Source organism: Danio aesculapii, chromosome 9 (genome assembly GCF_903798145.1).
Source record: "Danio aesculapii chromosome 9, fDanAes4.1, whole genome shotgun sequence".
NCBI lineage: Eukaryota > Metazoa > Chordata > Actinopteri > Cypriniformes > Danionidae > Danio > Danio aesculapii.
This window is the reverse complement of record NC_079443.1, coordinates 5222589-5366767: the sequence shown is the minus strand read 5'-3', so window position 1 is coordinate 5366767 and position 144179 is coordinate 5222589. Positions and strand designations below refer to the sequence as shown.

The following is a 144179-nucleotide window of genomic DNA, read 5'->3' as shown; positions in this document are numbered from 1 at the left end:
TATTGCCACAGCTCTACTTTTGCAACACTAAAATCTATTAAAATTGATTTTTCAACTTTTCAAATCACTCAAATAACTGTGTTCTCTAAATTCTCTTTACCTTTTGTTATTTCTTGAATTCTTAAAACAATGACTTATTTCCCTAAATAGTTAACCGCATTTTTTTCTGTTTATACTGTTTTATTATAGAATTATTTTAAGGCACTGACAACTTTTGTAACAAAAAACATTTTATATTTTGTAGTTATAACCCGTAAATAAAAATATGTAAAATTAAAATTCTATTTATTTGAATAATTTTAAGATATTTAGCCTAATTTAAGATCTCACTCTATGATATCTTAAATTAAATTAAGTCAAATTATATCATCAATCAATACTACTTCTGTTTTGTTTTTGTTTGTTTTTTTTTGGTCTGTATGATATCTTTTTTGATGTTTCATAGTTTTTGCTAACATTTTACAGTAAGGACCCATTAGTTAATGTGAATTAATGCATTAATATAACTAATACATTCAGTTCATAAAAGTGCAGGTAATATAATACAGCTCTTCATTGGCAGCTCCTATTATTTCAGATCCATTAGATATTTAGATTTTCATAGGGTATTAATAATACATATAAACTATATATATATATATATATATATATATATATATATATATATATATATATATATATATATATATATATATATATATGAACAGTAGTGTAAGATATATTGTAAATTTATAACAATTACATTTATTGTAACACATTAAATTACATTTCTTACATTTATTTTATTATATAAATTATATAATAAATAATTATATATAATTATATAATTATATAATATCATAAATAAATTCAACAACAGTTTTAATTTTAGAAATGGTCTATGTGATATCTTTTTTGACGTTTCAACATTTTGGGTAACCTTCTTTTGATAATAATAATTATATTGATATTGATATATATTCATAATTAATTAATTAATAATAATTTCTTTTTGTCTCCTGTTTTTTTTTTCTTATCTCAACAGCAACTTCATGCCGTCATTGCAGCCTCTGTCTCTATCAAGTCCTCACAAAAACTCAAGAAGATTCTGGAAGTAAGAGTTATCCTGTCCTGATTCACTTTTTTCTCTTGACAATGTATGTCTTTATCAAGCTGTGTTTCTCTCACAGATCATCTTAGCTCTGGGGAACTACATGAACAGCAGTAAAAGAGGAGCAGTGTATGGTTTCAAGCTGCAGAGCTTAGACCTGGTATTATTTCCATCCCCACTTTTCTTTTAACTCGCACAGACATTGGCTAGTTTAAGTCGAATGACTGATTTGGGCACTTTAATAAGTAAAAATGTATTTAATTTAATTGATTAATTTTATAATTAAGTTCAGTATCAAAATGTTCTGATGGTTTGTGTGTGTGTGTGTGCTTTCTTTCAGTTATTAGATACTAAATCAACAGACCGCAAGATCACTCTTCTGCACTATATAGCAAATGTAGTGAAGGACAAATACCAGCAGGTGTCGCTCTTCTATAATGAGCTAAACTATGTGGAAAAAGCTGCAGCCGGTAAGAAACGTCACATGTAAATTTGACGGAATTACAATAAAAAGACAGCTGTGTTTGATTGCATGTCAAAGTTTGATCTAAAAGATGTCTGTGTCCCTCAGTCTCTCTGGAGAATGTTTTATTGGATGTGAAGGAGCTTCAGCGAGGGATGGATCTGACCAGGAAAGAGTACAGCATGCATGGCCACAACACTCTGCTCAAAGACTTCATACAGCAAAACGAGAACAAACTCAAGAAACTGCAGGACGATGCCAAGATCGCTCAGGTACCACTGATGCACTGCAAAACAAACGCTTTTCTTACTTGCAGTTTTTGTCTCGTTTCTAGTCGAAATATATAAAAATTCTTAAATCAATGAGATTAATGATAATATTGTTGATTTTCAGAAGTAATAATTCAAAATGAAGTTAGTTAACACTTAAACCAAGCTAAATAATCTGCCCGTGGTGCAAGAAACATAGTCATAGTTCAAAATGAAGACTATTTTACTTACTCCTTTGGCAGATTATTTAGCTTGTTTTAAAGAAAAACGCACTTAGTTTTGACTTATTTCTGAAAACAATATTCTTGTTTAACCCTTGTGTGCTGTTGGGGATGTTTTCATCCACTCTGGGGTGGTTTTGAGTCTTAATTTGGCCACAACTTTCCCTGTGTTTAAGCTAGCAGAATGATTTTTGGTGATAAATCCAACACAGTCTCACGGCTAATCGTAACTTTTTGATTTGGTGGCTAATTCAGACAAATTCGTACGATCTAATTCGTACAATTTAGTACGATTTGCTCATCCACCAATGACGGTTGGGTTTAGGGGTGGGGTTAGGTGCCACGCCTCCTTTTTAAAATCGTACAATTTCATACGACTGAACTCGTACGAATTCGTACGAATTAGCCACTAAACTGACAATACGTAAAATACTTACGTTTTCTCGTGAGATCAGGCTGGATAAATCTTATTTTGAGGGTGACGCAGTGGCGCAGTAGGTAGTGCTGTCGCCTTACAGCAAGAAGGTCGCTGGTTTGAGCCTCGGCTGGGTCGGTTGGCGTTTCTGTGTGGAGTTTGCATGTTCTCCCTGCGTTCGCGTGGGTTTCCTCCAGGTGCTCCGGTTTCCCCCACAGTCCAAAGACATGCGGTACAGGTGAATTGTGTTGGCTAAATTGTCTGTAGTGTATGAGTGTGAGTGAGTGTGTATGGATGTTTCCCAGGGATGGCTTGCGGCCGGAAGGGCATCTACTGCGTAAAACATATGCTGCTAAGTTGGCGGTTCCTTTAGCTGTGGCGACCCCGGATTAATAACGGGACTAAGCCGAAAATAAGATGAATGAATGAATCTTACTTTGACACATATCTAGAGAAAATGCTTTGAATTTTAGAAAGAACTCAACGATACACTCTGGGTAAATGTACTACCCTTTTGTTATAGTCGGGATGAAAACATCCACTGAATTAAACTGCTGTAAAAATGCAGCAGATAAATATTTTTTGCATAAATCTGTTAATCAACCTCAGTCCTGATCAAAACTACTAAATTGCTTAAAATTACAGGATTTTAACTCTTTAATTGTCAAATTCATAAATACTGTCACTAATATGATGAAAAAAACACGCAAAATTACATATTTTCAATATAAACGTAGTTTTTTTTTAAACTTTTATCAACATTGTCTTTGATGCATTGTTAGTTTTTTGTGCATCATAAGATTGCCCATTGACTTCCATTATAACCATATTTTTTATTACAATGACACCATATAATCATACATGTTTGATTGTTGGTGGTTTTCCATGTTGAAAGTGGTCAAATTTGTAATTTATACTGTTGATCAACACTTGGCACCAATTACTCTTTAGAGAGGCCTGTGCAAAAAAAAGCTTAGTTTCTGGATTTTATATAAATACCTTCTACTTCACTGTGGAAGTGTGCTCGTTTTTGTGATTATTATAGAACTTCTGATTTAGTTGCCTATGAGAGAAATGACTAGGGATAATAAACAGCATAAAATGGTCAAACTACTTAAACAAGTGTCTGCATGACTATACAGACAAAGCAGAATAATATAATAAGAAAATATCAGTTTGCAAAATCAAGCAGCAAAAACGAGCTGTTCTTAATGTCTAAAAATGAATGGAAGTGAATGAGACCGGAAGTCTCGAAATGATTCAAATGGCTGCGCCCGCTCGTACGCAAAGAATAAGCTGAATAACAGCTAATTAACGTGTGTGTATGTGTGTCTGTGAGACCTTTGCACACTTACCTTGACTAAAATTAAACTTAACGTGAGAAAATCAAAATATGCACGTCAGCTCTCAGAACTACATGGAGTAAACAAAAACAAAGACTGTGTATTTATGCACCGGCAAGTATGAATGGCCTGTTTGTGAAATGCTTGTGTTTTATTGATGCTAAGGCCAAAAACTAACACTGCTTCAAAGCCAATGTTATTAGTTGTTACGCCCCGTGTGGCTCGCAGGATGAAGTGAAGTTTATTTATAAACTAATTTCGAGAGGATCACGTGCTTATGATTTATCACAGCCGGTCTCGTATTAAGCTAATCAGTATCATCCAATCATATGAGCCATAAGCTACTATAAATAACCACAGTTTTCAGTCCACTTTATCTTCGTTTGGATGAAACCCCTCTTCCTCCTCATTCTCCTCCTTTACCATAGATCGGGTGGCACAGAGGCCCAGTGGTTAGCACTGTTAGCCCCACAGCAAGAACACTGCCAGCCCTGGTCCTGCCAGGTCGGTAGGTGTTTCTGTGAGGAGTTTGTATGTTCTCCCCGTGTCGGCATGGGTTTTCCCCGGGTTCTCCGGTTTCCTCCCACCATCCAAAGATATACATCATGCATAACAATCAAGCATTTGTCTAGCCCCCTTTTTTTCCTCACGTGTTCCCTTAGCTACTACAGACGGGGAGTTCTGAGATCCACCGAGCTCAAGCTCCCCTCTCGCTCTGCGAACGGGAGGAAGCCCCGGGCTCGAGGATCCCTTGAGTTCGGGGCTCTCTCCCGGGACAGCATGCCAAACAAGCTTTTGATGGATCATCAGCTAAGTGTAAACTCTTCACTTAACATAATTGACTTAACATAATTATGACAACCCAATATTTTAAGAATTCCCCTGAGACGTTAGCTGCTATGAATCGACACAGACAACAATGTAGCAAAAAAAAAGTGGTTCGTTTTATTACAATAAATATAAAGGAAAATATTTAAATCACCCAAAATATATTTACCAATGTGTACAATAAATGCCAAATGAAGTAAACAAACAAACCTGATAGAGGGAAGGAAAATAAGCGGTGCCAAATCAAAGAAAATAACAAATTAAACACCCGCTAACTAATCCCTCCCCCCATCTCTAAATAACTAAAGAGAAATATGTAAATGGGGAAAAAAATAAACATCTTCGGCGTCACAAGCCCCTTACTCAACTGCACTCACTGGAACAAACATACATAGAATAGCACCCGCTTCTAACCTAGTGGATTAACAGAGAATCAACTACGTGTGTGTAAAAATGTAAGTCACGTGATATACTTCATTGTCACTTCCCTTTTAGTACATTTAAGCAAGTTTGAGATGGGACGGTCTGAACAGATGTACAACTCACAAAAACTCTTTAAAACGAACCAAGGCAAGGCAAGTTTATTTATATAGCACATTTCATACACAGTGGCAATTCAAGGTGCTTTACATAAACAGGAATAAAAGAAACAAGTGTAAGAAAAATAAAAACAAATAATAAAAATGGTAAAAAATAAAATAAATAAGCATAAAAACAGATCAAATGTGTTATAAAAGAATGAAAAAGAAGAGAAAAACATAATAGTGTGATCTGACGGACGTAGCACAGTGCTCATTCAGTAAAGGCACAGCTAAACAGATGTGTTTTCAGTCTTGATTTGAATGTGCCTAATGTTGGAGCACACCTGATAGAACCAGAGAACAAGATGTCACACAACCAAACAAACACAGCAGCAACAAGGATCCCCCTCTAATCTGGGTTGAGTCATCACTGGAGGAGTGCTTAAATAACCCCCATCCCCTTCTGATTGGTCCACTCGGGAGAACTCTGCCAACCAATCGGAACACCTAGATTTCAGAAGAACAGCAGACAGCAAATAAAAACAGAAAGGGGAGGAAAGAACAACAGAGCAACACCCCCAGGCATGTAACATTAGTAATGTTTCACATGTCCAAGGTTTTAAAAAATCCACGACTAATTTTTTATATTGAAAATACGTCATTCTGTGTGTTTTTCACCAAATCAGTGACCTCATTTATGAACTTGCCAATTAAAGAGTGAAAATCCTGTAATTAAATAAAATATTTAGTAGTTTTGATCAGGACTGAGGTTGATTAACAGATTTATGCAAACAAAAAATTCAGATGCATTTTTACCTCAGTTCATTTTAGCAGATGTTTTCATCCCGAACATAACTAAGGGGCTGTAAATTTGAACAGTGCACAAGAGTTAATATTTGATGTATTTTAAAAACAGAGCTTTTAGAACATTATTTTATCTCAGAGTACAAGTAGAGAAATCCTTTAACGGTGTGTTTTTGACCTTTTTTTACAGCTCAAAGAACCCATAATACATTTGTAGTTATTAAAGAAACATACTAAGTACAAGTACTTGTGTATCTGAAGCACAATGCTAGTGTCAGTTATTATATGTTGATTCGGTGGACATGCAACCTAACGGCTCATTCACATAGAATGCATCCTTGCTTCCTAAAACGCAAGACGCAGTGCTCAGGAATGGGTTTTAAAAATAACAATAAAGGACACATCGAAAAAATATCTTATGAGAACTTGAAGATACATCTTATAACTCATATCTAGCCACAATGAGCACCTCCTCCACTGTGATATAACGGTTAATAAAAGAGTTGTAATACCAACTATAAACAAAAGCTCGAAACTGTTGCCCTGCCTATAAGCTCTTCTGATTGGTACACTGCTTTGGAACTGACAGTGATGAGCTGCACTGTGTGTGAAAGTTGAAGATCGTTGACGCAGCGTCTAAAAACAACATGGCGCTCACTGAAACATCATTTCAAAAGACGCAAGATGAGAGCGTAACAGTCAAACTAATCCATCAAGCGTGTGTTTAAATTAAGCAGCACATTGGAAAGGGAAGGCCCGCTAAGGTTCAATCACCAGACACATTCTTCTGCTTCTGTTGGTGTCGTCAAGTCAAAGAAGGTGTGGTCAAGTGAAAAAAAACCCTCTACAATATTTTGAATTTGGGCTGCAATACCGAGTTCAACCACTAGGTTCTATGCTACATACTGCACCCTTAAATTGAGATGTTCAATAAGCTTAGTTCAATCGAGCATATTTACTTCATTTGATGAGTTGTATTTAAGTGTTTGTATGTGAAATGCCAAAATACGTTTGTTTATCATATAAAATAATTGTAACTGCATATGGTTTCACAACGCAATTACATGGTAATTCGTAACTTTTGCTTTAGTGACTAATTATGAGTTTGTACGATCTCATTCGCTCATTTTAGTAATATCTGCTCATCCGCCAATGACAGTTGGCTTCAGGGGTGGGGTTTAGGGGCTGTTATTATTATTATTATTATTATTATTAAAAATCCTGATTATATATATGAATGAAATCGTATAAATTTGTTTGTCAATATGTAAAATAGTGACATTTCCTCGTGAGATCACACTGGAAATAATGAAATGGTATACATGAACTATTTTTATTGAGATTGTATTTTTTTTTAAACAGCGTTTTAAAAGACTCTCTAATTGTATTTCATGTCGTTCTGAATAACTTTTCTTCTCTGGTGTTTTTCTCCGTTAATTTCTCAACCCTTCAGGATGCCTTTGATGAGGTGGTGAAATTCTTTGGGGAAAATGCGAAAACGACGCCACCATCGGTGTTTTTCCCAGTGTTTGTGCGCTTTGTGAAGGCCTACAGGGTAATAAGTCCAGTTACACATCATCTTTCTGTTCAATCACACTGCTTCTTCTTTCAGTTGTTTAAACCATCGCTGCATTGATCACTCGTGTTGCTGAACTACTCAATGCCGACAACACTGATGGGTCTTTCTCTCTATCAGCAAGCGGAGGAGGATAATGAACAGAAGAAAAGACACGAGCAGATGATGATGGAAAAGCTGATTGAGCAGGAGGCAATGATGGAGCAAGAGGATCAGAAGGTACTAATCAATAATGATAAAATAACGATAGATATAGTTCAGTAGTGTGTTTATTTGTGTGTGTGTGTCATTGATGGGCCTATACGGAATCTGTGCGCACAGAAATCTGTAGATTTCCACAAATATTCAGCCCATCGTTGAGTCGATTTATTTAGTTGTGTGTAAATTTATATGAATTCATTTCAGTGATATCACTGACTAATATGAAAACAATCTTATGATTTACTTACAATAGAGTTAGTAAAGTAATCGGTAACAGTTTAGAATAACTATCCATTATTACTAGTTAATAGATCATTAATAAACTGTTAGTTAATGAGTTATAAATGACTTGTTAAATAAAAGTTAATAGTTTGTTCATTATTTATAACTGTGCCTTATAGATAGCCAATAGATAACTTACAAGCTGTTAGTTAGCAAGTTAGAAATGACTTGTTAACTGTGTTTTAATGATTACAATGAACAGAAAAGTTCCAGCTTTTGATTAACATTTATTTAGTAATTAGTTTGTTTATTGGATTTATAATACTCACTTTCTTTCTGTGAATTTCTTCTTATCAGGGGTCGTCAAATCAGAATGAACCTCCAATAACTGTAGCACTTTTATTTTTGGATTTATATTATTTCAAATAAAATATTTTCTAATTAAGACCGCATTTAATTTGATCTTTTATCTATTATTTTTAAATTTATCTTTCACATTTACCTCCCTTGTGCTAAGTTTGTTCCAACGCTATAGGTAAGCAAGCAACGACTAGGGCCAGACAGAATCTGCGGACATTTATTAGCTATTTCTGCGCAGAATATTGTGAAAAATCTGCAGGATTTATGCTGAATGCTTTTGGGAGTATCGTAACTAAAAACGTAATATGTTAAATAAAAAATAATACATTCTTAACTTTTCTTTAATGTTTACAATGCAGATCATATTAGATCCTTTTATTTGGTAAACAAAGCAAGTCTCTTATATAATAAATCTACCATACATCTACAAAAAGACAGAAATGATTACTTGGTAACACTTTAGAATAACTATCTGTTATAACTAGTTAATAGATCATTAATAAACTGTTAGTTAATGAGTTATAAATGACTTGTTAAATAAAAGTTTATAATTTGTTCATTATTTATAACTGTGCCTTATAGATAGCCAATAGATCACTTACAGGCTGTTAGTTATCTATGGAGAGAGATTAGACTCAATAATAATTCACGCAAAAGACACGATGTACACATGCGTAGCCAAATACACGTACGTAAAATATTTATTTATACTTACAAAAACAATTCACATGCACAAAATAAAAATACATTTTCATAAAATACGTTTCACAAATGCAAAACACCATTTGCAAATATATAAGAGTGTACAAAAAGTTTTGAATGTTTAAAATTCACGAGTTCATCCTGAATGAGAATGTGCAAATCCTCTCTCACGTAAGACTCACCCTGAATACGAGTGTGTGCATTTTTGAGACTTTCCTGCCAGAAACAGGCAACTCGTACCTCTCAGCCAATCAGATGAGAGCTGTACTCGATGTCAACCACTCTGCGCTCCTTTTGCGCAGTCTGTTCCTCTAACCAACATGGCGGATACTCCTGTAAGTCAATACTGTTTCCTACTAGTTTGTGTATACGCTTTTTATAGTAGAATCTGAGTGTATTTCCAGTAACTCAATAGAAAAGTGCTTGTGTTAAGTCTATGCTAATTTAAGTGTATAGTAATAAATGTGCAAAGCATCTTGTATTAGCCGCCATGTTGTAATTTGAACAAACCTTGTTGTTTAAATTATGTTATGTCAGGGAGTTGTGATTGGTTGAACAGTAAGCTCACATCTTATTGGCTACAGGGCACAAGTGACTCACGTGGGAGGTGTGTGCTGACAGGAAAGTCTCAAAAATGCACACACTGGTATTCAGGGTGAGTCGTACGTGAGAGAGGATTTGCACATTCTCATTCAAGATGAACTCGTGAATTTTAAACATTCAAAACTTTTTGTACACTCTTATATATTTGCAAATGGTGTTTTGCATTTGTGAAACGTATTTTATGAAAATGTATTTTTATTTTGTGCATGTGAATTGTTTTTGTAAGTATAAATAAATATTTTACGTACGTAAATTTGGCTACGCATGTGTACATCGTGTCTTTTGCGTGAATTATTATTGAGTCTAATCTCTCTCCATAGTTATCAAGTTATAAACAATCATGAACAAGACGTTAGTAAATTACTTATTAAAGACTCATTAAGAATCAGTTAATAGTTTATATATGTTATTGGGATGTTATTCTAAAGTTGCTACTATTCTTCATTTATTAACTGTTAGTAAATCAGGAATAGTTGCAACTAGAATAACGTCCCAATAACATACTTAAGCTAATAACTAACACTTAACTAATATAATAACTCACACTTTACAGATCAGTTGTTCATAGTTTATTTACCATCTAATAACACCAGTGAAACTTTGAAGAACTTTTCTAATAAAAGATTTTTGATTTATTTTGTTTTCATGTTTAGCACAAAAGTGCCCAAACCTGTATTCTCTTGTATACTGCTGTTCTGCCATGCGATGGCTCGGTATGTGTGTTTCTATACGTTAAACACAATGTTCAACATTTCATCTGTGGAGTTTCTTTGATAAAATACAGCACACAGAGAAGCCTATGAGTGGAACAAGGTAAAGGTACAAAAGTTTTATATTTTAAATATCACATCGAATTTCTGTAGCTTGAACTTGTTCCATCCATTTGCTGTTCTACAAAGTTTCACTGGTATTAGTAGATGATTATCAAACTATGAACAACTGATCTGTAAAGTGTGAGTTAATATATTAGTTAAATGTTAGTTATTAGCTTATGTATGTTATTGGGACGTTATTCTAAAGTTGCAACTATTCCTGATTTACTAACAGTTAATAAATAAAGAATAGTAGCAACTTTAGAATAACATCCCAATAGCATATATAAACTATTAACTGATTCTTAACAAGTCTTTAATAAGTTAAAGTCTTTAATATGTTAATTATTAATAACTTAACAAGTCTTTAATAAGTTAATTAGTTTAAGTATGTTATTGGGACGTTATTCTAAAGTTGCAACTATTCTGGATTTACTAACAGTTAATAAATGAAGAATAGTAGCAACTTTAGAATAGCATCCCAATAACATATATAAACTATTAACTGATACTTAACAAGTCTTTAATAAGTAATTTACTAACATCTTGTTCATGATCTATTAGTAATTTGTTAGGTATAGTTATAAATGATTAAAATACAGTTAACAAGTCATTTATAACTTGCTAACTAACAGCTTGTAAGTGATCTATTGGCTATCTATAAGGCACAGTTATAAATAATGAACAAACTATTAACTTTTATTTAACAAGTCATTTATAACTCATTAACTAACAGTTTATTAATGATGTATTAACTAGTTATAACGGATAGTTATTCTAAAGTGTTACCAAGTAATCATTTCTGTCTTTTTGTAGATATATGGTAGATTTATTATATAAGAGACTTGCTTTGTTTACCAAATAAAAGGATCTAATATGATCTGCATTGTAAACATTAAAGAAAAGTTAAGAATGTATTATTTTTTATTTAACATATTACGTTTTTAGTTACGATACTCCCAAAAGCATTCAGCATAAATCCTGCTGATTTTTCACAATATTCTGCGCGGAAATAGCTAATAAATGTCCACAGATTCTGTCTGGCCCTAGTCGTGGGCTTGCTTAACTATAGCGTTGGAACAAAATTAGCACAAGGGAGCTAAATGTGAAAGCTAAAATTAAAAAATAATAGATAAAAGATCAAATTAAATGCGGTCTTAATTTAAAATTATTTTATTTGAAATAATATAAATGCATGATTATGATTAAAACAATACTCTGATTAAGATTCTACCACGTAAACAGAGATTTTTGATTACCTTAATGCGACTAAAGTCATAACTGAACTTAACAGAAATGGACATGTGGAGTATGCAGATATTAGTGGAATTACTGAAGTAAACACTGCAATCAAACTATTACCGTCATGTAGGACTTTTCGCCATATTTTCCGACAAGATCCAAGACATAGGCGGCTGTCAGTAAAGGACCACACACAAAACACACACACACACACCGCGAAATAAGGAAGTTTTTTTTCCCTTTACGTTTGGTGAGCATTATTACATTCTATAACACTCTCACCAGTCCTTGCTCCTTATTTGCGTCTAATTTGCGTTTGTCACGACAGCATGAGTTAAATTGAAACCGCCGAACTGCAGTTAAAGTCAGGCATCCTGCTGATTTGATCCTGAAGGGCACTTTTTAGTCAGACGGCTCACCGGTCAGGTATACATCCGCGCTAAAATATCAAGGTGAAAGTCATCATAGCTTGCGTAGAATAGACCCAGCTCCCACCCAACTTTGAGAATAGATTAACGGCGATATTTTTTTTATCGCACGATAAGAGTCTCGCGTTAACCTGCCGATAACGGCGTAGCACTAGATTTAATACATTATACAATATGTATCTAGGTATACATACACATAGCAATTGAACTCATTGTTTATCTGGATAAAGGAGTGTGTGGAAGGGAAAAGAGTGTGTGGAGTGTTTTGTATATTGACATAGCATCGATTGCGGTTGTGTGAGCCGTCATTGTGTATGTGTGTGTGTGTTCAGTCTCCCTCTCATAAGAATAAGCGTCAGCAGCAGGAGTTGATTGCAGAGCTGAGGAAAAAGCAGGTGAAGGACAGCAGACACGTTTATGAGGGTAAAGACGGAGCCATTGAGGACATCATCACAGGTACACACAACCCAGCGTTCTGTTGTCGGGGCTGCTTGCAGAACATTTCTAATAAAGTGTTGGTTTGAGCCGCTAACCAGCTCTCAGTGACTGGTGGGAAGCTTTACTGATCAATAACAATTAACTGACCGATGTCATTACAGGCTGATCGTGTGTGTGTGTGCTGTTACTGCTTACAGCTCTGAGCTGGAGTACTTCTACTAAACATGTTTACTGTAGGATTAAAGGGGTCATATTATGTCTTACATTTTGCCTTTGTTTAAAATTTAAGTCAGATTTATTTGTATACTTTGTACACCTTTTTACAGACCGCTTAAAAAAAAAAGATGTGGGATACATGCATAGACTGTAAAATATATGGACGGAGTATCCGTGACGTCACCCATAGGTTTCTGAACACTGCAAAAGAAGCTACAAGTAGGCGCGGCCAACCGTCGCCATTTTGTTCGCGCGTCATCGCACCCACGGCGGGATACCAAACAAGGGCAAAGAGGCGGAAAGTGGGCGGAGCTACAGACACCTGCTGGCACTTTGCTTAGACCTGGCAGACAGACTTTACTTTGGGAGAAACGCTTGATACTTTATTACCTGCGTCTCGTTTGTGTCCTGACCACATGTGCTTGGCTGTACACTATATCAATAAAGTGTTTAGACTTTTAAAAACACTGTAGTAATACATTGAGCCACTAAACATTGTTCTTATGACGTTTTTCTACAGGAGAAAAAACACGAATTACTTCCAGACACTTCAGATATAGTGTGTGTTAGTAAATGCAAGACTATTGATGAAATCCAGCATAACACTGCATGATACCGCTTCAGATGACTGTTCTAGAGCCTACAGCTAATCAATCTGTCACATTCTGGAGTGCTTTACGAGTCTAAAGAAAAATATTAATGATAAATGATCTTAAATAAAACAAATACATTTATAGAGATGGTATACAAGTATATAACTTTACTCACATGGGAAACGAGGCCACATGAATGGTTTGTGAGCACAATTAAATGCACACAGCATCCCATATCATCTGATAATTGTAGCAAGGCAGCTGACTGTGTAAAGCTACATAAAACAAAACAAAAATACGATGAATATGCCGAGATCAGTGGCTAATCTGCCGGATTCAGCTGAGGTGAAGTGACGGCGACCAGCGAGACCTAGCTGTCACTCAAGTGGCCACGCCTTTAATTATGCAAACTTAATATAACCTAATATAAAGGAAACGGATGAGTTATAAAAAAATTCACCCCCCTCACAGTTGTCATGGAGGGTAATAATAGCTATATGAACCAAAATCGCTCAACCCCGACCTGGAGGACTAGGACATACACTACAGACAATTTAGCTTACCCAATCGACCCTTTGCTAAGTCACACCTGAAAACCTCCGCACCACACATTATGGCTTAGCAACCGTAGCTGTCAAGCTTTCGAGCGAGGGAAACAAGCTAAATCGTTGTGCATATAGATTGTGCAAATCTGAGACCCGGTATCCTAAAAGTATCCTAAAAGTTTGGACGGGGTCGTGGAATTTTTTTTTTCCCTTTTCCTAAACGTAAAACCCAAGGGGAGAAATGCCAGCGTGGATCAAGCTCTGTGAGGGGCGGTAAAAGAGCGGGGTTAAATTGGTTTTCTTTTCAATATTCCTGACATATTCAGTGATAGATGACAATAACTCACATCTCTTACCGTGAATAGATCTAAACCGTGTTTCCTACAAAAATACAAAGCAGGTTAAGTTTCCCAGCTGTCTTTTTTTTTTTCGCTCGATATTATGAACACTGCTTCGTTTAAGCCCTCGCTTAAATCCAGCCATCTGTTTCAAGCTACAAATATTTGATATTATATATCAACAGAACGAAATAGAGATATGATCACAATCTGAGCACTTGCAATCAATATACTTCACCCGCAGCTGTTTTTCAGTCATTTATATGCCTCATGTCCATGTCAGAGCTACAATTCACCATTGTTTTCGTCAGGGTTTTGGAGATTTAGACCCAATCCCAATTCTACCCCTTAGCCCTTCCCCTTATTGTCCCAATTATCTTTAGCTTGAAGGCGTAGGGTTAAGGGGAAGGGGTAGATACCCCTTTGAACGAAGATTTTTCAGGACCACTTGAAACCAAGGGGTAAATTTCCCAGAATACACCAGCCACAGCTGCACCCGGAAGTAAAGAGATCCTTAAATTAGTATTTTTTGTCATTATTACGAATTTTTACAACAAACAAGCATATGTTTTAATATATTCATAACCGCGTTCGTGTTTTACTGTCATGCTTTAAAAAAATGCTAAAATAAAAACCGCAAAATTTCACGATGTCTAATTCCTAATAATAACTCCTAAATAGTAGTCCCACAACATTCTGACACTCGATGACACTCAAATCCCCTGTTAGAAAAGTGTAATGGCTGGGAATGAGCTTTTTACAGTGTCTGCTATAATGTTAATGTTGTTTTGGTGTGTTAACATAGATGAATATAGCCACGGTGTAAATGCGCAGTACAGTTACAGTCTTATTGACTGATTTCATGTGGCAGCCATGTTTAAAAGCAAAATCGAGGCTGCGGTGGGAAGAAACCTGGAAGTATCGTTGGGAGTTACATAGGGACGTTGTGTAGCTGTCTGTATATCTTATCAGTGAAGATAAACTGACACAAATTTATATTTTTCACCGCCTTCCCAGTGACCCGAAGGTCCGTTCTGAATGAATGGTGAAAATATAAAGGGATATCAGAGCTCATTTTCAGCTAAGTTAAGAGAAATGATGCTAGTTAGCTAATGTTTTCTTTCCTAAACACACATTTTAGATGCCATTTATCAAACTTGAGTTAATATACTGATTCTTTCACTATATTAGACTTGTCTCGATACTGAATTAAAAGAAAAAACGTCATTTTCCCGCTAACATTTAAGGCACTGTTGATGGCTTTAAACAGCGCTGATTTGCTATTGTGTTCACGTGCTCAACAGAAATGCTTGTGATTGGCCGAGAAGGTCATCAGTTCACCCTCCTCTGTTTACCGAGCACAAACACAGACGAGTGTTATGCTTGATGACTCGACTGATCTTCACAGCTGCTTCGCGCTCGTCTCCGTGTATCTGTGTTTGCACTGGATGAAGAGCAGTAAACTGAGTGCAAACACAGATACACGGAGACTGGAAACTCTCACCGCTTCACTAAATCACTTGAAACCTCAACTCTACAACATGAGGTATAATTCCTCAGTTTGTGTAAAGCCACTGCACACGACATTTGGACACGACAGTCGTATTACGCCCCCTTGTGGCAATCGCACAGAATTTTCAGTTTTCTCGCGCAACATGGGAGAGAAGCCGTTCTCGCAGTGTCTGAAATAAAGCAAGAGCCTTTTTTCTCTGTGTGTTCACCATGGTTTAATGAATGAATGCTAGAAACTTATAGAACACTAAAAATCTTGGAGGGAATGTGGAGACATTCGTACTTATTTAAGAATAGAAATGTTTTTTTTTTTAATGTAGACTTTTTTCTGATTCAAAAAATAACGAAAAACTCCTCTATTTCTCATATCGCATACACGGACGTGCTTGGACAACACTGAAATACATCACATCCGGTCGGCCGGTCACATACGGTCTAGTCGCAGGAGTTCAAATATTTCAACGTATCCGCAGCTCAATTCGGATCCGAATTTTTCACATACGGAGATGACTGGTACGCAGCTCCTGGACTACTCTCCGTTGGAAATGAATGACTTCCGGTCTGTTGCTTGTCGTGTGCAGTGGAAAGCAGGCTTAACTGTTTCTTTGCTGAAGCTGTTTCAGAGCAATACATAAACATGACCACTAGGCGTCGCTGTTGCTTCGACACATTTGTTTCAACTGTTTCATGAAGCCTCGCTCTGCCCACCACTAACTAAAATGTACAAATGAGACCGAATGAAATGTGAATTAAGGGCAGTCAAGTTCTGCGTTGAAGGCACTTTAGAAATCTCTTACTCTCTCATTTTGAGGACTTTTAAAATTGTATATATAAAAACGACATTCAAATTCAATGATATGACCCCTTTATGAATAACTCCATTCACTTGTAATCCTCTGGACAGCTCTAGAACTGTTTTAGCTGTAAGCCATGTTCAAATAGTTGATATGATAGCTGCTAGTACCATGTGATTATGCCATAGTGTGCTGTTGTGTGTAGAAAGTGCTAACATTGTGCTTGTTGCTGTGGCAGTTAAACCCTGTGTTGTTTGTATGTGTGTTTCGTCTGGACGCAGTGCTGAAGACTGTCCCATTTACTGCGCGCACGGCCAAACGCAGCTCGCGTTACTTCAACGAGGAGCTCCACTTCTAAAGCTTAGACTCTCTCTCTTTTAAAGGTCGCTGGATAAAGCTGCTCTCTTTCTTTCTCTCTGTGTGTGTGTGTGTGTGCACCCCTTCACATTCCTGGTTTGATTTCCCTGAGGGACGGCCCTACTGAATGTGTGCTGGCTTATGGACGTGATGTCACGTTCATTTTTCATTGTTTTTCCAACTAAAACTCACGCATGAGGGGTGCTGGGAAGGGAGGATCCCACCTATGTTTGCTGTTGCTGCATGAGTGTAATATGTATTCATATTTATCATTGTAACATGAACGTAATGAGGAAATGTAATGTCACAAAAAGCCAAACATGTCAGAGTTTAGAACGTACGTCTCAACTGGACGCCCCAGCCATTGTTGAGAAAAGCAGAGCTGTTGAATTAGAGTGCTTTTGGCGCCCTCTGCAGTTTACATTACAGAAAGAAACCTGGAAAACAAGCTCTACTGAAAATGATTTCTGCTGCTTGTTCAAACTACTTCTATAAGATGAGCTGAATCAACTCAATTCTTGATATGAGTTTTATGTTAAAAGCAATTGTTTAATGTTCAATCCACTTAAATTTGTAAAATCAATTAAGTTAACTTAATTGATTTGTGTTAAGGCAACATGAAGGAATTGTGAGTATACAGAGAGGCCATATAAATGTAGTTTTTATTAAAGACAAGCGATTTTAACATAAGAATGTATTGTTTACATGACTCTCTGGAATACTTGATTCCGATTGGTCGATTACAGCTTTCCAAGGTATGTTACTCTCAGATAACTACCACTGAAACTAATAACACAGGCTCATCCGGGTACTTCTGATCATCTTCGCTTTTAAGTCTGATTTATACTTCTGCGTCAAGTGCACGTGTATGCTACGGCACGGCCTATGGTTGGACGTATAGCCCTCACCGTGGCCGTCGGCGTCGCTGATGCGCACCTCTCAAAAAATGTAACTACACATTGCAACAACACGTAGCAAAAGCGCTGTGATTGATTGGCTTTGTAGCGCTGACGAGTGTGGGCGGGAATGGGAGCCGCGCAAGCCCGATGGAGCGATTGTTTACAAGGATGGAGTCCCGTGAAGGAGCTCCGGATGGAAAGTTTTGTTTTGTGTTTACCTCACGGTTAAAGTTGTTGCAGGTCCGCTGGTTCCTGCCTCAAAATGAGCGAGTTTGAACCACTTGTACATTAAGGAAGCGTTCAGAATAAAACAAAACACCAGCGAAGAAACTCGACACAGGAACATAAACACATCACTGCCAACTAGCGTTTCGTAAGTGTTCTTGCAGAGCAACAGAAACAGCGCGCACAAGTATGAATGCACAGCTATGCGTGTTGCATGCGCCGTGGGTCACATCGATCACCTGACGTAGAAGTATAAACCAGGCTTTAATCATATTTATATAGGCTAATCTTTCACTTCACTGTATTTTGATCATTTGACACAATTTCGCATCTGAATAATACGTAGGCTGCGTAACAATAAATAAATAAATAAATAATTGTTATAACGTACATCCAACTAGAGGTCTGCACCGGACTGTTTTTTTGGTCACGCTCCCGCAAGGTTTTATTCCGCACCCAATCGCTCCCGCTGTACATTTAGGGCTCTATTTTAACGTTCTAGGCGCAAAGTCTAAAGCGCAGGGCACAAAAGCATTAAGGGCATGTCAGAATCCACTTTTTTAAGGATGGAACAATACACTCTGCGCTGCGGCGCATGGTCTAATCTAATTCAGCATGTGTAAGTCGTGAGTACTGGTGGTACCGGTGCTCATTAAAATTGAGGATATCACAGATATGCTGTTCCGAAATAACATTGGGAACGCATATTGTTAGACGACCCGCTCCCGTTCAAATTACATCAGAGTTACCAACCGCTACCGTGTTTTACTTGGAAAGTTATTCCCGCGTTGCAGGAAATCCAGTCGGGTCCTCTACATCTAATCAGTTGTTATTGCAGAATAAAAGCCCTTCTGTCTTTTCAGACAACAGCTGCTGATAAACCTGTCAGGCTTTATTTTGCGAGATCAATCGCCTAAATGTACTTTACCCCTTACATAGAAGTTTAGAAATGTGTGTATATATATATATATATATATATATATATATATATATATATATATATATATATAGCATGATATATTTTAAATAGGCTTGGAAAAGATACATCCAATATGGAAATCCATGCCATCTCCGTTGATTTTATGTCATTCTAAATTTCTGGGTTGAACATATGATTGATGAGTTTTATTTTCCGAACATTATTATATGCAAATGTCACCCCAGTGGCTTTGTAATCCTGTAGAGGCGTTTATTCTCATTTCATGTCAGTTTAATTGAGCTGTCATTTTTGAAGCACTGGCCTGTTGGTTTGTGACATTATGATTCGCTCGTGTGATCATTTGTCCATGTCATTGTGAGTCATTGAGGTTTTTTGGGAAGTGTTTGCATGCTCACTGGTTTTCTGCATCTTCTCACTCCATCTTGTCCTGCTCTGATGGGAAGTTCTGGTACCACATGACTTTCTGTCTTCAACGTTTAACTCTGCATGAATCATGTTGAGGATTTTCACCTCACGTTCACTTCATTTGCTGCACTGACTTTATGCATTCTTTAAGTAAATGGGAGAATTATGCTGTTGACTAATGTATATGCATCCAAATTTAACAGAGTGTCACCAAAAGTCTAAAAATGTCGAATTATATGAAAAGAATAATAATAATTTACATACCACATGTGGACCGAAGTGTTGTGTCAGAAGTCGATAGCGGATAGCGCAAATTGTGATGGCATGGATCTTGGAACTCCAATCTCAGAAACTGCAACTTGTGACTATAAGTACATCAAAAGTGATACATGAACGTCAAATCATTGTCCAGTCATGTTATCGGTTTTTAAATTGATCCAAGAAGAGTGGCCAATGTCACACTTTATTAACAGTGACTGCAGGGCCACAGAGCGATAAATCACAAGCAGCTACAACAGTTGTGACCAAGGCAAAGAGATAGTTCACTCAAAAACACTCATTATTTACTCCATTCATCTGTTTGAGTTTTTCTTTCTTTCTGTTGAACAAATAAAGCAGATATTTTGAAAAACGATGAAACCTGGTACCATTGACTTGCATAGTATTTCTTTGTCCTACTATGAAAGTCAGTGTTTACAGGTTTCTAACATTATTTCCCCTACAAATATCTGCTTTTGTGTTTAACAGAATAAGGAAACTCATAAAGGTATGGAAACACCTGAGGGTGAGTACATTACCATCCCTTTAAATAGGCTCACGGTTTTTGAGTCTCAGATGATTCATAGAAAGTGGCCTCGTCTGATGAATCAAGATGCATCATGTTAATGGCTAAATGTGGATATGATTTGGGTGATTATTTTTGGGGACATATTTTGGTCCTATTATCCCAACAACACAATCACTGACAGCTATCAGATGTTTGAACATTGTTGCAGACCAGTTGAACCCTTTCGTGGCACCATATGCTGGTTCACAGGTGGTATAATGTATTGTTTATATTCATCAAAGGGTGAAATTCTATTAAAGGGACAGTTCGCCCAAAATTGAAAATTCTGCCACCATTTACTCTCCCTTCACTTTATCCAAACCCATTTGTTTCTTCTTTAAACACAATGGAGGACATTTTGAAAACTACCGAAAACCTGTAATCACTGACTTCCATAGTATTTGTTTTTCTTACTATGAAAGTCAATGGTTACAGGTTTTCAGCCTTCTTTAAAATGTCTTCTTTTCTGTTCAACAGAAGAAAGATACTCAAAGATTTATAACCACTTGAGGCTGAGTAAACAGTGAATTAAATTGTCCTTTTTGTGTGAACGATCGCTTTGATGCTGTGGCCTCCAAATTGACCTGACATGAACCCGATTAAACACTGGATCACACTGGAAAAGTTATGCTACATCACCATTACATCACAATATATGTGACCTGGAGGACCTGCTATATTAGCATTGTACCAGATATCCCACTAAACCGAATACCACCTCAACGAATCAATGCCTAGCCACATGCTCTGTTTTGCAGGTTAAAGGAGGTCCTGTCGTAGGTTATAAAATAATGGCTCTTCTTGTTATATCCTTTGGTGAGATTCAGTGCTAAATTTGGATACAGCATGATGCTCTCATTTACCCAATGCAAATGCATAGAGACATCCCAATGTGTTTAACATGCATGAATCATGTTGAAATGGTTTCCTCATCTTCAGTTCGTTTGCTTCTGGACTTGATGCATTTCAGCAGGGGGAATGGGATCTCAACAAAACAGTCTAGAAATGTCTGTCATATAAAATATTTCTCAAAGTAAAACATGTAACTGCTCTAATAATATGAGCTTGAATATTTTTATAAACGTTCTAACTTTTTTTAAAGGATAGTTTACCCAGAAAAAAAAATTCTATCATCATTTTCCGAAACCAAAACCGATTTTGTTTGTTCTTCTGAACACAAAAAGATACATTTACACCTACCCCAATTCTAAACCCCACCCTCAATTATTAACATCTACACCTACGCCAACTCTAAACCCCACCCTCAGTTACTAACATCCACAACTACCCCAACCCTAAACCCAAACCTCAGTTATTTACACCCTCAACCAAACCCTCACAGTTAACATCTACACCTACCTCAACCTTCACAGTTATTAACATCTACACCTACTCCAACTCTAAACCCAAACCACAGTTATTAACATCTACACCTACTCCAACCCTAAACCCAAACCACACAGGTATTAACTTCTACACACACCTACTCCAACCTTAAACCCAAACCACAGTTATTAACATCAACACCTACTATAACCCTAAACCCAAACCACACAGTTATTAACTTCTACATCTACTCCAACCCTAAACCCAAACCACACAGTTATTAACATCTACACCTACTCCAACCCTAAACCCAAACCACAGTTATTAACATCTACACCTACTCCAACTCTAAACCCAAACCACAGTTATTAACATCTACACCTACTCCAACTCTAAACCCAAACCACAGTTATTAACATCTACACCTACTCCAAACCTAAACCCAAACCACAGTTATTAACATCTACACCTACTCCAACCCTAAACCCAAACCACAGTTATTAACATCTACACCTACTCCAACCCTAAACCCAAACCACACAGGTATTAACTTCTACACACACCTACTCCAACCTTAAACCCAAACCACACAGTTATTAACATCTACACCTACTATAACCCTAAACCCAAACCACACAGTAATAACTTCTACATCTACTCCAACCCTAAACCCAAACCACACAGTTATTAACATCTACACCTACTCCAACCCTAAACCCAAACCACAGTTATTAACATCTACACCTACTCCAACCCTAAACCCAACCCACACAGGTATTAACTTCTACACACACCTACTCCAACCTTAAACCCAAACCACACAGTTATTAACATCTACACCTACTATAACCCTAAACCCAAACCACACAGTTATTAACTTCTACACCTACTCCAACCCTAAACCCAAACCACACAGTTATTAACATCTACACCTACTCCAACCCTAAGCCAAACTCACGGTTAACGTCTACACCTACCCCAAGCCTAAACCCAACCCTCAATTAACCTCTACACCAACCCTCAACCAAACCCACACAGTTAACATCTACACCTACCTGAACCTTCAGTTATTTACATCTACACCTACTCCAACCCTAAACCCAAACCACACAGTTATTAACTTCTACACCAACCCTAAACCAAACATTCAAAGTACCTGTAACCATTGAATACCCAGAGTATTTGTAATCCTAATAGGGAAGTTAATGTTTACAGGTTTCCAACACTCTTCAAAATATCTTCTTTTGTGTTCAACAGAGGAAAGAAACCACTTTAGGGTCATCAAATAGAGAGTACATGTTCATTTTTGGGTGAACTATGTCTTTAAACATGACTGGGAAGATGTGTTTTCTTGAGATTCTCCTATATTGCACTCTTAAGTTTCCACATTGCTTCATGCCTTCAACTTACCCACACATCCTGGCGTATAACACTGCACTTCTGGGAAGCTTGACACATTTTCATTGGTTTCACTGTTTAAACAAGAAGTGACCGTGCAAGAGGTCAGTAGTTGCTTTGTTGTATCTGGACGCTGGAGCCGTTGTGCAGAGCAGCTTGAGTAATAGAGTTAGCGCAGTTCTTTCAGTGGCGCTTCTGTAACACCTTCCCCGCAACTGCCTGTGACCTGTTGACCTTTCCTCTTTTTGAGCCCTGGGCAGCTTGGCTCGCTGTGCTGCGGCCTGCAATCCGGTCCACTATGCTCCGATTCTAACCTCCATTTTTGTTTCCTCTCCACTCAGCCTTAAAGAAGAATAATATTACTAAATTTCCCAATGTGCACTGGAGGGTAAGGAACTCTTCCAGTAGTACCCCAGTGGATGCTACTCAGACCTGGCAAGCATCTCTCTCTTTATTATTATTATTATTGTTCATTCTGCTCCTTCCAACATAGAGTTTGCTTTCTTTTGACACTGAACGCAGAAGCCATGTTCACTTTCTGTCTGTCATTCTATTTAACACACATCAGGCGTCTTGAAGTCTGACCCTCGAGGGCCGAGTCTTCAGGTACCTTATTATGTACCTCATCACCCGATTGAACTGATTTGATTAGTTAATTAGGTGATGCTGTGACCTGAGACCCATAGACTCTGCCTTGCATAGTTTCACACTGAACTGACCCACATGTAGAGATATAGTTTAGTCTGCATTAGTGTCATTTCCATTGAGTTCTCTTCTCTAGCCCAAAACAAACGAATACTAAAAATGTCAGAATGTCATTACTTATGAATGAAGTACATCTGCTAGAATCTATTTTTCAGTAAAATCTAATAGTTCAAGTTTTTTAATGTTACAGATATGACGTTTTCTCAAGATGATATACTGGAACAGGTTCATTATGGTAATGCCCATGTTACTGTGAGGGCTGTGTTTAGGGTTGGGGTAGGTGTAGAAGTTAATACTGAGGTTTGGGATTAGAGTTAGAGTAGGTGTAGATGTTAATAAGTGTGAGGGTTTGGCTCAGGGTTGGTGTAGACTTTAATAACTGTGAGATTTGGGTTTAGGGTTGGAGTAGGTGTAAATGTTGATAACTGAGGTTTGAATTTAGGGTTGTAGGTGTTAATAATTGAGGTTTGGGTTAAGGGTTGGAGTAGGTGTAGATGTATTAACTGTGAGGTTTGGGTTCAGGGTTGGAGTAGGTGTAGATGGTACTAACTGAGGTTTGGGTTTAGGGTTGGAGTAGGTGTAGATGTATTAACTGTGAGGTTTGGGTTCAGGGTTGGAGTAGGTGTAGATGGTACTAACTGAGGTTTGGGTTCAGGGTTGGAGTAGGTGTAGGTGGTACTAACTGAGGTTTGGGTTCAGGTTTGGAGTAGGTGTAGATGTATTAACTGTGAGGTTTGGGTTCAGGGTTGGAGTAGGTGTAGATGGTACTAACTGAGGTTTGGGTTCAGGGTTGGAGTAGGTGTAGGTGGTACTAACTGAGGTTTGGGTTCAGGTTTGGAGTAGGTGTAGATGTATTAACTGTGAGGTTTGGGTTCAGGGTTGGAGTAGGTGTAGGTGGTACTAACTGAGGTTTGGGTTTAGGTTTGGAGTAGGTGTAGATGTATTAACTGTGAGGTTTGGGTTCAGGGTTGGAGTAGGTGTAGGTGGTACTAACTGAGGTTTGGGTTTAGGTTTGGAGTAGGTGTAGATGTATTAACTGTGAGGTTTGGGTTCAGGGTTGGAGTAGGTGTAGATGGTACTAACTGAGGTTTGGGTTCAGGGTTGGAGTAGGTGTAGGTGGTACTAACTGAGGTTTGGGTTTAGGTTTGGAGTAGGTGTAGATGTATTAACTGTGAGGTTTGGGTTTAGGGTTGGAGTAGGTGTAGATGGTACTAACTGAGGTTTGGGTTTAGGGTTGAGGGTGGTCTAGATTTTAATTATTGAGGGTTGGGGTTAGGGTTGGGGTAGTTGAAGATGTTATTTATTGAGGGTTGGGTTTAGAGTTGGAGTAGGTGTAGATGTTAACAACTGAGGTTAAGGTTTAGGGTTGGAGTAGGTGTAGATGGTAATAACTGAGGTTTGGGTTTAGGTTGGGGTACTTGTCGATATTAATAATTGAGGTTGGGTTTAGGTTGGAGTAGGTGTAGCTGTTAACACTTGAGGTTTGGGTTTAGGGTAGTTGTAGTTGTTAATAACTGTGAGGTTTGGGTTTAGGGTTGAAGTAGGTGTAGATGTTAATACTTGAGGTTTGGGTTTAGGGTTGGAGTTGGTGTAGATGTTAATACTTGAGGTTTGGGTTTAGGGTTGGAGTAGGTGTAGCTGTTAACACTTGAGGTTTGGGTTTAGGGTAGTTGTAGATGTTAATAACTGTGAGGTTTGGGTTTAGGGTTGAAGTAGATGTAGATGTTAATACTTGAGGTTTGGGTTTAGGGTTGGAGTAGGTGTAGATGTTAATTACTGTGAGGTTTGGGTTTAGATTTGAATAACTGAGGGTTGAGGTACTTGTGAATGTTAACTGTGAGGGTTTGGTTTAGGGTCGGTGCAGACGTTAACTGAGATTTGGGTTTTGGGTAGTTGTAGATGTTAATTATTGAGGGTTGGGTTTAGGATTGAGTAGGTGTAGATGTTAAAAATTGAGGGTTGGGTTTAGAGTTGAGGTAAGTATAGATGCTAATAACCATGAGGGTTTGGTTTTGGGTTGTTGTAAAAGCTAAAAACTAAGGTTTGGTTTTAGGGTTGGGGTAGTTGTAGATGTTAATAACTGAGGGTTGAGGTAGGTGTAGATGTTAACTTTGAGGGTTTGGGTTAGGGCTGGTGTAGAAGTTATTAACTGTGAGGTTTGGGTTTAGGGTTGGGGTAGGTGTTAGATGTAAATAACCGTAAGGGTTGGGATAGGTGTAGATGTTAACTGTGAGGGTTTGATTTAGGGTTGGTGTAGAAGTTAATAACTGAGGTTTGGGCTAGTTGTAGATATTAATAATTAAGGGTTTTTAGAGTTGGGGTAGGTGTAGATGTTAATAACTGTGAGGGTTGAGGTAGGTGTAGATGTTAACTGTGAGGGTTTGGCTTAGGGATGGTGTATATCATAGGTGTCAAACTCAGTTCCTGGAGGGCCACAGCTCTGCACAGTTGAGATTTACCCTAATCAGACACCTGATCAAACTAATTGAGTCCTTCAGGCTTGTTTGAAACCTACAGGTACGTATTTGGAAGCAGGGTTGGAACTAAAATGTGCAGGGCTGCGGCCCTCCAGGAACTGAGTTTGACACCCTGATGTAGATGTATAAGTTAATAACTGAGATTTGACTTTAGGGTTGGGGTAGGTTTAGTTCGGGGTGTCCAAAAAAGGGAGTTCTGGAGACCTTGTGTCCTGCATAGTTTAGCTCCAACTTTCTACAACACACCTACCTGGAAGTTTCTAGTATACCTAGAAAAAGCTTGATTTGCTGGTTCAGGTGTGTTTAATTGGAATTTGAACTAAAATATGCAGGACATCGGCTCTCAAGGAGCGAGTTTGGACACCCATGGTTTAGATGTTAATAACTGAGGTTTGGGGGTAGGTGTAGTAGTTAATAACTAAGGTTTGGCTTGAGGGTTGGGGTAGTTGAAAATAGATGTTAATAACTGTGAAACTTGGGTTTAGGGTTAGGTTGGTAGATGTAGATGTTAACAACTGAGGGTTGAGTTTGGGGTCGGATTAGGTGTAGATATTAATAGCACACAAGTTTAATAATTCAAAAATAATTCAAATTTCTAGCAAAAAACGATTGCTTGTGCATGTCCATTACGCATTGAACCTGATACAGTACGTCATCCTGCAACAGGCTGCAGCGAGGACGCTCTAAAACACATGTTGTATTTTGATTTAAAAGAAAAAATGTTTTTGCAAGGGGTTCACAAACCTTTGCATGTTACAACAGATATACTGTAAAAAAATATATATAGTAATCTCACTGCCATAACTTTTCTTGTTTTAGAATTAACTGAAATTCCAATAATCTCAATATACATCAATTAAATGACTAAAAATATTAAGTTAAACTTTATTAACTTATCAAAATAGAGAGAATCATTTGTTGTCATGACTGTCACATTAATTTATAGTGTACTGTCATTGAAAAACCTGACAAACGTGCTCCTGTGGTGCATCAAATGACTTTTGCTGATATTTTGTAATATAGTGCAGTGACATTCAGACATTCAACATCTTACTTGAGAGTTCAGATATGTTTTGTCAGTGTTTTTCCAACAACCATGACCAAAAAATATGTTTCTGTGAAAACAAGCGCCACACTTAGTACAGTAGTTTCCGTTCACATTCAGAACCTGAAATAGAACTCCAAGTGCTTTTAGTGCAGTAAAACCTCAAGCTGCTTTGCCCAGTTGGCCACCAGCATGTCCAGAAGATCTGAACTCAGAGACTGACTTGACTGTATTGTGTTCCTCCTACATCAGATCTGAGAAACCAACCTTACAGGCGCGCTGATGCCGTCAGGAGGAGTGTCCGGAGACGCTTTGATGATCCCAATTTGCGGCCAGTCAACAACGCAGAGATGGTCATGTGACGAGGGCGGAGTGAATGAATGTAGTGAATGGAATGGAGGAGTTGACAGCTCCAGAACAACGTAATGAAGGACTGAAGATGACAGCAGGTCTGAAAGTCAAGTGCCTACTCTTAACATCTGTCCAATCAGGTGTTGAATCAAACGTGTAATTGTCTCCTGTTTGTAATTTTTGTTTGTTTTATACGAAAAGTGTCTTGATCTGTCTTATATCTTAAATCGTAGATGGCGAGATCAGTGTTTCTCTTGAGATGGTGTCAGAATGTAAAACTATTCCAACACTTTATGCATCATGAACCTGTACAAAGCCTCAAACATTCCAGTGCTTTCGCCGCATCTGATCAATCTGGATGTGCATCTTAAGAGTCGCCATGAAATGGAAGTTAAGATTGTCTTGCTACATCCGCTTAAAACAGTACTGAAATGAGAGAAGAGTAGGCTGGTGCATGATTCCGTTCTTTGGAAACTGATTGGATTGTTGATGGATGAAAGATTAACGAATCAATGAGTCAGAAATACTGATAGCCCCGCCCTAAAGGAATTCCATGTGACCAGGAAGTGAAGAACAGTTGTTTCGAGGGGATGGGAAGGTTAGAGTACTTGATTAAAGTACAAGAACTACTATATACATATAAAAATAGTAGATTTTGATTTCAGGGCAACTTCATGTCAGCTGAAACTGGGTACATTCTTTTTTGGGAAGATAATATAATAGAGCAGGGGTCACCAATCTCGTTCCTGGAGGTCCGGTGCCCTGCAGGGTTTAGCTCCAACTTGCCTTAACACACCTGCCTGGGTGTTTTAAGTATATTGTACCTAGTAAGACCTTGATTAGCTTGTTCAGATGTGTTTGATTAGGGTTGGAGCTAAAATCTGCAGGACACCGGACCTCCAGGAACAAGTTTGGTGATCCCTGTAATAGAGCATAAGAAAGGTTTAGGGAAGTTAAAGCTGTGTTGTAAAACGTTGATGGCTGGAGATGCTGCAGGGTGCCACACAACGGCCAAAGATAAAAACAACATGGACATTGTTAAAAGAAGATGGTTCGAAGTCTAGGAGTGTTAATATGTGTCGTATTATGAAAGAATCCAGGCAAGTAGGAGAAAGTTTAAGGAAAGGATTGATGTTGCTGAGGAAAATTTGAAATTATGAACCGGAGGCAGTAGAGCTTTAGTATCTCGCATTTCTGGAAACAAGTCTAAATGAAAATGCTGGATGCAAATCTGTACACTACCTGACTAAAGTCTTGTCGTTGATCCCAGTTGTAAGAGCAACAAATGGTAACTTGACTTCTAGTTGATCATTAGGAAAATTGGCAGAAGGTAGATTTATGTGTTGAACTGCATCTCAATCATCACAAATACTGCAGAAGACCTAATGGAACCCGCATAGATCCAAGATTCTCACAAAAATCAGTCAAGTTTGGTGAAGGAAAAATCATGGTTTGGGGTTATGTTCAGTATGGGGGCGAGCGAGAGATCTGCAGAGCGGATGGCAACATCAACAGCCTTAGGTATTAAGACATTTGTGCTGCCCATTACATTACAAACCACAGGAGAGGGCAAATTCTTCAGCAGGATAGCGCTCCTCATACTTCAGCCTCCACATCAAAGCTCCTGAAAGCAAAGAAGGTCAAAGTGCTCCAGGATTAGCCATCCCAGTTACCAGACATGAACATCACTGAATATGTCTGGGGTAAGATGAAGGAGGAGGCATTAAAGATGAATCCAAAAAATCTTTATGAACTCTGGGAGTCCTGCAAGAAAGCTTTCTTTGAGTCATTTGAATCATTGCAGAGATGTATGGATGCAGTCCTCCAAGCTCATGGGAGTCATACACAATATTGATTCTGTTTCCACTGCACCATGACTTTATATTCTATACTGGACAAGACTTTTAAGCAACAAGACTTTTGTCTAAGCAGAGTCAGACCTTACTGTCCTAATGAAATCATTAAAAATCAAGACATGATCATATTTTATTTTGGTCAAATAAGCGTAATCTAGAGCCCTTCGCCTTTCATATAAGCCACTTCTGATGCCAAATGATCAACTAAAAGTCAAGTTGTTATTTGCTGTTCCTAAAACTTGGATCAGTGACAAGACGTTTGTCAGGTAGTGTAATTAGGTTCAAACTGTGGGTTTGTTAAAATCAATGAAAATTCTGGAATCAAACTCTTCAAAATCACGTTTCTGAACATTTCTTTGATTGACTAAAGGCCTTGATATCATACACTGTAAAAAGCAAGATAAAAAGAGAGTACACTCTAAAATATAAAAATGCTGGGTTGTCTTAACCCAGCATTGGGTATGATAATGGAATAGATATCGACGAAAACAACATTGTTTGTGTCCATTTTTTTTTTTTACCCAACACTGGGTTATTTTTTTTTCAATTAAATTTAAAAGACACTTTCTAAGAGTAACCGTTGGGTTATTACACTTTTCAACAGCTGGGTTTGTCCATATATGAACCAAAGCTGGGTTACAACATCCCAGCATTTTTCTATTGATTTTAAAGCAATCAGTTGACTTAAAGTGAGTAAACCATTTGCCGCAAATTAACAATGTGAATGATTATAAAAGCGTAATCCTTGTGTATTGTTCATATGGACTACCCTTTCGTTATGTTTGTGGCTGTTTTGACAAATGTTACCTCCCCCAATTGGGAAAACCACCAAAAATTAAAAATACATAATAATATGGTGTCATGGCTTTGCAATCAAAAAAAGGAAGTCAATGGGTTCTAATGGAAGTCAATGGGGCAAAAACAGCCCTGAACATAATCAAAGGGTAGTCAATTTGCCCAGAGTGTATTGTTGAGTTTTTGAAAAATTTCAAAGCATCGTCCCAAACTATGTGTCAAAATAAGATGTCACCAAAACTCATCCCATTCGCTGAAACACAGGAGAAAGTTATGGTCAAATCAAGACTCGAAATCACTCCAGAGTGGATGAAAACATCCCCAACAGCACACAAGGGTTAACAGTCCCAAGTATCAATGGGTTTACTCGCTTTTAACTGATCGCTTTTTACAGTGTATAAGCAACTTCTGATGTTGTTTTTCCACTTCGATGTGAAAGGTTTGAAACCCCAGAGCTGCTACATACTCTAAGCAAACATCCAGACAGCGTCCCCTGGATTTAACGCAGATATACATATATGTGAACGTGCTGCGGGCTTACATCTCAGTAAGAAAATAACAGCAGTTAAGATAGAATCGGATAATCGTGATGGCTTTTACGTAAGCTCTGCTATTAGGCACTCCAGTCAAGTCTTTGAGTTCATTTTTTGACTTTGCTCGAAGTATATCTCGGGCTTAAATGAGGTTGTGTCAAGAGATTATAGGTGACAGAAAAAGTCTGTAAAAACCAACAACGACAAAAAAAAGGCCATTGATACACTGTGAATGAATTACATGACAACGTAAAAGTGCCGTTTTGAAAGCGTGAACTCAAACTTTATGACTTTGTGATTAGATGACTTTGATAGACTCGCTGCTTTTTCTAAATCATTTACAGTTTGCATTAAAGCCAATATTCCACTGATTACCAGCAATGTAACATGAGTTTATCAGAACTGACGTACATTAACACAATCAATAGGTCATCTACTGAACCACAGCACTCAGAACTACAATTACAAGTAAATGCATAAACAATGTTTTAATAGAAACATCAGCTCAGTGGTATATCTGCTCTATTGGAAGTGCGTTACTGATAAGGGCTGAATAAATGAGCTGTGTTAATGCACATCTTAAAGATAGCTCTTTGGACACATGCAATTCCTTAATGAATTTCCACTTGCCACTACTTACTACATTAATTGTGTGTGTGCGTGTGTGTTGTATGGCCACTGACCACAACCTTCAGCTTCATTCCGGTCCTAGTTCATCTCTACACTAGATCAGGGGTCTCGTTTAAAGATATAACCTTAGAATAAACCAATAATTATGTTGATGACCACAAGTGTTATGACCGGGGTTCCCACACTAAGACAATTGTAAAATTCCAAGATTTTCCCTGATTTTCAATGACTTAAAAGCTTAACCTACACAGTCCAGTCAATGTGACCACCGATTACTTTCGACTGGAGGAGGTTATGGATTCATGACATTCCCTAGGAGCACACATGATTCTGGAAGGCCTGGTGGATGACCGAAAGTGAAGCATCTGTCCTTGTGGACCATGTCCACTCCTACACTCTCAGAAATAAAGGTACAAGAGCTGTCAATGGGGCAGTACCTTTTCAAAAGGTACTTATTTGTACCTAAAAAGTCCTTAGTGGTACCTCAAAGGTACATATCAGTACCCAAATGCACCTAAAATGTACCTTTGAGGTACCAATATGAACTCTTCGGGTACAAATATGTACCTTTTGAAAAGGTCTGCCCCAGTGACAGCTGTACCTTTATTTCTGAGTGTACATGGGGATTGGTTTTGCTCAGCATGATGGCATCTTCCAGCAGAACAATGCAATGTTTACACATCTCGTGATGTCTGTGTGTGGTTCGAAGAGCAACATGATGAGTTTACTGGCCTGCCCTGGCTTAAACCCAATTGAGAATCTGTGGGACCACCTGGATTGGGTTGTTCACACATTGGATCCTCATCCACACAACCTAGGGCTTGGTCCTGGAGGGTCGGTGTCCTGCAGAGTTTAGCATCAACCCTAATCCAACACACCTTCCTATAGCTTTCTAGTGACCTTAGAGGCGCTGATTAGCATGTTAAGGTGTGTTTGATTAGTGTTAAACCCTACAGGACACCAGCCCACCCGAACAGTGTTTGCCTATCCCTGACCTAGGACCTTATTAGACCTCATTGAGTTTGTTCCTGTCCATCTCACAGCAGTCTGTACTGCTAAAGCAGGGATTCTGTAGGTTCCACCAAGGTAAGTTTACTTTTTAAGACCATTACGAATACAATTTTAGACTTATACACAGCTAAATGCTAAGGAGTTTTTTCTAAACATCCCAATTAGAAAGGATTTTCACTTGCCCTATAAAAAAATGCTTAAAACTGAATACAATAAATAATACAATAATAATATTGAATATTTTATATTAGTTTTCAAATATATCCATTCACAAACTATAAACCTTACTAAGAATAGAACAAAACATAGCTGTCAATACTTCAGTCTACGATAATAATAATTTAATAATAAACAATATAGGATCAGGTCGGTATCCTCAGCAGTGAATAAATGGAGATCTTTTAAACAAATGTTACTGTAAGGAAAGAATTTAAATTATATTTTTAAATAAAAGGTTTAACTGAGATGGATTGTTGGTGATTTTATGGTCGTTAATGGCCAGAATGAGTAGCTATACATAAACAGAGGAAAATTTAGACCTGTTAAAAAAAAGATTTAAGACCTACAACACAACATTTCAGGAGATTTAAGACTTTTAAAATTTGGCTTTTGAGATTTTAGACATTTTAAGACTCCGTGGACACCCTGTAAAGGTGCTTGTTCTGGCTTTTGACAGGTAGTCACACTAGTCTAACTAGAGTGTCAGAAGTCTGGGGAGTTGGGGGGCCTGGGGAGTGCGGTAAACTCATCCTAGTGCTATTCGAACCACACACATACACTGCGAGACGTATGATGCCGCATTGTGCTGCTGGAAGATGCGTTCATGCTGAGGTATAAAAAACAATCCGCATGTAGGGCTGGACATGGTCCACAAGGTGTTTCACACTTCTGTTGATCCACAGTGCCTTCAAGAATGTTGAGTGCACCCAAGGAATGCCACAAAAACATTCCCCAGACCATACAGTACCACAGCCTCCTCCAGTTGAATGTAATCAGTGGTCAGATTAACATGACTGGACTGTGTACAAAAATTCCAGATTTTCCATGATTTGGACAACAAAATGATTAAATTCCCTGACTTTCAATGTCTGAAATAGACTTTTTTTTAAATTCTGTGATATTTTAGAAATTCCATGAACCCTGCATCACTCGTAGTATCTAGAAAACCAATCAATTCTTGCAGTTTGCCATTCCTAAGCAAAGAATTTGGATGTTAACTGGTGCTCTTCTAAGCCGCGGTCACACTGCACTTTTTGCCACGAAGACTTCCATTGATACAGATGCGAATGCGGCAAATCGGAGACAAGTCTTGCAACAAGTTTCGCATGTCGCTGCATTCCAAAGTTCAAGGTGGGTGAACGGTCCATGTATCTTTTGGTCATTGGATTTTGATTTTAGAAATGGATATTGAAAAACGAGCCGTTTTTAAAATTCAAAAACAAATATTGAAATACGAGGTGTTTTTCATGGTCAAAACGAAAAAGCAAAATTCAAAAAATTAGATTTTCATTTTTTATTTCGAGTAACAAAAAATAATAATATAGAAGGATATTTAAAAGGAATATAAAAGGTATTTTCTTGTGATAGTGGGATTTGAAGACATATTTTCCTCATTAAAGCCCGTTTTATATATTTTTATACATAGCAGCGTTTTAAATGGAACAACATGTTTGACGATATATGCATTATTTGTGTTGTTTTACTGAACAGTTTTGTGAAAATAAAGTTTATTGTTAAAATCACTTTCACTTGAGGAGTAACAGCAACATTGGACATTCACTTAGAATCACTGCACACATTTTCAACAAGTCAACTCTCCGCATTATAGTTCAAAATTAAAATAAACACAATTCATTTAATCCGAAAGGCCTTCAGCACGTTTCAAAAACACCGTCATAAACATCCCAGTGTCTTCCAAAGTGGATTATTGGACAACATTACAAAATCTTGCTACGGTTGATAATGAGCTTTAAGATTATGTGCCATTGTGTGTGTCTTCACCCCAAATACAGCCTATTCTATTATATATATATATATATATATATATATATATATATATATATATATATATATATATATATATATATATATATATATATATATATATATATATATATACATATAATATTTTTTATATAGCTAGACCATCAGAACACTGGCGTCGAATAGCTCATATTTGTGAATAAAACCTATTTGTGGATTGTTCATTTTATGAAATATCGTATAGCTTTTAAAGTTTTAACACTTATAAAATTATAAAGTCCCATCGTTTAGGCTGCTGCTATATTTGCTGATGGAAATATGAAATTTTTAATTATATGAAATTATGGATAGCCCAACACAATCTCACGGCAATTCGTAACTTTTTGATTCAGTGGCTAATTCGTACGAATTCGTACAATCTAATTCGTACAATTTAGTACGATTTGCTCATCCGCCAATGACGGTTGGGGTTAGGTGCCACGCCTCCTTTTTAAAATCTTACAATTTTGTACAACTGAACTTTTACGAATTCGTACGAATTAGCCACTAAACTGACAAAACGTAAAATACTTACGTTTTCGCGTGAGATCAGGCTGGATAGACCCATATAGCGGGATGACGACACACGCACACACACAACTCATCCGCAAACTTTAGTGATAGTCTATTTCTAAAACACATGGGAAGCTTATAAGGGTGTTTGTACAGCATGCTTCCTTTCAGATAAAATTATTATTATTATTTTTAAAATACTATTACTTATTAAAATGTGCGTAACGAACAACTGTATTAATGCCTCCCTCACTTGAAATGATTCGTGGTCAAACTTCTGGAAGAAGCAGTATTATGATTTTAACAATATTAAACGTTCTTTTCAAAAAAGTGTTCAGTAACAAACCGACCCTTGAAAACGACGAGACGAGAAATATGTCGTCTTAACGAGGAAAATGTCTTAACAATATCCCGTTATAACCAGAAAATACCTTTAGTAACATTAAGTGGAAAAGAATAATAGCCTATAGTAGGCTAGCCTGTTTATGGCAGCATTGCGTCACCGTGAATAAGTCGGCCTATCTGGTTTCGGAATATAAAAAACAAGCCTTTATTCGTCTCAGTTTTCTGGTGGTTTTGTTTTTTTAAGTTTTTTTATTTGAAATAAAAAATGAAAATCAAATAATTTTTGAATTTTGCTTTTCGTTTTTTACCATGAAAAAGAACAACACCTCGTTTTTCAATATCGGTTTCTAAAATGAAACACGACATCTATACAGAAAATTTAAATTATGGAGCAATCGAGGTCTAATCATCTTGTTTTGTAATGCCACTTCCACAGTGCCGTACGAAAAAATTTCGCAAGCTCAAACTCTAGTGCGAAAGCAGCTTTAGCGAATAACTAGGAGGTAGAGATATGAAACCATTACCTACTCATCATTTCAAGATCAATCATGATAGATTTCATATCTAAAATAAAAGCAGATTTTTAATCATCCAAACTGCAACCCCTTAAAAAACGATCCTAGGTCAAATGACATTATGTAAAATGTTCTAAATGAGGCTCTGGGTTTTTGTTTCTTACTTTTGGTCAGATGGGAAAGAAAGCCTGAACTAATCTCTCTGTGTGGTTCTACAATGATCAATGAAAACAACATGTTTCTTGTGGTGTGTAATACTATTTATAAGCGAACATAAATTCACAATTGTTAAATGTACAGATATTTTGATACGAAATTGTTCAAATCTTTTTAACCTTCTAATAAATGTACATATTGTTTCAAAACAAAACAACAACAAAAAAAAAATCCTCCTTTACTACAAACATCTGCATATCTTAACTTATAGTTTTCTCTTTTTATTCCTGCATTTTGTATATTTAATTGAACTGAAAACCTGAATCAGGCCTTTTAGACATGCGGCACAGTAGAACGTCACTGTTTACTACAGTAAAACACGTCAGACAGATGCAGGACTAGCATTATAGCCATTATAGACGTCTGTCTCCGCGCTCCATGCTTAAAAACTGGATTAAACTGGCAAGTTTGTTTGTTTTTTCCTTCTGAAATCAGTGTATTCTAGGCATTGTATGCTTAATACAAAAATGATCTGTTCTCAGATTTAAAATGAGCTGATTTATCATGTCTGATTAAAATATTTACACAACGCTGCCCTTGTGTGTTTTTCTTGAGAGGGGAAATAGAAGACTTAGAGTTAAAATATATCTGGTGCAAATGTTCAAACATCCAGTCTGCAGATAGACCATTACATCCTCTGAGCACGATTTATTCTCTTCAAAAATGGACTAGTTTTCACTTTTATTCTGCTATTGAAATTACAAACTTAAAATGGACCAATCAGCTGTGAGCAAAGTGTGTCAACATGTGTCAACTTAAGTTCCCTATATCTCTTGTTCCAAATAGAAGTTCTAATTGTTATAGTGAGACCCCGCTTTTGCAGCTGATTGTGGGATTAGTTTTCGGTTTACTTTGATATTACCACATTGAATTGCACATTTGCTATCAAACGTGTATTAAAATATTGTTTTAAGATGTATAACATAGAATTTAAAATAAATTCAGCTAACTGCTTGCATTGATATAATAGTCTTTGTTGTTAAATTATATATATATATATATATATATATATATATATATATATATATATATACATATGTATATATATACATACAGCCTGAAGTCAGAATTATTAGCCCACCCCCTCGTTATTTTTTTTCCCAAATTTCTGTTTAATTTCTGAGAGATTTTTTCAACACATTTCTAAAAATAATAGTTTTATTAACTCATTTCTAATAACTAATTTATTTTATCTTTGCCATGATGACAGTAAATAATATCTGACTAGACATTTTTCAAGACACTTCTATACAGCTTAAAGTCACATTTAATGGCTTAACTAAGTTAATTAGGTTAACTAGGCAGGTTAGGGTAATTAGGGAAGTTATTGTATAATGATGGTTTGTTCTGCAGACCATAGACAATCGAAAAATATATAGCTTAAAGGGGCTAATAATTTTCACCATAAAATGGTTTAAAAAATAATTAAATTCTAACTGAAATAAAACAAATAAGACTTTCTCTAGAAGAAATAATATTAACAGACATACTGTGAAAATTTCCTTGCTCTGTTAAACATCATTTGGGAAATATTTAAAATAGAAAAGAATTCAAAGGGGGGCTAATAATTTTGACTTCAACTGTGTATGTATATATATATATATATATATATATATATATATATATATATATATATATATATATATATATATATATATATATATATATATATATATATATATACACACACACACTTATTTAAAAAAATAAATAAATAAATAAAAATTATATATATATATATATATATATATATATATATATATATATATATATATATATATAAATGTACATTTGTGTATATACATTAGATTAATCGATATGAAATCGATATTAAACTAGAACTAATCTAACAAGAAAATAACAAAATTCAAACATTTTTTCACTGAAATTAGTATGCTTGATATAAAAAAAGTATATATATATATATATATATATATATATATATATATATATATATATATATATATATATATATATATATATATATATATATATGTATATATATATATATATGTATATATATATATATATATATATATATATATATGTATATATATATATATATGTATATATATGTATATATGTATATATATGTATATATATATATATATATATATATATATATATATATATATATATATATATATATATATATATATATAATTAATGGATTAGAAATTAATTGTTTTAATATATTATTATTATTATTAATGAATGGTTTAATATTTATATTAATACTTAATGGATTTATTAATATAGTTGCGTATATATTTGGGTAATTAGCCCAAATTAATATGTTGGGGGAAAATATAAATTATATAATTATAATTAACTAATTATTTAATGATTTAATAATTACAGTAATTAATGGTATGAATTAATACAATTAATAATTAAAGCAAAACAACAATTAAGTATTTAATAATAATTATAATGAATGGTTTAATATTTATAATAATAAATGGATTAATTAATATAATTAATTTACTAATTAATGATTTAATAATTACAGCAGTTTAAAAGTAGTACAATTAATAGCTATAACAAATTAACAATTAGTTGATTATTTAATGATAATAATTAGTGGTTTAATATTTATAAAAAATAATTAAGGGATTCATTAATATAGTTGGGTAAATGACTGGTTAATCAAACCAAATTAGTGTTGGCGGAAAAATAAAATATTAAAAATGATGAATTAATATGTAATTAATAATACTTTTTAAATTAAAAATTAATAATTACATATAATACATGTTAATGAAAAAAATAAATATAAACACGCACATATAATACTATATCATTAACATTTAATTATAATTAATACTTTAATTTTAAAACTTATTACTTATAACTCACCTATAACGCATTACATTTATTACATTGGTGGTGGTGTGGAGAGCATCACCCCCCCCCCATTGATAGTAATGCGCTTTGGGTGTATGGCCACAATTATACACAATTTTATAATTATTATACACAATAAATGCGTTATATAAATACACATTACATTACATATATTTTTTTACTTATTAAATATAATAACATATATTTTTGTGTGTGTGTGTGTATATAAAAAAATAAAACACACACACACACAATAATATGTATAATTATAATTGGTAATTGCCTAATTTGTGTCTAAATATACAGATAAGAACATGAATAAAGCTCAAGCTACACTTCAACAAACGCACTAATAATAAACCAAAAGAAACAATGTAACTAAGTACAAAGCAACAAAGAAACCTTTTTCATAGTTTATTTGTCAAAATTCAAGTTGAAAACAACGCTGCAGATATTTGATTAATTTTCATACGGATAATAACATTGCTTTCCAAAAATGGCTTCCACATACAATTGTCCAGATTAATCTGGAGCTGAATATCAGGCGTGTTCTTTGTTTTCTTCAGGCTTGGTAATTTCCTCCGGTAATGTTTAAAACTATTGGCAATAACAAATTTACAACTACCTAAAAAAAGGTTCTGCAGTTAAAGGCAACATAACGCTCGCGACCTCTGAAAATAATCTTACGAAAACAAATCAAGCATGTGGCCCAGATGAAGAAGAGTGCTGATGTTCAGACAAACCGTGTCTCTCGCAGAGATTTCATCATCAACTCAGCTGAATACCCGCTGCTCAGATGCTGATGGACAATCTGCCAGCACGCTCCAGGAGGACACAACATTACGGGAATGCAAGAGAGAGAGGCGGAGATGGACAAACACGCACACACACACACATACACACAGAGGGATTTACGGAGCATCCAGCTGCTCTAGAAGTGTGCGCCTCCTCTTCTCCAGCTCTCCTTCACTCAGTTCACTGCCAGACGTATCCCATCCACCCTGAAAAACACACATATATATATTCACATGTGATATATTCAGATATTCAAACAATATTCGGTTTTTCTGTGACTATATATTGCAATATTAACGGATTAAAGGGCACCTATTATGCATTAACCCCTTCTACATAGCAGCAGTGTGTGAATATAGCCAGCCTCTGTATGCATTCAAATGTATTGATTCTTCTGTTTTACAATCACACTTGATGTCTGCAGAAACACTTTGATTGACATTCTCTCTTTGTACGTGTCATCAGAGGGGGAAAGCCTCGCCCATTAGTGACCATCTCTCCCTCATTAGCATAGACAGCCCTGAGTGAGAAGCAGCTGTCCGCCATTTGAGTCTACACCCAGTACTTGCTGAAGATTATTGTCATAAGAGGACTGAGATGAACACGATCTCATTTGAATGTAACGTGAAAGTCGCCAAAACGGCAAAATTTGGATCAAAGCCTGAAAGGGGCACTTATAAAAGATGATCTGTGTGTTTTTTGGAGCTGAAACTTCACACATACCCCCTCTAGGGACATCAGAGACTTGTTTTACATCTTGTAAAAAGGGGAAGAATAGGTCTCCTTTAAATAACTATTTGGAAAGAACTCATCACTAGGCCCACACGGAATCTGCGCGTGCAGAAATCTGCAGATTTTTTGCCTATCATTGAGTCTATTTACTTGTGTAAATGTATATTTATTCAGTTTTTAAATTCATTTTATTAATATTATTGTGCTATATAATAATCTTAATATTTTAAAATGTTCATATGATCTATTCACAATACAGTTTGTAATGTTTTCTGTCTTTTAGTAGATATGTTACATGAGAGACTTACTTTTTTACCAAATAAATGGATCTAATTGATGGATTTGCATTGTAAACATTACATAAAAGTTAAGAATGTTTTATATTTTAGTTATGATACTCCCAAATTTATTCCATAGAAATCCACAGATTTTTTATAGAAATAATGTTGAAGAATGAAAATTTATTTAATTCATACATTTTGACCATTAGAGGTTGGCTTTATTCACTCAATGCTGTCATACAACTGTGCTTAACCCCTTCTAAAAGTGATTTTTGCATAATAGGTCGCCTTTAAAGTCACATATTTAATCATTACTTGAGCCAAAATGGTTTAAGTTAGCTTGAAATTTCAGTCACATGCTTTAAAAGATCAATTCTATCTTAACGGCTTCCTGGTTAATTCTAAATCACAACATTGTGTATTCTGTGATGTGAATATTTGCACACTGCCATATCTACAACGTGACATCAACACTTGAGTGCTCACCTCTTCTTTAGCGCTCTTTCTTTTGGGGGATTTCTGTTTGGATTCTCCGCGCAGCTTGGCTCTGGATTTGTCGTTCTCTTTATCTTTGTCCTTCTCTCTTCCTTTCCGCTCTCTCTCTCCTTCAGACTCAGGGGAACCCTGCAGGGTGACGTGTCATATTCCATAAATTACTCATTATCCTATATTAGCCTTGTAAAACTAGAAATATTCAAACTTAATGTGTGCTTAATAAGAGTAAATGAGGAATTGCACCTCATTTCAGGAATAGTCCTAGGCTAAATGCAACTTAAAGGCACAGTTCACCCAAAAAATGAAAATTCTGAGTTTCTTTCTCAACATGAAAGAAAATATTTTGAGAAATGCTCCAACTATTGACTCATTTCTAACAACTGATTTATTTTATCTTTGCCACGATGACAGTAAATAATATTTGACTAGATATTTTTCAAGACACGTCTATACATCTTAAATTCACATTTAACTGGGTTACTTAGGCTTAACTAGGCAGGTTAGTGTAATTAGGCAAGTTACTGTATAATGATGGTTTGTTCTGTAGACTATCGAAAAAAAAAATAGCTTAAAGGGGCTAATAATTTTGACCTTAAAGGGCACCTATGGTAAAAAAAAATCTACTTTTCAAGCTGTTTGGACAGACATATGTGCATAAATGGTGTATAGACCGTCATATTGGGGTGATATAAGCACACCCAGTCCTTTTTTTTTAAATTTACCAACATAAAAAATGGTGGACCAATTGGAGCGGTTTTCAAACCGACCGCAACTTTACGTAGGAGAGCGGTCGCCCCGCCCACCAATATTGATTGACAGGCGCTTCATCATATCCTCAGTTTGTAGATTCACGTCCGCCATTTTCAGCGTGAGTCGAAGCGATATCACTAAAGGAACACTCTAGCTCTATTTTTTAGATGCAAGGCTCATTGGGCTCAACACAAGATCAATATTCTCCACATTATCGCTCTAATCGGAATTATTGGTTGTATCTTTAGGTAGGTTTGCAAACATGTGTACTTCTCATTGAGTCTACCTTATACCGTTTGCATTTCTCGCGATCACAGAAGCTCCCTGTGATCTTAACTAGGTGCTGCTGTACCTGACGCTTTGCCATGCGTTTTAGAATTCTAAACATAGGTTTCTATCAGGGTACACACAACGGCGCGACGATTTGGGACACTTCATGTTTCTGCTGCGCCACAGAGAGTGTCTGGTGTGCCGTGTCGCGGCTTCGAAGGACGCATCCCGTGCCTCAGTCAAAGTTAATTCAGTATGCGTGGTTATTAGTCTCGGTGTACAAGCTCGGTACTTGAAACTAGCACACAGTTGGCTGTAAAACTGTACAAAGACACAAATGATTTTGTACTCTCGGCTTGGTCTGTGTCCGAGTCGAATATGTACGACTGATTGCTGATCCTCTCACTTCTGCTTCTTCTCTCAGTCTGCCCAAACACAGAGCGGGTGAGCTCATGGCTCCGCCCCCGTTACGATGAGCGGGAAGCCAAAACTAATCTACATGTGAAGCAACACACCCCTAAATCAGCGAACTGTGGACACGCCCCCAGCATGACACTTTTTAACACATTATAATAAAAAATCTGAATTGTGTTTTGAACTGAACCTAAACTGGCACACTCAGAAGAACCATAATATTATTATTAAATCATAAAAAATAGGTAAACTATGTGCCCTTTAAAATGGTTTTAAAAAATATAAAACTGCTTTTATTCTAGCCGAAATAAAACAAATAAGACTTTTTCCAGAAGAAAAAATATTATCAGACATACTGTGAAAATTTCCTTGCCCTGTTAAACATCATTTGGGAAATATTTAAAACAGAAAAACAATTCAAAAGGGGGCTTTTTTTAAAAAAACAAGGTTGGTTTGTACTCACAGACTTATGTCGTCTTTTCTTTCCCTTCTTCTTGTGTTTCTTCGATTTCTTGTAACTTCTCTCTGTAAAGATCAACAGGACATGCAGTCAAATGCTCATCATGTCTCGAGTATAGATGTCAATGAGAAAGGACACTGACCTGATTCCCCAGAGGACGAGTGCTCAGATGGAGATTTAGATGTTGAACGTTTCTTCTTCTTTGTGTGATACTCATCATCCTCTGACTCCGAGCCCTTCCGAGAACACACACACACACACACACGCACGCACGATAGGTTCAAAGAATGTGTGAGATTGCAATTGAGCTAAAGCATACTATAGGTCAAATTTCGAATGAGATCATAATACAAATATTACAGATTAACCTCCTTAAACTCTTCTAAACTCTGCTAATAGAACTGAACCAGCTCATCCATCTTAGAACTATTACAAAGAAAAATGTTAACTTCTGAAAAAGCAGAAGCGGTAACCATGGTTATCATTATCAAAACTATTCTGCAGGCAGTTCCCCTGATTGGTGCATTTATTTGATTGACTGTTGAATTTGAGTTGAAATGAGATGGCTCACTGATCGAGATCGGGAACGCTTCCTGTGGTGTTTCTTGGATTTCTTGGAGTGTTTTTTCGTCTTGGAGTGATGATGCTGACACTCGTGCTGAAGAGAGAAAGAGAGAGACCACTACGTTACAAAAATACTGATTATAAGTAGACAGATTTTCTAAATAAATTGCTTTGTTTAGCAACATGCTAAAAAAGCTTGCTGCCTTTTAAATAACTTTTTTGTAGGGTAATGAACATGCGAATCTAACAAAATAAACAACATGTGACAAATCTGACATTCAAGAAAACATCCAGACAGCTGGATTCCTGAAAATTAATGGCCACACAGTCCTGGAACAATTATATGGCAACACTTTAAAATAACGGTCCATTAGTCCAGGGCTTCCCAAACTTTTCAGCCAAAATAACAATGCTTGTGACTCTCAACCCCCAATATTCTCTGAGGCAGTTATAAATATCTAAACCTTACACACAACGGCACACATATACCAAAAGGCCCAAGTCTATTCATCATTTAATTTTGGAGAACGCAACTCGGAGACCATCCTCCATTTTGAGTTGTGGCCTGTGTTTATTTTTAATGTACATGAGTGCTATAAAGCTGTCAGAAAGTTTAACCTGGTGCCAAGGGGCGTACCGGACATTTTAAAAGTGGGGGGGACGGGTGTATGAGATCATATGTTCATATAATTATTAATCACCTGTTTCTAAATGGTCTGTCTCTAAAAGTGAGGGGGACGGATCCCCCCCGTCCCCCCCGGTTGCCTGCTGGTACCATAAAATCAATGTGCTGCATCTGACGCTTCTGCTGTGTCTTTAATATAGACCTTTTTCTTGGAACGCAAAATTTCCCATTATGCTTTGCGTGTACGCGCGAGGAGAATGCTAAGAACTTCCGGTCGGCAGCTTTTGTGTGTAAACAGTCACATTTGGACAGCTTTGAAATGATAGTTTTAATCTATTTTACCTGCTTTAATACTCTTTGAACTAATACTGCTGCCGATCAGCGCCACCTCTTGGACTGATCATTTAATGCGGTCTAATAGGATGGAAAACAACTGCTGTGAGGCATTTTCTGCCGTTTAACCTTAAATGAAGCCTTGTTATCGCTCAAGTCAACATTTTCTCTTTCTTTCAAATATATAACCAGTCCAAACAAATGTAGTTCACCATAATGTTTGACACACACACGTAGCATGTACTGTCCCACTAACACACTAATAACTGTGACAAAGTGAAAATAAAATAACAGTGAAATACAAACCGTGGTAAATACAACACATTAAATGAAACATAAACGGCTCGCGATTATAATGAACATACAAATCAGCCAGAAGAGTATCAGTCTTACTGAGGTAAATCACCTTTAGAGCTGTCTAAATGCATCAGAAACGGATTTTTGATATTTTAAAGGTAGGAAATGTACTAAAAAAATATCATAATATTAAAATGAGTTTTTGCATAAGAGATCATTAGACCCATTCAAAATATTTTAAACAAAAGACATACGATTTTGTACTCAGTGGCGCCCCCAGAAAATTTTTTTAGGGGTGGCCAGAGGAAGCTGACCCAAATCTTGGGGTGGCGCACACACACAAAAGACATATGAATTCAGTGTAATGCTATATTTTTGTTTCTGGTAAATGAAATAATGTGGTTAATACAATTTTTTTTTATTATTATTTACTCTTGAAATATCGCAGATTATTCCTAAATAAAAAAAAATAAAAAAATCTATAAATTCAAATTCAATAAAATAATAATTTTTAAAAAATCAATATTTAGTTTAAAAATTATATAAAATATGTAAAAAAATGCATCTATATAAATAACTTTTCTGTTATTTTCACATACTTTTACTGTACAGCATACGGTATATGCCATGTCTAAAATAAATGAAGATTAATGAATGAATTAATAAAACAAACAAATAAACAAAAGGTATTACTATATACGCACACACTCACTGTACAGACTCTAATAATATCATTTATCCATATTCCTTTTTGAGCCACAATATTATTAATACAGCTTCTTCTATTAATGTACCTTAAGCTAATTGCCATTGCCGTCTATTGAAGTTGTGTGTGTGCTGTCAACGGCGATCGGGGAGGGGCAGTGAATCAGCTACGTCGGTGGCACCAATCAATCCATAATAATTTAGTGGCTGCTATTTATTTATTGAAATATTGTGAATTTACTCAGTAAATTCATACATTAAAAGTATGTTACATTAGTAAGAGTACATTACATTAAAAGTAATAACATCAACAGCAAAATCATATTGGGGTGGTCATAGAACTGGCCAGAGTTTACACAGGGGTGGCCGTGGAGCCAAATCTGGAGCTTATCTAACAAAATAAATTATGATAATGGTTTAAAATGAGTACACCCAAATTTATTTTATAGAAAAATATTAAATACAAATTTTCAAAAATGGCAAAAATCAAGAGAAGCCAAAAATACACTGTTTTGTTGAAATGTTGTAGTTTGTAAGTGCTTTTTCAATATTTTACATGAATTTAAATGTATTATCTTTCCATTTCTATAGATGTTCTGTGACTAAATTATTCGAATAAATATATCTGTTTAATAAATCTGTTTTGTTCAATTGCACCAATATATATAACCCATATTCACTGAGAAATGGATAGAAATATTCATTTTCAAAATGTGTACTCATATATGCTGAGCACTGTACAAACGCGCCTGCTTTAAGAACTATTGTTCATACCTCTAGAACGTGCATGAAGTCTTTGAATATTCTCTTCCTCTCTGACTCCAGCGTGATGTCTTCAAAAGCTGGTTCTTTCAGGAAGCGCTCTCGTACCTGATCCAGCAAAACACACACACATCATTAGCAGAGCAACACTTAAAGGATCCAGTTGAGCTCATAGACACTCTATAACAGGCATGGGCAAACTTGATCCTGGAGGGCCGGTGTCCCTGCAGAGTTTTGCTCCAACACTAATCAAACACACCTGAACACCCTAATTAGTGTCTTCAAGATCACTAGAAAGCTACAAGCAGGTGTGTTTGATTAGGGTTGGAGCAAAACTATGCAGGGACACCGGCCCTCCAGGATCGAGTTTGCCCATCCCTGCTCTATAACCAGGGGTGCCTCACTTTATTTGGTCCAGTTATCAATGAAGTACCAGGAGATGTTGCTCGGGGTGTCGCTACTGAGGTGAAAAGTAGGGCTGCACAATATTGGAAAAATCTGATATTGCGATATATTATTTTTATACAATAAATTCTGCGATATAAATACAGTTTCACAATATGGTTTGAATAGCTCTATTTGGTGGCTTTCTGGGGAGTCTAACAATTTAAACCTTATCATTTCAAGCAATCATGACTATCTAGCAGAATTTTTAACTCGCGCATATTTTAGTTCAATCAACAATGACCTCAATTACATTCTAAACATGATGTCTGTCATAATTCTTGCTGTTGGTTAACTATGCTAGTGGTCGACTTAAGCTAAGGGAAAACAATCTTTGCGCCTGTGTGTGTGTGTGAGATCAGAGCCAAATACTGAGCTACTTTGCTTTCAGCATCTGGTATTTTGCTCTGAAAATGGTCATTGAAATTTGCTCATGTTTTTATTTTCGACCTGAAACCATTAATGTGCTTCTCAGACAATAATTCTCAGCAGCCGAAAATTGGGAAAAATCTGTAAAAATAATGAAATCTGGTAGGCAAAAGCACTTCTCTTGCTTCATATCTTCTCTTATGTGCACCCCTGTGTATAACTGTTGTATAGTAATAGTGTGACATACTCCCTCCCACGTTGCCTCGGGTTCTAGAGGGGGTGTGGCCTGTTTTAACATGCTCTTAAATGCCGCTTCCTTCCTCTTCATCTTTCTGGCCTCTTCTTTTTCCCGTTCCCGCTCTCGTGCTTCAGCCTTCTCGAGCAACTGAAAACACAGAAAGACATCAAAACTGAAATAAAACATCAGAAGTGGCTGATGTCATGGGGTAAGTAAAATAATCTTACTTCAAAACGAAAACAAGTTTATTTTGCTTACCCCCAATTGGCAGATTATTTTACTTGTTTTAAGGAAAAACTTACTTCATTTTGACTTACTATTTCTGAAAACAAGACAATGTTTTTGCAAGGGAACTAGGATTAAAACAAATGTTACAACTCTTTGTGATCAGTTGCTCCTTAACAATTAGTTTTATAAGTTTAAAATGTTTGTAAAATTACATATTTGTAAAAAAAAAGTAGAGTAAATATCGCCTTGTAAGCACTTCTTAAATTATATAATCCTCACGGCCACACCGCCTCATGTGTTTGTGTGTGTACTGCAACCGGCATTAGTGTGTGACTCATCATTTCAGAAAGGCTTGACTAAACTCCACCACAAACACATTAAATAAACTTACTTGGTAATTTTGACTAGTGACCTTATTTCATCAGTGTCTGGCTCAATCACTGACTGCTGTTTATCTGACGTAACGTCATTTAACACCACATCAAAGTGGTGGCCTGGGAGAAGCATCTCATTTGGATTTAAAGGCTACATTTAAACAGCTACATAGTCCTCAGACACTAAAATTGGCTGAGTCTACATTACATAATAAATAATCTGAAGTGTATTTTGAGGTGAAACTTTACAGACACATTCTGGAGACACCAAGTCTTATCTTACATCTTGTAACAGGGGTAAAATATGTGCCCTTTAAACGCCGTCAAGTAGTTAAGAAGCCACAATTTTATACAAATTACAGAGAACTTACCAATTGGATGTTTGGACTCTTTTAGGAAAATGGACATTAAATATATATATATGGGTTTGGAGGAAAGAAACTCTTAGGTTTGAAACATAAGGGCAAGTTTCTGACTTACTAATGTTATATAAAAGCTATAATTATTATAATTATATTAAAACTACGCTATTCTCACAAACATTGACAGTAGGTTTTGTATAGGTGCACCAAAACTCAAATCTAAAATCATCAGTGGAACTTTACACCACAATCTATCAGAGAATGTTTATCGTTTAACTCATATGTAAATTCGATTAACCCAAACATTAGTTATTTGTTTATCTTATAAATCTGTTGATCATTTGTGTATTCAAGTCTTGTTTCTAATTTGAATAAGTATTTTTTTTAGTCCCATTTAAAGGGATTACCAATGAAAACTAAGCTTTGAGCTGTATTGGGTATATTTACATGCTCAAATAATCTTGATCAACGTATACTGTCCCTTCATAGTGAAACAAAAATCTCAACACAATATAAAAAAATATACACCTCACCAGCCACTTTATTAGGTACACCTGCCAACTGCTTGTTAATGCAAATTTGTAATCAGCCAATCACATGGAAGCAACTCAATGCATTTAATCATCATGTAGACATGATCGAGACGATCAGCTGCAGTTCAAACAGAGAATTATTATGGGGAAAAAAGGGGATTTAAGTGACTTTGAATGTGGCATGGTTGTTGGTGCCAGATGGGCTGGTCTGAGTATTTCAGAAACTGCTGATCTACTGAGATTTTCACGCACAACCATCTCTAGGGATTACAAAGAATGGTCAGAAAAAAAGAAAAAATATCCAGTGAGCGGCAGATCTGTGGGCGCAAATGCCTTGTTGATGCCAGAGAATGACCAGACTGGTTCCAACCTTGAAGCAGATGGGATACAGCAGCAGAAAACCACACCGGGTGCCACTCCTGTCAGCTAAGAACAGGAAACTGAGGCTACAATCCACACATGCTCGGCAAAATTTGACAATAGAATATTGGAAAAACGTTGCCTGGTCAGACAAGTCTCGATTTCTGATGTGACATTCAAATTGTAGGGTCAGAATTTGGCGTCAACAACATGAAAGCATGGATCCATCCTGCTCTGTATTAATGGTTCAGGCTGGTGGTGGTGATTTCAGATTTAACAGTTATATAAATAATCTTAAATAATTATAAATACGTAACCTTCATTAAAATGGGAAGATTTTTGATTTTAGTGTATTTATAAACACTGAATCTTAATTTATACCAAGAAAAACTGGGGAAAGTCTCTCTATTGCATCAGAAATGTCACTTTGGTTGTAGTTTATTGCTGGAATCTCTAATCCTGAACATAGCCTGGTCTTGAGCAGGTTAGCCATGCATCATCAGATACCATGGCAACAAAGAGCGATTAAAACTGACGAGCAACCTTTATGGTACCTAAAAACCAAGATTGGCGCAAACTAAACTGAAATTAACTGGCTAACCATCTTATCTGTCTTCATGGTACAGGGCCCTGACCAAATGTTTTGTGTGTAGCTGTTATGTTTTGTGCCAAGCAGCCATGTAGTAAGTGGAATAATGTACATCTAGGCGGTTGTTTTTGAAGCAATTATTCCGTGAGAACCACACAAATTAGATTAATCCCTTTCTTATCAAAGCTCAGTTATTATTAATTATATTATCAATGATGATTTCTATAACACAGGTATCTTTTATATTGCTTCAAACTGTAGTTATACAGCGTACATATTTCAAGTTTTTCCATTTAAATGAGTACGAAGTATAAAACAGTGAATCATTTCAACAGGTCTTACACTGTTGAAGGCCAGTTTGATGTTTCCTGCATCAAGTGTGGTGGCGCGTTTATCAGAGCTGATCACTGAGCCAAAGTCCTCAAAGCCTGTGTTGATCTCCACAAGGAAACCTTTATCCTGGAACAAAACACACAAGCACACATTTCAACAAGGATTCAGTGCAAAATTTGATAAACACTGATCACCGCAGTTTCTCACTCACCTTCAGGATGTCTTTAATGATTCTCTTCTCATCATGGTAACGAGCTTTCAGATCCTCCACGTAAAACTTGAATAAGTCCAGAGGCGTGGAGCCTAAAACATGCAGAGCACAAAAACGCCATCATTTTAAAGGAACCCTCCATTTTTAGGAGGAGAAAATAGGCTCCTTTCACAAGTCCCGAAGACCTTTTTCATAATCCATTCAGCCGATCTGCCGAGAGCACTTTTAGCTTAGCTTAAATCATTAAATTAGGTTAGAGCATAAAGCATTAGCATCTCAGTTGAAAACATTTAATTTATATATATATGCGGTTAAAAATTTGGGTGCACCTAACTTTTGTTCTGGGGCACCTTAGAAATATCTTTGGCCGCACCAGTGCAAAAAGTTAGTCTAGAGCCCTGCTATTACAACCTTACTCACAAAAAAAAAAAAAAAAAAAAAAAAAAAAAAAAAAAAAAAAAAAAATAAAAATAATATATATATATATATATATATATATATATATATATATATATATATATATATATATATATATATATATATATATATATATATATATATAAATAATTTTTTTTATATATATATATTTTTATATATATATTTTTATATATATATATATATATATATATATATATTTTTTTTTTTTAATATATATATATATATATATATATATATATATATATATATATATATATATATAAGTATTATGTATATATATATATATATATATACACACACATACCTATATACATATCTATATGTGTGTGTGTGTATATATATATATATATATACACACACATATATAGCACCTTGATTACTACGCCAGAATGAGATATTTTAGAGGCTTTTTATTTTCCATCAGTCTTTGTGCACAATGTAATTACAGAAGACTCAACTTTTAAACAGGGAAACAATTAATAATTTTTTTTTAATTTTGTGAGTAAGATGGTAATAGCAGAGCTCTAGACTAACTTTTTGCACTGGTGCGGCCAAAAATGTTTCTAAGGTGCACCTGAACAAAAGTTAGGTGCACCCAAATTTTTAACCGCATCGCATTTAACACCAGTTTCACAAGTTCATAAAAAAATAAAAAAACATATCTATATAGGCAATATTGACTTGTAAATGATTAACCAACAATCTGGTTAACGTACAGTTCTTTATTTAAAGCACAATTCTACAAAAAGGGGACTTTCTACCACCCTTCACTATCTCTAATTGGTTTGGATGTTTGTGGCATATTGACCGTTTAACCCAGTGGTCTACCAACTTTAACCAAAGATCCCTAACTTCAAGCTAAAAGGCAAATCTACCCATTTTAAAAATGACAGAAAAATAAAGCTCCATATTTCATAGTCCTTTTCACCTTTGAGCTTTAATTTAACATGTTGAACTATGCAAAACCACTAGTTTAACCTACTTTACCATTTTTAATTTATGTTTAATATTTAATTAATGCAACGTTTGGTAAAATGATGTTAAATGATACTTTTGCAGATACTGCATTAGCATTTTATAGATGAGCTATAAACAAATCTACAAATAATTCAAATAGTAATAATGACTATGACAACACTAAATAAACTAAAATAATAGCATCATTAATTCACAATGGTATAATAATGCGAACTGCTGGATATTATTGTGAGAGATTAAGCGCAAACACACTGAAAGCGCTAGTTGAGGTCAGATTTAAATGCTGTTTTCTATTGCCAGTGAGAGTTTTGTGTGCTGCTTTGGTGCCTCGCGTTTTTGCAGTTTAATAAAACAAATTTGAGATGTTTTCAACTCACTGCGCTGTAGGCATGCCAGGAAAACACATGCATGTGGCACCGTGCGTCTCCAACTGAAATAACTTAAGCGTGCAAAAGACGCATATTTGAACAGCCCCTAATCACTTTGAGCCTCGCAGAGCGTTAATTACATGCTTATATTCTGTGAAGCGATCGATCTAATGTATAGGCCTGCTATTTTTATTTGACGGAAGAAAAAAACTGCCTATGACAGTTGTTAAAAAATAATTCAGTGAGTGTTTTCATTTTGTAGCCTAATCTAAATTTGTAATTTAAGTGAAAATACTGAGTGCAGCCCTATTTATTTCATTATTTGTATTATATTAATTTATTTAGTAGGCATATATTGTGTTTTTGGTGTTGTTGGAATGCTGCAGGTGCATTAAAAATCTGTTGTTTGCACATGTTAGAATAGATCAATATTTAAAAATGCAATAATTAATGTGTCAGACACAAAATACACACGTCAATTTTTTTTTATTTTACATTAAATGATCATTTATATTTATATTATTCTGACCGTTAACATTTAATATACGGATAACATGGTTGTTGGTTAAGAAAATTTAAAAAAGTTCCCTAGTTTGTGTCGATTGAACCACAGTCGGAGGCTTTTTAAAAATGTATTAATTTTTTGCTCTCAAATGGCTGGTCGCACCTCACTTTTTTTGTCGCACCATTGAAAAATTAGGTCGCACATGACCAAATTGCTTGCACTCTAGAGGCCTGAAGTGTAATCCAATTCAATGATTTATGCTAAGCTAAGCTAAAAGCACTTCTGCTAGACATAGAGATCGGCTAAATGGATTCAAATATGGTGAAAATTAACCGTTTACCACTACGGAAGGTGTAAAATGAACCATGTTTCTCTAACAGGAAAACATGTCAATATCCAATAATTATTTAATAAAATGAATTATTAAATAAGTGACAATTATCATGTACAAAATGCAAACATTCCGCCAAGTAATGGAGAGGTCATAGAATTTTGTGGTCTTTTAAAATGGTGGAGTCATGTGGAGTTCACAGACTGAACTGATGAAATGGAGACACCGTCAGAAATGAGGACAGGACCCTTTTATATGTATTATTCATCAGCATCAAAGACTGCCACGCTCTGAGTGTTTGTGCACAAACAAGAGAGGGAGAGAGAGAAAGAGGTAGAGACCTGGTTGGCCCAGCATGTTGCTGAAGCGAATATCGGCACTGATGGTTGGGTACATCTCCATCCAAGCAGACATGGAGTGCAGCTGCCCATGATCATGAAGCTCATCCAGGAATTTCTGAAACACAAATAACACTTCACAACCATGCCTGGACTCTTTTTGCTAATCAGTGACTGAACAGGGGCTAAACAGTTGTCATGTTGACCAGTGTCAATACTGATGAAGACTAGTACCACTTTTATGACGAATTGAATTTGCAATTAAAAAATCAGGAATAATTACCAATCATAAGAACACAGAATTAACAACTATAGGTGCAAAATTAGAGTTCAATTTGATCAAAACAATCAATACTACTGTCAGTAAAGTGACATTGTCAGATGCAGATTTTGTAGTACAAGTTTTGGAGCAGCATTTTATTCAAACCACAATGATGAAATATAATATTACGATCAATAAAACAATGGCAATATATACCATCTAGTATGTTTATGGATCAGATATCAGACATTGATTTCAATGATGATTTTTTTTGGCCAGATCAGGTATCAAGCAGATGAGGCCGATCCAAAACATACTAGCAAACATCTGTTGTGATTATGGCGAAGTCTATCTCTTATGTCTCCATGGTTGCAAGGCATTCTCTCTGTGCAAGTAGTTGGCCACATTGTTTATACTGAAGGACGCCAATTTACAGACACTGCTTAATATCATTTGCGCAAAATATCTTGATTATTACACCAGAATAGTTCCTAGCCATATCGGCCTTGTCATTTTCTGTCGCCCTTTATACAAAGTAACTACAGAAAAGTCAAGCTGAAATAAGAAAATTATCTAAACTCTTTGGTCCTTTTTAAAGCAAGATGCTAATGGTCTAATCTGAGTCAATGATTTATGCTAAGCTAAGCTAAAAGTGCTTTTGCCAGACATGGAGATTGGCTGAATGGATTCAAAAATGGTAAAACGAAACGTTTTCCAAGCAGCGATGGATACTGGAGAGCTGGGCGCTGTGACTTGAATGAAGCGCTTCAATCGTAAATGTATTTTATAACAATTCAAAGGGCAAAACTCATTTCACTGCTGAAATTCCTACTAACCCAGTCTACAACAGTATTTATGTCACAACTTGTTCAGTTGTTTTTCTTTGTAATAATGTAATCCATAATTTTGTTCATTGTTTCTAAAGCCCAGGGGTCTCTTTAATAAATGTGGCATGTGTCAGGAGGAGAGTTGGGATCTATAAGAAACAAACTTGACAGGAAAATGAGTGCAGCTGTAATTAGACTAAGTAAACATATTTAACTTAAATACTGACTGAATTGAAGCACTTAAAATTATTATATAGGAGTCATCATCATTATTAAATGAATTAACATAAAAACACTGGAACCCATCTTCTCTGCGTCACACCACACCACAACCTCAAAATATTATACAAATTTGAGTGTGCCTCACACAGGTGAGTGGGTTTGACAAACCACCTGTAGAAAACACTCTTTTGTCTCTGACATGTTAACCGCCACATTTGGACCAGACTTTCTTATAATCACTCCATATTAAAATGGAGTGATTATAGGATGCAGGTCTGTGGATCAAACGGTACCAGACCGCACAAAGCAAGCATAGTTTATTCACGTTTTATTTATTATCTGAGTCTGAACAATCATTTATTTTGAAAAATCTTTCATTTTGAAAAATGACCGTATTCTCTTGCTTACATCTCGGTCACTTGCTAGCAACTCTGAGTAAGAAACAGACGTCTTTGAAAAGTTTCTTTGCAAAGGACAAAAGAACTGCCAAGGAATGAATCCGCAACCCATTTGTCAACAAATCAGGTGAATCCAGCAAGTCTGTGCAAGAAGATTAACTGCTGGAGATTGCAAATGATGGCGACCATTCACATTTCGCGTCTTTTTCGCACAGAGGTTCGTTATTTCCAATGGAGGCTCACGCCTGCACCCAGATAAAAACATCTTCAGAATGCCACGAACACACTGTGAGTCACGCGACAAGAATTGACCCATCAGCTTGTATGGAAAATACACATTTCAGAGACTAATTATCTCAGACAAACACTGCGGGGCATTTTAATTTTCTCCATAAATAAAACTTGTATCAGAGTTGCAGCAATGTTTTGTCAGGTTGTCATTCTCTAAGAAAAAGGTCGATGGTCGCCTAGCAATCTACACCGACCTCCCCCGGGCCGCAGTAAAATTGTCAAGCGTTGACCGGTCCGCAGTGATAAAAAGGTTTGGGACCACTGTGTTAAATGACTAAACGTTAATGTATTATTTATTCTAACATGCGTACACTTTTAGGAAGGTTTCTACGCATTTTTATAAATGACATCCAGATTACCAGAGGTAGAGACATTCTGTAATTATACAATTATAAAAGAATTCTATAAATTTACTGCTAAAATATTTTAATCACCAGGCATTACCAACTATATATAGAATTATATTTAGTATAGCGCACATAGTATATCAAGTAAACAGTAGGAGTGCAACAGATCACGGTTGATCAGTGATCCGTTTGGAACGCACATGACCCGCTGATTAATAACTTTTTTGAACTTGTATGTTAATCCAACATTTATAACAATTGCAGAGAGATCGTCTCCCGTGTCATTCAAATCACGTGTATGACAGTCTTTTGGCTACCCAGTAAAATATAATGATGACGGAAGAAGTTGTGACGGGACCTAAGTGCTTTCTTAGGTTTTTAATTAAATGTGTTTTCTGTCACTGTTTGTTTAGCCTGCATTAATGCATTCAGTGTAAAGCTACACATAAACATTAAAAGATCGTGATCTCAGTTCAAACCCGCGTAACATGAAGGATAAATGATAATAATTTGCACATGTTTATTAATCCTTCTGAGTGTTGCATTTAAATCTGTGTTTGATCGAGAGGGAGATTCAGTTTTTACACTTTTTCAGTTCGTTACGAACAAGTAAATAACACAGAAGTACTGGGAGAACAGTTTATAGTTCAGATATAAACACTGATCTTTATGGTAAAGATTAAATTCACCGTTTAATGGAACTTGTCGCTGGTGAAAGCAATTACATTGTGTAACCAACAGGTGGCGCCAAACAACCATCAAATTTATGCCATTGAATAGTTTTTCGTAAATGATCAACCTACTATTGAAACATGACGTTTTTAGTGTGCATTGTTGAATCATTCATTAAAAATAAATGTTGTACAAGATGTTAGATTTCTACATTTAGCATTATCAGCAACAGTGGCAAAGATCATATTTCGTATTGAATACTTTTTTTCAGCTGGTTCTTTCTTGATTTTTATTTTTATAAAAATGACAGGTTCTAAGTTCTGTTAGTTGAAACCACTGGTTTTTGCAGTAATATTTTAGTATAAATGGAAAGCAAATAACATGTGTCTCCTTCCTTATTTGCAGATCCAAAAAATGGTTCGATCCGTGACTCAAAAACCGTAGTGTGATCCGAACCGTGAGATTTGTGATTCATTACACCACTAGTAAACAGCTTACAAAATCATTCTGATAACCTCAAGCAGTTTTTGTATTGGTAATACACATACACTGTAAAATATATGGACGTAGTATCTGTGACGTCACCCATAGGTTTCTGAAGAGCGCAAAAGAAGCTACAAGTAGGCGCGGCCAACCGTCGCCATTTAGTTTGCGTGTCATCGCACCCACGGCGGGATACCAAACAAGGGCTAAGAGGCGGGGAGTGAGCGGAGCTACAGACACCTGCTGGCACTCTGCTTAGACCTGGCAGACAGACTTTACTTTGGGAGAAACGCTTGATACTTTATTATCTGCGTCTCGTTTGTGTTCGGACCACATGTGCCTGGCTGTGCACTATATCAATAAAGTGTTTAGACTTTTAAAAACACTGTAGTAATACATTGAGCCACTAAGCATTGTTCTTATGACGTTTTTCTACAGGAGGAACACGCGAAATACTTCCAAACACTACAGATTTAGTCTGTGTTAGTAAATGCAAGACTATTGATGAAATCCAGCATAACACTGTATGATAACGCTTCAGATGACTGTTCTAGAGCCTACAGCTAATCAATCTGTCACATTCTGGAGTGCTTTACGGGTCTAAAGAAAAATATTAATGATAAATGATCTTAAATAAAACAAATACATTTATAGAGATGGTATACAAGTATATAACTTTACTCACATGGGAAACGGAGGCCCCGTGAATGGTTTGTGAGCACAATTAAATGCACACAGCATCCCATATCATCTGATAATTGTACGAAATAAGTCAGAAAGGCAGCTGACTGTGTAAAGCCACATAAAACAAAACAAAAATACGATGAATATGCCGAGATTAGTGGCTAATCTGCCGGATTCAGCTGAGGTGAAGTGACGGCGACCAGCGAGACCTAGCTGTCACTCAAGTGGCCACGCCCTTAATTATGCAATCTTAATATATCCTAAAGGAAACGGATGAGTTATAAAAAAAATTCACCCCCTCACAGTTGTCATGGAGGGTAATAATAGCTATATGAACCCAAATCGTTCTTTGTACCAGGCTGTAAACACCTTTTTTTCTGCTGTAAATTTGGCCATTCTAACGGTGGGCTCAATTGCAATTTGCTCTATTATAGAGCCAGGACTAGCGGAATTTTGATGAATTGCAGTTTCAGTTACTTCTGTATTGGCTTCCCGAGAGAGAGCAGGAGGTTGCCGCTTGGTAATACATCAATTGAATGCACTGGTATCTTATTGACAAACAGTAAATACATATTTCCCAGAACAGATCTGGTATGAAAACAAATTCCATAATGTGATCAATCCCGCTCTTTGTAATGTTCAATATTTAAACTGCAAATATTTTCCTGCCAAACATATGTCAGAGACTAAACTGTTTGAACCAATATTTAATGCACAAAAGTAATCAATTAAACAACTTTAATGCTTATTTGGGGTTAATGAAGTTCATAGTGTCAACCAAGCCAAGAGTTGCTTTAGCATTCTCTTTGTTAGCATCACAGCGTGATGATTTTCTATACTAGGTCAAACAGGCGATCTGTCAACACTGGCATTTGCTGATATTCCAGCATCAAGTTCCAATTAATTAAGTCGAAAGGTTTTGATTTCACTAGGCCTGGACGCGTGATGCAAATGACGAATGAGACGGAGTCACGTGTATGTGGGTGCGTCACCTGGAAAGACTCTCTGTTCTTGCGCTGTCGACGTCTCTCGCGCAGCAGAGTTTTCTGCTTCTCATCTTCTTCCTCTTTCTCAAGCGCACGGATGTGTTCCTCAAAACAGATCAGCGCATCTTCCTTGTCCATGTCTAATGCACACACGCACACACACACACACAGGAAGATAAAAGCTTTCTATATCAAACACAGTGTCTCTCATTAGGTGGGTTAAAAGCATCATCAGGTAGGGGCTGCAGTACGGTGTGTTGTGTGTGTGTGTACAGGTTTATGTGGTTTGCAGGGACACAAAGTTGTATGTTGACACGGTATGACTTAGTTGCTATGACTTAGAATGCTATTAAAGGGATAGTTTACCCCAAAATTAACTCATTATTTACTCGTCATCAAGTGGTTCCAAGTTATTGAGTTTCTATCTTCTGTTGAACACAAAAGAGAAAAGAAAGCTGAAAACCTGTAACCACTGACTTTCATAGTGAGAAAAACATAGTGAGAAGTCAATGGTTACGCATTTCCAACATTGTTCAAAATATCTTCTTTTGTGTTCAACAGAAGAAAGAAAATAAGGTTTGGAAAATATATAGAGGTTTTCCATTAACATTAGGGCTAATTTCAAGAAGCCATCGTGTTATTAACATATGAACAAACTGTTGGTTTTAGATCCAACGGAGGGAGTGGACAAATTTTTGGGCTATATACAAGCATGTGTGTGTGTGTGTTCATACTCTGTAGCTCCTCGTCTTCAGCAAATGTGGGATTGTCCAGCAGGTACTGTTGCGCCTCAGACCATGTTGTTCTGTATGTCACATTGGCCATATTGTCCAGAATGTTCTTCAGTGCTTCCCAGTTCCTCTTCCTCAGCTGTTTAGCTTGTTCCTAAATCAAATAATAGAGATTGTGTGGCATTAAGCTGAAGGGAGTCTATTTATTAGCCAACTTAGTAATAACTTTTACATTTAATAATAACAACAACAACAACAACAACAACAACAACAATAACAATAATAATAATAGTAATAATAATAATAATAATAATAATAATAATAATAATAATAATACCAATAATAATAATAGTAATAATAATAATAATAATAATAATAATAATAATAATACCAATAATAATAATAGTAATATAATAATAATAATATTTTATCTGGAATATTTATGATATAAAATAGTTCTTGAATTCCTCACTCCATTGACCCCATATCAGGTTAAAATTAAAATCATATTCAATATGTATACGTGAATGGTAACTTTGAACAGATGACAGTTTTAACTAATATGCTGTGTCTTTTTGTTGCTATTTCTATGCAGCATTTTCTAAAAAGGCTAATGTGGAATGATTTAGGGAGTATAGTAACTAAAAACTTAACACATGACATAAAAATAACTTTAACCAAATCCAATATTAAAACCACATATTTGGTAAATAAAGTAAGTTTTTCATATAATACGTCTACTAAACAACAGAAATTATTACGTTACGCAATAATCCACCTCTCATAGTGCTCGGCATAAATAAGTACACCCCTCACAAATCTCTCTTTTAAATTCAATCTTTCATAGGAAGCTATACAATATTATATTTGTGCATATACATTAGATTAGTCAGTACTGATGCCAAATCTGGAACTTATCTAACAAAATAACTTGCGATAACGGTCCAAAAATGAGTACACCCAAATTTATATGTTATAGAAAATATTAAATACAAATAAAAAACAGGATTAATCAAGAGAAGCAAAACAATTTTGTATTTTTTTTAGAATGTATTTTTGTAAATATGTTTGGAGACTAAAATATTATTTGGATCAATATATCTGTTTAATAAATCTGTTTTGTTTAAAAGCCCCAAATACATTGCCTATAATTACTGAGAAATGGATACAAACTTACAATTTCAAAATGGGCTGTACTCAATTATGCTGAGCACTGTAGATTTCTCTTAAATTAATATTTTCTATGGGATGCTTTACAGTAATATATTTGTCCGTATACATTAGATAAAATATGTACTAAAGCCAAAACTGAAACTAATAATTTTGTTAAAAGAAATAAATAATAATAAAAAAAATTAACATCACACTACAAACAGACCATAAACCCAAATTAATATGTTGGGGAAAATTTTTTAAATATAATTATAATAAATAAGAAATTTAGCATACCCAAATTAATGTGGGGAGGAAAATATTAAATACAATTTTAACAAACAGGGAAAAAAAGAAAGAAAAAAAAAAAAAAAAAATATATATATATATATATATATATATATATATATATATATATATATATATATATATATATATATATATATATATATATATATATATATATATATATATAAATAAAAATATTATAATATCAAGAGAGGGATTAAAAAAAAACATGAAATTGATTAAATTTTGAACTCATTTGAATTTTGATGCAATACCTTTATATTGCTAAAAATATTATCTAAACATCTGCATTTTAATGAATAATATTACCAAAATTAATATAAAAACTGAATAATTGTTTATTTACACACATTTTAATAAAAAAATAACGCAAAGATGGCCTAAAAACAAGTGGAAATCTATAACTTGGAAGAATGATCACATTTTAATATTTGTTCAATAATAATAATAATAATAATAATACAAATAAATAAATAAATAAATAAAAAATTAAAATAAAAATCGAGAACTTCAAGAACAAACAGGTATTACATCATATTGCTGTATGGTGTAGTAAATATAATAATACATCATGTGTTAGTGATTTTATGACTCATTAAATCTAACTACACTCAGTAATTGCCTCCCACACTCATATTCAGTTTATTGATTTATAATTTAAGTTTAAAGACTGAAACGCATCCAATAGAAACACATTTAAATGTTTAAATTGTAAAATGCTAAATTAATTAGTAGATTATTAGTGTATGTATGTATGTATGTATATATATATATATATATATATATATATATATATATATATATATATATATATATATATATATATATATATATATATATATGAGAGCTCAGTGATAAACAGAATTAGTCTTGTCAAACCTTCTCTTTCTTTGCCAAATAAAAAAGCACATCTTCATAGATCTCCAGCCGGTCTCTCTCTGGAACACACGACCAAACCTCTTGATCTCCAAACATCTGCTCCGCTTTCCTGTAGAGTAGGGTATCACAACGTTTCAATAAAAAGGTTAATGGCATCGATGAATCCTGAAGTAAAGTGAAACGGCTATAAACTCCAGCAAGATCATCAAAGTCATTGTATGCAGAACCATAGACCTTTATCTATAAATAAAGGAGTCTTATGGAAACTACATTAATCAACAGAAAGCTACGTTATGTGTTTGCTGGCCTCACCCATCCTGCAGCCCTTTCAGTCAGTCAGCACGTCAAAGGGTTAAACAATTAACGCACAGCACTACTACGATTACAGAAATGTTTGCTCTATTATAATTCACTTTTAATACGTTTTGCTGCAATTATAACCTTTGATTATAACCCTTCAAAAATAAAAAACAGCCATGACTGAAAGAGAAGCTGTAATGTCCCCACCATGAAAGAATTAATGTAGCGGAAACCATATGTTTATTTATATTTATAAATTAAACATTTATATCTGATAATGTATAATTATATCTAGTAATTTGTAAATATTTTGGTTTTGATATTTCTTATTTATATATATATACACAACATTTATACACAGCAAGTACACAATGTAAATACAAACGTTTATTTTGGATGCGATTAATCTCATTTAATCGTTAGAGAGCACTAATAAAAACATACTATGTGATAATAACAGCTTTACAATTCAATAATAAATTAAGAAATAAATCTTACATTAAATTAGGGCTGCAACAACGAATAGATTAAAATCGATAACTAAAAGCATTGACAACAAATTTCATAATCGATTCGTCGTGTCGCGCAATGCGGAGACGTTTGATTATTATTTTAGTTGAGCGCGGATCGGAGTAAACGCACTCTGCGTCTCTCGCGCAGTGATGCCTACAGAGAGTTTCAGCGCCTCATAGACAGGACAGAGCAAAAAATTTGCGGAGGTAACGTTAGAAGAAAGATACATGGCGAGGAAGGGAGCAACAGCATGGTAAATCGCTACAGAATCCGACTTTTGTTCAGTTTTGAAGTGAGGAAGGTAATGTCCCTGGTGTTGGTGTTTACTTGTTATCCAGCTAGACGAGCATCAGGTGAAAAATTTAAACTGAGCTCTGGTGCGTTGGCTGGTGCTGAGCCATGTTATCACAGTTATGCAATGTTTTTCACCACCCAATGCTTATTTTATGTTTTAGACACGTAAATACACACAAGTACTAATAAAACAATACATTTAGAGTTTGTAAAACAGACAGGAAAGTCTATGAAAGTCTAACAATCCACTCAAATATAATTCGCAGATGTGTTGTATTCATAACAGATACACGTAGTGAAAGTAACAATAAAGTAATATCTATTCTTCTCCCAGCTGGCCAATAATATCCAGGTAAGCACAGCGTCTTCATGACTCATGATGACTTTAGGATCTGTATTTGCTGCTGTGTTAGTGGGCGGGGCCGCAGGTTTAAATTTCCCCGGGTTTGCATGCGCAACCATTGGGCGGGGCTTATGTTTCGTAGCCACGTCATGCCGAAACGGCTAAAGACTCGTTTTGAAGACGATTCATTCTAACCACTATGAATTGACTCTTTTAAAGATGAATCAATAGTTTTTAAAATGGTCCACTTTCAGATTTAAGCCTTAGCTGGGTATTTTACTTCACTTAGAGCTGTGTTACACACTACATGGAAGGTCATTTTCAAAAACCCACAATGGGGGCTCTTTAATTTTGTTTTTATTTATTTATTTTTTTAGAAAACAAGACATTTCATGTGTCTAGTATGCATCTTGATTTAAGATTTTTGGATTGAAAACAGGACAAAACTATTTCGTTACTTTTTTTTAAAAAAAAACTATTATTATTATTATTATTATTATTATAACAGCTCAAGGATGTTCAAGGACAACATGTTTGTACACTTTATAAAGATTTTAGCTCTGTTTTTGAATAAAAGGTGGGAAATAAATGCTTTCCTTTTTTAAAAAAATCAGATTCATCGATTAATTGAAAAAATAATCAACAGATTATTAATCGGTTATTAAAATAATCGTTAGTTGCAGTCCTACATTTAATGTGATTATTCACTTATAGGATAAATAGCTTCATGGGGACAAGTTTTTTTAAGCATCAGTATAAACTGTGCTCTCAATATAAAAATCTTGCCTGGTAGTCTTTAAAATTTTATAAAATATGTTTTACGATGAGAGGCCTGGCAGTGGTTACACGTTGGTGGTGCCTCATTCTTCAATAAACATAAATGACACCACATAGAGAAAAATCCTGCATGCATTTCATGTTCACTGAAGAAACACCTTGAATCTTAAGTGTCAAGGGGGTGAATAAATTATCAGGAAATCTGAACTAATCCTTTAAGCATACCTTAAAGCCCAAACATAGCCGTAGTTCAACAGTTAGTCAGGAGGTGGCAGTGATATTACAGGTTATTAACATCAAATGTCTGCTAATTAATAACACAGAGCATCTTCCAGTCCTTAAGACACAGCGAGACAGGAACTCACGAAAAACAACACTGCTATTTAAAGCCTGATTACAGGTGAGACCTACACCAATAGCATCATTTGACTTAGTGACATCACCAAATGTAACCATGGCAACACTAATGTGATTTTAATCATCCAAGTAAGTAGGGGAGTAAAGTTCACCTGCTCTGAATCAATGACAGATAAAGACAACAAGTAAAAAAACAAAAAATAAATCATTAACCTGGCTTATAGTAATATTAATAATAGATTTTTAATAAACCAGAATGGAGCTTTAGCATAGAAATCATGTGGATCGTTTATTATGATGTGGATCGTTACCAGGGCATTGCAATGTAGCTTGTATGGTGTTGTAATGCGTAACTATAGAGCAGTGTTTCCCAACCCTGTTCCTGGAGGCACACCAACAGTACATATTTTGGATGTCTCCCTTTTCTGACCCATTAACTTCAGGTGTTGGAGTCTCTTCTGATGTTATGATAAGTTGATTCAGGTGTGTTTGATTAGGGAGAGGTTGAAAATGTGTACTGTTGGTGTGCCTTCAGGAACAGGGTTGGGAAACACTGCTATAGAGGATTTGTGGGTTAAGGTTTTAGTATTCTTTTTAAGATACACTTCAAGTCACACATTAGGACTAGTGCTGTCAATCGATTAAAAATTGTTACTAATTAATCACACTTTTTTTCTGCAATTAATCGCGATTAATCGCATTTAAAAGACTGAAACTTGTAATTTGGGCTATTCGAACGTAAAATGAATGTAAACGCAAGACAAAAAACTATTTTAAATACAAAATATGATTGTTTATTAGAATTTTTGTTTAACTTGTAAAACAGATTTCTTCATGTAAACAACATACCTGCAATAAACCATCAAGATCCTCAAGCCATATTTATTACAGAAATAATAACAACGTCATATAAATGCCATTTGAATTACAAAACAATCAATGCCAATAACAAACAAAAATGATTTCCATGTTGGATTCTGAGTGAACTGCAGAAAAATGCCAAAAAGCAGGCGTTGCAAATGTGGAAAATTATACTAATAAAGTAATGAATACAAACAATTGCACTCATTGAAAAGTTGTATTACTGCGAGTGGAGAACATTAATTATAAAGTAGAAAGAATTTTGTTTAGTCCTCCTTTATATTCAGCCAGTTAAGACAGTAAAGTCTGTTGACATTATCAGGGGACAACGTTATCCTTTCATATCGAATGAAGTGACCTGAGAGTGAGATCAGTCTCTCACAAGCAGAATCAGCATATGAATTTCAGTGACTAATTTTGGTGCCACTGGTGCTACGACAAGGACGTAAGAAGGATCAAGTTGTACATCAAAGGCACCCACAGGTACGCGTTGTGTCACACCAAAAACTAGTTCTTACAGGGACTTTGGTCACACCATCTCTAAACATTTAGTCCTAAACAACTTTGAGGGATACACCATCGGCGATGTTTAGGCATTTGTTCTTGTTGCTAGGAAACGCGCGCGCTTCAGATTCATCAACACGTACGATCGAGTTCATCAAATTTGCTTAAACTAAGCGTTCGATAGTATAGCTATATTGTACAAGCAAGGATTCTGACACCGCAACCTGAAGCAGACGCTTTACAAAAGTTGCGTTTAAGGGAGGAAACACGTCAAACTAATGAAACATTTGAGGGCTCATGGAATCATGGCCGAGCAATGTGCTGTCTTTGACAGCTTGCGACATCCTCTGCAATTTTTAGAGTACATTTACATGGACACCAATACTCCGATTTTAATATGATTAAGAAAATACTCTAATTAAGAGTCTACAATGTAAACAGCGATTTTTGATAACCTTAAAGGACCACCGAGTCATGAAATTCTGAGGTTTTTCTTTCCATTCGGCATGTGGTATCAAATTCCATTAAAACAAAAGTCGAAATATTAAAAATGAAACATACGAAATTAGATGAAACTCTGAAGGAAACGCTGGATAGCCTGGTAATGCATCAGTAATTATTTTATACTGAAACGTTCCTTCTAAAAGTCCTTCCTTGGTCTTATCCATATTTCTTTGCACGTTAAACACACGTCGCCACAACAGGAAATAAAAAAACGAACTAAATTAACTGCGTTAATTGTGTACATTTTTTAAATTACGTTAAATATTTCAAATTAATCGCATGCGTTAACGCGCTAATTTTGACAGCACTAATTAGGACACATTAAGACTTTACGCTTTAAGTCATTAAGTCAATACACTTGAAAGAGGTATCTTCTACTCACCCATTTCTTAAAGAGCCCCTATTATGCATTAAAAAGGGTCATATTTTGGTTTTGGGGGTCTCCAACAACAGGCTGATATGCATGCAAGGTCAAAAATAATTTTCATTGTCTTATATTATGCATTTAGTTTTACCTAATTATCCCAGCGACTCTCATATGATTCGTTCAGTGATTCATTTGCTCCCAAACCCCTCCTTTGCGCGAAGCTAATCTGCGCTGATTGGACCGATGACGGTCTCTTGCAATTGGTCAACATCGTTCAGAGAAATGCCCACCACGGCTTATCAACAATATTGAAGTAGTCAAAGTGCATAGTGTATGTGTGAGCATACCTACCAACACTCCTGTTTTTCCCAGGAGTCTCCCATATTTCAGACCTATCTTCCGCCACCCTCCCGTTTTGTTATTTCTCAGTTAAACACCAGCATATTGCTCTATTCTTAGCCATAAGTAAAAACAGTGACACACATTCAGTATTAATCCACAGTGGCAAAAGCTGAACTATTTTGAAAATTGACAAACGGCAGTAGATCCCGAGCTCACAAATGCATTTAAATCCGTAAACAAAGCGCCATTCGTCACGTTTTCAACGTGGCTTTAGACGCGATATGACAATATAAAGAGTTAACCTGATAGTACAAGCAGTTACAAGTAACAAAACACAATTAAAAATCATTTGCAAGCTAGAGAAAACAAGGAGGCAGCCATTTAAAAAAAGATCTGCTACAGTGTTCTTTTTTTCTTGCTAGAGTGTTTGCGGGCGGGGCCAGGGGTTTCAATTTTACCAGGTTTGTGAGCGCAACAAATGGGCGGGGCTTAAGTTCAGTATCGACATCACGCCAGCACAGCTAAAGACTCGTTATCAAGATGTTTCATTTGAAGCACTATGAGTCGACTCTTTTATAGATTAATCAATAGTTTTAAACACTGTGCACTTTCAGATTTAAGCCTTAGCTGGGAAATTTCACTTCACTTCGAGCTGTGTTACGCACTACATGGAAGGTCATTTTCGAAAACCCACAATAGGGGCTCTTTAATATTTATATATAGTAATAACAAATTAATTCTTAATATCTTTCTTTTTTTGTTTTATTGTATTTGGATGAAATACATGTGGTGACAAGAGACTTTAACATTACCAAATCTTAGTGTCCATTATTCAGCCTGCTGTATATAATGTGATTTGTATAAAAACTCACTTGTATCGTGTGGTTGACGTCATCTTCTCGTGGTTCTCCAGGAAGCGTTGGAAAGTCTCTTTAGACTCCTTGTATTTTATTCTGGCTTCTTCCTTTTCCTCTTTTTCTGTCTGCACTTTATAAGCATTGAACGCCTGTTTCTTCTCACTCAGCTTGGGCAGAGCACTGCACACACACAGAGAATAAGACGTCAGTGAAGAATCGCAGGAATAAGTTTAACGGCACAAGATGTAAAAGCTTCTAAATGTCAATAATGCGGTGCAGTAATTGGTTACCTGTAACGAGGGTCATTAATTATCAGCTTCATTGCCTGCTCCCATGATGCATTGGAAGAAACGCCCTATAGTCACAAAGAAGGAGAGAAAAGATACGTTACTAAAGGACAAGACCTGAAATTGTAACACTGCTCAACACAGGGTTGGATGAAATATTTCAATTGGGAAAAATAAAGTGTATTGTAAATATGGCTGGGTGATAAATATATTTTACCCAATAACTCAAGTGTGTAATTTACATTAATTAGTTTGAATGAAAATCAGTTTTCACTCTAATGCCGCGTTCACACCAGATGTGGATGAAGCGTCAAGCGCGAATGATTTCCATGTTAAGTCAATGCAAAGATGCAAATAGAGATCCTGCGGCACTATTCGCGAGAATGAGGGAGCGAATGACACGATTAACACGAGTTGAGCGTTTTACGTACAAATCGCTCAAGTTGGAAAATCTGAACTTTAGTAGACATCCGCGCTGCATTAACCAATCAGGAGCTTGCTCCTGTAGGGGCATGATTATGACTGTTGGTGTTCCAGGGGAAAAAATCCTCTTGCGAACACTGGTCAACAGTTCATCAAACTGGGCTCGGCTCAGTCGGAAGCACCGCTGAAAGCTTCCATCATCCAGGTATATTTTCTTGAGAAGTTGATGAACTCTCAGAGCTGGGTGCACCTCTGAAATGATCTGGTGGACTCAAGACACGGCGCCGAACAAATATACGCTGTTTTCAGCCTTCCTAAAGCACATAAAGCACAGCTTATCTCTCAATAAAAACTATGTTAGCCATTTAGCAACAAAGCTACAGTCACCGGGCAGACAGAAGACACAAATTCGTGTCTATTGTGAAGTGAATTCAGCAGCCTAAGTAGGTTTACTGTTAATTTAAACGCTATTTTTCATATGTCAGAGTCAATGATTCACATAAACTGAAGTTTAAATTGACAAAAAGGTGTCAGCCAGTAACATCGCTCCATACAAACACCCAGGAGCCAAACGCGTTACGCAACACTGGAAAAGTAATGTGATTGCTGATGTCCTCTGCAAAGCGCAGACATATTATGTGAACTGCAGAACATGAAAAAAAGGGAAACGCGAACTTTGTAGCATGTGTAGATTTCAGCCCAGGTGAACGCGGTGAAGATGTGCTTTGAAATGACATCTGACAACCAAAACGGGCCAGTAACAGCAAAAAAGGCCAGCTTGATTAACATTGAGTAGCATTTTGGCTTGCATTTCGGTAAAATATGCGTCTGATCAGTAAGAGCTCATAGCAGTTGTCTATCATGTGTTATGTTGTTTTGAAAAAATCTACCATGAATCTGTGTTTTATGTGCTGAGACTATTGCACTAATAATATTTGTCAATGTACTTTTATTGTCTTTGTATTGAACTGTTATTACATTCTTAGTAGAACGTGCAATGATCAATGTGTTGACTGCATTTAACTGACACTAAAACTAGCCCATGCTAATGTTGCACTATCAACATAATGAACAGTGTTACATGCAATTGTTTTGCACTAAAATTAGTCACAGGTAATGTTGGATTGTTTGTGCAGTGTGTTATGTGCTGTCAAACAGCATGTAAATACATGTTTCCTGCAAATATAATGCAAATTCTGGCATGTTGCCGTCAACTCGACTCTAATAACAAAGGCCCCTTCAAAAAAATCATTCAGCCCAAAAGTAGTTCCATTGCCAGAGCAGAATAGCTTAATTTAGATTTTCTAATGGCTTGTTTCCACTGACTGGTACAGTTTGGTACGGTTCGGGTCGGTAAGGGTCACCTTAATCAGGCTTGCGTTTCCACTACCAAGGGTACCCTTTTGGTGGCTGTGGTGTATGACAGAAAGTTTCAGTCGATGTCATTTTCGCTCAAGGAAATGTCTACAATAAAGCTGTACGGGTCACTTACATATCATATGAGAAGCACTTCTCACAAAACAGATACTTTACACACATAAATACTTCTGTATGAATGTTTATTACTAACTTTTCTATAAACATGAGTTGATTATAACTGCAGATCACTGACAGTGCGAAATAGCCTACTGTAACGCCTGTTATTATATAAAATAAATAAATAAATGCAACATATATGAACACATACAGCCCCTTACAGTCTCCGATATATTAGTAACTACAGAAGAACTACACTAAGCAGACATTTAGTCCTTATTTAGGTTCAAAACAACACAAAATATAGCCCACAGTCAGTGTAAACCTCTCGTCCGTGTCAGTAATCTTCAGCAGCACATGTAGCCTCTGTTAGACAGTAATTCCTTCATTCTGAGTTCATAATAGTCCAAAAGGTGATAATAATAATAGTTAAACATGGCAGTTTGTTCATGTTTGCTGAAAAAATAATGTGCTCCTTTTTTTCCGGCTTCTCCTTTGTTTTTTCGCGGGTCTCTCTCGCGTTTGTCAGTGTCTGACAGGATCGGGTTTCAAAAGCACGTCAATAATCAAGCGCACGTTATTAACACGTTATTATCATCATTATCATCAGCTCAAGAAGTTTGTTATTTCAGATATAGAAGTGCGGCCAGCGCAAGCAAGAAAGCGAAACCGCTCGCGCTTCAGACTGGCTCGTAAAAAACTAAGGGGCACAGGGTAAATCTGCTCTTCTTTTTGGCTGTTCCTCAAGATGACGACAAAGTTTGTTTGAGCCCGGGTCAACCATGGCTCTTTATTATATGTATATGTAATTCCGCTGTAATCTCTCGGCTGTGTATTTTGAACATGGCGGGTTTTTTGTTTTCATTCTGGCTTGTTGCGTAAGCGAATGACGTATCTCTGTAAACCAATAGCGTTCAGCTGCGCGTCTAGGTCTGCGTTTTGGTACCCTTTCTCGTGTTTTGGTACCCTTCTCGTGTTTTGGTACCCTTTCTCGTGTTTTGGTACCCTATAGAAAGGGTGCCGAAAAGTGGAACGGTTCGGTACGCCTTTCGACAATGGAAATGGCCAAAAAAAGCGTACCAAACTGAACCGTACCACTCAATGGAAACGGGCCATAAAGAACAATTAAACGTCTTGAGTATGTTAATGGCTGTATGTATTCAAATGAAAGGTGAGATGTCTAATAGAATTAATAAATAACTATTGTTGATAATAAAAACGTATTATAGGTTATAAATGTAGATCCACAGAGAGAAGAGAAAAGCAGAAGAATGAAAAAAGAAAAGGGTGAGAAAAAAGGCTCGCAGAGGTAAATTTCCAGGTTGACATCATGAATCAGAAAGTTCTTTATCCGTAATGAGCGTGTCTTTCTGGAAGGCCGTCAGGGGTCTGTGAAGCGTGCGATTCCACAGTCTTCTGTTTCACTCACTCCAGTCTAATCACACTCACAGCAATTAAACAGCCGTGGCTCTCACAGGAGCACTTTGTGTGCCAAATTAAAACACACTAAATTTAGAAAGACCCAGCCGGAATATCAACACCTCCCTCCTCACTTCACAGGGGAGAGAAGAAAGAAAGAAAAAATACCTTTTCTTTCAGGAGTTCTTTAAAGGCCTGCTTCGCCTCCTCTTTTGTATTCCACTTGTAAACTTTCTTCACCAGCTCAGGTCTCTCCTCCTTTGAAACGTCGTTACTGCAATAGAAACGAATCAAGGAATGAATACCCACAACACAATTATCTTTTAAAATGGAAATTAGCATTTGGTCTTTTATGCCACAAAACATTTCTAAAAGCTTCATGTGACTTAGCGAGGCAATTTTCAGCAGCAAATATTCAAGCATTTCATCCAGTGGGATATGATTAGATTAGGAAAAGTGAAAGATGTTTGAATACATTCAATGATCTGCTGTTTACATCAATACAAATATTACTAATATTATAACTAGAAATTAAAGGGAACATATTATGGACATTTTTAATAGATGTAAAGTAAGTCTCTCATGTCCCTAGAGCAGGGCTATTTAATTGGCGGCGCCCGAGGAAATTTGTTCCGGCCCCCCAAATAGTGTGACCATCAAAAATACATTAAGTTCAGTTAAAAAACAGCTGCTATAGTTTTTAGTATAGATTAAACTTTATTGTCATTACACATGTACAAGGCAACGAAATGGAGTTTAGGTCCAACCAGCAGTGCAATAGCAGCAAGTGCAGGATACAGGTATAAGTTATAAAGTACAGTTATAGAAAAACTATGGTAATATTTACAGATGGATGTACTATGAACATTATATACAGGTTTTATTAGCTATGAATGTAGATTTACAATAAATGAATATATTTACAGATTGCCATTAATAATCAGAAGTGCGCAGATAGATAAACATAATTACAAATGTATACGCACAGTGGGTGTGTACATAATTGACCCTTCACTAAGCCCCGCCCTCTTTAGTTACTGTTGCTATGCCTGTCAAGCTTTCGTGCCTGGCACGTCTTTTACAACGTGTATGCGCCGGTGTCATTTCCAGGGATATAATTAGTAATTTTTGGCGAACAGGTGAGATATCCGAGAAAGCCAGACAAAAAGGACTGTAGTATGCATTACAGGGGTATATTCACGACTTAATAGGCAACCAATTAAAGAATAATTCAATCAAAATTGAAGCTAGCTTAGCCTAGCCGCCTCATACATCCAACTTAACTCCGCTCCTTTAGTGCCCCTCACACAGCTTGATCAACGCTGGCGTTTCTCCTCTTGGGTTTTTGGTTTTGAAAAGTGAAAAAATTCCACCATCCTGTCCTAACTCAAGGATACTGGGTGTCAGATTTGCACAATCCATAAGCACAACGCCTTGGCGAAAGCTCGAAAGCTTAACAGAACCCCTGCGCGTAGCTACAGTTGCTAAGCCACGATTGGTGGGTGGCGGTTCTTGGGTGTGGCTTAGCATAGGGTCAATTACAAAAGTACATGCACAGTGGGCATGTACAGTTCAAATAAGTGAATCAGAACAATGTAGTGCAATGAATATGTGCAATTTAAATGTGCAAATGTTAAATAGTGCAGTGATTGTGAGGAGTATAAATTAGGAGAGTGTGGGGGGGTGTATTGGGGGGCAAAAAAGTCAGTGGGGTGCAGAGTTCAAAAGGGAGACAGCTCTGGGGAAAAAGCTGTTCCTCAGTCTGCTGGTTTTTGTCCGGGGGAGCCTGAAGCGCCTGCCGGAAGGCAGGAGAAAAAACAGTCTGTGAGCAGGGTGAGAGGAGTCCTTAAGAATACTGCGTGCTCTGCGCAGACAGTGTTTTTTCTGGATGTCCTCTATGACTGGCAGTGTGGTCGCTGTGATGCGTTGGGCAGTTTTCATACTTGGCAATATCTATTTAATATTTCGCTATCTATAAACCATAATAATAACTCTTGTATAGCAGTTCCACAACATTCTGTCACTCGAATCCCCAGTCAGAAAAGTCTAGTGGCTGGGAATGGGCTTTTTAGTGTCTGGCAAAATGTTAATGTTGTTTCCGTGTGTTTGGATGAATATGGCCATGGTGTAAATGCACAATACAGTTACGATCTTATTGCCACATTATATTGTTATGATAACATGATATATGCCTTCAGTGATTTCCTGAAGATAAAAACAAAAAAAAAAACAACTGGAATAACTACAGTAGTCGCGATCGTCAGATCTTATATGAAGCAAGAGATCACGATGACATATGATGACGTGCGCAGGTGCTGTAGTGCTGTCCCAATTCTTAGGGGTTAATTTTGAGGCTCTTCCCCTTCACACTCAATTTCAAGGGCCAAGGGTAGGGGTACAAAAATAGAATTGGGATTGGGCCTAAACAGGATAACATATTTTCAGCAGCCAAAAATTCGGTACGTCTGCTGTGTGATTGGCTCTTATATAGAGTATAAAAGTCCAGAGCTCTTCATTGTTATTGACACAAATTTTATCGCGATTCGATATATCATTTATCAGCCCAGCATTAATTCTTCACCTACTTTCTTGATTCATGCAGACACGTCAGAAAATGACATATTCTGCATGGTTTGTAGTAGGGTTGCACTCAAATGGTTAGATATTGAAATATTTGTATAAAACAATAACACTATTTAACAATCTCTACATAACTTCACTGGCCATAATAGCAGTAAATCTATGCTAAACTATATAATGATAACAATTGGGTGGCGCTGTGGCCAATGCAGTGGAAATAGGTTTACTGTAGTGACGTCTGGATTACCTTGATTACTTAAAACTCATAAGTCGTGTGTAAACAATCATTCAGTGGGCTTAGTTCCTTATTTATCCCCCTTTGCTCTACATAAATTCATTTTGATATGCAACAATGGTTTTATTTGGAAAGTTTTCAACTAAAAACACATATGGTATTGAATGCATAAGCTTGTGAATCTAACTTAAAGGGATAATTCAACCAAAAATGAAACTTCCACCATCATTAAAGTCTCATGAATGTTTAGAGGTGAACTATCCCTTTAAGTGTCTTCAGAAACAGTGTCACAAATAAGGTTTAATCAGAAAATAACATCCTCCTCATTTCAATAAACAATCAATCATATGTAGCTTAATATGGAACGATTCAGAATATTCCTAAGTTGTAAAGTGCATTACTTGGTCTCAAATGTATGTGCATTCATCACCTAGGCTGGGTCTCCACGCTGGGCGTTTCCTCAGTGGAGTTCACAGCGACATCACTGCTGACCTCAACAGCCTGCGCAGGCACGTGAGAAGGCTGTTCCTCGATGGTGCCAGTCACCATGGTAGCCTCTGTCTCAGCAACCGGCGCCACAGTAACAGAAGACTCGCTCTGAGCTGTAAGAGCGGGGGTGGTGCCAGGAGCCACAACATCAGCCGTCCTAGAACAGACACTCAGAGATTAGCTCAAAATGATCACAGATGGATTCAAAAAGAGAGTAGACTGCCTTATTCGAAGCCAAAATATCAGATTTCCAGACTTTTCTGTGACTGTGACTAGGGATGGGTATCGTTAAGGTTTTAACGGTATTACTACTTTTATCGATACCACTTATCAGTTCGGTACTTTAACGGTTCTCTTATCTGTACTTTTCGTATGTTTTTTTTATAAAAACACATTAACGCATTCACATAAATGAGTTAATGGTGTTTTGGGAGTTAACTGTAGTTTTTAATACAGTTTTGGAGCATCTTTCAATGTAAAAATAATGTTTTTAAGTATTTCTTAATAAGCATAGTTTATTATTAGGCTATTCATAGGCTAAATTTGTAAATACAGCTGATGTAAAAGAATTTTTAATGTTAAAATGTATTTAGGCTACTGCTCCGATAAAAAGTTTGGAATGAAGTTTCACTATGAAGCACTATAGTTTTATTAAAATGTGGCTGCTGAATGCACACTTTGGGAGGAGTATAAGCTTAGGGTGCAAGTTTGTAATTTCCAATGGAGGTGCACGACTTGCGAAATAGGGAGTGACGCGCACATGGTATGAAAGTCACTCGAATTTTCCAGGCGCCCCTAGTTGAAAAACATCTCAGCCTTCCAGAATACCGTGAGTATCTGCTTTAGACTTTGTATCTGCTTTAGACTTTGTATGAAATATACACATTTCAGTAACGGTAGACTCATTACCTCAGACAAACACAGCGGTTTTTGCTTTTCTCCATAAACTTGTATCAGAGCTGCAGCAATGGTTTGTCTGTTTGTCATCCTCTGAAAAAACGGTTGATGTTCGCCTAGTTAGAGAAAGATGGCAGGGAAGCACGAGCGCAGAGCGCATTGAAAATGAAGGAAACCACATGCTTATCCTTTTCACTTGCGCATTTTGAGTTGCGTCAGAATAACAACACTCGTGAAAATGAGTGCAGTGACTAGCAGCATTGAGGAGACTGTAAATAAATATTGATGTAAGGATTTTGCTAGAGTGGCTTTTGTTTTCTTTTCTTGTGCATCCCAGCCACTAGCTCCCCATCTGAAAGATTATTTCGCATAGGGAGTAATGTAGTCATTCAACTTGACATTTTTGTAATTTTGCAGTATGTATTTGAATAATGATGGTTAGTTCCTTTATGTGTACGCTCAGATTTGATAGTCATAATTTGTTTTGTTGACAGAGTTTGGGGTTTACTGTATCATTATTATTCACACCTTAACATTTGCTTCGATTTGCTTCATTTGTTCAGTGTTTATACTTTACCATTGCGCACACTTTGTAACATTTTATTGATGAAGTTTAAAAGTCTCATTGACACTTATGTGTATTTTATTATAAAGAGATCAGATATTGTTTAAATGTTTTTGTTTTTGACTATTAAAACTATTTGCCTTAGTAATGCTGGTAAATTAAGTGTTTAAATTAAAAAATCCTAATATTCTTAAATGGATTGCTAAAAAAAATTCAATAATTTTCGATACCAAATGATATAAAACATGATATTGTGATTTGTTTTTTGCTGTATCACCCAGCCCTATAACAAATTACTATAATCGATTAAATTCAGATATCTGTATTGATTTTTATTTAACCAAAAATGAAGGAAGGATTTTAAATAAAGATTTCTTTAAATAAGATTATTTGTATGTTTTTTTAAAGATAAACAAAATGGTTTTAGATGAACATTAGGCTAAACTAGTTCTGCCATAATATGTAACATTTTTGGGTGAACTAAGTTTTTATAGTTTAGTAAAAGCAGAAACTCACCCATTTTCCTCTGCCTTTATCATAGCTGAAGAAAAAGAGAAAAAAAAAAAAAGTTAAACAATTTTTAATTCTTAATTTAAGAGAAAACAACGTTATATTAATTTTGCCTACTGACCTTCCAGGTCTTCCAGTTCTTTGGGTTTAGTCCAGCGAGACTCTTTGGTCTGTGAGTTATAGTAATAGGGCTTTCCGGTGTCTGACTTATACTCTTTCCATGGGCATTTCGACAACATTTGCTACAAAATAAGCACAAACATTCAAAACAAATGAGAACATTGTCATTCATCTGACAAAATCCTTGTAGTACACACACAAAATAAAGACAAAGGTTGTCCAGTAAAATGATCACTCGGAAATACAGTTAGAAGCTAAATAATCTATATATTTTTTCCAGACTCAAATAAATTTGAGTCTGTAAAATTTACTCTGCCTACTCTTGGGCAAAACATTTCTGTCTTTCTCATTTCTTTTAAACACAAAAAGATATTGTAAATGAAGCTGAAAACCTGTAACCATTGTCTTCCATAGTATTTGTTTTCCTACACTGTAAAAAATGGCGGTGATTTCAATAGTAAAAAAAAAACTGTAAAAATGTTACAGTAAAAATCCATAACCTGGTTAATGGTATGTTTCTTTAATATTTAACGGCGAATAACCATAAATTGACTTTCCCAGAATTCCCTGCATGGCACATAACTTTTTATGCTTTTTGTTGACATTACTATGGATCTTTTGAGTTGTTTCCCCATCAGTTATGTACATTAGAGATTTATGTTACATCTAATGTTGATAAACAATGTTTATTTCATGACTTTAATTTTATGTGTGTTACCGTACTGGTATTTAGTAACTGTGTGAATGACACTGAGCACCCTCTATACACTGATACACTTTTCTGCAAGTGGGTAAAGTTGTTTGTGATGAGCATTGGTTTATTATGTAACTTTCTCATCACCACCTGCATATGGCTGTGCTAACGTGTTAACTGTGAAACAAAAGATGAGTAGATGTTGGTAATTCAAAATAAAGACATATTACATCTATAAATGAATGAAATACGGTAGTTTACTGTAAAAATTAGAAATTACTTTTATAGTTTGTACCGTATTTTTAACAGTAAAATACTGGCAACCACAGCTGCTGGTTTTTAACCGTAAATTTTACGGATTTATTTTTTACAGTGTATGATTGAAGTCAGTGGTTACAGGTTTTCAGCTCTCGTAAAAGTATCTCCTAGATCAAAAGAAAAAAACTCAAAGATTTGAAACCACTTTAGGCCGAGCAAATGTTCATTTTTGGGTGAACTATTCCTTTAAGAAGACTGATGAAGCCGGCTTATTTCCATAATGACCAACACAATCTAACAAGAGCAGCACAAATTAGTGTAGAGTCACAAACAAGCAGAGCTGATGATAATTACAAGCAGATAATCTACTGACACAGGCACAGCTTGCTGCATAAAATCTCACACCAGCAAATATCACAACCATCAAATGCAAAATTTGTAAAGATATCAAACAGCTGAAGGTCAAATTTTAATAGTATTATTAAATATTATTTTTCAAATATTTCCCAAGTGCAAAAAACAAAGGAAGAGAATGTTTACAGTACCTCATATTGTATTCATCTTCTAGAGAAAGTATAATTGCTTTTACATGGCAGGACTAAAAGCAGTATTTACATAAAAAAAGACTATTTAGATTTTTTTTTTAACAATAAGTGCTTAACTAAGTGCTGTCCATAAGACAATGAGCAAAGGTTATTAGACAGACACTCAATCGTAAAAAAACAGACAATAAGACCATTAAAATAAAAACAGATAATAGCTCTCAATAGGCCTCAAAGTCAGACTATATACGTTTTTAACTTGATTTAATAAACAATATATTAGCCCCCTACAGAATAATCCACTTATCCAAAGAGCTGCCTAATTAACCTAACTTGCCTAGTTAGGCTAATTAACCTAATTAAACTTGTTAAGCTTTTAAATTGCACTTTCGGTCGAACAAAGCTCTAGTAGTACTTACAGTACAGTACAGTAGTCGACTTTTCGCCTAAAAGACATCGGCCCAATACCAATTTTACCCCCTAGCCCTTCCCCTTATCCCTACCCCTCGTTTTAAACCAGCTAATCAACCTCTTACTAGATATACTAGAAACTTCCTGGCAGGTGTGTTGAAGCAAGTTGGAGATAAACTCTCCAGGACAACAGCCCTCCAGGACCGAGTTTAGACACCCCTGCTTTAATATATTCATAACGGCGTTCTTGTTTTACCGTTATGCTTTAAAAAAACACTAAAATAAAAACTGCTAAATTTCGCGATCTAAAATCCATAATCATTACTCCTGTACAGCAGTTCCACAACATTCTGACACTCGAATACCCTGTCAGAAAAAGTAAATATATATATATATATATATATATATATATACATATACATACATAAAAAATATATATATATAAAAATATATATATACAACAGTTCTGTCTGGTTCTTGAATCTGATTGGCTGATGGCCGTGCGATATTTTGCCAGTAACATCACACAAAGGCCTCTTCACCCTTCACTGTGTATCACTGTGTTCACTCCGCCCACATACAGCCAGTAACAAGCAGAGACGCTACAGTGTAACAAATATTGTTAAATTGTTTGTTAGAAAACAAAATGTACTTTTCAGGGTTTTTTTTTGGTCGAGAACATGGTTGTTTAGATTGCAACTATGCAGTTTATTTTTTAAAATAGTGCCTATTTTAAAATATTTACAATTTATTCGTGGTATTTTGTCCCTCACCCATTGAAATTGTGTGTTTATTCTCTTTTATGCTAAAATTGTTCAAATAAATGTTAAAAAGTCTAAAAACAAAACCATTAGTCAAGCACTTTATATGATTAATTTAATTTCTTCAATAAATTGTGCATATTGGGAACTCCTTCCAATGAATATGAAGGTTATCTGCAAAAATCCCTTTGTACAAACCTTTTCATAGATTTCAAAATGTGTGTCTTAATAGGTTTTTATGCCAAAAAAGGGGCAAGCTGTGAATAACTCTGGCCCTAATACTCTAAAATGTTAATTAATAATCTATCAGCTCTCTCCGTTGAGAATATCCACTTGGCAATTGGTGTGAATGAAACTTCTGGAAATGAGAATGAACAAGCCTCAATTCTAAAATCCTTACCACCGATTAACTACAATTATTTTAGTAGTTCTAGTAGCACTATGTAAATCAGGAGGTTTTATGAAAAATCTAAAATAAAGCACAATATGAAAGCTCGTGACCTCCTGAATGAACAGTAACTGGCAGATGAAAGAATATGACTGTAAGTAATGATGAGGGGTTGACCTGTTTTTACCTCTGCGGGTGATTTGAGTTCATCTGGTTTCTCCCAGGTGGATTGTTTGGTCTCTGTGTTGTAGTAGTAGATTTTTCCATCCAGAGATTTGTGCTCGGTCCACACTGACTTCTGTAGGAGATATTATGAACATGTCTCTTATTAATACATCATTAGCGGCTAGCCATCGTCAGTCATTTCATCAGCTGCATTCTGCAATTACTAGTTATGTTGTACATAAAAAACCAACCATAACAGCTGGCTAACCTTATCCATGTTTGTTCGTTCATTTATGTATTTCTTCATTCTCTTTCTGCAGGAATGGGAATTGCTAATAAAACTGTGCTTTTACTTCTCATTAAAGGATATCCTTTAGGATAGATTGATTATTTTTGACAAAACACCATTTTTATTTAAAGAATATCTGTCATTTAAATAAAAAAGAAATAGTTACTAATTAAAATTGATAAATCTCTAAATTTCACATCCCTAAATATTTCAACAGATTTACTACACAACCATCAATATCCCAAAACCACAAGATTATGTGCTGGCTGCTCTTTTCACCAGAATTATAATAACTGAAGTCCTCCCGATGTCAATAAAGACACAAGGGTTTTAGAGTGTTACAAAAACATAAATGTCAAAGTTAAAGGAAAGCTTTCTTATCAAATCTAATCCCCTTAATCAATTAGATAATGTAGCCAATCAAAAAAAATGGTCTCTAAACTGACAACTCATTGAATTTGCTCACTGAACTGCTATTTAACAGCTCAATAGTTGGGGTGTGATGAAACGCTTACTCCAAGAGATGACACACGAGATTGGGTTCATGACAATGAGACAAGATTTTTATACTATTTTTTCAAATCCTCAATGATGAAATATATGGATGAAATAATAGTCTTTTATTCAATTTAAAAACAATAAAGAATTCGCAAAATGCTAAACTAGGTGCTTTTTTGTTAATCAACTTATTTATTTTGTTATTTTACTTCAATTTTAATAAATTCTACGCCGTAAAGAGCATGCAAATACTGCAAAACATTTTACTAATATATTAATGGAAAATAGTGTTTATATATAAATATTATATATACAGTTGATGTCAGAATTATTAGCCCCCCTAAATTATTAGCCTCGTTTATTTTTTCTTGAATTTCTGTTTAAAGGAGAGAAGTTTTTTTTCAACACATTTCTAAACATAATAGTTTTAATAACTCATTTCTAATAACTGATTTATTTTATCTTTGCCATGATGATAAATAATAATTGACTAGATATTTATCAAGACACTTTTATCAAGGTTATAAAACATTTAACATTTAAAGGCTTAACTAGGTTAATTAGGTTAACTAGGCAGGTTAGGGTAATTAGGCAAGTTATTATATAATGATGGTTTGTTCTGTAGACTATCGAAAAAAATAGCTTAAAGAGGCTAATAATTTTGACCTTAAAATGGTTTTAAAAACTGCTTTTATTCTAGCCGAAATAAAACAAATAAGACTTTCTCCAGAAGAAAAAATATTATCAGACATACTGTGAAAATTTCCTTGCTCTGTTAAACATAATTTGGGAAATATAAAAAAAAAAAATTAAAATTCAAAAGGGGGGGTAATAATTCTGTATGTAATGGCAAAATATTTGCAAATATATGAATAGAAAATATATTTTTATTCAATTATTTAGGCTCCTTTTTCAATAAACTTTCCTTTTATTTGAATGAATTATGCCATAAAGGACATGAAAACACTGCAAAATATTTAGTTATAAACTGACTGGACAAACTCTGAGCTATTGGTAGGCCCACACGGAATCTGCGTGCGCAGAATTCTGCAGATTTTTCGCCCATCATTAATTCTGTTTAGTTAAAAAAATTATATTTTTGCCTCCAAACTTCAGTGCTAAAATCACCCTCACGCTCCATCATAACATCATAACTCACGAGACAACCTTTGTCCTCAATGAGAAATCTTGTCGTGATTTGGTCTCACGAGATCTCGTCACACCCCTAATGACGAGTCAAAAGGAACTGCTGTTTTTGTGTCTTTATAAAGTCTCATGGAATTTGGATGGAAAAGAGCAACCTTTATAATGTGTGTTTCATGGTAAATAAATAAGCAGGAGATAGGGAAACAATAAGGTATATAAAGACAATATTAATTTGTATGTGACATTTCCATTAAAACTCCTGGAAAAATAAGTCACCACAGATGTGATTCCGGTTCTTATTATCCAAATATCACAAGTCTCACAAGCTTTAAACACAATACTAATATCTCATATATAAAAACTTGCCTTTTTTGGCTGTTCATCAGGTGAAGACTCGGTTGATGTGGTGCTCTAGTAAGAAATAAATAATACTCTCATGTAAAAGTATTCTGCTTTTAATGCTTTAAAAGGGATAGATCCATTAACTTCCATTATATTTGTTTTTCCAAATATATAGAATAAGAATAATATGGACATTTTTGGGTGAACTATCCCTTTAACAGCACTAGATTTGGCTTGTAAAATGATCAGACATGAATTTGATTTAAATCACCATCCTAACAACGCAATATTAACAATAATGTGTTTGGCTGTTTTTCTTACAGTTGTTCCAGGAGCAGCCGGAGCTGAAATAGAGCAAAAACACTGATTACATTTAAAAAATCTAAATAAACAAACTGATTATAACCCAATACAATTTGTTTTTCTTACCTGCAGCCTCCACTGGACTCACACCAGGCTGAAATGGAAAAAAGAATAGGGTTTTGATACAAAAACATACACCTTTCAAGAGAATAAACATGCTGATTTGCATGTACTTTCGTGCAACCCATAATAAAAGCCCTGTCAAAATTGTTGGAATTAAATTAGTCTGTGTGTAGATCTAAAGATACCGGCGCTAACTTCATTAGCAGTGTCCTTGCCACAAATTACAGGAAAAGAAAATGACATCCTGACTAACAGTATAGTTTGACTGACAGTTCCCAGGACGCACCTGATCAGACTTCTTCATCTACAGCTCGAAGCCAGGTGCTAGTTATTACCGATGCTATCAGTATTTAATATGATTAACTGAAGACAGGCTCTTTGATGCTTATTATAGCTGATTAAATAAAAGCAGATCTTATTTACAATTGAATCAAGGAGGCATGTTCAAAAGACAGCAACACATGCCATCTACACTAAAAAGCGCATTTTTAGAAGTAGATGCTGTTTACTTCAAGCACAAATAGGGACAGATGCCATTTACACTGAATGCAAATAGCATTTAGAGACCAGGTGAAGACCAGAATTTACACCAAGTGAAAACAGCAGTATTTTCTTAGCATCATGCGATCAATGATAAGTGTTAGTGGGAGATACAGTGCATCCGGAAAGTATTCATAGCGCTTCACTCTAACTATGCTAGAAACCTCCTGGCAGGTGTGTTGAAGCAAGTTGGAGCTAAACTCAGCAGGACACCGGCCCTCCAGGACCGAGTTTGTACACCCCTGGTCTATTAGTTCTGTTTGGATCCACTGCACTTCATCGTAACTGTACTTGATCCGCAATAAAAAGATCATTTTTATGCGGAAATAAAGCGAACGCTTGAAATGATCCAGACCGCGAAGCATACACAGAATCCAGTGGAGACTGGCGCATCTTTCAAATGCACTCGTAGGGTGTAGCGCGTATGGATAAATATACTTTTAACTTTTCATCTACACTAAGGCTCGTGGCAACGTTCTCCCATGCTGTTTCCTTGACCTGCAAGTCTTCAATTTGCAAATTACATCGATCATAAAGAACTGTATATGCTTCTCACGCTCTATGAGGAGTGTCATTCATGTCAATTGCCTATGATATCAAGTCATTTTGTTTTGATCGTCAGCACAATGTAGGCCTTTAGCTATTATAATATTTAAAAATATATAGATATGATAATATTTATACATAATCAAACGGGTGTGCAACTTAAGCAAAACCAATACTAAAATTGTTTTAAATATGGTTTTGCAGTTTAGACCAGTGGTGTAGTCCTAAAAAGAAAAGGTGTACTATTACACTCGACCCAAATTTTAAATAAAAGTAGGCCAAGAAACGACGAAAGTCAGTGTTTCTTTGATTCATTAGCTATATATTATATACATATTATATGTATACAAGCTGGCCTTGACAATTGGCTGTATGTATACAGTATGTAGCTTATATAACAATTTTATTACTGAAAAGAGTCAATCAAGATAGTTACAACAATTTAGTTAACTTTTATTTAAGTTAACTCAATAGGGCCTGTGCATACATGGAAAGACAGCTTTTTAACTTACTTTCTTTGCTTATTACTTCACATTTAATAGGTTCCTTTAAACATCAATCAGCCATTAATTTTGATTGCCACATTCATGCATGCTTGTTTTAAACCAAACTATTAGGACTCGGTCTTCTGTTGTCGCTATTATATACTAGTAGTTTCCCTTTTAAATTGCATATTGTTATGCGATTTTTAAGTAGTCTTTGCCTCATAAAAAAAACATTTTAGTGTTCCCTAAATTTAGTGTTCCCTTTAGTGTTATATATATAGTGTCGTTCCCTGTAGCGGTAGGCACGATTAAGACAAATGTGAAATACTGTTGTACAGGGGCGATTTTAGGATTTGCATTTTAGGGCGCATAAGGAACAGATCATTTTGGGGTAAACAATGAAAAATGTATATACATTTATACACATGTACATTTTTAAGTAAGAATTTAAAATAATACACAAAAAATTTGGGAATTTTAATCAGAAAAATAAATGAGTATACCGAGGGTATATGCAATTATTGATCCTCAGAGGTGGTAATACCCAAACAGCTCGTGGAAAAAAGTAAGCATACTGAGTATACGTGCGTATAGCAAGGACTACACCACTGGTTTGGACACAAACAAATATGTTGCATTTTTAATCATCTAAGTTCATTTGATTGACTATATAAAAATGTGTGCATATCAGGTGCATTTATATTAAATGTGTTTCGCTTCTCGGCCTTGGTTTTTTCACTTTCATCCAAGAAATTTCATTTCGGTGCATCCCTATCAATCACCCAACCCTATTTCAACCTAAAATAAATAGTCGCAAAGTGTGCTAATGTGGGGAAGGAGACATACCCCACACTCCAGATTAAACAGATCTGTTCTGCTACTATCACTCAAATCACATGGACAAGTGTTATGGGGATTGGTGCTGATCCTAAATTGGTCCATTTCCCCACTTTGCAGTCTGCTCATTAGGGTTATTTTGACTCTGCTGACAGCATGTGAGGGTCTATATTTAACCTGCACTGCTAGATTAGTGTGATATTCAGGGTAGTTTACCGGTCCTGTAGGCTGGATTGATGCAGCTGGCAGACGAGGTGGCATCATCATTCCAGGCATCATTGGTGGCATCATGGCTGGCATCTAAGAAAAGAGTTGAATGAAAAATTTATGTAAATCGCTAATTTCCCTCCTACACTGCACAGGAGGAAAGCTGGGTGTGAGAAGAGGGGTGTAGAAGCACATCTTGTGGCTTGTAGTTTGCAGTGCCTCATTATAATCTGATCCTCACACTCCAAAAACATCCACTGACATGACATTCATCTCACATAATCACAAATACACAAATATACACATATGGTGCATGGACATATTGCAGAAAATTGATGAGATCTGCTGTTTGTTAAGAACTGTGGAAAAACAAAGTCTACAAATACAACATTATATATTATGATTGAACAGTTCAGATGCAAAAACCTCTGAGCCGTCTGAAATTTCCATACAAAATGAACATTTTTCTCAGCCTCCTTTATTTATGTCGAGTTATTTCACTTCAAATACCATGAGAGAGACTTATCCTCTGCAGAAAAAGTGAAATAACTGAACCTACACACAGGAGCCTGATAAAAATCCTCCTTTTAGAAGAAAATTTCAGATGAAATCACGTTCTCTTCAATTGCACAAGTATGTACTGAATCAACGCAATCCTCATTTTACAAGCAGAACTTCCATAGTTCAAATGAGTGCACTAGACATGCAGCACTCGAAGCCCGTCCTTCGCTACTGCTAACTTTTATTGCTATAATCGAAATGGCATTACAGTCCACATTATATTGACTAATTCTGTGAACCTCTTGTGCACAAACATTTATCAATAATTAGCATTGTAGCCTGTCAGTATCAATATACAATGTAGTCAAACTAGCAGAGATCCATGGGGAAAGTTAAACTGATGGATTTAAATGCTTACATGTTCATAATGCGTGGGTTACGCTGTTTCACTTTTAGAATTTTAGTCGGTGTGTCATGTTTGGCCATAAAATAAACCTTTAGTTAGTTACAAATGTCAAAGTCCACTTCAAACGGAGACATTGTGTCTTAAAAAATATATTTTCAAGAACTACAACAAACTCGTTTGGACTACTGTGGTGTTTTCTAGGGTTTACGGTCAGTGTTGCCAGATATTGATGACATTTTCCAGCCCAAAATCGGTCCAAAACCTGCTAAAAGCACAAAAAAGCCTTGCCAAAAATATTAGATTCATATTTTATTTATTTAAATCGGAATTAACCTAGTAACTTTAACAGTCATAATTTTAACCACACAGCAACCAATGCCAGCAGTCACAGAACCACAAAACAACCCACACTGCACTTATTGTTGTGTAGATTACACTACCTATTAGAGTATGTTTTACTTTCGAAATGGTGAATAAATTTGTCCCATAAACTCTTTTTTTTTTTTAAAAAACATAATTAGGCGCAGCTTGTCAATTGCAGAAAAAAAAAAAGGATTGAAAAAGGAGTCATGATAAACTGCGGTGACTTTAACTGCAGGCGCTGCATGATGCGCGTGCACACAAAGGGGAGTCAGTTTTGTCCGGGGAGTCAGATTTCGATACAACTTTCCTTCACCCCCCCCCTGGAGGATGGGCCAAGCGGTTTGCGCTATGCACTAGTCACTACTAACTGAATGGTGTAGGTTATGTTTTGTTAAAGTTGCATATAAAATTTACGCCTCAAAACTGCCCAAATTGTCAACCCACCTATGCCATTTTTTACCCGCAAAATCAAATTCAAAACCACCCAATCTGGCAACACTGTTTATAGCATCACGAACAGGCTCATTAGAAAATCACAAGTTAGGGGGTGCAAAATAATAATCACTACTCATGTCTTGCAATATCGAACTGGAATTGAAATACCCAAATTCATGAACTTCTCTCTAACATATGTAATTAAGTAGCTTTTTATCTCAGAGAAAGACAGAATGAATGTTCTGAATGAACTGCTCATACAATGAACAGTGTGTATCTGTTGTGAATAACACATCATCAAATCAGATTGTGTGAAATAATTATCTTCCATAGACATGATTGTGTATTTTACAAACTATAATGGTTTGTTTTTCTAGTACATGTGTGTATTCAAATGTCTGCGTGTAAAAGAGTTGCATTCAGTAACGTTTGGAACACACGAGCAATGAACCTGAAAGTCCTTTATCGAAATGATTCTATGCAAATACATGAACCATACCACCCCATTTCTGTTGGCATCTGTTTGAACTAATTTTCTCCAACATGCTGAAGTAGCACTTTTTCCTGTGCATTCACGGGAAACTCTCAAACACTCTTCAAACTTTTCAAAATTTATTCGAAAATAATTGTCTTCTAACTCCCAGTTTTTAACCCTTAAATATTACGAATACACAATGTTTTATATGCTGCTTTTTTATATATGAATAGGCTGGAAATCTACTGTTAATGCTTTATTTTGGTGGCTAAATAATAAGAACAATAACTGCTGTTTCTACGATGGACAGAATCATACCACAAAGACAACAGGTCGTCCTAACTTAGTCTCTAGTGTATAACGCTGGGTCATATCTAGAACTTAACAGATATTGCAATTAAACACATCATAATGTTTTAAGCCAGGAGTCACCAATCTTGGTCCTGAAGGGCCGGTGTACCTGCAGAGTTTATGTCCGACCAGCCTGGAAGTTTCAATTATAACTAGTAAGACCCTGATTAGCTTGTTCAGGTGTGTTTAATTAGGGTTGGAGCTAAACTCTGCAGGACGCAAACCCTCTAGGAACAGGTCTGGTGACCACTAGTCTCGCGTAACCAGACCAAATGGCTGAAGGTTGCACACTGTTTATTTATTTAATAACTATCTTATATTTATTTTAGAATGTATATTTTGGTCTCATTGGACATGTACACCATCCTTTAATTTTTTTATTGTTCCATAATATGATTGTACATGTTATTCATGTATAATATGCCTTTCATTTTATTTTTTATGAACCTTCAACAAAAATTGAGATCAATAGCCGCATTTCCACTATTGGGCCAGTGCGTGCCAGGGCTTTAATCGGGCCAGGCCAGGCCAATAGCCCGGGAGGTTGAAAAATGAGGCCGAAATCATGTCGCGTTTCCACTGTCGGGCTAGTTGCTCGCAGCGCGTCACGCAAACACCGCCCCCAGTACGCCCCCCGAATCAAACGTCACACAACCCGTCACACAACCCGCCCACTTCAGCGGGAACAAAAAACTCAAATTATAACCATAAACACAACCTGGCATCACTACGAGAGCTGGAAGATGGAGAACACCGAAGCGATTGTTTTTTTACTGTTTGTGGTCTGTTGGTGTAAGGCCAGACAGCGATCCCTGGATAAGGACATTCGAGTTCAGGGCATTTACTTCAAACACAGATTTTTCTTAGTGAGTTGATCAAGCGCGATAGCAAAACAAATGTAAGGGAAGAAAGCATCTTGTCCGCTCTTTACCTGACAGGAAAACTCCGCCTTTGTACGTAACCCCGCCCCGAAGCCCCAGTTGGCCCTCCTTGGCCCAAGGTATTCGGCGGGCCGAAAAAGGCCGGACGCTGGCCCCAAGGAAGCCCCGCTTTGGCCCGATTACGCCCCGGAAGTGATAGTGGAAACGCGACTGGCCTTGGCTCGCCCTGGCTCGCTCGCATTAGGCGCGATAGTGGAAACGCGGCTAATGTTAGATAGCTGGGGTAGGAGAGAGGGTTTTAAGTTCCTTTTTGTAGTAAGCTAAATTCACTGTGATAAAGTACTTCCAAGAGAACTTTGATGGATGGTCCATCTCTTTCTTGTAAGGATTTAGGCGGTACTGTATGAATGAAGGTTTTTTTAATGAAAAAAGTACCCACATTTGGTTGTTTACCACCAAATATTACATTTGTCTTAAAAAAAATGAATTTTTAAACAATTTGTCAGTTACAGGCATGCAACATTTAGGAAATTAAGTCAAACTAAATAATTTTCCCTTTTCACTACTGTATCTAATTCTTGTCATCAAATTCTAAATTCAACATTTTACTAAAGCTACTAATCTCTGTATAAAAAAAAATTATGCTGCTGCAGTCTTTCTGAAGTTATTTATCATAGTCATTTTAAAACAGCAACAATCCCAAAATAAAACCTGAATTCCAAAAGCATTTCTTAGTTACCTGTCCAATTGGTGGAGCGCCCATTGGAGGCATCATGGGTGGCATTATTCCCGGGGGCATGGGAGCCAGGCTGGGCGGCCTCTGGCCCATGGGTGGCATTCCCATTGGAGGGAAGTGAGGCGGGATTCCTGGTGGCCCCATCTTTAGCAAACACACAAAGTAATTTAATATGTGAATGACAGGAGATACAAACAAGGAGTCGCAAAGACAGAAAGTGGTGACTTTAAACCAGGTAAATGCTTTTTAACTAGGCATGGGCCAGTATAAGATTCTGACAGTATGATAACCTTGGATAAAAATATCACGGTTTCACGGTATTGTGATTACTGCTGTAAAATATATTCTTTTTAAATGTCTGGGTAAAAAACAAGAACTTGTTTCCCGTTTGAACACAATATATTTCACTTTGAGAAACATTTTAAGTATTTTGGAACAGTAAAAGTGTTTACCAAATTAAGTCATTGACTTCTGCTGTCTTCATTGGTTTCTAAAACACACATTTCTTTACAATTTAAAACGGCATCTTTGGATATCTTTTCTGCTGGAGATACTGTTGTCCTAAAAAAGTAATAATAAATCTTACATATACCTTTAGGAACGGTATAGCAGAAAATTTTGATATTTCCAAATTGTGCTATACCTTCAAAACGGTTATCGACCCATGCCTATTTCCAACACCAACTAACAAAGGGTGGGGGGATTCCTAATTGAGGTGATTCCTCAATTCCACACATTCGGACTTTGTCTAATAATATAATTTCAGAAAAGTGTTCTTTGCAAATTCTAAATAGGGAAATCATATTAGTAGCCAATGACTATCAAAGTACAACATTGTTTACAGTCAATTAGTCAACTAATGTTGTTTTGAAGTCATACTTACATGCTTATTCTTACCGAATATTCAAATTAGCGTGGTAAACAATATAGAGCCAGATAAATGAACGAATGTACGAATATAAAACCAACTTTACCTCAATAATATGAATGCAAGTATGACTTGAAAACAACATTAGCACTATCTAATTGTAACCAATGTTGTACTTTGATAGTCATTGGCTGCTAATATGATTTCCCTATTTAGAGTTTGCAAAGAATACTTTTCTGAAATTATATTATTAAGAAGAATGTCTGAATATCTGAATATAAATCCAACTTCACCTCTATATTCAAATTAGCGTGGTAAACAATATAGAGACAGTTAAATGAACGAATGTGCGAATATAAAACCAACTTTACCTCAATCCATTGGGTTGCATTAATTAATAATATAGACTGGAGAATAGCTTGGTTATTGCCTCATAAATACGTTCTTCCTAATAAAACTAAAGAAATCCACTTTAAAATATTGCATAAAATATATCCGGCTAACTCATTTGTTTCCAAATATGTTGATATTCCGAGTAATTGTTCATTTTGTGGTAAGGACGATGAAACTTTAATGCATTTATTTTGTATGTGTGAATTTGTTCAGAAATTTGGGTTCGACTTGTATCATTATTTAAACAACCACCCCCCCAACCTTTGCACAATCTTTTATTTTAAAAAGAAATTACGCAGAATTTGATTCACTGCTCAAATCTCATGTGTAACAACATCAAAATGTGTCAGATTCTTGGTACTACATTTAAAAAAAAGTATATATATATATATATATATATATATATATATATATATATATATATATATATATATATATATATATATATATATATATATATATATATTCTTTTTTTTTTTTTCAAACTACTTATTTAAAATGAGCTCAACAACTCATTACTTAAGATTTCATTGGGACAACTTAATTTTTTATGTTCCATCCACATAAATTTGTTAAAAGTGTTAAGTTAACTTAATTTGTGTTGGGACAACATGAATAAATTGTGTGGAACCCTGCATTTTTTACAGTCTATTTGAAGAACTGTTGTCTATTGACTATTGATTTAGATGCTTATTTATTTATTTATTTTCATACACTTTTATACAGTTGTAATTTAATTACCCCTTTCTTTGTTTTGATAGACTTTTTTCTTTATGCACTTAATGTAACTTGTATTTTCCCTCTCTTATATTGATCTCCTGATTGTTTACGTCTATACCTAATGGAATTTGCCTCGCGGAACAATACGATTTCTTTGCTAAAGGATTAGATGATCATGTTTATTATTACATTTTTTTATCATGATTATCAATGCTGTCCAGGAATAATATAATGCTGATTCCTTCATATTTTTTAGATTGTATTGTATATGACTTTTGACCAGATGCATTAAACCTGTGGGGACAGCTCTAAGAACAGTATTGTATTCTTTGAACAGTCATGGGCCAGCACGGTAGTGCAGCGGGTAGCACAATCGCCTGACAGCAAGAAGGTCCCTAGTTCGAGCCTCGGCTGGGTCCGTTGGCGTTTCTGTGTGGAGTTTGCATGTTCTCCCCATGTTTGCGTGGGTTTCCTCCGGCTACTCCAGTTTCCCCAAGTTCAAAAACATGTGGTATAGGTGAATTGGGTTGGCTAACTTGTCCATAGTGTATGTATGTGAATGAGTTTGTGATGTTTCCCAGTGATGGGTTGCAGCTGGAAGGGCATCCGCTGCGTAAAGCATGTGCTGGATAAGTTGGCGGTTCATTCCGCTGTGGCGACCCCAGATTAATAAAGGGACTAAGCCGAAAAGAAAATGAATGAACAGTCATAAAGTGTTCATAAGACAGTAAGTTACCAAAATCATCAAATAAAGAAAGTGCTAATAAAGATGCTGAGCATCACTGATCTGTGATAACGTCTCCCCAAGTATATTCTAATGACAGAACTGTTCAAATGTATCACCCAAACTAGCTTGTAACCTTTAGTTAGTATTATTACATGTACAGAAAACCAGAAATCTGCTCAATATCATAACCATATGATTTTATTACTCTTTAACAACACAATCACAGAACGTATGAGTTTAATCAACTGTCACTGAAGTCTGACTAGTTTAATAGTTTTACCAGGGTTTGTCTAATCAACTAACATGAGAAGATGAACTGTCTGTGGTTGAACTCTTTTCTTTTATTCAATATTTTCAGCGTGATAAGAGTTTATCTTCTCTACTCTAACACAGCATCAACATAAATGCAGTCAGTAAAGCAAATGGATATCCTAAACAAACAGCTTCCATACAGAAACGTCTGACACTGTTAGATATGAGACCGATCAAACACACGTGCTTTAATAAATACAATAACACATTCAAACTCTCATTCAAACGCACATTAGCTTTAGCATTAGCAACAACCACTCATTCACATTAGCTTAGATGCTAACCAGACTTTAATTCGTCTACGCTACATGCGTTTCTTCACATCAACTGTCTTTAACCAAAGCGAAAACACGGGTTGGTGTTTATACGTGTCCTCTGGTCGCCAGAACACGTCTGTGTTGTGTTTATGTGAATAAACTGTGTGTTTAGCTGGACTCACCATGATGAGAGAACATGCAGCGGCCCTCCGCGAGACAAAAACCTACGTTCTGATTGGCTGCTGGGCGCCGGGTTCAAACTACAGAGTTGTGTTTCAGTGCAACTACACTGGGTAGGATATGCGCATGCACAGTTTTGAACTGCAGGGGGAGAAAGCAACTGGTAAGCTGCGCAAAACAAGACGCAGACGTAAAGCGTAAGTACAAGTGAGATTTTGCATAAATATAGCTTATTCTCTTTAGTTCCTTATACTCGGTTATCGATTAAATCTATGTAACATTGGTGAACATTAATATTAATATTCATTAATTTAAACGTAAACATAGGCTACGTATTTTAGCTATTTCAGAATGCATTGAAAATATCTCGGTTTATAAAAATACAATTTTGTTTAAGTACAGCAAGCAAAGTAAACCACATTTTTTGCTTGAAATGCTATAAAACATACATGTAATTTAACCTGTATATCCCGGTATTGCCAAATATTACTTCAACAGCAACAACTGCATGCATTTTGAATAGGCTCTGTAAAATGTTCACTACCCAACAGTGGTGTAACAAATTACAAATACTCAAATTACTTGTAACTGAGCAGTTTTTCCTCAAAGATTGTAATTTACTAAGTAGTTTTAAAAATGTGTACTTTTACTTTTAGTGCTGTTTCAGTACTTTTACTCCACCACTTTCCTTCAACTTGCAGTCACTACTTATCTGTCTAGGGGATTAGAAAATTCAGTCCTGTGATTTCTGTTCAATCAGATCACACATAGAAGTAAAGAGGTAAATCGCATCATAATGAACAACCTCAAGACATGGGCGATTTATAATTGCAGCAGTCTGTTTGGAAGCATTAAAAGTGTCCAAGAAGATGTACCAAATCTTTTAACGTATTGACCCAAAACTGTTTAGATCAAGGATCAGGAACCCTTTTTCAGCAAAGAGCCATTTCTGAAATTTTTGTCAAATGCATTTTTGTAAAGAGCCATTGGGGTTTATATACTCATATGCACCCCAATACTACTACTATAAATAATACAGGTTTAAACAAAACCTTTATTTATGCGCATGCACAACTATAAATAAACAAATATGAAGCAACAGATGTTGAGCAAATCCATGAATGAAGAAAGGACAGTTTAATTAAATTTCTGGTAAAGAAACTCTTTTTTTTTTTTCTAAAAGGCAACACAATTTAAAATAAACAAACATTTTACTTATGATAAAAAAATTACACTTCAAATAATTCATAATAAAGTATGAAACAATCATTTTGGCTTGTTTTAAAGAACATATGTTATTGTCGTTATATTAATTTTTGCTAGTTTTGAAGAGCAAAAAATAATATTTTACTGTTATTGAGTAAATAAAGGGCAAAACAACTTATATTTTTCATGGTAACCACACACAAGCATTTGCCCTTCATTGGTGTCACGATTCAATTTTATCCACAGCATCGCACACATGCATTGGTCGAAATGTAAAAATTGTAATTGTATTTTCAATAGAAAACTGATTTCTAGTGATGGTTATAATTTTTTAAACTGTAAAATATTACAGACAACTGGAGAGCTATTTTTGGTCGAAGAGCCACATGTGGCTTGCGAGCCATAGGTTACCTACCACTGATTTAGATGCATGTCACTGATGAAAAAATGACAGATGTTTACTGTATGAAGACCAAAATGGCCTTAAACACTCAACAGGCACAAGACGTCAACATGACGTCAGATTGAAGTTGTACCTCAATGTCGTGGGGACATTGCATTTTGTTTGGAAATGAAAATCGGGTTGACGTCAGAACTCAACATCTGTCTGACGTCAATTTCCAACGTCCAACCTAAAATCAACCAAATATCAACGTCTAATAATGTTACAACTTGACGTTCTGTGGACATTACCACTATGATGTCTATCAGACGTTGGAATTTGGCTCCCATACCTGATGAGTAAATGTCAGTATTTGACGTCATTATGAACGTTGGTTTAAGATGTTGGCTCGACGTTGGATTTTGGTCTCTCTCAATTTCTTAATCAACAAAATATCAACGTCATTTCACCTCATTACCAAAGATTGATGTGACTTTTCAATTTCATAAATTCCTTTTTACACCATCAATAATGTAGATTTTTATTTAGTTTAACAACAAAACATCAGTAAATATCGCTATTCCGCCTAGCCTGCTTTACCGAGGTGAAGTTGGTTTTATATTCCCATTACATTGGTTCATTTTTAAACAATGACAACCTGTGACGTGTTCCCTATATTGTTTACCGCTACTCTGAATATTCATTCATTCATTCATTTTCTTTTCGGCTTAGTCCCTTTATTAATCTGGGGTCGCCACAGCGTGATGAACCGCCAACTTATCCAGCATATGTTTCACGCAGCGGATGCCCTTCCAGCTGCAACCCATAACTGGGAAACAACCATACATAATCATTCACACACATACACTATGGCCAATTTGGCTTACTCAATTCACCTATACCATGTCTTTGGACTTGTGGGAGCACCCGGAGGAAACCCATGCGAACACGGGGAGAACATGCAAACTCCACACAGAAATGCCAACTGACTCAACCAAGGCTCGAACCAGCAACCTTCTTGCTGTGAGGCGCCACCATGATGCCCCTACTCTGAATATTCAGTCTGAAGTAGCATGTAAGGGTGGTTTAGTAATAAGTGTAAATCCTGCACACCGTCGGCCAACCACTAAGCATACAGTAGTTTTTAGGACAGCGAGTGAGAGAGTGAGACTAGCAATCCTTACATGCATGAAATATTGCACATTATGACAAGTTTTGCTTGCTAACAACATAACTGAAAACGTGCTAGATACAATATAGTTTTTCATTCATAATTGTAGTATTATAAAGTACTATAAAGTTTTTTAACTGGCGAATGACATGATAGTGGGTCACTGTCACCTTTAATGTGCGCGTTCGTGATTTCAGGAGGCGTGGCTTTGGACGGTAGAGGAGGGATTGTATTTGAAAGATATTATGCTAACCAGTTAGCATTTAGGCAGATCATCTACTGCACTTTTAAAGTCTGTATGACAGTCTGGTGCAAAGTTATTAGGAAACAAAGTTTGGTCCAATGTTAAGTCAATGGGACTTTTCCAAATTTTCTGGGTCAGTTTTAGGAAAACCTTAAGTCGGATCAGTTGGAAAAGATATAGCAACATAATTCAGGATAATTTGGAGATTCGGAGTTAGTTTGGTGGTTTCAGTATAAAAGGCCTAGAAGGAGATGCGTTCTTTAAATAGTCTAAGAAGAAGAAGAAGTTTAAAGGGCACCTAGTTTACCCCTTTTTTAAGATTTAATATTAATATTCTGGTTCTTCTGAGAGTGCCAGTTTAGGCACAAATCAGATTTTTTTATTATAATATGTTAAAAAGTATCATTTTAGGGGCGTGTACAGAGGTCGTTGTTTTAGGGGTGTGTTGCTTCACAAGAGGTGTGTTCGACTTCCCGCCCAACTTAACAAGAGGGCGGAGCCAAGATCCCCCTCGCTTTGTGTTTAGCAACAGACGGGCAGACAGAGAGAAGCAACATGAGTGAGAGGACCAGCATTCAGCCGTACATGTACGACGTGGACACAGACCAAGCAGAGACTACTGTTGAGGTATCAATATTCCTAATGTGCCAGAATATGTCAGAGTGGTAGTTACAAAATCATTTGTGTCTTTGTATAGTTTTACAGCCGCTATGATGCATGCGTCATCCGTATAGGGATGTATTGATTAACCAGTTTCACTATTAACAATGCTTTAATTCGTCACGGTTAATTAATCGTAAGGTTCTTAACATCGTGTTTCTGCACAGAACAAAAACTGCTGCAACTAAACAAAGTTATGCAAACTGTGTGCTAGTTTAAAGTTCCTAGCTTGTACACTGAGACTAATAACCACGCACACTGGATTAACTTTGACTGAGGCTATAACTAAGGCAAGTTTGTTATTTCCAGTGGAGGGATGCGCACGCGATGCAACGCGCTCACACGTTCCTGTCGCACCTAGTTGAGATGACAGGGAGCTTCTGTGACTGCAGGAAATGCAAACAGCTGACATTTAAGGAAGACGCAATAAAAAGTACACATGTTTGCAAACCACCTAAAATGGCGCCGATGAGAGCGATCAAGTGGTGAATGTTGATCTGCCAGCCGAGATCAATCCGGTGTTTTCAGAGAGAGTGCTGAAAGACTCGGTGGATCAGCTGTTTTTAATGGCCCGAATCTCGATACGTTGCATTCACTGCGTATTCAGCGCAAATGGACGTTAAATGTAAAATCTCTGTTGCTCATTCGCAGGAAGACGATGAAGGCTCCTGTGTTGAGCCCAATGAGCCTTACATCCAAAAATAGAGCAAGGGTGTTTCTGTGGTGACATTGCTTTGACTCACACGCTGAAAATGGCGGACGTGAAACAACAAACTGAGGATGTGGTAATCAATATTGGTGGGCGGGGGTCCGCACTCCTACGTCAAGTTGCAGTCGGTCTCAAAACCGCTCCAATTGGTCCACCGTTTTTATGTTGTTAAATTGAAGGACTGGGTGTGTTATATTACCCCAGGATGATGGTATATACACTATACCTACACATATGTCTGTCCAAACTGCTTGAAAAGTCAACTTTTCACCTTAGGTACCCTTTAAGTAGAATAATACTATGTTGGCTTTCTCAGGCCACCATAAAAACTGGTTATTAGTCACAATGTAATGTTGTTTGTTTTTCTTTGCATTCTTGTTTTAATACCATCTTACCCTTTAATGTGTCATATTCTAATTGGCTTTGTGTCATATTAGTAAGATTATGGCATGGCATGGTGAGATATTTTTTAGTATCCTACATAGTCCTCATCCATTATCTTGTATTATAGGTGAATACAGTTAGAAATATCTAATATATTGATTCTGAAGTTTCCTTCTATTTAAATAAGTGGCACGTGTTCATTCAGGAAATGGCAGTAAACAAATGTACCTGATGCACAATAATGCTAGAGACTGACAATAAGCTTAGCCATAAATCGGAGAATACTTAAAATGAGGGTGCAAAAAGTTTACAGACTGTGCCAGAGCTGTTTCACAAATAAAACTTTTATAAGGGTTTGAAAATGTAGCCACCCACCATTCTCAGGAAACAATAGTCTCTCTGACACGCACTCTATTTCTATACTCTCCGCAGGTAGTCAGGGAGCTCGGCCTGTCATCTCAGCACTACGCTCATCCGTCATGGTGCTTTAATTGGCCGCTTGTTCCCATTTACCGTAACATTTATTTTCTTGAGCCCAGGGGAGGGACATGCAATTTTGCGACTGAAACATGTTAGACTCTGATAAAAGCCCAGCTGACTCAGAGGTTAGGAATTAATTCACCTGTGTTTGAGAAGTGAATTTTCTTTATCTAAGAGGTTTTAAACATTGAGCTAATGTCTGTCATACTGGAGAATACAGTGTGTATGTCAGGACTCTGTGTTTCCCTCTTTTGTCATGTCACTCTAGTGTTTTCCTTTGTTCCCTCTCCTGCCTGTAATTAGTGTTAATTAATATCCACCTGTCCATCCACCTGTCTGTGTACTGAAGTCACTGGCTGTGTCCGAAATCACATACTTCCATACTATATAGTACGCTAAAAACAGTATGCGAGCCAAGTAGTATGTCCAAATTCATAGAATTGCAAAAACAGTATGTGCGAAGCAGTGCTAATTTTGTGAATTGCGAGGTTCCGAAACAGATCGGGGTAACAGATCCGGCATGTTATCCAAGGATGGAGAGGTGTCGCGCACAAAAGTAGATAAGGGGGGGGGGGGGTATTGGATGGCGAAGGGGTGTCACGGATAAAGGACAAAAGTGAAGAGCGAGGGGTTGTCGCAGACGTAAGTGAAGGGGGTTGGGGAGTCGCGAAAGAAAGTGAAAGTGAACAGCGGATGGGGGAGGAGGGCGGTTGAGGAGGGGGATTGGTAAAATGAGGTGCCGGATCAGATTTCAGAGGTGTGTTCTGGCACAAATCAAGCCCTTGCGAGAAGTACCCAGGTGACTTACTGCTTCTAGCGAGATTCTGAAGTGTGCATCTGATGCATGCTACCCTTTTCCATGATGCCCCGCAAGAGAATTCATGAATGGGAGTGAAGCGAAGCAACTGACGTGGGTAGGTCATGTGATCATGACAAAATGGCGGATGTAGTACGTTCGAGTTCATACTACTCACATTCACACAGTATAGAACACAGATGTCAAACTCAGTTTCTGGATGCCCGCAGCTCTGCACAGTTTAGTTCCAGCCCTAATTAAACACACCTGATCAAACTAATTGAGTCCTTCAGGCTTGTTTGAAACCTAGTTGTAAGCATGTTGAAGCAGGGCTGCAGCCCTCCAGGAACTTATCCAGCTACTAAATCCAGGAGTTTGACACCCCTGGTATAGAACATATGCAGACATCCCAAGTCTCCCGGGAGTTCCGGGAGTCTCTCGCAAATGCATAGAGACTCCCGGATGCCCGCAAAGGAACGTTAATCTCCCAGGTGTCAAGCGTCTCCTGCCTGTTCCTCAAATACATTGTGCACCCCTCTCCACCTCATCCCTTCTGCTCTTCAGATACGTCGTGAACCAAACCCCCGCCCCTGCTCTTCAGATATCTCTCGTGCACCCCCCCCAACCAACAACCCTACTAAAAAATCCAGCTTAAACCAGCCTAGGCTGGTTGGCTGGTTTTAGCTGGTTGACCAGCCTGGTTTTAGAGGGGTTTTGGCCATTTCCAGGCCTTAGCTGGTCTTAGCTGGTCAGGCAGGAAAATGACCAGCTAAAACCAGCTTGACCACCTAGCCAGGCTGGTCAAGCTGGTTTTAGTTGGATTTAGCTGGTCATTTTCCAGCCTGACCAGCTAACACCAGGCTGGAAAAGGCTGGTAAACAGCCTGAAAATGGCCAAAACCCCTCTAAAACCAGGCTGGTCAACCAGCTAAAACCAGCCAACCAGCCTAGGCTGGTTTAAGCTGGATTTTTCAGCAGGGAAACAGTCATTTAAACTCAAATGCAGTATCTACTGAGTCGCTCCATGTTCCTTGTCGGTTCTCGTCTTTATCACTCACCATTATACTGTTCCATGTTCCTTATGCCTGGATGTGTGTATGTATTGCTCACCACTGGTGATTAAATAGGATTTTTTCTGATTAATTAGACTGTATTAACTGCACATATGTGACATAAAACCAGACAAATGCAGTTTACACAGCATTTGTGAATGCTTATTGTTTTCTCTTTTGTCTTCGCTTTCTTTTTTTGTTTGTTCAATGAAAACTCTTGATATACTAGTGCTAACTGGAGGTCTATTCATAAAAGCTGGTGCAGTAGACATTCCTGCTCAATCTTGTGTGTGTGTAGAGAAAGGACTCAGACTTGCATGAGCACAAGATGAGACATAATCATATATTTCCAATGTTTAACTATGTAAACGTGGTTGATGGACGTGTGTGAGAACTTGTGTCTTCTGTACCACCTTGTACATAAGTACCACATTTTTAAGGCTGGTTTACAGTTCCGCGTTGAGTGATTGCCATGATCCATGGCTCCTTCTTTGCACTTAGCTGTGCATTTTCTACCCTAATTTGCTGCTTGCAGTTTTAGTTCTATATTTTGTAAATGCATGTTATTAACTCTTTTATGTGCGAAAATTGTTTCTGAGTAATGTTTTTCTTATATTTTTAGCACTAAAACAAAATTTTAATAGTTATCTGAAAAGTCTAAAAAGACCAGCCAAACGTTTGGCATAAAGATGCTAAAAAAAGGTCTTTTGTTCACCAAGGCAACATTATTTTAACCAGTAAAGTAATAATGTGAAATGCCATTACTACAATTCAGAATAATCGTTTCCTATTTTATTGATAAAATTAATTTAAAATAATTAAATGTATTATTTATATCTTTAAGTGTCATGCTGAATATTCAGCAGCCATTCTTTTATGCTGTAACAATGGAGTCGGGGTACAACAAAGTTAAGGGTCCAAGCACAATTTATTTACAAGAATAATCAGGCAGGCAATGGTAAACAGGAACGAACAGTATCGTGTGGGTACTCCAAAAGCGTAGTCGTGTTCAGACAGTTGTCGGTGCAGGTTTCAAACAGGTGTACAAAGAACAAAACAAGTGTCAGGAAACACGAAAGGCTAGACTAGGGTACACTTTGTAATGTTACTGACAAACAAGACTCAGCACTGTGTGTGTGAATGTGAGGTGTATTTATAGTCCTGGTAATCAGTTCACCATGAGCTTCCAGCTGAGTGTGAGTAATCAGAGGGAATCAGGAACTGGTGTGTGTGTGAGGTGCATGAAGCTGCGGTCACACTGCACTTTTCTCTCTGTAGACTTCCATTCATACGCACGCGAATGCGTCAGACCAAAAACGCAAGGTCGTGCGGCAAGTTTCGCAGTTCGCTGCATTGGAAAGTTCAAGCTTGGTGAACTCTGACCTGTGAAATCGCATCACATGATTGCGTGAGATCAATCGAGGATCAAAATATGATCTCTCTGGACAGAAATTAAAAACATGGAGCAATCGCTCGCTTTTTTAAATGTCTAATCATCTTGTTTAATCCCGCCCCTTTTTGCAGCACTGTACTACAGAATTCCGCACACACAACCTCTACTGTGACTGAGGCATGATAGTATTTGTTGTCCGGTTCACTGACAGATGTAAAGTTCTCCAGCAATCTGCCCAGGCTAGCTCGCTGGTGATTGTGACAAGTGTCACATGATCATATGAAATTATTCAAATATGCTTATTTGGGTCATAGACTATTTGTATAGGTACAATTATTAGATTATCATATTAAAATGGTTGTGTGGGGTTGAGCGATGCCTTCAATATATATTTAAACAGAAATAAAGGTTATATTAAATTGTAATAATTCACACTATTACTGATAGTTGGGAAAATTATTACAGCCTCGACCAGTATAAGGAATACTTCAAAGAGTGGAGACTCTGGAGAGGAAGCCAACATGGGATGAAACTCTGGTGCAGTGACTGTTGTAGAATGAGATTCTGAAATGGTGGCCATGATGGGATGAGGCTCTGTACTAGTGGCCATAATTGGACAACTCTGGAGTGTCGGCCATGATAGCTGATTTCATTTCTGTTTGATCCACAGGTACAGCACAATCATTAACATATCAAACTGGCATTTCAGTCATATATTAATATTTTTTTTATATATAAAAACTGTTCCTTCACATTTGGTGTTTGCAGACATCAGTCCAAGACCGGGACGCTAAGATCATTTATAACAGGGAATGATTTTCATGTAATTGGGTGCCATCAGTGGATTCTGGAGGTAAAGCTGACTTCAAAGCCATGAGAAAATCAGATGGGTGGGTGTAGCGATGCCCATCACCACTACTGTGGCCTTGGACATCTGCAACACACACACACAGTCTGGCCCTCATTAGGACGGGCTTATACACACAACACATGCTCATTAACATTTGCGGAGTTGCACACACCAGAACTGGACATTGAAAACAGTGAGCATTGTTTCAAGACGTGAGCAAGGATGACTCCACATCTTCAAGGAAAATATCTGTGCCATGGAGGAGGAAATTGGGGGAGCAGATGTTGTGGAAAAATGGCTTTTCGTACACTTATGTCAGCCCTGTGTGTTTCGGAGACACACAGAAACAAATTGGTGCATGACAAAATGCACTCTCCTGGACAGAATCACATTAACACAAACACATTAGCCTGCACACAAAGCACGGATGCTATGCTTTACTTATAAACAGAGTGTTACCTCTCACCTGAGACCCTGATGATAATGAGGAAGAGAGAGTTTTCTCAGGGAAGAGATAAAGATAAAGAGCCAGCCAAAAAAAAAAACTTAAAGGAAAGGTGCAACATAGGCTCATTCTGAAAATGTATACATATTCATATACATTTCTGGAGATTGCGAATTATGTAACCAGAGCTACATATGGCTGCATTTCATCTCTAAAACGAACGCCACAGTGCCGTATGACGACTTTGTTTTTTCATGCTAGCAGCTGACAGCTTACCTCTGTGTGGATGTTTTTTTCTGCTGTTACCAGTTTGTCCAGTGGCTCGTCACGTACGTCGGAGGATTTGAAACGTAGTGCAGAGTTGACCGTTACAACGGGGTTTGAGTCTGGCGAAGAATGGTTTCAGAAAGCAGATAAGACAAAAACAAAAGGAAAAAAATAAATCAAGTGAATAACGGGGTGAAAATGTGGTTAAATCTGAAAATGTGGTAAAAATAAGGCTGCCATGAGGCCTTTTACTTTTTCTGGATCGCTTTTCAAAACACTGCCAGTTGGGTTTAGGGAAGTGGTGAGTGCTGGTCAATCTGTACTTTTTAAAACACTATCAGGTGAGTTTATATATTGTCAGTCAGTCGACAGTGACCTCTGGTGTGAATGGCACTTGCAAGAGAAGTCTGAGATCTCAAAAAGCGTACACAGCTGCCTCTGTTGCATTCACACCAATTTTATCCTCTTTACACTGGCTGCCTGTTAAGTTTCGTATTGAATTTAAAATATTGCTTCTTACATATAAAGCTTTAAATAATCTAGCTCCTGTTTATCTAACCAACCTTCTGTCTCGCTACAATCCAACTCGCTCTTTAAGGTCTCAAAACTTAGGGCTTCTGGTAGTACCTAGAATAGCAAAGTCGAGTAAAGGAGGTCGAGCCTTCTCATTTATGGCTCCTAAACTCTGGAATAGCCTTCCTGATAACGTCAGAGGCTCAGACACACTCTCCCAATTCAAAACTAGATTAAAGACCTATCTGTTCAGTAAAGCATACACTTAGTGCACCACTTAGGGGGCTTCCACACAGGGTATGCATCTTGTTGATATACACTGTGAACATCAGCTACGCTAATTATTTTCTTTATTCTCCATTTTCACCTGGGGAAACTCTTCCCGAGGCCCTCAGACTATGCAGAGTCACTGATTCGATCCAAGACCAACGACGAGATGATCCCAAGGTTTCCATATCCTGGACCAGGCCGAATCCTGAGCAGCTAATGTGGTCATGGAGGAGTGGAGAACATGAGACTGATTCCTGTGACGCTCCAGAGACAGACGAGTCTTCGCTGAGGCCAGCTTCCAGCCTTCGCCACTGAGACTGCAGCTCTGCTCAAGACGTTTGGCCAGCGGAGAAATTAAAATGATCGTGCCCAACTGAGCCTGGTTTCTCTCAAGGTTTTTTTTTCTTCACTTCCGCCATTAGTGAAGTTTTTTTTTTCCCTCTCCGCTGTCGCCTCTGGCTTGCATGGTTCGGGATCTGTAGAGCTACGCATTGTTGGATTTGCCCTTCAATATTTGGACTCTCAGTAGTGATTATTAATCCACACTGAACTGAGCTCAACTGAACTGAACTTAAACACTACAAACTGAACTACATTGTTCCTATTTACTGTGACCTTTTATGTGAAGCTGCTTTGACACAATCTACATTGTATAAGCGCTATACAAATAAAGGTGAATTGAATTGAATTGAATTCGCGAAAACAAAAACTCCAAAAAAAAAAACATAGCTGCTGGGACGTATCTGACGCTCTCCAGAAATGTATATAGGGGTATGCAATCAGAATGAGCCTGGGTTGGTAAGGTACTGGATTTCTTTTGAGTACCATAATCTTTTAACATTTGCAAAAAAATTGTCCAATAACTCTAGTAGAACTTGTAGATAAAACAAAATTTACTTTTTCAGAACTTACAGACTATAAATTATATAAATGATGATAATAATAATAATAATACTTATTATTATTATTACATATAATAAATCAGCCTTTGTTTGCTTTGGTTCTTGTTATAGTAAAGTATTAAGAATATTGCAATACAAAGCAATGTTTAAAAATGGATAGTTAATAAAAAAAATGTATGGTCCTGCTTTATATTAAGTGCCGCTTATACCTGTGAACTTACACGGTAACTAGATTTAAAAGTAGTATGTAACTAGTGTATGTACACACTGATGCATAGTATTTACTTATGTAATACTGGTGTAACTACACACATGTAACAACACACTGAATAGTATGTGTAAGTTCAAATGTGTAACAGGACATTGGTAACAGCACTAAGAAAGTACACATCTGTAACAAGAATTGCATAAGTGCATTGTGTAACAACAATATACTTGCAGGTGTTTTCCGACTTCCGCACCTGTTTGCATACCATGTACTTCTGAACACTGTATTAGAATAAGAATGGCAGAACTAACGCTGCATTATAAGGTTTCACCTTGTGACACCAGTGTAATTACAGGGTAAATCCTCAGGAACTGTCCACTCAATATAAAGTGTAAAATGGTCACAGATTACTGTGTAGTATATAAAATCTAAACCTTAGTGCAACTGTTCAACAACAGCAAACTTCTGCCAAAAAAAGGATAAGTGTATGTAGAAATATACAAATGCCTTATGTTTATATGTTGTTTTGAGGTAAATTGTAGAATCACATCAGTAATTCACCAAAGATTGTGTTATTAATGTTCTTTTACACATCTGAACTTACATATACTATTCAGTGTGTTGTTACGTGTGTGTAGCTACACCAGAATTACACAAGTAAGTACCAGTGTGTACATACACTGTAGTTACATACTACTTACACATCTAGTTACCGTGTAAGGGCGTACTCACACTATGTACAGTTGACTTGAACCGGGCTGAAGTACGCTTGTACTCCCTCCCGTCTCCCCCGATGGCCTGCACTTACATTACATTTGGGCCTGAGCCTGTTTACGTCATCGATGATGCGCTATTCAGTAAGCGCTTTCGCTCAGCACAGTGGAGGTTTCTTTAGTTATATTGTTTTAGTCATTTGGGACGCAGTCAAATATTTCGCCGAACAGATCAGCCACTTTTCACGCTCATAAACAACCATAAAATCCTGGTGCCGCAGGAATTAGGAGGTTTGCTAAAGGTGCAGCTGTCGTGCAGTGAGGGGTTTGCGTCTTTAATAATCTACGACAGTTTGCTTTCATTGAGCAGTAAGAATGATTAATAAATCCATATGAAACAGTACCGTAAAAGTCACGTCTCGTCTTCAGTTTCAGGATCAGGCGCGCTTTGTACTCCACCAAAGCCCACCTCTTCCAACCAGCCAGGGCCGGCCAACTAAACCATGCCTGAGCCTGTTTCAGAGCACTCGCACTTCTAAAACGATCTGGGAAACGGGCCTGGGCACGGTTCGGATAGCATAGTGTGAGTGTGCCCTAAGTTCACAGGTATAAACGACACTTAATATAAAGTGGGACCAAATTGATAAACTCTTATAGTTTTTAAAATTATATAATATTGAGAAGGACTTTATTTGAATTCTCATTAGTATCGTTTTGGGCAGATTCTGTAACGCCACGCCAGCAGACGGAGCCCTCGCCCGACTACTGACTCAGCTCCTCTCCCTCTGCGGCTACTTCCTGTTTGTGCAGTATTTCAATGAGTGCTCAGGCCATGCTTCTTTGCGAAGTTTTGCCAGTTTACCTGCCTTACCAAGCGTTGTTCCTTAGTGACTTTCATGACTGCTATCCTGTGTATGACCCTGCCTGCCTTGATCACGTACGTTCTCTGTCTTTGCCCTTTTGATCTGTTTTGGACTGATTGTTGTGTTACTGAACTTCTGCCTGCTCTTATACTATGTTGCCTGGATTTGCCCCTGTGTTTGTTGTTTGGATTGGATTGCTTATATGTTGCCGACTCTCTGCTTGTTCACTCGTTGATGTCTCTGCCTAACCCCTTAAATAAACTTCTGCACATGGATTCTAACACCGCCTCAGCTCCCTCGTTACAGATTCTAATAAAGAGTGTTATGATGAATTGTTTACAACAACAGCATTGTAACAGGACTTTTTTTACTTAGTCAACTTTAATTAGACAAAAATGTTGTGTGTTATATCATATTCTCCCATGGGTTAAATAAAAGTTTACATTCTCATATGTATTTAATGATATAACAATGTGTAAGTGTTTTTTCAGGTTTCTCATTCGAGTATTTCTCTCATCTCCTCTCTGTAAAGCACAACCATGTTGGACATGTCTAAATAAAATATGCCCTTCTGATTGTGTCTCTGTATGATGTGATTTCATCTCATTCAACCCCAACACAAAGAAGCTGATTTCTGAGCAGACTCCCTACCTCTACCTCTCTAAAGACGCCTGATTTCATGAATATAAATCATGCTGTCTCTGTCTTTTTTTTTTGGTTTCTTGGCACTGTCGCGTCTGACTTGCTTGGTTGGGGTCTGTAGAGCTGCTCTTCAGTGTTTCATCCTTCAACAGGGAAGGTACAGTATGCTTCAAATGAATTTCGTTTTTTGTTCTTCGTTTGAGGACAAAAAGAAGTTGGAAAAGGCTGATGTGCAAAGTTTTACTGTTTTCAAACACTCTGACACCCCCGCACTACAGTAGGTAGAGTAGTAAATATGTCATGCTCCTCACGTGTCCACCCCAAACACAATGATGGCGGCAAAGAGTGTCGAACACCTCCGGCAGCTAGACTGCAGCTCTGCACAAAAAGCTTGGCCAGAGGAGGAATGGTCGTGCCTACCTGAGCCTGGTTTCTCTCAAGGGTTTTTTTTTTTTCCTTACTTTTGTCAATTTCGTCACTGGCTTGCTTGGTTTAGGACTTGTGGAGCTGCGCATCGATGGATTTGCTCTTCAGTGTTTAGACTTTAAGCAGTGAAAATTAAACCGCACTAAACTGAACTAAACTGAAGTTTCACTCTGAAAACTGGACTGACACAGTTTCAATCAGGGGCATCGCTAGAGCCCATTTACTTGACCTTGTGCCCCAGTAAAAATCGCCAGTACCCCAGTAAATGCTTAAAGATATGATTTACTTTATGCAAGTATGTCTATTAAGAGTGGTAATTCCGAAATAAAGACGTTATTCTCTATATGCAACCGAACCAACACTGGAAAGGAATGTAGTTTAATCAAAAAGCAAACTGAGCATGTGCACAGAAAAAAAAACATACCCGTGCACAGGGGCGTAGCGGATATTTTAAAAGTGGGGGGGGACGGCTATATGAGATCATACGTTCATATAATTATTAATCATCTGTTTCTAAATGGGCTGTCTCTAAAAGTGAGGGGGACGGATCCCCCCTGTCCCCCCCGGGTTGCTACACCCCTGCCCGTGTGCATCACTGCTCCTGCTTGACTCTGACGTGCTGCTCTGCTCCCGCTGTATGTCCCGGTTGTGAACATGCATGCGGAAAAAATAGCCACGCTGCTCATCCACCTCTCATGCTTAGTGAAACCGGCGTAACAGTCTTTTATGCTGAGGTGTCGGCACGCAAGGAGTTTTGCAAGTCAACAAAACAAAGTTTAAATAATATGATGGTGATCTTATTTATACTAAGCATATATCCAGATAAATTTTTTGTATGTAGCAAAAAGGAGGGACAATAGCCGCATTTCCACTATCGGGCCAGTGCGAGCCAGGGCTTTAATCGGGCCAGGCCGGGCCAATAGTCCGGGAGGTTGAGAAATGAGGCCGAAATCATGTCGCGTTTCCACTGTCGGGCTAGTTGCTCGCAGCGCATCACGCAAACACCGCCCCCAGAACGTCCCCCGAATCAAACGTCACACAACCCGTCACACAACCCGCCCACTTCAGCGGGAACAAAAAACTCAAATTATAACCACAAACACAACCTGGCATCACTACGAGAGCTGGAAGATGGAGAACACCGAAGCGATTGTTTTTTTACTGTTTGTGGTCTGTTGGTGTAAGGCCAGACAGCGATCCCTGGATAAGGACATTCGAGTTCGGCGGCATTTACTTCGAACACAGATTTTGGCTGCAAGGCGCAAAAGAGCAGCCGAGCGACGAGGACTCTCGCAGACTTGTACCGTTGTTCGCTGAATTTGTGCGAATGTACTTGATAACGTCCTCATTTCTCCAAACGCCGTCTATTTGCCTCTGAACATTTTCCTCGGCCCAAATGTTCAGAAGAGCCCTGGTGTCCTCAACTGACCAGTACTGTCTGCTATCCATTTTTTCTTCTTCTTAGTGAGTTGATCAAGCGCGATAGCAAAACAAATGTAAGGGAAGAAAGCATCTTGTCTCCTCTTTACCTGACAGGAAAACTCCGCCTTTGTACGTAACCCCGCCCCGAAGCCCCAGTTGGCCCTCCTTGGCCCAAGGTATTCGGCGGGCCGAAAAAGGCCGGACGCTGGCCACAAGGAAGCACCGCTTTGGCCCGATTACGCCCCGGAAGTGATAGTGGAAACGCGACTGGCCTTGGCTCGCCCTGGCTTGCTCGCTTTAGGCGCGATAGTGGAAACGCGGCTAATGAGTCAGGGAGGTAAGACGTAAACCTAATTCTCAGCCATAAGTCGAGTCTAAGACTTCTGTAGGAATGGTACAGAAAGTCGATAGATTTGTCGCTTGTCGATTTTTTGAGAATTTGTCGCTAAGGGGTCTGAAAAGTTGCTAAATATAGCGACTAAGTTGCCAACAATGTCTACATTGTAAAATTGCTATATAAATAAAGATGAACTGAACTATTGCCACACAATATAGTGTAACTATAGTGTAACAATTTATATTATTGTAATTTAAATAAATCATTAAAGGGGACCTATTATGCTCCCTTTACAAAATATAAAATAAGTCTCGGCAAAATAAGTGAAGTTTCAGCTCAAAATAGCCTGCAAATAATGGTTTATAACTGTATAAAACTGCCCTTTAAGGCTTTGATCCCAATTGACTGTCGCTTTAAATTCAATTGAGATTGTGCTCCCCGCCCACTTTTCAAAAGAGGGCAGGCTTACAAATGTGTCAGCACAGTACAAGATTCAAAAACAAGACAATGGTCCTATGCTAATGAGGGTGAGATCATCACTAGTGGGTGGGGCTTTGCCCTTCTGATGACACTTATAAAAAGAGAATATAAAGTGTTTCTGCAGACTGTTTTTATGAAGTCTGATCATATAAAATAAAATGTATAATTTTTTTTTCCATTAGAAGCTGGTTATATTCCAATGGCTGGCACACAACAGTGTTTAATTTTATATAAACTTTGTCAATATTAAACATATTTACTAATAGACTAAATGAAACTGGCTTCTCTCTTTTACTGTATATGAAAGCTGTGCAGTATCTCTCTCTCTCTCTCTCTCTCTCTCTCTCTCTCTCTCTCTCTCTCTCTCTCTCTCTCTCTCTCTCTCTCTCTCTCTCTCTCTCTCTTGAGAAATTGGGACACCCAAAAACACTGACTGCACCCTCAAGAGGGAAAAACAAATGGCCTCCATCATTTGGTTTGGCAGAAAGCATCCATAATTGATTAATGAGGATGACAGCTCTGTGGATGTTTCGCTGTGTGAGTTGAAGGAGATGAGCAGGAATATAAATGGATCTGAAAGCATAATGGTGGCTTTACAATCTGCAGCTCCTCCTATATGTTCCATATGAGAAAATAAATCTGTGTTAAAGGGATAGTTCCCCTCCAAGAAAGAAAATTCACTCATGGTTCTAAACCTTTATGGGTTTGTTTCTTTGACTATATGGATGTAAATAATTGCAGGCTTCTTCAAAATATCTTTTCTCTTGACTTTATCAATGATGATTCTGGGGCAGATATCTCATTTCAGCATATGTTGGAAGCTGCTATTTGTCTAAGTTCAGCTGGGGGGCAGTAAGTGGTCTGTGTGGAAACTGTCAGCAGATGCAGAAGTAAATTATAACACAGATGCTAATAATTGTGAGAAATACACTATTTATGGGGAGTCAAAAGTTGCAGTTTGCAAATTTAGCTAATTACTGCTAATTGTTGTCGCTAATTTAAGCTAGTAAAATCCATGCAGTCATTATCGTAATCAATTCAAAGGTACTGGTAAAATGTGGATAAGTTGGTAATTCTTAAAAATACCTTCATTACTCAATAACAACCAAGAAAGAAACTTAATTTGTTATACTTCAAGAGAAACACTAAGCAACTATTTAAATTACATGCATAATTAGCTTTAAGGAATTTTTGGAAGAGTATAAAGCAGTGTTTCTGAACACTACCTGCCCATTCTGTCTCTTATAGTGCAGTTCATGGAGCTCTGTGCTATCAAGCTGATGATTTGAATCAGGATAAATAATAAAGACATACAAAATGTTCAAAGTGGTGGGTCTCTCTCTTTTTTAAATGTTTTTATGAGCTGCCTATGACTCTCCACAGTCTCACGGCAATTCGTAACTTTTTGATTTAGTGGCTAATTCGTACGAATTCGTATGATCTAATTCGTACAATTTAGTACTATTTGCTCATCCCCAATGACGGTTGGGTTTAGGGGTGGGGTTAGGTGCCAAAATCGTACAATTCGTACGACTGAACTCATACGAATTAGCCACTAAACTGACAAAACATAAAATACTTACGTTTTCTCGTAAGATCAGGCTGGACTCTCTCTCTCAGTATAAAGTGCAATATTCTGTGGGATGCTGGAATATTGTTTTGTTAATATATATATATATATATATATATATATATATATATATATACAGTTGAAGAATTATTAGCCCCTGGTTTTTTTCTCCAATATCTGTTTAACGGAGAGAAGATTTTTTTCAACATATTTATAAATATAATAGTTTTAATAACTCATTTCCAATAACTGATTTATTTTATCTTTGCCATGATGACAGTAAATAATATTCTACTAGATATTTTTCAAGACCCTTCTATACAGCTTAAAGTGACATTTAAAGGCGTAACTAGGTTAATTAGGTTAACTAAGCAGAATAGAGTAGGCAAGTTATTGCATAACGATGGTTTGTTCTGTAGACTATCGAAAACAAATATAACTTAAAGGGGCTAATAATTCTGACCATAAAATGTTTTTTTAAAAATTAAAAACTGCTTTTATTCTAGCCGAAATAAAACAAATAAGACTTTCTCCAGAAGAAAAAATATTATCAGACATACTGTGAAAATTTCCTTGCTCTGTTAAACAATATTTGGGAAATATTTAAAAAAGAAAAAAAATTCAAATATATATATATATATATATATATATATATATATATATATATATATATATATATATATAATTTTTTTATTTATTTTAAATGTACCCTTGTGACTGGTTTTGGAGTCCAGAGTCACATATGTGAATAACATTAAAGATGCTGCATGTAATTTTCTGACTCTTATAAAAATTATACTATAAAAACACTATAATATGTTTGCAGATATTCAAGAAACATGCTAAGTGAACTTAGCTTATTTGATAAACAATACTAAAGTCAGTTATTCTGCTTTGAAAAGCAGAATGTCTGTCTTTTTTTTGGTCTATGTAACTCTGCCCACTGCCAGTTTACTCAATTATATTTTGGCACCTCGAGTTGCCTTGGTGGAAAACAAAGTATTTCATTTCAGTCATGAAGACTGCCTCCTTGTACGCTTGTACAAAGATGCAACCTCTGGAGGACAGTAGCAGCCTCTGAAATGAGAAGCAGATTTATATAATCCACATGAGGTGTTTTAATTTGCAAACAATACAAATCTTACAAATGTAAACATTAGCTGAGCAGCTTACAGTGTAATGCTGGGTTCACACCAAATATGGAGCACTGCGTTACATGTTCTAGTTTACTCATGGCGTTTTTTCACCTCAAGGAAATTTTCCTCTTGAGTTAAATACCTTCAATATGTGAGTCCGTGGCTATTTCACATTATATATATATTTGACATTTACTTGATATGTAATCTACTTGCAATACTTTATTTTGATTTTGCCTTGCTCCTGTTGGTGTAAATCTTGCAGCCTTAATGTGAGTGCACATACTGGACTATACACTCACCGGGCACTTTATTAGGTATAGCTTACTGGTACTGGGTTGGACCCGGTTTTGCCTTCAGAACTGCCTTAATCCCTTGAAATAGATTCAACAAGGTATTGGAAAAATTCCTCAGAGATTTTGCTCCTTATTGACAAGATACCATCACGCAGTTGCTGCAGATTTGTTGGCTGTACATCCATTATGCGAATCTCCACATCCCATAAGTGCTCTATTGGATTGAGAGCTGGTGACTGTGGAGGCCATTTGAGTACAGTGAAATCATTGTCATTTTCGAGAAACCTGTCTGAGATGATTCACGCTTTATTACATGGTGCGTTATCCTGCTAGAAGTAGACATCAGAAGATGGGAACACTGTGGTCATAAAGGGATGGACATGGTCAGCAACAATACTCAGTTCGGCTGTGGTGTTGGCACGAGGCTCAATTGGTACTAATGGGCCCAAAGTGTGCCAAGAAAATATCCACCTCAACATTACACCATCATCACCAGACTGAACCATTGATACAAGGCAGGGTGGATCCATGCTTTCATGTTGTTGATGCCAATTTCTGACCCTACCGTCTGAATGTCGCAGCCGAAATCGAGACTCATCAGACCAGGCAACGTTTTTCCAATCTTCTATTGTCCAATTTTGATGAGTGTGAATCTTAGCCTCAGTTTCTTGTTCTTAGCTGACAGGAGTGGCACCCGGTGTGGTCTTCTGCTGCTGTAGCCCATCTGCCTCAAGGTTGGACATGTTGTGCGTTCAGAGATGCTCTTTGAGTTTGCCTTTCTGTTCCTGTTGCCTTTCTATCAGCTGGAACCAGTCTGGCCATTCTCCTCTGACCTCTGGCATCAACAAGGCATTTGCACCCACAGAACTGCCGCTCGCTGGATATTTTCTCTTTTTCTGACCATTCTCTGTAAACCCTAGAGATGGTTGTGCATGAAAATCCCAGTAGATCAGCAGTTTCTGAAATGCTCAGACCAGCCCGACTGACATCAACAACCATGCCACATTCAAAGTCACTTAAATCACCTTCTTTCCTCATTCTGATGCTCGGTTGGAACTACAGCGGATCATCTTGACCATGACCATGTCAGTTGCTGCCATGTGATTGGCTGATTTTTGACATTTGTGCTGCCCATTACATTTCAAACCACAGGAGAGGGCAGATTCTTCAGCAGGATAGCGCTCCTTCTCATACTTCAGCCTCCACATCAAAGTTCCTGAAAGCAAAGAAGGTCAAGGTGCTCCAGGATTGGCCACCCAGTCACCGGACATGAACATTATTGAGCATGTCTAGGGTAAGATGAAGGAGGGTGGCATTGAAGATGAAGCCAAAGAATCTTGATGAACTCTGGGAGTCCTGCAAGAACACTTTCTTTGCCATTCCTGATGACTTTAATGATGTATGGAGATGTATGGATGCAGTCATACACAATATTTATTCTTTTTCCACTGCAGCATGACACTATATTCTATACTGTACATAATTTCTGTTAAGTGACAAGACTTTTGTCTAAGTGAAGTCAGACCTTACTATCCTAATGAAATCCTTAGAAATCAAGGCATGATCATATTTTATTTTGGTAAAATAAGCATAATCTAGATCTCTTCGCCTTTCATATAAACCACTTCTGATACCAACTGACCAACTAGAAGTCAAGTTATTATTTGCTGTTCCCAAAACTTGAATAGGCGACAAGACTTTTGTCAGGTACTGTATATACATATAAAAATATGAAAAGTAAAATTTTATTTAATGCCAACTATAAGCTTATCAGTTAATGGTAAAAACAATCCACAATGAAACCAGTAAATGAAGACTATTCTTTTGTTATATTTTCACTGTTGATCTCTGCTTCTCATAAAAATAGACATATTTCCACCACAGAGATGATCTGTCGCTAAATGTTTCAGGGGGTTATGTAAAACTTTTAATGGGATCTAAGCCGACTAGCCTCTCCTGTGAATTGCAGTAGCCATGGAAATGATTAATGGCATACAGTGGGTGCTCTGAGAGAGAGAGCCAGTCTCTCTGCCGTTGGTAGTGGCCACGCTAACTGGCTCTCTGACTGACATCGCATTATAATATTCACTCATGAAAGTGCACCTGCTCCTGGCTTTAATGAGCCTGCAGAGCTGGCCTGCCACGAACCCAGAGCTCAAACACCTGATGAACAGCTCTTCTTTTTGGCAGGGCACAATATAATAGCATACAAAAACAAACCCGTAGAGATGGCCGCAATAGACTCCCGTTGGTGTTTTTGGTATTTCATTACAGACAGTTCTGAGCTCTTGACGGCACAGGTTAATCAAGCCTTCTACTCTCTCAAGGCATCTCTGACTCTTTAATGGGACTCCATTCCACATATAATGAAATCCTCGTAATATCATTCCATTTGGGAGAAATCCCAGACTGTAATATTGGATGATGGCAGACTGGAGTACATTTTGAAAAACTTCTGATTTGAATGTACTGATTTGATTTCAGGATTTTCTTCTGGCTAGTCCTTAAATGCTTAACATGGTTTAGAAATCAGCTATACACAATTTTATTTTATGGATGGTTGCAAGTGTTAATGCATTAGGATGCAACTCGCTTGAAGTTGGTCCAGTAAATAGCTTCTTTCACACAAGCAAGGCCGTTCCGAATAGTCTTTCTGGAGAAACACATTCACATATCAATTAAAAAATACTGGAAAATTCTGACATCATTAATCAGAAATAACCATGTTTCTAAACATGAAGAGGGTCAATTTAATTGTTAAAGGTTTAATTTTTATTTCAAACTTTTGCATTTGCAGCTGCTTTTTGTCCCAGAAAAAAACAAGTACTGATTTATAGGAAATATATATTGCTAGCGAGTCCACTTGCTGTACTAAAAGACAGTTGAGGAGGCAATGACAATCAGAGTAAGCAAAACTTCTTCAGCAGATTCTGAATTTCGTCAGCACTCCTTCTCATACTTCAGCCTCCACATCAAAGTTCCTGAAAGCAAAGAAGGCTCCAGGATTGGCCAGCCCAGTCACCAGACATGCACATTATTGAGCATGTCTGGGGTAAGAGGAAGGAGGAGGCATTGAAGATGAATCCAAAGAATCTTGATGAACTCTGGGAGTCCTGCAAGAATGCTTTCTTTGCCATTCCAGATGACTTTATTAATAAGTTATTTGAGTCATTGCAGAAATGTATGGTAAAATTTAAATTAATTCATTGTTATAATGTACTTATGCTCGATTAAATGCCTGCATGCAATTACATCTGTAATTATTTTCTGTAATTACATTAATAATTACAGTGTTGACCATCCCTTGACACCTTAACCCAATCCTTAAGCCTACCCATTCCACTAAAATGTTCACCAACGTTATCAGTATCCCACCTCAATCTCTGTTCTGGATGCTTAATATAAAGTGAGACCATTTTAAGTTACACGTGGATGTATGTTTATATGTTTAAATAGTATGCTATCATGTGAGTATATGCTCTAATGCAAATTCACCTATGGAGTAGTTTCTATGGAAAGAGTTTCACATGAGGTGGTTATTAATGAACAAACAATATAAATATTAAAAATATAACTCTGTGGAAATAGCAGCATTTGGACGCCATTTTAGCTTTCTCTGCTGTAATATTACAGTGCCTCCGGCCATGCCCCTGCACTGTACAGAGTGTGTGTGTGTGTGTGGTAAATGTGCGTAACCTGATATGTTTGAACTCATCAGCCTGGATGTATTTTTTTGTAGTCCCCAAAGTTCGTTCACTGTAGGCTTTGCTAAGCTAACTCTGTAAAAGCCAATGTCTCCCTTTGCATTAAACTTTGAGCGTCTTACATTCAGAGATGTTTTTTATGTTCACACAGCTACATTACACATGAACTAAAGTTTAAAATATAATATCGTAGTGGACCACCCCTTTAATTACAGCCATTCAGAAGCACAGAATAGTGCACTTACTGTACTCCAACGAAATGGTAAAGTTTATAATCGAATTAATACATATTAAACCTCTTTAACATTATTAAATGTAGATGCTGAATCACTGATATGTGTTGGACTCACAGGTCTTAAGTTTAATTACAAACGGTTTATTTTATTTTGAGGTGAACTGCTGCTGCTTTCAGTAGTATGACAATAAATGTCATGTAAAATGACATTCAAACTCACATTATTAGCATTTAACACTGAATAAAGCACATGAGGTGTACCTGAGGTGATCATTGTCAGTTTATCATGTTGTTCAGCTGCAAGAAATAGAAGCTGTTTCTAAAATATACATTTCAGGTGTTGGTTAGAACAAAAACTCCCTTTAATATGGAAAATATTCCTTTTATCGTGTGTCGTTGCTTTTTTTAAGAACAAGACTTAAATCAGCCTTCAGACTCAATAGTTCACACTTCTGTTGATGTCCTCAATCTGGCAACCTGCTCTTGCGTGTATTTTTTAACCAGGCGTGCAATACTTAGTTCAACCACTGGGTGTCAAACTTACATACTGCACCTTTAATATTACTGAAGTAAGTTTGAAGTGGGCCAGGGGCAGCACGGTGGCACAGTCGGTAGCACAATCGTCTCACAGCAAGAAGGTCGCTGGTTCGAGCCTCGATAGGGTCAGTGGGCATTTCTGTGTGTGGAGTTTGCATGTTCTCCCTGTGTTTGCTTGGGTTTCCTCTTGATGCTCCAAAGACATGCGATATAGGGGAATTGGGTAAGCTAAATTGTCCATAGTGTGTGTGTGGATGTTTCCCAGTTATGGGTTGCAGCTGTGCTTCCTCTATGTAGACAGTATTAGAAGTCTTTTTCTACTGTTCTATTTCGACTAATTTAAAGGTTGTCATAAAGTGTTTAATAACTCAAACACATGAAACCTAACCCAACCTTCAGATCAGTCCTCCTTGTCAACAACAAAATGGCTACTTAGTCTTTAATTACTTACTTTAATGTAGTTTCTAGATTAAATTCTGTAGTTTATTATCAGATTGAATTACCCACCCATCCCAGACTAACACTGTAAATTCTCTACACATTTTGTTTAGAAACATTTTGTTGTTGTTGAGTGTCCAGATTCTTAATTAGATAGCAACGCTGCGCGCTATCTTTCCCCGTCTTATTAAATTAGAGGCATCTGAGGAGCTCCGTTCTGGCGCTTATCTCTGGGAAACAGTTGGCCTGCTGCCGGCTTGAGGCTGCCTGTCTGCCACTGTGCTCTGGCAAGTGTGTGTGTATCATTGACTTCATATGTGCAATGAATGTGCTTCGTGTCTCTTTATAGCCCGGGAGACACATCACGTCTGTCCGGCGCGACAGGGAAAGCGTTTTTCATTAACACTGCTGTCCTCATGCTGTTGTGCTGCTGTTACACCAACCACCAAGCAATGATGTCAGACTGAAGCTGTAAAATTTTAACTACTGAAACTTTTTATGGTGTCCTCAGTCAGTCTCATAACAATAGATAACCTTTTTCAGCTGTATCTGTCAGGGATCTGCCATTCGGTTATGTATTTTCTGCGCTCGTGGCCGAGCTGTGACACCGCTCCAGTCTGGTTCTACCTCGTTGTGTTTTCAATGAGCACATGGTTTGTGTTATTGTTTGTGTTCCATGTGCTCTCTTGTCATGTTCTCCCCGCCCTATTGTTATCTGATCATTAATTCATTTGCCCCATCTGTTCCCTGTTCTCCTTCTGATGATGTTGCTTTTATAATCTCCTTTTGTACTTTGTCGTATGCTGGTTTGTTACCTTAACTTTGCTTTCAGGTCAGTTTCAGAAAGCAGGATTTCTACAGATATCATAATGTCAAATTCAAGACTTTTTAAGACCATTAAGTATTAAATTTAAGCCCATATCACAATATCAAAAACACATAAAGAGAAAAGGCAAAAATCACAAAATATATGGCAAAATAAATGTATTTAAATTGAACAATACTGAAGTCAGGTTAGCTACATCATTGAACTTTCGCCTGGCGCCACATCGCACATCTTCAGTGACTGCATGCGAACCTCAAACGAATGTGGCTCTTTAAAAGGGGCAGTCAAAAGAAAGCCACTGTGAAGTCAAATGGATAAACAGTGAAGTAGGACGTTTCCAGAACTACGTCATATCATTAATATCGTATGATTTTTAAACTAATTATTTTTTATTATCTATTTTAATGATTATAAAGATTTTTATAAGCATTCAAGATTTTTAAAGTCAAACTTTGATGCATCATTTGCTTTTGTTCATACCTTGGACAGCTTTACCTACCTATTAAAGTTAAATATTAATGAGAGCAGAACATGGGTTGCTCTACAAATATATTTTTATTATGGAAAGAATAAAAGCACACTTGCTAAAAATACTCATGTTTTTTTTATTATTAATATTATTTTGCTCACTCAACAAATCACACATTACATGCTGGCTTCTGTCCTCTACTTCATTCATACATTCATTCATTCATTCATTCATTCATTCATTCATACATTCATTCATTTTCTTTTCGGCTTATTCCCTTTATTAATTCGGGGTCGCCACAGCAGAATTAACCACCTGTCCTCTACTTATAAGCTAAAATGCTCCAACATTCTTGACCATTATCACCAATAAAGCCTAGAAAAAACAGGCCATCAGTATATTGTAAACTGATAGGGTCAAATATTCTTTTCCAGTTATCAACTTTTGCCATGACCTCTTTTGTCTTTAACAAACTAATCCCTCAGGTTTTTCCAAACTTTTTAACAAAAACTTTCCTCCTTTCCCACGGCTGTTGCAATTTCTAGCTAAGAATTATTGTTCATCTGGTTCTCCCTATCATCACGCATGGACGGATCATAAAGATGTCCGTACAGTCATACCTGTTTCAGACAAAATCTCTTCAAAGTGATTCATATTCATCTCAAATGAAACATGGTGCCACGCAAACTGTTCGCTCGAGTCTGAAAAAATTTTGTGCGCTCCGCCAGCTGAAATAATGACGCTTGCACTCAAAGCGAACCTTCGCAACCTCTGCGATGACGTCACATTCGCCGCATGCACTGAGTTCAATAACAGAAAGCTGATTGGCTATTGCATGTTGGTCTCATTTTTAGTTGTAATACCGCAAATTGTGAAGTAAAGAACTACAACTCTACGAAAACCAAGCAACAACAACAAAAAATAGATTAAATGAGCATTAGATGTAGCGTTGTATGAACATCAGAAAAATAAGACCTGTGCAAAAATATTTAAGACCTAGAACAACAAATTTAAGCCTTTTTAAGGCCTAAAATCTAGATTTTTAAATGTTAGACTTTTAGGACCCCGTGGAAACCCTGAGAAAGAAATAATAATTCTGAAAAGAAGAAAACTCCGGTTAGTTCATTTCATTTCAAGATGGGAGTTATTCAGTAAAAAAGCTCATTTTGTGCCCTGTAACTGTATCTGATCTTGATGATACTGTAATAATGTGCACCTTCTGTTTGGCCCTTTTCACACCAATTCTCATTCCATAGCAGCTTTACAAAATGTACACATTATTTCATTACAATCAAGATCAGAATGAGTTAGAGGGCTTAAAAATAACCAACATAGGCTCATTCTGAAAATGTACCCCTATGTACATTTCTGGAGATCGTGTACTAGTTTGTCCAGTGGCTCTCTGCGTATTTCAGAGGATTGTATATGTCGGAGGACCATGACGACAGGGTTTGAGTCTTGTGAAGAACAGTTCCAGAATGTAGACAAAACCAAAAGCCAACAAATAAAACAAGCAAGTAAATAACTGGATGAGAATGGGGTAAAATCTGAAAACGTAGTAAAAATCAGGCTGCTGCGAGGGCTTTTCTTTTTCTGGATTGCTTTTTAAAACACTGTCGGTTGGGTTTGGGGAGGTGGGTGGGTGCTGGTCAATCTGTGCTTTTTAAAACACCATTGGTTAAGTTTAGGAATGAGGGTGCGTGGATCGGTCGGTCATTCAGTCAGTCAGTAAGGTCAGTCAGTTAGTAAAGTCAATCAGTCGACAGTGGCCTCTGGTGGATTCGCGGAAAACAAAAACTCCAAAAAAAAACTGACCTCCTGGGACGTATTTGACGCTCTCCAGAAATGTTTATAGTGGGTTTTCAGAATGAGCCTGGATTGTAACCGTGACACTTACTCTATGTGCTGATGAGGCCATTTATTTATGTCATGCTTTGCCTCCTCTGATTGTCTCAAGACAAATTAGGAAAATGCAGTAATCTACAGACAATTGCACAGCAGAATAGAGCAGCGATATCAACAGAGGTATGTGTGAAACGTTCAGAGCATTTAGCCTGTTTTTTCATTATATATTTCTCTTGCTGTCAGTGAATTGTTGTCTCTTTTCAAAGATTGTCAGCTCCTCTGATCATAGACAGGTGTTCTAATTGAAGTGGACAGCCTGTCATGATGTATTTGTGTCTGTGTACGAAGCTGCAAATATTAAACACAGAATGAATTTTCGCTTGCAGCCGTAACACAATGCCTGTCATTCTTTGATGGAAAACTCCGAGAGCCTGCGATGATTTTATCACCTGCAGGAAAACACATTTTGAACTTTGCTTTGTGTCCTTAAAGAGCCCATATTATACATGAAATAGGGTCATATTTAGGTTGTAAGGGTCTCCAACAACAGTCTAATATGCATGCAAGGTCAAAAAACACTTTGATGGTCTTATAATCTGCATTTATTTTTACCTAATTATCCCAGCGACTCCCATATGAATCGTTCAACCCCCACCTCCCGCCCCCCAGGCCAACCGTCAACCGCGACCCGGTCCTCACTTTACTAACGGGTCCCTTTCATTTCCACTATCGCGTTGAGGGCGGCGTGATCATCCTTTGCCTAGAGCGGCAATTCAGCTTACTCCGGTGCTACGCACACACATTACACTCCGCCCCAGAGAACACAACACACATGCCTAGAGCACCAGTTCAGCTTGCTGGGTGCAATTTAGACACCTCACCTCGAACCTAAGCTGAACTATTTTGAAACTTGACCGTTGCACGTGTGTAAACAGCTGACGATCCGTAAACAAAGCGGCACGCGTCGCGTTTTCAACGTGGCTTTACACGCGATATGAGAATATAAAGAGTTAACCTGATACAGTACACGCGGTTACAAGTAACAAAACACAACTAAATACATAATGTGCAAACTAGAGTAAACGAGGCAACAATTTTAATCGCACGTACTTACACTTGTGAAATGGGGGAAGAAACTGATTCATGATCCACTGATTCATGTTCTGACAGTCTTTACTGATCCTTCCTTTAACAAACTGATGAAGTCTTCTTTGTAAGCATGTAGTTTCCAGAAGCACTCGATCTGCTCAAGGCTGGGCTATATTGCTGAGGTTTCATCTTTGATTAGACTGTCAATCATATCCATCTGCACAGCGTGACTTCATTCGACCGGTGTCTGTGTGTGTCTCTGTGTGTGTGTGTGTGTGTTGCTTTTTTTCTGTTAGTGGGCGGGGCCGCAGGTTTCAAATCTCCCGGGTTTGCGCGTGCAACTACTTGTGTTTCGTAGCCGCGTCATCATGAAACACCTAATGACTCGTTATCAAGACGACTCGTTTTTTTATAGATGAATCAATAGTTTTAAACACTGTACACTTACAGATTTAAGCCTTAGCTGGACATTTCACTTCACTTAGAGCTGTGTGACACACTATATGGAAGAGCATTTTCAAAAACCCATAATATGGGCTCTTTAAATTTCATTTTAGCGTGGAAACATACGAAGTAAGAAAATGTTTCTTACTAATTTGTATAACAATAAAAGAATATCTAATATTGCTTCAGCAGATGGGGGCTTTATTTCTCTTTAGCAACAAACAAATAAAGCTTTAATAGGCATCGTCTTTAGTTTCAGAACAGTATCTCAACAATATTCCAAACTGATAAATTCTCTGGTAAATAAAAACCTTAATTAGCAATAGTCAGTAACCATAACTTAAAGAGTGTGTATGAAAAATCCAGGTTTAACCACACAATAAACATAGTTGATGACTATCATGAAATATGGAAATTTGGAAAAGAATCCTCATTGTTTAAATACTTCAATGCACTTTTGCATGGCTAAAAGAAAGCAAATACAAAATTGTTTGCCTATGGCTGCCTCCGAAATCGCATACTTCCATACTATATAGTACGCTAAAAACAGTATGCTAGATGAGTAGTAGGTCCAAATTCATAGAATTTGAAAAACAGTATGGCGAGAAGTACCCTGATGACCTACTATCTCCAGCGAGATTCTGACATGTGCATCAGTGGTGTAGTCAGGGCTATACGCACGTATACTCAGTATGCCTACTTTTTTTCACTAGCTGTTTGGGTATTACGACTTCTAAGGATCAACAATTGCGTATACCCACTTGTTTTGCTGATTAGACTTGCCTAATTTACGTGTATTCGCATCCCTTAACTGAATACCAATTGTTTTTTTTTTAACTCTCATCTTAATTCGTTGCAATTGGTGCATTTTTGTTTATATTTTGCGCCATTCCCCGCCCCCTGATGACCTCAGCAGCTGTGAGAAAATTTCGTGAGTTTTTCAAAGTCAACTGAATGATGTCTCGCGGAAACGTTCAGGTAAAATGATAAAACAGCATGGGTTGGGTCGGTGGGTAATACTTGGTTATGGGTGGTTGGTTGGTATGGTCAGCTGGTTGGTTATGGTTGGGTGGGTAATAGTACGCCACTTTTTTTACACCCATGATACCATGCAAGAGAATTCGGCAATGGGAGTGAAACAACACAACTCGTGCGGGTAGGTCATGTGATCATGACAAAATGACGGATGTAATACGTCTGAGTTCCATTCATACTTCTCACATTCATACTATACAGAGCGTACTTTTTCTAACGGCCGAGTAGTACGTTTAAATTCAAATGCAGTACCTACTGAGTAGTAGGCGGTTTCCGACGCAGCCTATATGTTTTCTCCAGCCTGATCTCACGAGAAAACGTAAGTATTTTACGTTTTGACAGTTTAGTGGCTAATTCGTACGAATTCGTATGAGTTCAGTCGTACGAAATTGTACGATTTTTAAAAGGAGGCGTGGCATCTAACCCCACCCCTAAACCCAACCATCATTGGCGGATGAGCAAATCGTACCAAATTGTACGAATTAGATTGTACGAATTCGTACGAATTAGCCACTAAATCAAAAAGTTACGAATTGCCGTGAGATTGTGTTGGTTTTCTCCAGAAGTAGTCAGGGTGGTACTATGGGCAGTACAACTTATTGCCATTAGAGTCTGCAGTGTAACACACAATTGCTGTATTGCCTGTAAACATGCATCTGAGCTCAAGTGGAAGACATAGTAAATAAAAGCTGTTTGGCAGTTTTTGGCACATAAATATGTTCTTGGGGGTTCATATGATTACAGAAGTCACATGGAATGTTTTTGACAATGTTTTTGGTCCTTTTCTGGACTTTCAACAGCTCTGTAGTGTTGCTGTCTATGGAGGGTCAGAGAGCTTGCAGATATCATTTAAAACATTTTAGAAAATATTAGCATTTAATCTAAATAACATTAATATCTCTTGTTCCACCTCATCCAGATATTACAAAAGCACATTTTATAATTTTTATAAGTTTTCACCTTTAATGACAGTACAGTGGAGATTTACAGACAGGAAAGTATGGGGAACAGAGAGAGGGGAAGGATCAGCAAAGGACCTCGAGCCAGGAATCAAACTCGGGTCACCTGGGTGCTATATGTTGATGCGCTTACCACTAGGCCATTGGAGCTGACCACATTTTATTTTTCATTGCTACAATCTAACCCATTCTTAACGATCACAAAACTCAGAGCTTCTGGTGGTATCCAGAATAGCAAAGTCTACTAAAGTAGGTCGAGCCTTCTCATTTATGGCTCCTAAACTCTGGAATAGCCTTCCTGATAATGTCCGAGGCACAGACACACTCTCTCAGTTCAAGACTAGATTAAAGACCTACCTTTTTAGTAAAGCACACACAGAGCATCACATAACAATATGATGCATGAGTGTGCTCCAGGGAGTTGAGTGGGCGTGACAAACCAACTGTAGGACACGCTTCTCCTGACTTAATGCACCAAACATTTTGTTAGAAACATTCATATGCTTTCCATGTTTGTTTCTATGTTTGTTTATATAACTACTATTTTCATTTATAACACTCCATTTTTGCATCTTGTTTATATTTACACTATAAACAGCAGCGACGCTAATTATTTTCTTTATTCGCTATTTCCACCTGGGGATACTTATCCGGAGGCCTCTAGAGAATTTGCAGCACCATTGATGCAGTTCTCCTCAATGGACGTCCAATGTGCCCTAGACTGCAGCTCTGCCCAGGAAGTTTGGCCAGAGGAGAAATGGTCATGCCCAACTGAGCCTGGTTTCTCTCAAGGTTTCTTTCCTTGACTTTCGTCATTTGGTGAAGTTCTTTTCCTCGATGCTGGCTTGCTTGGTTTGGGACTTGTGGAGCTGCACATCAGTGGATTTGCTCTTCAGTGTTTGGACTTTCAGCAGTGAAATTTATACCACACTAAACTGAAGTAAACTGAACTTCAACTCTGAAAACTGGACTAATACAGTTTCAATTTACTAGAACTTCAATCTTAAACTGCTTTTAGACAATCTACATTGTAAAAGCGCTATAGAAATAAACATGAATTGAATTGAATATTGGAAACTGAATAAAATACATGTTTCTAATTCTAAAACAGATAACCAGCCTCATAAAACTGGTTTCTAACGAGTGATTTACTGAATCTTCAGCTTTTTAAAACTTCCTCTCTCTTCCTGTCCCAGTATTTGGGTGACATCTGCTCACTCAGTGTGTGGTAGACAGAAGGACACATCAGGGATCGTATTCATATTTAATATCAGATTTGAGGTCAGTGCGGCTCTCTCTGCCAATGACAGTAGAGAGCGCTTCTGCTGTCACACATCTGTCAGACGTCTGTGCTGTCAGGGCAGCTGTCAAGACTCCCGCAGAGGACCAAGACCAGTTTGCAAAGCTTGGAACTGGACTCTCAACCAACATACCTCACAAAATACATCAACAAGCAATACTTCATTGTTTAAAGTTGCCATAAAATGGAAGTTAAGATTGTCTTTTTTCCACTATTGTGACGTACATCCACTTGAAACATTCCTGAAATGAGAAAAAAATGTCATTCTTAATTTAGTAATGAAAAATTAATTATTAACAAAGTATGAAAATACAATTATTAAGCACAATGTAAATGTGGTTATAAGTCAATAATACAGCATTTGTAGCTGCAGTTATAAACTGTTTACTAACGTTTATTAATGTAGAGTTAATGCTTAACAATTTCAGTAGATGCTAATGCTTAATAAATGATTCATAGTGTTTAGTTATTATAAAGTGTTACCAAAAATACAGTTGAATTATACCCTGCTGAAAAATCCAGCTTAAACCAGCCTAGGCTGGTTGGCTGGTTTTAGCTGGTTGACCAGCCTGGTTTTAGAGGGGTTTTGGCCATTTCCAGGCTGGTTACCAGCCTTTTCCAGCCTGGTCTTAGCTGGTCAGGCTGGAAAATGACCAGCAAAATCCAGCTAAAACCAGCTTGACCAGCCTGGTTTAGGATGGACATAGCTGGTTTTGGCTGGGCTCCCAGCCTGGCTAGGTGGTCAAGCTGGTTTTAGCTGGTCATTTTCCAGCCTGACCAGCTAAGACCAGGCTGGAAATGGCTGGAAACCAGCCTGGAAATGGCCAAAACCCCTCTAAAACCAGGCTGGTCAAGCAGCTAAAACCAGCCAACCAGCCTAGGCTGGTTTAAGCTGGATTTTCCAGTAGGGTAGTTTTTTCTTAATTCATGTGTACTAAGGAATACAACTACAATTGTGTTTTTATAAATTTCACTAACTAAAGCTACTACTACTACTACTATAAAAGAAAATACTGATTTGTACTAAATTTGTTCTGGTAGTCATTTAAATTCATTGTAGTTTGAATTTTTCCAAAAAAAAAAGTGCTTATAAAATACCACAATGGAAGAATTTTGATATGTTAAATACCCATTATATATGCAGACGTTCCATCACTCTAACATGACTATAATTATTTACTTTTTTCTTTTTATTTACTCTCTAGTGAACTCATTACCGTCTGTTAAAGTAAGGTTTTCTGACAGCTGTGTCCTCTGGACCTCGTCTGTCCCTTGTGAGTGACTGTCTGTCCCAGAGCCAGACAGAACAGATAATTTGAGAGAACTTCTGGATTCACACGCATGCATGGAGAGACAGACCCAGTTGAAGCAACGATAATCAATCCCCACCTCCAACAAAGCTGCCTTTAATACTGTGAATCCTATAGTGAGCTGCATACACGGCATGAGTACTCCATTAAAAAGAATAAAGGTTGTCAAATTTAAATATGGCTGATTCAAAGTATGATCTCTGAAATAAGGTTAAATCCCTTTAGCCCTTTGTATGAAAAAGGCAATGCTGCATCTTAGTAAGTCTTTTGAAAAACAAAGTCAAGTGTAAATTTTACATAAAGGCAGGCCTGGATTGGCTAATTGGGAGGACCGGGAGGATTCCCGGTGGGCCTGTCCGTTTTTTGACCACGAGGGCCAGTGTCCTAGCTGCTTGCACTCTCAGCAGTCGCACTAGTTTCATTTACGTATTTATTTGACCACAGCCTCACTCTTTTTATTCATTATTTTGTGAGCAAAATGCAGCCTGCAGGTTAATGATGATGTAACTATCGTTCGACCCCAATCAGCGGCACCTTAGTGAATATAAGAATTCGAATAATTAATATTAATGAATATTACACCTGCTTAATGCAAATCAGAGGATTCACTACATTAATCTGACATAACTTGATCAGAAATCTAAAAAGGGGACAAAAAGATTAAGCCATCAATGGAAAGTAATACTGTGGTTAAAAGAGTCTTGCACTTTTTTCTTCCAAACACACTAGCATGACAGTGCCATTGCGGTCCAGTGGTCAGCATGTTGCGTTACGACGCTTCCAACCTGTGTTTGAACCTCACCTGAGTATTTTTTTCTTCTTTACTTTTAGTGTTAAGACATATAATACTGTAGGTGTACATATTTTATTTTTATTTTCTGTGTGACCACCGTTACAAAGGACTGGATGTCTATAAAGAATTTGGCACAGAATATATATTCAGATATTGCAGGAAAGGACATTGTGATGTTTTAAAGAATAGTGTTGGAGATTTAGCTACCCTTTAATGTTCTCATATTTATGAAAAACATTTGAAGTTCTAAAGCAGCTGTTTCCTTGAAAAAGACGTGATCGTGTCATTAGAAACTGAATTGGAAGATGTAAATTGGAGATGTTAACCAAACAATCACCTTCCATTTTGTGCCGTACGACAAGAGCCATGGTAAAAATGTAAAACTACTCTTACTAGCTATGTTTACATCAACCAACACAATCTTGCGGCAATTCGTAACTTTTTGATTTAGTGGCTAATTCGTACGATCTAATTCGTACAATTTAGTATGATTTGCTCATCCGCCAATGAAGGTCGGGTTTAGGGGTGGGGTTAGGTGCCACGCCTCCTTTTTAAAATCGTACAATTTCGTACGACTGAACTCATACGAATTCGTACGAATTAGCCACTAAACTGTCAAAACGTAAAATACTTACGTTTTCTCATGAGATCAGGCTGCATCAACCTATTTTTATGTGCAATTTGGATTTGTGCATTATAAATGGTTGATGGAAATGCCAACATGCGCATAAACGTTTTATTTGATAAAAAAAGATGCGCATAAACTGCAATGGTAACACTTTTACTGTACAAATTTCAGTATCCGCATTAAAAAACGGTCATGTGATTTTGTTATAATAGATGTGGTGATAAAAATGTGTGTGAATGGACAAACCAGCAGGCTGAGGACATAGTAAAACATCTACAAAGTTATTTTGGACATTCTAAAACGCCTTAACCGCTTCAGGATTAGTGTTATTATATTATTAATGACCTCCAGAATAGTCAAGAGCGTCTGTGCTCTGCATCTCACGCCTTCAAACACCACAATGCGTTCATTGCGGAGCGAGATGTGCGATTTCCAGGAGATTATCATTTGCTTGCGGGCATCCCGGAGTTCCTATATGCGGGAGACTTCTGGAACTTCTGGGAGTCTTCAATTCAATTCAATTCACCTTTATTTGTATAGCGCTTATACAATGTAGATTGTGTCAAAGCAGCTTCACATAAAAGGTCACAGTAAATAGGAACAGTGTAGTTCAGTTTGTAGTGTTTAAGTTCAGTTCAGTTTAGCTCAGTTCAGTGTGGTTTAATAATCACTACTGAGAGTCCAAACACTGAAGAGCAAAACCAACGATGCGCAGCTCTATAGATCCCGAACCATGCAAGCTAGTGGCGACAGCGGAGAGGGAAAAAAACTTCACTAATTGGCGAAAGTGAAGAAAAAAAACCTTGAGAGAAACCAGGCTCAGTTGGGCACAACCATTTTAATTTCTCCGCTGGCCAAACGTCTTGTGCAGAGCTGCAGTCTTAATGGCGGAGGCTGGAAGCTGGCCTCAGCGAAGACTCGTCTGTCTCTGGAGCGTCACAGGAATCAGTCTCATGTTCTCCACTCCTCCATGACCACCACAGTAGCTTCTCAGGATACGGCCTGGTGTAGGATATGGAAACCTTGGGATCATCTCGTCGTTGGTCTTGGATCGAATCAGTGACTCTGCATAGTCTGAGGGCCTCGGGAAGAGTATCCCCAGGTGGAAATGGAGAATAAAGAAAATAATTAGCGTAGCTGATGTTTATAGTGTATATCAACAAGATGCAGAACCTGTGTGGAAGCCCGCTAAGTGGTGCACTAAGAGTATGCTTTACTAAACAGATAGGTCTTTAATCTAGTTTTGAATTGGGAGAGTGTGTCTGAGCCTCTGACGTTATCAGGAAGGCTATTCCAGAGTTTAGGAGCCATAAATGAGAAGGCTCGACCTCCTTTACTCGACTTTGCCATTCTAGGTACTACCAGAAGCCCTAAGTTTTGAGATCTTAAAGAGCGAGTTGGATTGTAGCGAGACAGAAGATTGGTTAGATAAACAGGAGCTAGATTATTTAAAGATGAGAGTCTTGAGATGTCTGCTTTATTCATCATGGGTCGCTACAGCGGAATGAACTGCCAACTTATCCAGCATATGTTTTACAAAGCCATAATCAATTTCGTAATCCCAGGCATTATCAACTAGCTAGATTTCGAGAATTTAATAGACTTGAACAGTCGTTTCCAAGCACATTCATGTTGTCTGCCAGTAAATCTGTTTAAAGGCACACTATATTTCTCATGCAAGACAATATTTTTGTTGGTTATTTTGTGATATGAAACTTGCAGCACATTTTATGAGTATACCTGCAAAAGAAAATGATTTTCAGACACATTATACAGCTGTTTTTCGTAGGGTGGGGTGAATCCTGGCAGGTTTTGAAACACTGCTGTGCGTGTCTGGATCACACACTGGACACAGATACTGACCTTGTGATGGGAAGTTCATGGAGAGACCACACACAGCTAAGCTTGTCACGCTGAATGGCCACCTGATGCAAACATGACAACCTGCGCCAGCAAAACCAACCACCATTGAAAGAAAAATTCTAGTGATGTCACTTAACCACAGTATGGATATGCTGGCGGTGGCTGTATTTGATAAGAATCCCACTGCTAAGACCTTGATCCCCTAAGGAATACATGTTTCCCCAAAGCAATCCAGAGTTGCCATGGCTACCCTGACTGTTCAGCAGAGCAGGTGGTGCACCCGATATGAAGAAGTGATGTATAAAGTAACATCTTTATTGACCGTTTAATTGATTTCACGTGAGCCTGATCGTTTTACTGTTTAATGAGTGTACTGTAATCGGTTACAGTTCACTGAGTTCAGATAAAAGCTTGTTTGTATTCCAGCACTCCTGGGTTTCAGCCCTTAGATACTCCACCAGTGTTTGCAAGTGTCACTGCTATTATTGCTTGGTTAAAGGATTTGAGGATCTCAGATACTGTGGCACATATATTTCTGCAAGAAATTTCTGTGTTGGGCAAGCTACTTGAAAAATGTAGTGAGCTAAGCTATCAGCTACTCTACTTAAAATGAAGCTTAACTGCACTAAAAGCTACCCTCTTCAATAGTCTGGCTGCAGATTTGCGCTTGCACCGCCAGGCTTACACGCTCAGGCAACTGTGCTTCCTCTGCAAGTGACGTCATTTACAATCGTCACCTGTCCTTCGGTAATTTAACTTAAGGGTGTCCCTCGGAAAAATCTCTGAGGTAACGGATTTCATTAAGATCGTGGCAACAAACTTTTTATCTGTCATCCTTACTCAAGTGTCTTTTTTCTAAGTGTTTCACTATCTGGCAACATATCCCTGCTAAAAAATCCAGCTTAAACCAGCCTAGGCTGGTTGGCTGGTTTTAGCTGGTCAACCAGCCTGGTTTTAGAGGAGTTTTGGCCATTTCCAAGCTGGTTTCCAGCCATTTCCAGCCTGGTCTTAGCTGGTCAGGCTGAGTGATGACCAGCTAAAACCAATTTGACCAGCCTAGCCTGGCTGGGAGCCCAGCCAAAACCAGCTATATCCAGCTTAAACCAGCCTGGAAATGGCCAAAACCCCTCTAAAACCAGGCTGGTCAACCAGCTAAAACCAGCCAATCAGTCTAGGCTGGTTTAAGCTAGATTTTTCAGCAGGGAATTCACTGCTAAATAGCTTTCCTTTTGACTTGTGGGTAAACAATTACCTTTTTAACTGCAGAAAAATCCTAAACAACATTTTTTTATCTTGATGTTTGGGGATGTTTTCTAAAACCACCCCAACATTAGAAAAGATGTATCATTTTGTATTTTCATGAAGGCTGTACACACACATTTCTAAAAAAAAAAAAAAAAAAAAAAAAACTACTGGCACATACGTGCACACTCCAACACAATAAGAATTCCCTTGCTTCAACTTTTACGAATGCTGACTATACCTTTTATTTTAGTCAAAAATGAGTGTTGCCAATAGATTAGACATTGATGAAAAACTCCTAGACATTTACAGAGTTTGTGATGAATATGAGGTTGTTTCTTTGTGCAAAATTGAAATTCAATTTAGCTGCTTTTTAGAGGTTAAGTCAAGGCGGGTTTATACAGACTAAGACAGCAGGAGGATTAAGAGGTCTAAGTTTGTTTTCATTGTTCTTAAAGACATTCCTTGCCTCTTCCCTCTCTGGGATCCCCTTAAGTCAACCAACATAAGGGTTTGCACGCAGCTTGTCCCAGACATACAACCTCAACAGAATCTTAACGACGAAACCTCTTCTATTTGTCAGGTTTAAAATTCCATTTACAGTTAAAGTCAGAATTATTAGGCCCCTGAATTATTAGCCCCGTTTTATTTTTTCCCCAATTTCTGTTTAACAGAGAGCAGATTTTTTCAACCCATTTCAAAACATGATAGTTTTAAGAACTCATTTGTAATAACTGATTATTCAACTCAGGATCATTCTGAAAACGTACCTCCATGGACGTTTCTGGAGACCGCGAAATACGTCTCGGCGGCACGTTTTTCTGCAGTTTTTGTTTTTGCGAATCCGCCAGAGGTCGCCGTGTACGCTTTTCGAGATCTCAAATTTCCCTCGCGAGTGCCATTCGCACCTGCTGTTCTCACGTAAACCCACCAGAGGCCGCTGTCGACTCACTTTGGACAGACTTTCTGATTGACTGAGCGAACAAACGGCTGACCCACCCTCCCCCTTCCTTAAACCCAACCAATTTTATCGATTGACCCGCCCACCCACTTCCCTAAACCCAACCAACACGTTTCAAAAGCAATCCAAAAAAAATAAAAGCCCTCACCTGACTTCTTTTTTACCACATCCTCACCCTGCTATTCACTTGTTTGTTTTATATTTTGGATTCTGTTTTTGTCTTACCTGCTTTCTGGAACTGCTCTTCACCAGACTCGAACCCCCGTCTTCATAGTCAACTCCTCTCTGCATCTCAAATCCGCCGACGGACGTGGCGCGCTAACGGTACAAACTGGTTGCAGCCGGAATGCCGTCCATACGGAGGTTAGCGGTCAGCTGGTAAGTGCAAAAGGAAAGGGCGTCACACCGCCCTGTAGCGTTCATTTAAAGAAATGAAATGCAGCCATATGTACCTCGCCATATGTAATTCGCTGTCTCCAGAAATGTCCGCAGGGCGTTTTCACAATGAGCCTGTGTTGGATTTATTTTCTACTAAAACATCTACTTCTATACAGTTTAAAGTGACATTTAAAGGCTTAACTAGGTTAATTAGGTTAACTAGGCAGGGTTAAGGTAATTAGGCAAGTTGTTGCATAACAATGGTTTATTGTGTATCTGTTGAAAAAAATATATAGCTTAAAGTATATAGCTTATATATAGCTTATATATATATATATATATATATATATATATATATATATATATATATATATATATATATATATATATATATATATATATATATATATATATATAGCTTAAATAATTTTGACCTTAAAATGGTGTTTAAAAAATGAAAAACTGCTTTTATTCTAGTCGAAATAAAACAAATAAGACTTTCTCCAGAAGAAAAAATATTATCAGACATACTGTGAAAATTTCCTTGCTCTGTTAAACATCATTTGTGAAATATTTAATAAAGAAAATCAAAGGGGGGCTAATATTTCTGACGTCAACTGTACATAAATCCCAAATGAATTACAGCGAATATTCTCCCCTAAAATAAAGCTGCAGATGGACGCGGCAATGCACTTACCGCATGAGACATTTTCCACATCTAAAAATGTAGATAATTTGTCATTGTTGCATAAAACCGTCTGACCCTTTGAGCACTCACCTAAATGTCAGCGATAATTGCTCTCCCTAAAACCCCCCTGTGACACTAGCAAAACGCAGAGGTGATTTCAGGCTCCAGACAGCCTCCCAACACCCAGCGAAACGCAGCGGATGAGAAAGCACACTCAAGTCAGAGTTTATTTCACAGTGCACTTCCCAGAAATGCTGTAGCTGATGACATGTAGATAGGACGGTAAAAAGAAGAGGAAGACAAAAGTACAAGAAGCACACTGAATTAATTACACACCAGCTTCAGGCCTGAATGTGAGGTCTACTCTATAGTAATACATTCATATTAATTAAATAAATGTATTTTTTTTAGTTCAGCATGTTGCTGAGACTATATATCTCATTTTGGTTAAGTCAAAGTAAGCCACTGATCTATAGCAAAACCAAAATGATGTTAAATTGTCAGGGCGCTCTCTTTCTATTCCTCTGTTCACTGTACATGAAATCTCCATGGCACAAGCGTGATGTAGCAGTCAGAGATTATTAGTCTTGATGGGAATACATTCATATAACAGAAGATGCTACAGTGTGTGTGTTCAAATGAATTCTCGGTGTTATATAATGAGGTTAAAGCACAGGAGGGTCGACAACTTATCATTAAATAACAAGACGTTTTAATCTTCTTGCCTTAAATCAGCATGTTCAATATTTTAGTCCCTATTATGAAATATATCAAGGACAACAGAAAGGTTTTGAACAACATAGGCTCATTCTGAAAACGTATCCCTATATACATTTCTGGAGATCGCAAATTGTGTAACCAGAAGTACGTATGGCTGCATTTTCTCTTTAAAACATATGCTACGTGGTGGTATGATGCCGTTGCTTTTCGTGCTTACGAGTTCAAGTCTGATGAAGAATGGTTCCAGAAAGCAGGTAATACAAAAATAAAAGCCAAACAATTAAATAAACTAGTAAATAACAGGGTGAGAATGTGGGAAAATCTGAAAGCGTGGTAAAAATCAGGCTGCCGCGAGGGCTTTTGAAAATACTGTTGGTTGAGTTTAGGGTAGTGGGTGGTCTGGTCAATCGGTGCGTTTGTAAACACTATTGGTTGGGTTTAGGGATAGAGGAGGGCGGGTCAGTCAATCAGTCAGTCATTTAAGTCAGTTGACAGCGGCCTCTAGTGGATTTACGTGAGAACAGGAAGTGTGAATGGCACTCGCGAGAGAAATTTGAGATCTCAAAAAGTACACAAAGTGGCCACTGGTGAATTCGCTAAAACCGCCAAAAACATACCTCCTGGGACATATTTGGCACACTCCAGAAATATATATAGGGGGTACATTTTCAGAATGATCCTGGGTTGGTTTTGAAAGTTAAAAACCCAACAAAATCTCATTGCAATCTTTTGATTTAGTGATCAAATTTATAAGATGTGTTGGTATTAATTCCTACATTTTAGTAGAATTTGCACATCCCCAATGGGTGCTGGGGTTAGGGGTGGGGGTGTTGGGTGACACACCTCCTTTTAAAAATCTTGTTTCCATAGGAATGAAATCTTATATGCCTGTACAAATTAGCCACTTCGTTACCTTAGAATTATAAGGTTCTATCTGACATTTTTGTCAAAATTGAGTTATTGACATATTCTTATTAATTAACAACTTATTTACATTATGGGATGTTTTTTTTTTATTAGCTTTTTACATTTTAAGACTTTTTATAAAAATAAAAAAAAAGGTTACACATACACTGTTTACTATGGAATGCAAAGATTTTGTAGCTCAGTACCTCAAAATCATTCAGAACTCAGATAGAACCTTATAATTCCAAAGTGATGACTTTTCTGGCAATACACAAAATAGCTACATTTCCTCATAAGATCTGGCCGAAAAACCTTGCTTATCTTTTGCATAGACAATTTAATTATTGTCATTTACTAAAAAAATAAAAATTAAATCTCTCATAATACTGATTGTTATGATCACCAGCGATCTAGCGGCTGCAAATCGCCAAAGGACTACAAATCCGCCTTTTTATAGACTACAAAATCCTGTCATGCACTGCTTACACACACACATGCTCCTAGTTCCGGTGATTACACACACACACACACACACACACACACACACACACACACACACACACACACACACACACAGTCTCATCTGAAGCCGCTCATAATGTGATTCCATGGACTATAAAAACAGCACAAACACACACATTGTTGCTGAGTCTTGTAAACTGTATAGTGAACATTATGACGCATTTTTCCTTGCCTTGTCCTGCCGTGTTTTAGACCCTCGCCTTGTTTTGTTGTTTATTCCTGTCTCAGACATCCCAGTTGGGGAAAGTCATTTCCATGTGGGACATCGATGATTTGCAGGAGGTTGCGGTAGTTGGTCACACTTGACTTTTCTCCCCATAGACTTCCATTCATGCGCACGCTAATGCGTCAGACCAGAAACGCAAGGTCATGCGTCAAGACTGGAAGTTTTGCAGTTCGCTGCAGTGCAAAGTTCAAGCTTGGTGAACTCTGACCTGCGAAATCGCATCACTTGACTTTGTGAGACCAATCGAGGTTCAAAACAGGACCTCTCTGGACAGAAATTTAAAACATGGAGCAATCACTCGCTTTTTAAATGTCTAAACATCTTGTTTAATCCCGCCCCTTTTCGCAGCACCGTATGACAGAATTTCGCACACACAAACTCTGGTGTGACCGCAGCTTAATTCTGTTAGTTACACAGTCATGAGGAAGACGGCTGATTTGACAGTTGTCCAAAAGACGACCATTGACACACTGAACTGAGCTCAACTGAACTGAACTTAAACACTACAAACTGAACTACACTGTTCCTATTTACTGTGACCTTTTATGTGAAGCTGCTTTGACACAATCTACATTGTATAAGCGCTATACAAATAAAGGTGAATTGAATTGAATTGAAAATTGAATTGACACCTTGCACAAGGAGGGCAAGACACAAAAAGTTATTGCAAAGGAGGCTGGCTGTTCAGAGCTCTATGTACAAGCAAATTAATAGAGGCGTGAACGGAAGGAAAATATGAGGTAAAATGTACAAATAATAGGGATAACTGCGCCTTGGAGAGAACTGTGCAACAAAACCTTTTCGAAAATGTGGGGGGGATTCAAAAAGAGTGGACTGCAGCTGGAGTCAGTGCTTCAAGAAACACTATGCACAGACATGGGTTTCAGCTGTCACATTCCTTGTGTCAAGCCACTCTTGAACAACAGACAGCATCAGAAGCATCTCGCCTGGGCTAAAGACGGGACTGCTGCTGACTGTTTAATGGTTATAATAATAATTTAAATAAACCCAAAAGTAATTATGAACTTCACATTTTACCTGAGAATATGTACCAACAAATATTTAAATGAAAACTATGATGAGATAAATTCCTAATTGAAAAACCAAAGTCTGCTTCCTTGAGGGTCATAGTTAAGCTTTAATGTGGAATTTAATTAGGAATTACTAAAATAACCAAAGAAAATATTCACCATCTCTTCCCTTAAAGAAATGTAAATAATTATTTTATTGTTTGTATTGTACACTATGATCATGTCTATAGAGTTTAGAGCTGTTGCAACAAGCTGCCTAAATGACCAGTCAACCATGCCTGTGTTATGTGAGAAGAGGACAGAGTGATGAAATCAGAGAAGGATTGTGTGACGGGGGTGTAGTTTTATCCCCTTCACCTGAGGCAATCTTTAGGGCTGGGACGCTGTCAGATCTCGGTCAAATGTCTTGGGGATTCAGCAAATTTGTGCTGTTTGACTCCAGACAGTGTCCAGTTTCTCACATTAGCTATTCATTGCCAACAAATGAAACCATATTGATCATGAATTAATAATTTGATCATTAGTATAGGAGTATACATGGCAAAATTATTGCGTTAAGGATGATTACAATCAATGTACAGTGCATGCTAAGGGAAACTAAAAAGTTCATAGTTTATAATATAACATATTTTACTTTAATAATCATTTATGATGTCACTTATGAAAATAGAAGTACACTTTAGAAAACGGTATTATGAGTACTTATATATTAGATCATAATAATATATTTTTGTAGCCCTATGCTAACAGAGGGACCCCTTGTCTGAGTACTGAGTAGTTTTACTGCCTCTGCTCACTCTGCAGTGATTTTCTGTTTTGCTGAATTTATGTCCAAATTCAATTTTTAATTCAATTCATCTTTGTTTCTATAACACTTTTTACAATTTAGATTAAGTTATAGTAAATTGAAACTGCTAGCTTCGGACCAAGTTTACAGTAGAAGTTGAGTTTAGTTCAATGTAATATAAATGACACTGTTGAAAGGTGAAACTGTCACGACCAGGCCTTAAACCCAGGTCTCTGGTGCGACCACTGAACCACAGAGGTAATTGAGTTGGACCCAATCGAAAACACTCCAAGACGGAATCCAGAAAACAAGGATTTATTATAAAAAAAAATAAGTCTACTTAGATTCTTCTCAAAAATTAGGTAGCAAAACAGACAACTTAGGTTCTTCCCAGAATGAGGAATACAAAATATTTTAACAGTATAATAAACATGTATAGAAAACTCCACGAGGGGAGAAAACAAATAGACATTAAGGCAGCCAGCAACAGGGAAATAAAACAGTCTTACTAGCCATAGTAGTAGGGGAAACACGGGGACCTCTAGGGGAATGGAGACAAAGTGCAGGTTGGTGACAGAAACACTGAACGCTGAAGAGCAACTCCACCGATACGCAGCTCCACAATTCCCAAACCAATCAATCCAGTTGCCACAATGGCGAGGAACAAACAAAACACCAATTGATGAACGAAAGTGAAGGGAAAAAAACCTTGAGGAAAAACCAAGCTCAGTTGGGCAGGATTAACTAGTATTAGTATTGATTAACTAACTTCTACAAATGTTTTTAAACCAGCCTTCTGGCCCTATTAGAGGATAATGCAAATGGTAAAATAGGAAGAGAACAAATTTTAGGGACCACACTTTGTTTCCTGGCAACTGGTTCTTTCCAAAGGGAACTGGCAGAATGCTCAGGAATTAGTCAGTTGTCTTTGAGCCATGCAATGCCAGCTGAATGAGATGGAGTCATCCGCATATTTGTCAGGTATATAAGGTTTCCATAAATGCAGTTGACCAGCCTTTAAAATGCCATTTGCAGCAATAGCCATTTTTCCTAGCGTAATCACAGTGATTGACTTCACTTATTGCTTTAAAGATTCAATTGAAAAAGAATTTGCATATGTGAATCAGAAACATTTCCATTCACTAAATGTGCAGATAATATGTGATGCACAAATGTGCCTTATAAAAACTGTAGCAAGGTGGCCTGGGTCAATTTGTGATTCATACATCCTTGGAAAGAGCGTGGTTGGGGAGAGATTTCAAGCTGACAGTGTGCGCAATGGGTGGCTTCTTGGTGAGAGATGTACATTAATTTAAAGTTATGATTCTATCTAAAGGCCGGCTTACACTGCGATATTTTTTTTTATATATAATCCTGAACGATTGTAGCATGTCAGACTGCACGCACATGGCTCACATGTCACTCTGTAAGATCTCAGCTGTCATAAAGTCAGACTGAACGACAATGAAGATGCGCCAAACACGAAAGAAAACGCCCCGGAGTTTGACGTCATCCCCCCATGACACTTTCACTATCTCGCGTTCTGAAATGAGTCAAAACTGCTTGACTTTACAAACTTCTGCAAGTACAGAAGTAATCATACTCAAAGATCTTGTCAAATAACAGATAACATCTCTAAAATGTTTCCATTAGATCTGATTTCTAAATATCCACCCAAGGCAAAAGAGCTCGATTTATCATAGAGATCAAAGTCAACACTGTTGTTGTTTCCAGACCATTTGGGGTGATCACATCCTGAGAAAATGCTAATCAATTATAGAACATGTATGAGTGAGGGACACCGAGAGCCATCTTAGACAAGGGGTGTCTAAAATTCATTAACATACAGATCAAAGCTGTTACAATTGGGACAAGCTAATTTACATCAAAGATAGAAAGTATGAAAACAGGAAAGCATTATTGTCCCTATATGTTTATTTATGAATTGTGATTTGTGAAATAATGCTTAAAGATACAGTTGAAGTCAGAATTATTCACCCCCCCTGTTTATTTTTTCCCCCAATTTCTGTTTAACGAAGAGCAGATTTTTTTCAACATATTTCTGAGATGAGCCCCTGGTCTAATGCGCCACCTGGCTTAAGAAACCCGTTCTCAAAGACTTATATTTAGTCATTATTTGGGTAGCACGCAAATTCTGAATGCCTTTGGCAGACAGATTTCAAATGAGCCATTTTAATCTAGATTAATTCCAAGATTACAGTGAGATTAATTTAGATTAATATATATATCCCTGCTGAAAAATCCAGCTTAAACCAGCCTAGGCTGGTTGGCTGGTTTTAGCTGGTCGACCAGCCTGGTTTTAGAGGGGTTTTGGCCATTTTCACGCTGGTTTCCAGCCATTTCCAGCCTCGTCTTAGCTGCTCAGGCTGGGTAATGACCAGCTTAAACCAGCTTGACCAGCCAAGCCAGGCTGGGAGCCCAGCCAAAACCAGCTATGTCCAGCTTAAACCAGACTGGTCATGCTGGTTTTAGCTGGATTTAGCTGGTCATTTTCCAGCCTGACCAGCTAAGACCAGGCTGAAAATGGCTGAAATCCAGCCTGGAAATGGCCAAAACCCCTCTAAAACCAGGCTGGTCAACCAGCTAAAACCAGCCAACCAGTCTAGGCTGGTTTAAGCTGGATTTTTCAGCAGGGATATATATATATATATATATATATATATATATATATATATATATATATATATATATATATATATATATATATATATATAACAGTACTGGTATATAATAGTATACATCTTCAGAAGAACAAGCAATGACAATGAGAAGAGATGAACATGGACAACATTATAACATGAACACTTGACTGAGGTTAGACTTCACACCCTCTTGTACACACACAGCATGTGTTGCTAATTGCTGTGAACAGGAGTTGTGGTAAACTGTCCTGTCACCGTGATGACAGACCTTGACAACGTCCAGGTGGCACTTATCCAGAAAAATTGTGCATTCGCAAATTATAGACATGCTAAATTCCAATCCCATTTCATCAAAAGGGATTTTCCATTATTTTTGCTATTCAGTATTGTCATATACTTTGGTACACATCAACGTTTTTTAAAATGTGTTGTTGTTTTTTTTTAAAGCAACAACATGAGAAGCACTTGTAAACACTTACAGTTATAAGCAAACCAATCAAAGCCATCACTGAACAAGCATCCACTATCACTCAATCACAGTCACACAATGAAATGTCCAATCTGGATTGTTCAAGAGAATATTCACACTGCTGAAAAACCATTTGTAACTTACAAAAAAAGAAATAAAACTAACACATTTGAGTGGTGATTACAGCCTAGTATAAAAATCAGTAAATTCCGACTATCATCATCTGATGAGAACTCATTAACGAACACTCCAGTTTTTAAAGTACAGCACGTCCCAATTAAAAACCAGAGGCAAAAATAGCACTGGCAAGTTTGGAGGGATTGCGCTCTGTTTTGACCTGAATTTAGCTGACCACTAAAATATTTGCTTAAAAGTCAGTCAAAAGAGATGTTTTGAATGATTTTATTCTTTGATTTGTTTTTGTATATACTGTAGAGGTAAACACATTTATTTGCAATGTCTGAACTATAAAAGACAGGGAAAATTACTTAATTAAACCTAAAATGAGCCAACACAATCTCACGGCAATTCGTAACTTTTTGATTTAGTAGCTAATTCGTATGAATTCATACGATCTAGTTCGTACATTTTCGTACGATTTGCTCATCACCCAATGACGGTTGGGTTTAGGGGCGGGGTTAGGTGCCACGCCTCCTTTTTAAAATCGTACAATTTCGTTCAACTGAACTCATACGAATTCGTACGAATTAGCCACTAAACTGACAAAACGTAAAATACTTACGTTTTCTCGTGAGATCAGGCTTAATGAGCAGAAAGGCACAATGGTTTTATTGAAATATGGTGCTATGATGACAATAAACACAAAAATCAAGTGTTATTATTCCCATGAAATTATATAGTTATAACTAGGGCCAGGCAAAATCTGCGGACATCATTTCCTTTTTTAAACTGAGAATTCTGTAAAAATCTGCAGATTTATGCGGAATTATTTTAGGAGTATCATAACTAAAAACTTAATATATGAAATAAAAAGCTGTTATTTAGCTGTTATTTAATGTTTACAATGCAAATAAGTCGAGATCCACTTATTTGGTAAGCAAAGCAAGTCTCTCATAGAATAGATCTACTAAAAGACAGACAATATTACTTTACAGACTGTATTGGAAATAAATCAAATGTACACTTTCATATTAGTCAATAATATTACTGAAATTAATTAAAAACCGAATAAATATAAATTTACACACATTTAAACAAGTAAATAAATAGTATACTCAATAAACTCAATGATGGGCTAAAAATCTGTGGAAATCTGTGAATTTCTGCGCGTGCAGATTCCATGTGGGCCTAGTTATAACTAAACACTTAATTGAATGTCATGCTCTCCCCAAAAGATGTTCTGTACAGTGGTTATTATCATCACCAGTTGGCATATGGTCTCTCTCAAAGCCATGACTGTCAGTAGGAGGGAGAAATGTGCGCCAACAAATCCATAAATTAGTCATTACAAATTAATAATTGATCTAGCACACACCACCAGTGCTACCAAATACACCTACAAAATCCATATATCTTTACAACAGAGATTGTTTAGTGAAGCCAGTGAGAATACAAGCTGGTCCCAAAGAAGTAGTGGCTACAAAATACAACTGTGTTGTTATCTCATGGTGCCTGCATCTGGATCAAAAAAGCTGCACGAAAACACAATAAACGGACAACAGTTGACTGAAATGAGAGCCCGTGTTCTGCGTTCATTTTGACACTAATTGTCCCTCAACACACAAGGATTTACTTGGACAAATATGTCTGATAATCTAATAATCCATAAGGTGTGTAAATATGTCAGAAATGGTTTGTCTTCAGTTTTTGTTCTCACACTATGATTCGTTTGCCGAATAACCAGAGTAATCTCTTTCACTAATGGCTGACACTGATTTGACAAACTCAATCAGACCACACACACCCTGCTGGAAAATCCAGCCTAAACCAGCCTAGGCTGGTTGGCTGGTTTTAGCTGGTTGACCAGGCTGGTTTTAGAGGGGTTTTGGCCATTTCCAGGCTGGTTTCCAGCCATTTCCAGCCTGGTCTTAGCTGGTCAAGCTGGAAAATGACCAGCAAAATCCAGCTAAAACTGGCTTGACCAGCCTGATTTAAGCTGAATATAGTTGGTTTTGGCTGGTCAAGCTGGTTTTAGCTGGTCATTTTCCAGCCTGACCAGCTAAGACCAGGCTGGTCAGGGCTGGAAACCAGCCTAGAAATGGCCAAAACCCCTCTAAAACCAGGCTGGTCAACCAGCTAAAACCAGCCAACCAGCCTAGGCTGGTTTAAGCTGGATTTTTCAGTAGGAAATTTTTTTTGGTTGCACCAAACCCCACACACAATATAGGCCAGCTTATTTGTGCAGAGGAGACAGAGTGATGAATCCAATTATGAAATGGGTATGGTTAGGACGCCATTGTGTCTCGGATATCCTGGGATTTTTATAAACCACAGAAGGTCAGAACCTTAATCCCATCCGAAGGACAGTGCTCACTGACATTATAGAGTCCTCATTACTATACTGGGAAACTAGGACCCACACAGACCACATGGTCACTATCACCTCTTCCAACTGCAACCTAGTTTCCCATGTGGCCTCTTATCCAGGTACTAACCAGCCATGACCCTGCTTAGCATCAGTGGGCGACCAAATGAGAGTCGCGGAGAAGTAGTTGGCTTGAACCAAAATGGTGATTAACCCCAACATGTGTGTTTATTGACAGGTATTAAAATGAGCAACTTGAAGGTTAAAGATAGACTGCATGAGCTGTTGGAACCTGGAGGAAATGCAACTGAAAAATGGAAGGAGACAGTGGAGAAATGGATGAAGCAGATTTGCTAGCCAGGTAAGTATGCAGCATAGGCTCATTCTGAAAATGTAGCCCTGTATAAATTTCTGGAGATCGTAAAGTATGTAGCCAGAGCTACGTGTGGCTGCATTTCATCTTTATAACAAATGCTGTGGGTCGGTATGACGCTGTTCCTTTTCTCGCTTACCAGCTGACCGCTTACCTCCATATGGACAGCTTTCCCGCTGTTACTAGTTTGTCTGGTAGTTCGGCATGTACATTTTTCCTGTTTTTTTTCCATCCTGTTTGTATCTTTTTTAAAAGTCAGATTCCTCAGTTTATTTCCTGTTCCCGTTTTTGACAAACATTGGCTGTTTCTCAATATGCGTTTTTCAGCAGTCTTGTGTTCTCGTGTAACGTCTTCAGCTGCCAAAGTTCAGTTCCAAAGACCGCAAGAACAGAGGATGCGTGAAACTTCCCGGATGAGATCTTGATATCGAGGACGCACCGATGCAGACTTGAGCACCGAACTCCCTCTAGAAATCCTAGAAGTCATAGGGACTGGAGGTTGGAAGCGCAGCATTTTATTTAGATTTATTATTAAAGTTTAGAGATGGAACTTATTTACCTCAGGAGTTTCCCTAAATGAAATGGTGAAAAGTAACCATGGACATCTTAATAAAGGAATGAACACATTAAGGGTGTTTGTTTGCTGAAAATTTTTTAAAATCTGTTTTGTTTATATTGTGCAACGTATATTTATGTTTTTGTGCAGAGTATATGTTTTGAAAAGGGGAAAACAATGAAAGGTTGTATTAATGCTTTAATGTTACAGGGTATTTGAGTGT

The 144179-nt window shown here is 37.1% G+C and overlaps 2 protein-coding genes across 2 annotated transcripts in view; one reads left to right on the top strand and one right to left on the bottom strand.

Moving 5' to 3' along the window:
* fmnl2a (formin-like 2a) overlaps window positions 1–31045 on the top strand; it is a 145665-nt gene extending 114620 nt beyond the window's left edge. The window contains exons 13-20 of the mRNA XM_056464814.1: window positions 1025–1093; window positions 1170–1250; window positions 1431–1560; window positions 1662–1825; window positions 7408–7509; window positions 7651–7749; window positions 12433–12556; window positions 27392–31045. Of these exons, the coding sequence (XP_056320789.1) occupies window positions 1025–1093; window positions 1170–1250; window positions 1431–1560; window positions 1662–1825; window positions 7408–7509; window positions 7651–7749; window positions 12433–12556; window positions 27392–27501 (879 nt within the window). The 3' untranslated portion in view covers window positions 27502–31045. The remainder of the gene's footprint in view (window positions 1–1024; window positions 1094–1169; window positions 1251–1430; window positions 1561–1661; window positions 1826–7407; window positions 7510–7650; window positions 7750–12432; window positions 12557–27391) is intronic.
* An 8129-nt stretch (window positions 31046–39174) lies between these two features.
* prpf40a (PRP40 pre-mRNA processing factor 40 homolog A) lies at window positions 39175–92722 on the bottom strand. The gene is made up of 26 exons (XM_056464692.1): window positions 92661–92722; window positions 89205–89345; window positions 85063–85146; window positions 82442–82469; window positions 82334–82356; window positions 82037–82081; window positions 79760–79870; window positions 76520–76640; window positions 76405–76429; window positions 74368–74583; window positions 71291–71396; window positions 67808–67872; window positions 67533–67697; window positions 61499–61607; window positions 59162–59312; window positions 58434–58567; window positions 53259–53373; window positions 50298–50389; window positions 50096–50212; window positions 47317–47454; window positions 46269–46364; window positions 43542–43628; window positions 43113–43206; window positions 42974–43035; window positions 41068–41205; window positions 39175–39774 (listed from the first exon to the last, which is right to left on the bottom strand). Exons 1-26 carry the CDS (start codon window positions 92661–92663, stop codon window positions 39685–39687), a joined length of 2556 nt encoding a protein of 851 aa, XP_056320667.1. The 5' UTR covers window positions 92664–92722; the 3' UTR covers window positions 39175–39684.
* Between the last annotated feature and the right edge of the window lie 51457 nt (window positions 92723–144179).

Excerpts from the sequence above, each read along its gene's own strand:
- prpf40a (XM_056464692.1), bottom strand. Across the intron at positions 74,584-76,404 it reads ATAAAGGCAGAGGAAAATGG|GACGGCTGATGTTGTGGCTC; the intron begins GTGAGTTTCTGC and ends TGTCTGTTCTAG. Across the intron at positions 39,775-41,067 it reads GAAAGAGCGCTAAAGAAGAG|GGTGGATGGGATACGTCTGG; the intron begins GTGAGCACTCAA and ends TGTGTTTTTCAG.